The 121,896-nt window shown below is 47.2% G+C and overlaps 2 protein-coding genes across 3 annotated transcripts; both read right to left on the bottom strand.

Annotated features, from left to right (window-relative positions):
- Positions 1-889: 889 nt before the first annotated feature.
- STK10 (serine/threonine kinase 10) lies at positions 890-49,090 on the bottom strand. Its single transcript, XM_082771673.1, has 19 exons — positions 48,673-49,090; positions 37,090-37,254; positions 22,150-22,198; positions 20,214-20,363; positions 18,422-18,494; positions 17,488-17,682; positions 16,276-16,357; positions 14,981-15,115; positions 13,229-13,774; positions 9,261-9,391; positions 7,808-7,931; positions 6,418-6,597; positions 6,089-6,181; positions 5,797-5,926; positions 5,263-5,387; positions 4,714-4,902; positions 4,323-4,448; positions 3,963-4,076; positions 890-3,853 (listed from the first exon to the last, which is right to left on the bottom strand). The coding sequence occupies exons 1-19, from the start codon at positions 48,826-48,828 to the stop codon at positions 3,713-3,715; spliced, it is 2,904 nt and encodes a 967-aa protein (XP_082627799.1). The 5' UTR covers positions 48,829-49,090; the 3' UTR covers positions 890-3,712.
- Positions 49,091-62,689: 13,599 nt separating this feature from the next.
- On the bottom strand, positions 62,690-116,557 carry UBTD2 (ubiquitin domain containing 2). 2 transcript variants are annotated; one of them, XM_082771986.1, is made up of 3 exons: positions 116,440-116,557; positions 86,041-86,277; positions 62,690-63,259 (listed from the first exon to the last, which is right to left on the bottom strand). In XM_082771986.1, exons 1-3 carry the CDS (start codon positions 116,507-116,509, stop codon positions 62,862-62,864), a joined length of 705 nt encoding a protein of 234 aa, XP_082628112.1. In that variant the 5' UTR covers positions 116,510-116,557; the 3' UTR covers positions 62,690-62,861. The 2 variants fall into 2 exon arrangements, with proteins under 2 accessions (XP_082628112.1, XP_082628113.1); XM_082771987.1 differs by lacking the exon at positions 116,440-116,557 and adding an exon at positions 115,745-115,864.
- Positions 116,558-121,896: the final 5,339 nt, after the last annotated feature.

The raw sequence follows: 121,896 nt of genomic DNA, 5'->3' as shown, positions 1-121,896 counted from the left end.
AAATGACCAGTGTGCCCCAGGGGATGGTGCAGTCCTGGCACAGGTAAATGAAAGAGGTGGTTAATTACATGTCCTCAGCTAGTTCATCTCTTACTATTTCACAGAGTAAGGAGGCAGGCACCTTGCTCTTGTCCTTCTCTCAATGCAGTGCTGCCCAATTAACCCCCCCCAGCCAGCTGGTTGGCACCAACAGCTCCCTCTGCCTTTCCCTACCTCCCCTTTGGACTCCCAGCCTGCACTTTTATGTAACCAAGGTGGACCCAGGTAGCAAGGTCACTTCCAGCATGGCAGAAGTTGGTAGGTTCTGGAGCAACTTTTCAAAAACAAGGGGAAACATCACAGCAAATGCACCAGCTCCTTTCAAAGCCGTTGTTGTACAGTGCATCCCTGCTTGGTGCGAGGTATCTACGTGAAAGAAATAGCTAAACCTGCAGGTAAAAATCTCCAAGCAGCAAACAAAGATCACAAAAGCCCTGGGCCTGGTTACAGAAGTGGTGGGAGCTTTTCTGAGCAGCCTGGGGGAGCAAGGAGAGGTGTCCCCCCTGCACTGGCAGGGAAAGGTGAGGTTTGCATCTTGGTCTCATGACACGGCCCCAGATCCAAGCAAAACTTCAACAAGAGCAGCAGGACATAGCGGGGAGGAGACAGTGAGGCAGCCCTAGGACATCCTTGTCCCAAAAAAAGCATGGGAACCGAGGCTATCTTCTGCTAAAGCCAGACAACCTCATTAAAAAAAAAAAAAAAAAAAAAAGGGAAAAAGGAAAAAAGTCATGCATAAACATTTTGCATTCTTCAAACAACTGGATGCAATACTCCCCCTTCGCCAAGCAGAGGCACCCGAGCACTGTTTTAACACAAGGAAGGCACCGAGGGAACTGCTGCTTGACTCGGGTCTGCCACACTTCCAGCTTCGGAGCAAGGATGTCACTGTCAGTGAGCTGCAGCGCACAGCAGAAGTGTTTCTGAAACAACTAGCTGCATTTTAATGAACTGGAATTTCAGCCTTGCAAGGTTCACATGCCAGAACTGGCTCTGGAGCTTTCCATAAGTCAGCAAAACCCAGAATGTAAAAGCAAAACTGTGCTGATCTGAGGCCACAGCCAGCAATCATGCAGGAAAGCAGACACACGCCTGGGTTTCTCAGTCTGTTACTTTATTAGAAGGCTCTATACATCAGTGGTCACCCCACTAGAGACATTTTACAAAATATTAAAAAAAAAAAAAACAACTTTTATTCAAAGCCACATTTTTTAAAATGGCACCCCACCTCCCCTCAGAAATAAGTTGGATTTATTCATGGTTACTTCTGAACAGGAAACATCCAAGACATCCTCTTTTTCAAGGGGGAAAAATAAGCACCCTGTAAACATGACAATCATAAGACGTGCTCCCCTGCCATCTTCTAGGAGAAGGGTTTGGTGTTAGAGCCCCAACACACCTGGAGAAGGAGCTGAGAACAGGCAAAGGGCAGGGGACAAAACCATTCCTACCCTCTGTTAGCAAAAGCAAAACTATGTTGCTAGCTCCAGGCTGCAAGTAAGGTGGACTGGAGGAGGGGACAACCGATTCACCTTGTGAGTACTCACACCAGCCCTTTAAAAGCCTCCAGAAGTAGCCTCCATACATTCACATCGTTGCACAACATCCAGAGAGAACTGATGCTCCTGGGCTGGTGCAAGAAGGCAGTCAGAGAGGCTACACCCCCCTTCAGCGAGACCAGGTACATTCTGCTGCAGGTACAGTATGCTGCAAGACATCCTTCCACTAGTCACGTACAACACATGAAAGGCCAGGCCTGGGGTCCTGATTTCTGCAACAACAACCATTTCAGAGCACAGCTCCAGCTGACCCCAGCAGGACAGCAAACAAAACCTCGGGGGCTGCTATCATGCATTTCTATTGCGACTAAAAGGCTGAAACCAGCACATTGTCCTGGTTCAGGAACACCCCCTGCATTCATTTGTTTTTATGTTAGCTCCAAACCCGATCCTGTCGTTATATCTGAAAGGCACAGTCAGTGTTTTTGGAGACTGGACAGACGGTCTCCTGAGGACAGGCCAGTTACTGAAAAGCCACAAAGCAGTCTGCTGGCAGAGGGGCAGAGCCCTTAGAATTCTGTCTAGGCTACATTTGCTAATAAAGACAATAATGGTGTGGATTCAGAAGAAACTTGGCATGGCCCAAATGGATGTAGTCTTGCTAGTTTGCAGGAAGCTTATTAATATATATTATGAACTCTAAATGGTGATGAATGCGCTCCTCAGATAAAGAGGTGCTAGAGACCTGGAGACTGACTCCTTCAGCTAGGAAGTGTAGCATGTCACACACCGCCTTTTCCTGAAATGCCAGCATGTCTCTGAACCTACATGTGAGATTTTAAAATAACAATTTTTAAATTTTATTTTTTTTAAGGGACATTTTACTTTGCTAGGGAAGCAGGTGTTTAACAATTGTCTGGAGATCAAAGAGAGAAAAAGTGCTACCTTACACCCTTTGGTCACTGCCATTGCATGAGGAGGGTGCTGCCCAGTGAGGTCTCTGACCCCTTACTCAGGTCCATGCTCCAGGACCTGCCCAGGAGCTCAGCCAAGCAGTGCCTGGTGCAGGTGGGGAAAGAAAGGCAGCCCAGCCAGGACACATCGCCAGGGAGCAGAGAGGATGGAGGGCTGGACCTGCTGCTGCTCTGCCTCTCAGCAGCCTGACCCTAAGCTGAAAGCCTGGAGAGTCACCCAGGAAACTGTGACACTTCATGAGAAGATGAAACATCAGTGGACAAAGCAATGCTGAAGGTAACGAGCCACCGTGACCTGTCTGCATCTCCTCTTCCCTTGCTTGAAGAATCCTTTATTCCCTTCCGTAACCCTGACTGCAGAGTGGCTGACCTTCCTGCCCAGATACAAGGCACTTAAAAAAATATCTCAAGCACCTGTGTGACCGCAAGGGCTGTGGTAATGACACCCTTCTGCCCTTCACTGACTAAAGGCAAGTGGCTGTGGCTAACACCTTGTGGTGTCACCGCAGGACAGGACACCATACCAAACCTCCCCGTCCTCACACGCACGTACTTTTCCGTAAGAGACAAAAGCCTGCACAGTCTGTACCAGGAGCAAGAGGAAAAAAGGAACCCAACCCTCCCTGCTCAAAGGAAAAAAAAAATCCAAATTGCTGTCTCCCTTGAGCACAAGAAGGCCACAGTAGATACAAATAAATCTAAGGCGAGTGTGGGGGGCCACGAGGCCAAGGTTAGCGTAAGACACCACCAAAGCTGCTTTGCCCCAGGCCAGCCGTTTATGGAGGACCAGGAGGAGAAGGATCAGCTGTGAGGAGAGGCTGCTGGCCACGGGCTGGGTGCGTGAGGGCCTGCCTGCTCCTCCTGCTCAGGGCTGTTACTGCTCCAGCCCGAGCTGATGGGCCTAGTGAGCACCAGGCTCACGTCCAAGGCGACGCGTTCAGCTAATGGTGCCAGTACAACCACAGAAATGGCCCTCCTGGCCTCCTCACTGAGTGGGCCAGTCCCTGGAAAAGCCAAGCTTTCCTGCCAGCACCCCACATGAAAGACAGGCCATGTTTCTCTCAGACAGAGCGAGGGGACAGGCGGGTGCTGTTGTGAGCAGAGGCTGCCAAGAGGGTCTTCCAAGTCCAAGAGGCCCCCCTGCAGCCCAGGAGGACACGGCAAGTACCAGCTGGGGGCCTGCCAGCTGCCACCTGGGGGTTAGGAGCTCTCTGTAGAGCTGAACGGGATGAACTTGGCGTGTTTGGTTGGGGATGCGGGGGTCTGTTCATCTGCCTCCTCGCTCAGCTTGAAGAACATCTCCTGCTCACGCTTCTTCTGGTTCAGCTCATCCTCCAGGGCCTGAAGCAGAAGGGAACACATGCAACAAGAGATGTGTTTGGCACTGTACTGGATCTACAGACTTTGTCCCCCCCGATCAGCCAAACAGGACACTCTGGGGAGGCCATACCTTCTTCCGTGGCCTCAGCTTGTCCCGCCACTCCTTCATGTGCTGGTTGTGGTTCTCGTCCAGGGACTTAAGCTTCTGGGTTTCGTGTTCAATCAAGAGGTGACACTTTTCATTCTAAATGCAGACCACAAAACAAAACACTCATTAAGGAGCTGGGACTCTAAGTCCTGTGCTCCAGCCGGCCGTGCATCAATCAGCCAGAGGCATTCGGAGCTCTGAGCTCCAGGGCATGTCGAGACACAGCCACAAAAGCCTCTGAGGCAGAGCCGAGGACACCAGTTCTAGTTCATTGCAGCCACTTCTGACAATAGCCAGGACTTTGCTGCACCCCTGAGAGGCCAGACCAGGAGGAATGGGTACCTGCAGCTGCTGGAGCTCGTTCGTGTTGCTCTCACACTGGGCTAGCATGTCCTTCATCTGCGTCTCATGCTTCTGCTGCTGGTGCAGCCGCTCTGCCTTTTGCCTCTTCTCTTCCTGCTGAGCAAACTGGCAGAGAAGAAAGCAGAAGTGTGTGTAAGCATCGCTTCTCTGAAGCCGGTTAAGAGACCAGTCAACTTATATTATTTTATATGAAGGAAAAGAAAAAAACTGATGATGCTCCCCAGTGTTCCCCACAAAAGCAAAGACCTCTGTCTTCCTGCAGAGGGTTAGAAATTTGGGAATGGTCACTTCTTTCCAACTTCCCTTCCTCAGAGAAGTAACTGTACCCCCAAGCTAAGCCTCAGCCCTGGTATCCTTTGCACGGCCTGACCTGTTTTATCTTCTCCCGCTGCTCGGATGCACTCCCGCTGGAGTGGATGTGAAGGCTCTTCTTGTACATGGCCATGCGTGTCTTCCCTTCGCTCCGCTGGATTTTGGGCAGCCGGGCCTTCTCCTGCTGTTGCCGAACCTTCAGTTGCTCTACCATGCGCTGGTTGTATCGCTGCATTTGCTCCCTTTCCTGCAACGGCACAGAACCAGGCATCAGAGCAGAAGACACACATCAGGTGTGCCAACCTTCACTCACTGCTGTGGGAATCCACTGAATGTCATACTGGACAGTGAGAAGTTGCCAGAAGAGCTCCCCAAATTCACAGCTGCTTCTTGGATGTTAAATGCAGGCAGCACAGAATATACATCCCAAGCAAGTATGCTGACCCCAGTGTTATTCTGATTCCTTTGGACTAACTATGACCAAGTCCCTCAACACTTAGCCCATTCTCCACCCTCATTTAAATCCTAAAAGGGATGTTTTCAGGGACACCCTTGCACCCAGACGAGCAGCAACTGGCACTGGCATAGGAAGGAGCTAACACTTCACCTTCTCATGCTTCCGGAGCAACTCGTGCCTCTGGAGGAAATACTGGTCCTTCAGCTGCTGCTTGACAAGCTGGTGCTTCTCCTGTTGCTGATGCTCTTCAAGATCCCAGATACACGCCTCCCGGTCTGAGGAAGGGAGAAGAGTCAGGAGAAAACCCACCCAGGCCTCCCAGCTTGGACACACGCAGCACCCCAAGCACGAGTGGTCCCTACACACGGGAGCAGCACAGCAGATGTGGGGTGTGACTGTTCACCACCTGTCTTCCAAGAGAAATTGGTTGTAAACCATATCAGAGAATCATTCTTGTAATTACGAAGCCTAATTGGTTCATATTTGTAAAGCACTCTGAAGATTAAGATGCTAAGTATTATTATTGTTAAACATTTAGACAGGATCTGGCAGGGCTGTTTTTTCTAAATCCTATCCTGCCAGCTTGCAACTCTGCTGCAGCATCTGTTGCGTGGGAAGAGCCAGCAGTGGATAAGCCCATCATCACAGCATTTGCTTTCTTCCTCTTCAGCCTTTGCCACCCACCTCTCATGAGCTGCTGCTTTTTGTTGAGGCACTCGCGCTCCTTGTCGCAGATCTCTTTTTTGTTCTGGGCAGTTATGTTCTTCATGGCTAGATCCAGGTCTTCCTTCTGCTTGGCCAAAAACTCCTGTTCCTGGAAGGAAACAGCAATAGCACCATGAGCTCTCCTTCTACTGGAACCCGAAAAGCATCTGGTGGTAATTTACAGACAACCAGTCCCTCAAAGGAGAAGGATGTGTCAGTCTGCTCTGCCCTATCCAGTCTCTGAGTTGTGGCAATCTTCTCTCAGCCTTACCATGGTTTGCTTTTTTTGGGCAAAGTCATCCATCTTCACCTTCATGCTCTCTTTGCGCTGTTGCCGTGGCATCTTTTCAACCTCATTCTTGACCTTTGGAGAGGGAGAGGAGATTTATCAGCAGGTAATTTAGGCCAAGAAAAATCCAGCCTAATGTTGCTAAACAGCAGAATCTCAGGAAAAAAAACAAATATACCAAAGAAAAAGCAAGAGCTTCCTGCTAAAACACCAACTGCTTCCCCCTCGAGATCTGCTATGGAGAAAGGTTGATGCTTTCCTGGAAGAAACAGGTGCAGGAGACCACAATTCCTCCATCCTACCCCATTTACCTCCTTCTTCATCTGCTTCAGCTGCTCCATGAATTTTACATGGTCCCGTTCCTGCTCTAAGCGAATGCGCTTGGCCTCCTCCCGCCGGCGCAGCGAGTGATCCTGTTCCATCTTCTCAATCTGCTGCTTCTGCTGCCGCTCGAGGTTCTCCAGTTCAGTGTCATAGAACTTCTTCTTTGCCTGTATGGGAAGGAAAGAGAGGTCAACCTCAGTCTCCTCTGAGTTTCATTTTCTTAAAAAAAAATAATAAAAATACAATTTTGTAAGTGAGGTGGTTGTCCTAGCATGAATCAAACATTTTTACTGAATACAGAGGAAAGAAATTTCCAAAGAATGACCCATGAAATACAAGCCAGCTCTAGTATGAGCATGAAGCATTTCTGATTTTGTTCTAGTGCTGATGCATTTCAACACTTTCTCCTTGCTTAAGGCCTGATCTGTAACATCCCACTGGGACCCACAGCCCTGAGCAAATATTAGCAGGCATTGGAGCTCAAGCATAACACTCCTTTCTCTGCAGACAAGGATTTTCACATTTGAGGGTACTGTGTTCCGACAGCGCCCTTGTGCTAATATCTCTGTGAGCAGCAGGGATAGAGAGTACTGGTATCAGTAGGACTGGATTGCAAACTGCCACAGGTAAATGGTAAAAGAAGCACATGTGGAGCTTTTGCACATCACACTGCATGGTGAATAATGTCGCACAAATGAGAAGTGACTGGCTAAGATGGAAATTTACAGACGTGGCATGTCAAGACTTTAGAAATATAACAGAGCACATGAATGAACGATGCCTCCCAGCCTGCTGCAGGAGGATGGGGTTATCAGACGCACAAGCTAGGTGAATTAATAAAGGAGTATTTAGCACATGGCTCATGAAAGCTTTAAAAGGATTTACCTATAAAATCATTCTACTTCAACGTAAGCTGCCCATGGAGGAACTAAATAAGCCAACCCAGTTTATCTTTATTCAGTTTATACTCAAAGACTTGCCAGTTTTCCTGCTCTCGCACTCTAACCACACCACTTTCTTATTTGAAGGTTTTTTTCTGTTAAACACAACAGTACTACAAACTGCTTCTCACAGTAGGTGGGAAGGGACATACAAGAAAAGATCACTGAAGAGGGAAAGTCCTGAACAACTTTTTCCCTGCTACACCTTTCAATGGCAATCAGTGCTCCCTAAGCACCTAACACCCCAATAAGGCTCCATCCCCTACAAATGCATCCTGTCCCTCAGATCCCAAAGGGGTTTATCATCTGCTTTGCTCCCAGGAAGACGTCCCAGGATGGCCACAACCCAGACAGCTCTGCCCTTTGATGGGGCTTGGAGGGCATCTGCAAAGAAGCCAAACCAGCTGGCAGCCGGCAGCCTCCCCTGCCTACATACCGTCATTTCTTGCTCAAAGCGCCTGAGCATCTGCTCCATCTGCAGCTGGTGCTTGCTGTTGAGCTGGGCCTGGTTTCGGTGCTCCTCCTTCTGAAGGAGACGCAGCTCCCGCAGCTCCTGGCGCCTGCAGAGGGTTAGAAAAGGGAAGGAGAGAGAGAAATACGGTCAGATGAGGTCAGAGCTGCGTGCCTGAGTGGAGATGGCAGAATCAATAACCAGAGCACTCCAGGAGTGAGGGAGAACTGCACGGGCATCCCTTAGCACTCAGCTGCTTGTTTTGAGCAGAGGCAGGAGGTAAATGCCAACTGAGGGATGTGCTCTTGGGCTCTGCACCACCAGCTCACTGCAAGGAATCAGCGTGCTAATTACATTAACTGTAGGCATGCAGTCTGTTTTCACAGCTAAGGCCTGTTAGCATTCGAGCCTTCACCAACAAGCCTTGACAAAGCTCCTAAAGTGATGCTGCAAGGCAATGCCCTCCAGTCAGGATCCAAAATATCCCTTCTATCATACAGATTAGTGCACACTGGTCTTCAAAACACAGCTCAGGCCAAGCTGGCATTGCCCTGGCCTGGCTCCCACACTCTGTATCCGATTGTGCTCACACCCAGAGGGCAGAAAGGGCAGTTTTCCCAAATTCTGATCAATCTATCAAGATATTGTGTCACTCCTCCCAGTGAGTCCCTCAGCTTCATAGCTGGTGAAAGGGAGCCTCTGCTCGGTCAGGAGGTTGTGTTTGAGCCAGTTTGCAGAGTTCGTGCCCCACCAAGTTGGAAGTCAGCGATGTACCACTCAAAAAGGAAAGCAGCAGCAGTTTTCCTGTGCAGGATCCCCGCTGCTGCTGTGCATTAGTGCTACACGCTGCAGTGCAACTCTCTGGGGGCCCTCTTGGGAAAACTACTTTGGAACAATTTCTTCTCTCAAAACAAACTCAACCCCCACTAAATCAGTTGGCTCAATAGGATCGTCTCTTTTCTAATTTCACCTTCAAATGAATGCCTTGGCGTGTTCCAAAAAGTCAGAAACAAGGCTCTTAAGTACAAAACAAGATGCCAGGAAAGTTCACCATGCCCACTAGGTAGCCCCAGTAGAACAGCCACTTCTCCCAAAGGCTGCTCAGGGACCTGATGCTTGCCAGCCCCAGCTTCTCTGTCCCTTCTTCCTCCTTGCAGATGGAGCAAGCACCATCAGAAAGAAGGATTCTTTTATCAGGGATGCCGTCTGCATGGGAATAGAGCTCAGCTGAGACAGTACAGTGAGCCCCCTGCCTGGCACAAATACTGCTAAGAGAAGACTAAAGGAAGTGATGTCCACCCTGGACACTTGTCCTGTCCAAGCTGGACCAAGGCAGGAAACACGAGGACTTTAGGTCACTCCTGGATTTGCTTGTGGAGAAGAAAATGCTGCCCAGTGCATTGCCCTGCCCTCCCTTCCACACTGGTGGCCAACTTGCCTGAGGAATCTCATCTCTTCATCCTTCTTCTCATCCTCGCTGATGATCTTCGAGGTGGTGACGCTCACCTCCACTCCATCCACCACAAACTTGCGGGTGCGTTTCAGCGTCTTGTTGTGCATCCGGGAATCCTGAGTTTGGCAAAAGAGGAAAGAAAGAGGCCATGAAGCAGCTCCCCAGCTTGCTGCTCGGGGCGTACAGCTGGAGGTCTCAGAGCAATTTTGGTGCTGTTGTTGATAAAGAGCAAATACAAGCAAGGAAACTACATCAAAGCAAATATCATCAGCAGATTTGGAGGTGCTGTTCAAATCATGCAGACTTTGTTTGCTGCACGATGGAGTGAGGTGTGATTTCCACCCTGCAAAATTTCCACCCTGCAAAACTGCAGTTCCTAGAAATCCACACAATGTGATGCTTGCAGTGTTTCCTTTTAACCCCCCTGGGCCATCTGACCCACAGGTGCAGGGCAGCCAAGGCCTCCCCAGCAGGCTGCGGCTGCAGACACAGCCATGGGGAAAGGAGCCAGCCCAGCCCAACATCTCTGCACTCGTGTCCCTCTGGCCCTCATTACAATACCTCACTAATCACAAGCAGCTCCGAGCCCCTTACAGCGACCTCCCCAAAGCACAGTCCAGGCTTGTTTCCACTGGAGTAGGGGAAAGTGAGCAAGTCTGTCTCACTCTGCATCCGCAGCCTGGCTGAAGGACTGTGACCAGGGACGTGGCTGCTTTGACAAAAATAATAGGGGCATGAAGGACTTAAATCACACAGTCCTACACGGAATGCGCAGGGGTAGAATGGGCTAAGACTCCCCCAGATCCTCTCATTCTTATGCTGATGGCCATTACAGATAGAGAGCACGGCACAAGAGTTTCCCACGAGCCTGCAGTGGCCAAAGCAAGCCCCCAGAGAGCTCCCAGCAAATGGAGGAGTGCTGTGGCTTAACCCCAGCGAGCAGCACAGCACCACACGGCTGCTTGTTCACACACACCCCCAGCTGGAAGCGGGGAAGAGAATCAGAAGGGCAGAAGTTAGAAAATGAGTGGGTTGAGATAAAGACGGTTAAATAAGAAATGGGGAAAAAAAAAGAAGAACCAAACAAAACCCCCACAACTGAAGGAAAAAACAAGTGATGAATAACGCGATTGCTCACCACCAGCCGACCGACACCCAGCCTGTCCATGAGCAATGTCAGCCCCCCTGCTAGCTCCCCACAGCCTTATCTCTGAGCATGGCATCCTATATGTTATGGGACATCCCTTTGGCCAGTCTGGGTCAGCTGTCCTGGCTCTGTCCCCTCCCAGCTCCTGGTGCACCCCCAGGCTCCTTGCCGGCAGGGTGATACGAGAAGCTGAAAAGTCCTTGGCTCCGTGAGAGCACTGCTCAGCAACAACTGAAAACATGGGGATGTTATCAGTGCTATTTTCATTACAAATCCATAACTTAGCACCCTATGAGCTACCACCAAGAAAATTAACTCTATCCCAACTGAGCCAGGACAAGGAGCCAGGGAAACACCGAGGCCACACAACTTGCCCACTAACGATGTACCAGTACATTAGAGGTTAAACCAATACAGAGGAACTGGTGCAAAAAGGTTTGCATGGGCTCAGTTTAAGTCACTAAGACTCTTACTGCCTGGAAACTGAATTAAAACAGCTGGCTAAAACCCGGCATTTCCAGGGTGAGAAAATGCCAACATTTAGCAGGTCCAAGCAGTGCCTACCCGGGCAAAAATTCAAGCTATGTACTCAAAATGAGGATCTCCTCCCACAAACAGTTTGATCTGAGAAAGTTTGCTTTACCTTTTCAAAGCCCTATCTCTCTCCTTCTATCTGCATCCCATTTTTGACTGCTTTCTTTGCCATCTGCAGCCTCACAGACTCACCTGTAGATTTTTATCCTTAATTTTTCTAAAACAAGATCTGAATACTTTCTGGTGGAATTTTTGTTTTCTTTTTGACTAAATTATAAACAACTGGAAAATGGACCTGGTAATAAGTGTGATATTAACTTTGCAGTTTAGCCTGTGATAAAAGGCATGTAACAGTTAATGTTCACAACCAGATTTGGTTTAACTCTTTGTTGTCCCTTCTCTGGCTGCAACCTGCCTGGTACCCTGTGCACGTAACCCAACATCACCAGAAGCACTAGCAGGGGCAGAGCAGGGGAGTTTACATCCATAAAGCTAAGCCTGGGGATAATCTGTGTGGACAAGCCAGAGGAGGCAGCAGGAGAACCCTCCTTCACCCCAAGTAAATAAATAAGCACAGCTATTTCCTTCAACTGTAAACAGCAGCCCCTGGAAATCACAAAACAGCCCAGCCTGGGGCAGTCCCCAGCAGCTGGGAGGAAGAGGAATTCAGCCACAGACAAGCTCAAGAGGAATGAAGAGCACTGAAACTGCTGCCAGGTGAGGAGGGAGCAGCACAGCCCGTACTCTCCACACTAACAGCTCATTTTCATTACAAATCCAGCAAAGCAGAGCCACCACCAGGGCACCCAGGGCCCTCCAGCGGCATCACCCCTGGAGAACAGCTCTGCTGAAAGCCTCGCTTGGAGATGTGATTTAGTCTGTTCTGAGCATCACCTCTCAGTGGGGCAAATCAAACTGTCATCTAACATGACCATCTCTGAGATTTACTCCCTTTAAAACAAACAAACAAACAATTCCTTTCCCCTTGTAGGGGGCTGACTGGGGAGAGCAATTACATGTGTGGCACCACGTGTACCTGCGGCTGGCCTCGAGGAGACTGGGTGGCACAGGGAAGGCATCGTGGAGAGGTGAACGGCTATGCAAGAGTGTCACACCTCTCTTGTTAGCAGATCCACCTTGAGTGTGGGCTCTGCAGGGGATGCCAGCTCTCGTGCTCACAGCAGGAGGGAGAAGGGGAGGTCAGCTTTGCCAAGAATGGTATCTGGGCACATTTCTGTGCCGGGAAGCCTTCACTCATGCAGGCAATTGCAACACACGCTCTGCCCCCTCAAGTTGCCTACATTTCTTCTCCTGAAGATCAGCAAATATCATTCGAATTATTTTGCCTCTTCCCCTAAGCCATGCTGACCTTGCTGGCTCTGGCTCACAAGCATTCCCAGCCTCCAGAAAGCCTTTGCAAAAGCCAAAAAGCCTGGGAGGTCTTCACGCAAATCGCTGCTGACACAAACCAGGCCAGATGTACAGCAGGTTGCAAAAGCCGAGAAAAGCACCAGCCCAAATAAGCTTTCTCCTTGGGTCAGATGGTCTAGGAAAGAACAGGGAATGATGGGCAACATATAAAGTTCAGGAAGTGGCATTTTGGGTTTCACACTTGGGCTTGCTTATACTGTGTATGACCACAGAAGTCAGGCATGTGGCACGGCTCCTTCAGATTTCTCCAGGACCTACAAGTAGCCACCAAGCACTGGACTTCCATTAGATTTCTGTGGCCTGGGACAGCAAAGGACATGTAGCAGCTCTACCGAGAGCTTCTCCTCCCTTTCAAGACATGCCACCATGCACCCATGGCACAGCTTAACCCAGCACGGCCACAAGCCTTTCACTGACCATCTCCACGAGGCTATCCCACCGAACAGCACTCTGCACCACGGGGCACCTGGGGCACCTTTAGCACCGTGCTCAGGGGTTAAAGGCGAGGTTCCTGGGCCCTCTGCTGTCATCCAGCCTCCGTGCTCTCCTACTGTACCCGCTCCCAATCCAGGCACATGGCAGACTAGGGGCAACTCACTTTCTCCTCCTGCAGTCAAAGAGTCGAAATCTAAATATCTAGAGTAAAAACCTTCCAGAAAAGCATTCTGCTTTCTCAAGGAGGAGTTTACTGGACTATGGTTGATAGTTGTATGGTTGATGCATGTGCTCAGCCTCTCAAGGAAAAGATCTGAATTTCAGGGACCAGCTAAAAAGAACACTCAGCATGTATCATGGGCTTGCTGCCCTTTCTTCTCTACACCCCCCTGCCCACCAGTCTCACCTTCAGGGAGATGGAACCGCTCTCTCTGTTGAGGGACAGGTCGGCGGACAGGGAGATGGTGAGGTCCATGCTTTCTGAGGCCGAAGTGCTGCCAGAATCTGAGTCCCCTTTGGACCGGCTGCCAGGGAACGGAGCTGAGGAATCCAAGCTCCCGTTGGTGAGTTTCTCCTCCGTGAAGCTCTCCGGCCGGTCCGCGATGCTGCTCCGCTCCCTGCTGCCAGACTTGGGCTTCTTGTCCCCCTCCGTTGAATTTCCCAGCTGTCCAGGCTGCGAGATGATGTCTGGTTTGCCCGAGGTGGCTTTCCCATCCTCTGGGCCAGAAGGAGCAGAACTGACAAGGGCTTTTGTGGAGTGGTTGTTCGCCAGTTTGTCATTGTCACTGCTTAGCCCTTCATCTGGGGCTTTGCCACCCTGTCCGTTTGCTGTCTCCTTGCCAGTCCCCACGGGGCCGTTAACTGTCTTGGGTGAGGAAGAGTCTGGAGGCTTCTCCCCATCAAAGCTCAGCTGGCTCACTTCAGAGGGGTCCCTCTTGTGCTTTCCAGGTGGCTGAAAAGACAACGAAGGGAAGATGTTGGGTTTTGCACCACCCCTTTAACACAACTGCAGGAGCTGTAAGTCACTGTGCTTCAGAGCAAAGCCACCCACGGGTAAGGAGATACTGGGAAGAAATCTTCCCTGTTAGGACATTTGCCCTGGGATACTGATGTCTTTCTCCAGTCCAAAGTGCTCTGGACACTGTCTGGAAGGGAAGAGAACAGTGTAGGAGCCCTGGGAAATGCAAGCACTTAAGAGGCAGCCTAGGAGTTTGCATACTGGACCCCTTTTTCACATGACCATGGATTCACCACCGTCCTTTGCCACAGATCAGGGGGTTCGGGACATCTGCAGCAAAACTACCTGGGCAGCCACACACTGTGCCCTTTCCAGGATCCTGGCTCAGAGGCAGGACTGCCCGGCTCCCTCCTGGGGCTGGTGGTGCCTGCACTGCAGTGCCACATGCCACGCGGTCTGCACCAGTCCTGTTCTGCACAGAAACATCTTTTAGTTTTATTTAGATCCAGTCATTGTTTCTTTGACTGGGAAGGGGGTGGCATTTCCTAACTGCTCCTAGGGTTAGGAAGCCTGGGCTCCATCCCCTGAGTTCCCCCATGCCAGCACGTTCAGAGCCCTGCCCATGCACAGCCCTTTTGTTCCCAGCCCACCAGATCAACTTCAGACCCTGTTTTAAGTCAGGATTTCTCGCTTCCCTTTTCAAGGATGACCTCTCTCAAGAAATCAGCAACCTGCCACCCTCCCACCCACACCACAGCAGCGGGACACAAACCGGAGCCAGGGGTGCTCAGCGCACTCACCGGCCACCCCAAGCCCCGTGCAGACAGCACTGCCTGGCAGGAGGGGTGGAGGAGAAAGGCAGCTCGGTGAAAACCCAGGCTCTCCATCCTTCGCACGTAACCCAGCCTTGGCCTCAGCAGCAGCTCTGGGCACACCCCTCCTGCGAGCAGGCAGCCGGGCCGCCCGCCAGCACCATTGTTTCCCTGTGCCCTTGGCAGCCACCGAAGCACGGCCTCTCCCTGGCCAAGAAACTGCTTTCCCGTCCACCAGAGGGGCCCGAAAAAGCAGCAGCCTTCTCCCATGGGTGTCTGGGGGAAGTAGCCACGAAGCAGCCTCTGGGAGCCAGGCTGGGGGCTTTTTCCCCTAGTGCAGCCCCACTCTGTGCAAAGCCTGGCGCAGGGCTGGCAGGGCAGCGCTCACCGAGGCAGACTCTGAGGAGTCGTCGTCCTCTGCTTCATCCCGGCTGTCCTCAATCTCCTCCATCACCTCGGCCTTCGCCTCGGCCACCAGCTCACGCAGGGCTCGGTTGCTGGTCACCTTGCTCACGAAGGGATGCTGAAAAGCCAAGCACAAAACGCCGGTGTGAAGCAGACAACAAACAGAGCGACGGCAAGGATCACTCCTTGCTTTTAAACAACTGCGCAGACCTAAGGACCTGGTTCTCACCGGCATCACGAGGCTTAACCCCCTAAATGGATTTACAGCTTTGTACGAGAGAGGAAATGATGCTGAGGTTAAGTGTCAGCTCTGCAAACATGTTCAAAGCACGATGATCTGCAAAGCTGCTTTAACATCTCCCCCCTAAATGCACCAGCTGCATTTAAACAAGGGGCTCTCGCTGCAGAGGCAATGCCCTCCCCTGCCACGGGCAGGCTGAGCCCCGATGCAGGTCCGAGCCCATGGAGCATCGCTGGGGCAGAGCAGGGCAGCAGTGGGAAGCTTGAATGCAAACACAGGGCGGGGGAAGATTTAATTGAAATTGGGCTCAGATCGCTCAGCAAACAGTGGCGTGTTTGTGCTGAGCTTCGGCAAGAGGCTGGGGAGTCCCTGTGGTTTCCAGAGCGCACCGTGCGCTTCCTCCTGTTGAGCTGGGTAAAGACGTGCCCACCCGTGACCAGCGGAGCTGCTCCTCTCCCACCCACCTCCACAGAGCCCCCTGTGTGCGTGGGGACAGAGCCCCCAACACACACCAAGCTGAGCACCTGCAATTTGGTTGGGATGTGCAGCATGGGAAGGACACAGCAAATGTGCCCATGATGCAGACAGAGCACTTGCAATCAGTGCCAAAAAAAAGCATCTTGTGGGGTTTCGTTGTTGTTTTGGAAGGGGACTGGAGGAAAAGGCTTGGATTAAAATTTGGTATGATCAGATATAAAGCAAGCTGACTGCCACATGGGCATTTTTAGGAAATGGGAGCCACATCTACTCCAGCTGGCATCAATAGGAGCTCTGCAATTTGCTCCAATGGGAAAAACATCACTGCTCCATCTGGAGCATTTTAGTGGCTAAGTACTATGAACTTTCTGAAAATGAGCAAATTTATCTTCAGCCAGTCTAGGGCCATGAACACTTTTTTTTTTTTCTTTTTTTTTTCTTTTTTAGTTAAAAAAAGAAAGGCAGTAGAAGAAGAAAAGAATAAGGATGTACAAACACAGGGACCCACAGAGACACAGGTACCAGTGCAGACCCACCCCGGGGCCAGTGCAGCTCCCTACCTCCAGCAGCTGGGCTGCGCTGGGCCGGGTCTCCGGGTTCTTGTCCAGCGCCGTCTTCAGGAAGTCTCTGAACTCCAGGGACCTTCAAACACAGTCATTGCGAGAAGCTCAGAAGAGGGAAATGCCTCAGATGCCCCAGGGTCTGCTCAATCTCATGGAGGTTTTGTTCCTGTTTGCATCTGACCACGATCCCCATTTCGCTCCCAGCATGAGAAGCGCAGTGCTCAATTATTCTGATTATTTGTAAGAGAATCATCAATCTGGCCAAGCAAGGAATTAGATTTTCCTTTACCCATGATGGCAACAAGACACACCAGGACTGAGCACTGGCCACTGTGCCCACAACTGGGGCAGAGAGATTGGGAGAGGGCAACAACACTTGGTTTCTCAGGTGGAGCTTGGGGACAAGGATGCTCCAGCACCCATTCCCTCAGCCCCAGTGGGGTGGGATGGCCATGAAAGATGAGAAACCCCATAGGAGGGCACCACCAGCTTGCAGAGAGCAGCTCCCAGACACAGGGTGCGTCTGAGATCCAGTTCTGGCTTCTGAGCAGCCCCAGAGGAAGCACTCCTACATGGAGCAGAGGGCTCGATGCTCTAGGACTCCTGCCTGCCACCTGAACCCTGGAACTGTGCTTGTGGCCCCACTGCTCTCCCAGCAACTTGCTGCAGGCTATCATGCAGCAGGTTTAGTCACAATAGGAAATCAAATGATAGGTTGGATTTTTATTATTATTATTATTTTGGATTGTTTTTAAATGCAGAAGAGGGTTTCCAGACTCCAGGAAAGGAATTCTGGAGTTCTTGGCCACCTCCTGGTTTAGAGGAAAATTTGTCTTTCATATAAGAATGGGACATTTTGAAACTAATGAGAAAATCCCTCCTGCTTCATCCAGCAGGGCTACTGGGGCTTCCTCCATGCTGCCCTGGCACTTGCAGCATGGTCACAGCCCCGCAGTGCCTGCTCCATCGCACCCTACACCGAGCAGTTTCCCTCAAACAGCAACGCACGGAGCCCCTAGCACACAGCTGGACCCCAAATCCCACGCTAAGCTCTCAAATTAAACAGCACGGTGATAAAAGATGATTTTTTCTCTCTTGAAATACTGCACAAGCTGGAGGATGTGTGCTCCAGGCTTTGTGCACTGCAGTGTGCATCACAAATCCCAGGGTGCCCCCTCCCAGGAGCTGCCAGGCAGGGCCCCCCCTCACCATTTGGAAGGGCAGCTGAGCGTGGGAGGGTCGGACTTGGCAATCTTCAGCAGGACTCGCATGGGGTTGAGCTCATGATGGGGTGGCTCGATCTGGGCCATTTCGATCAGCGTAATTCCCAGGGACCAGATGTCCGCTTTGTAGTCGTACGGCGTGTCCTTCATCGTCTCACACATCACCACCTCTGGGGCCATCCTGCAAGGAGCACAGCAAAGAGCAGAGATGATGCCACAGCTGCTGCCATGCACACGAGCCTCTCAGCAGAGATTAAAAGTGCTTGAAATCTGCAGCATTGCACAAAAAAAAAAAAAAAGGCCTTTCCTCCTAGCTCTGGGTTTAGGAAGTAGCAGCATCTTTTCTAAAGGTCATGGTCCAACCTCCTCCCTCTTCTGCAGACCAGCCGAGACAGCCAGAGCAGCCTGTGAAAACCTTCAGGCCATTGACATCTGGCACGGATGTTGCTTCAGACAATAAATTAATACTTGCCGACCCCGTTCCTTCAGCGAGTCGGGTGATTTAGAGGTTGCATTTCTGGAGTGAGGCGTCGTGCTCATGTGCTTGGAGCTGCTTCAAAGCACTCTCCACCACCCAGGCAGAGGGGAGCAGCCAGAGCACACACGCGAGCACATGTGCGTCCCTCGCTCCTCTGAGCCTGGAGCACGGCAGCACCTCGGGGCACTGATGCTGTGCAGTGCTCCCATGCCACCGGTGCTCCTCACGGCTCCCTTCAGGCAAAGGAAAACCTTCCACATGCCAACGCTGGCCCAGGTTCCTTGTTAAAAAATCCTCCCGCCCATGCTTGGTAAAGGCAATACGGACAAACACGTCCCAGACATCACCAGCTCCACGTTTCTGAGTGTGCCTGATTTCCAGAAGTGAAGCCATCACACAGCTCCTCATGAACACGGCATTGCTTACCCATCAGGTCACTCACCAGTAAGGGGTCCCGATGAAGGAGTCTCGCTTCTGCAAGGTTTTTATGTTTTTGGCAGACACTCCAAAGTCAGCTGCAAAGAGCAGTAACATTAGATGCTGTAGGAAAACTGAAAGGCCCTTCTGAATTAGCACACTTGGCTGAAATGCAGATTTAAAAGCAAACACACATTTAAAGAAAGAACATGATACAACGTGCTGTTTCCTCTAAGCTGAGCATCAGAAATTCAATTTGCTTTTGGGTACGCAGCCATGAGGGACCTCTCCCTCCCATGCACAATATGACAAGGCCATAACAAGTCACCCCTGCTGTAACCCAAACCCTACGTATTTACGGGGAAGTTGAGACCTTCTCCACAAACAAAAGCAGCTCCGTGACAAATTTCTCTCGGCACTACTATTTCATAGCAAAAAGTCTCATTTTACACCCGAAAAACCAAAGCACAGTTATAGTCTTTGCCTCCCCTTCAACCCTGTACTGTGTGATGCAGTTCCCTGACTCTGTCCTCCTACAGACAGCTGCTGAAGCCAACCCAACCCATTAAGATCTAAGGAGGGTACCAAGCCCAACCCACGTTGGTTTTCTCTCCACAACAGCCCTGGTGACCTTCAGAGGAGCTGCTGTCCATCCACACCCTGGGCCCAGGGCTTCCCTGACTGTGGGTCCCTGTTGATTCAACCCAGCAGAGCATTTCTTATAGCAGAGCACAGACCCCAGGAAGGTCTCCATCATCCCAGGAGGACAGTGCTTGGGTTCCTGCTGTACAGGCCACTCCTGGGTCTCCATCGGCACCCACAGCCACATCCCATGAACACCCACAGCTGCTTTCACCCCCTTGGCAGGTTCTAAAAGGGATTCACACCTTTCTGACCATACCCCAAAGGCAAAGCTGCCTTCTCATCCCCCAGCAGCTAGCTGGACACGAGCTGAGCTCAGACCTGTAGCGAGCTGGCAAGGCCACCCTTTGGCACAACGCGCCCTGTCACCACCAGACCTGCTCTGGAGATAAGACGAATTCTTCCAGCTCCTGGCCCTGCCAACTGGCACCCTTCACAGGATGCTCGGCAGGCCAAAACACATAAAAATCAAGTTCAAAACATGATTAAACAAATTCATGAAAGAAAAAGCCCATCAAGACTGGGGCTGGGGGGTGTTTCCTCTCTCCCGTGGTTTAGCACAGAGCCCTGCGCCACGGCGCTGCACTCAGCTGTGTTTGGGGACATTCACCGCAGCGATTTCCTGATGCCAGCACGTGGGGTACACGTGGGCTGGGACACCCAAAGAGGGAGACACCGATGGCCCCTTTGCCATCTGCTCTCCCACCAGCCCACCTGTGGGGCAGCATGTTTGAAAGCTGACCCCGACTGCCTGCTCAGGACCAGGCAGCAGAGTTTCCACTCTTCCCGACCATTTCCTTCCCAACTGCCTTTAACCCCTGCTGGGTTACAGAAATCAACATCACATTCCTATTTGCAGCAGCTATTAAGAGAGCTCCCCAGCTGAGCACAGCCTGATGGTAGATTCAGCCCCCCACATAACAAAAAGTTTTTCCCCATCCTTTCCTGCCCAAGCTCAGCAGACAAGAGGCAGGGCTGTGAAACCCACGCACAGCCCCAGCCCTGCAGAGAGCATCCCTCAATCCCAGCCACATCTGGCCACAGCCAAACACTGAAATATGGCATGCACAGCAGCCTCCCGTGGCTGTCATCACCTTGGCATGAAATGCCCCAAAAGCAGCACCATCCCCGATGGCATCTTGCCTAGTGAGTGCCCGCGCCGCCCCTACGCTCACCCAGCTTGATGTCCCCGTCCTGGGTGAGGAGCACGTTGCCTGCCTTCAGGTCCCGGTGGATGATCTTCTTGCTGTGGAGGTAGTGGAGGGCTTCCAGCATCTGGCGGCAAATCACTTGGATCTGGGGCTCGGTCAGGCCCCGGTCCAGCTCTGTTGGGAGAGGCAGGGGGGTTAAATGGGACGGGGAGCTGGGCTGGGCTCCACCTGAGCAGCAGCGGGGCATGGGCTAGCCAGCAGACCGTTTAAAAACTGCTGTCCGTGTGTCAAAGCAGCGGGAGACCAATGCAAATCAGCTCATTAGGGTAATTTATTCTCAAAGCCAGCGCTGGCAGCTTGGAGCTGCTGGTGCACGGCTCCCTCCCAGGGATGCGCGGCCAAGCCGCCCGGTCCAGGAGCAGCGGATGGTGGGGACGGGAGGCAAGCGAGCCCATGGGGGGCTGCAGCATGGTGGGGTCCCTGCAAGTTTGGGGACACATCCCCCTGTGTCCCTCTCTGTTTCTGGAGCTCATGGGGACACACAACCACTGGCACAAATGTCCTGCTGAGCTCTGCCTGGCCACCTTCACCACCTGAGGCCAATTTCCAAAGCAACGGCTCCGCCACCCAGCAAACCTCCAGATGGTGAGCATCGGCCGAGCCCTCCTCCCTCCCTCTGCGAGCCCTTGGCAGGGCATGTACACCCTGTCTGGTGGCCAAATGTGCTGCAGAGCGTGCCAAAACCAGAACAAGCCTCAGCTGACTCCAGCCACCTGAGCTGGGGTGGGGGCTGATGGATGGGCCCAGCAGGTGGGTAACCTTGTGGTAACTCAGATAATGCAGCCCCCAGCTCGTGCTGTCCCTCGCCTGGGAGGTGATGGCACTCACCCAGGCCCAGCTCACAGCTCCCCAAGCGCCCTTCTCCCACCCCACCTCCCAGGTCCTCCAGGAACTGACTGCCATGGCTCCAGGAAAGTGCCGAGGGGATTTTGGTGTCCCACGGGACAGGGCACCCTGCTCAGGTTTTCCAGGGAGCATTGTTTCCTCCAGCACTTCAGCACAGGCACTTTTACTTGCAGTGATCTGAACCCATCGCTAAGAAGTTCCCTAAATGAGGCACACGTTGTAGGGGCTGGATCAAAAACAATAAATTTGGGTCCAGCTTCAGTTTTCTTGGAAATAAAGAGAAATTGAAGCCTTAGGAAATATCTGAGGCCTGAAAGGGAATAACCCCTGGAGACACGGCTCTGGCCCAGGGGCTTTGCACAAGTGGGAGCCGGGAGCTGTGCTGCCCTCCAGGAGGGAACGTCACCTCCCCATCACCTCCCCGTCACCTCCCCGTGTCCCCACGGCCCGGGGGTGGCTTTGGGGCGCACCCACCCACTCCCAGTCCCAGCAGTTCTACGTGGAAGGGAGGAGTTAAAAACAGGAAGATTCCTGGAATTACTGCAAACTGCAGTTTGTTTGGATGCTTGGGCTGTTTCCCCAGATGACCGATACCATACGGAGCAGTCAGCAGGGGGATCCTGAGGGAATCACCACCACGGGTGCCCAGATTCAGAGCTTCAGCCACAGTACCCTCCCCAGGGAGCTGTGGGAACAGGATCCCGAGCACCCTCAAGCCAATAAATATTAAAAACCTCCTTCCCCCTTCAGTCAGACTCTCCTTTCTCCCCCATGCTTTATGATCTGCTGATCCCAGCAGCATTTAAATCACAAAAGGACATCAAAAATAGCTCAGGAAACACCCAGGGGTTGCCACACCTTGTGCTCCAGGTAAGAAAATATGCAAACTCATGGGAGAGAAACAGTAGCTGGAGAGGCTGAGCTGTCTGCTGCCTTCAGGTTAAACCTGGAAGCACGCCCAAAGCTCGGTGCTCGTGGGGATCACCCTGAGCACGGAGCAGGACCCGGGCACGGGGCTGGGAGCAGCAGGGACAGCACGGAGCGCAGCACTCACCCAGCATGGTGGCATCCACCGCCCCTCCCGGGCAAAACTCGATCATGATCTGGGAAAACAAAGACAGAGGAATTACAGTCAGGGCTGGGTGTCACCAGCAAAAACCCGCCGGGTAGGGACGAGGAAACGAAAGCATTCATTTTGCCACTTCCCCGCGTGGCAAAGCTGCCCCTTCACACCGCGCAGACCTCAACGCCTTTCTCGTGCCTCCCCGGGGGCACATCCCCAGCACCAGCTATCACCCCAGCCCCGGAGCCTGATCCTGCACAGCACCCAGCTGGGAGAGGCTGCCCGCAGCACCCCGGGGAGCACAGCACCCCGCAGCCCCAGCAGCACCGCCTGGCCTCGCTGCCCTACCTGGAGGCCCATCTGGAGCAGCTGCCCCCAGCTCCGCTCTCCGCGTTTGTTTACATCTTTTTTGATAGCATTTTGGAGCGAGGGCTGCTCCAGAGACGCGTGTTGGCCTTGCCAACAGGATGAGATAGCTGTCATAGCTGGGAGCTGACGTGGCTAGGAGGAATCAGGCAGGATTTTGCTTGGTGAATAAGAGATGGGGAGGACTGCTTGGGTCTGTTTTTTGTTGTTTGTTTTTTTTTGTTGTTGCTTTCCCCTCCCATTACTCAGTAGTTCATTGCTCTCTTGACTTTGAGCAATTTGAGGGAAAAATATGTCAATAAAGAGGTCGAGTACATTGGCCAGATTGTTGCTGTTTGTCTCCCAGGGACACGAGCGGAGCCCTGCCAGTCTCCCATGTTCGCCTGCCTGTCCCCACTTTTTCCCCGGCTACCAGCACCTTCAAGAGACCATGACACAAAGCACTCAAGAGCATCAGCTCTTTGCAGGCACCCTTAGGCACTCAGGATGCAGGTCCCAGGGGGCTGAGTCCCTCGGTGTGAGGCTCGGGACACGGCCCTGTGTGGGATGCATCCCCCCCAGCCCTCACGTCGCCAGTGCACAGGCTTGCCAACAGCACACACCCATGTCCCCTGCCTCTGTGCAATTCGGCCGGATCCTTCCTCGGGGACAGCTCGGTGCTGACCCCAGATGGGGTCGCTCAGATAAGCAAAGGAAACAATTCAAAGAGCCCGGGGTTAAGAGGGACAAGAGACACTTCACAGCCTAATGCCCCGACAAGCTGTTCTGTTCCTCGTGGCAGCGACTCGGGGCGACATACCGGAGAGGTGAAATGCCAGAGGTCGCCGTGAGGACGAGGACTGAACGCAGCGAAGGAGATGTTTACCAGCACGGCTCCCTGAGCCGAAACTGCCCTTCGAGGGGAGGTCACGTAACTCAGCCCTGCTCCATCCGAGCTCTGCACCAGTGGCTGGGGGAGGAGGTCCGAGCTCCCTCTTTCCCATAGCCTCATCCTGCTGCAACAGGCGAGCCACAGCCCAGCCCTTCATCCCACGGTTCCTACACGTGGACACGGGAAATGTATTTTCCTGACATGGACTGTGGTGGAAGACTTTGTTCTGGAGAAGGGGCAGCAGCAGGATCCGGCGCTCCCTGCCGGGATGCAGCACACCTCCAAGGGTGCCACGAGAATCGGCCCCGGTCCAGAAGCGAGAGGGGAGGCGATGCCGAGAGGGGAGCTGCAGGCAGGTTGGGCAGCGTTGCACAAGCACTGGTGGAGGAAGCAGAGAAGAACAACCAGAGGCCAGGAGCGGGGAAGCGTTTGGAGCAGCTGGGGGAACAGGCAGATGGAGAGAAGCAACTGGGAATAGGTTTAAGCTATTTGAAAACCAGGAGAACAAATCTGCACTGACTCAGAGCTGAGCACAAGTCTGGCAGGGAGGAAGCCAGCAGAGCCCTCACAGTAACAGGCGATGTTGTTACCGCACTTTTTCCAGCTTGAGTTTGTACCTTGCATCAGCACGTCACCAGCAAGGGTGAGAACTGCCTCCTGCCACTGCCTGTGTGCTGGGGTCCCCACCCAAACGCAGCACAGACCTGATCCCCTGTAAGTGCAAGCATCACCTCTCTGCACTGCCTGTCTAGCCTAAAACCTGCCCGTGCAAATTATCCTGCCTCATCTCTGAGCCACAGCTGCAGCTTTACTCATCCCGCGGAAGCGATCCCTTCCTGCTCCTCGGGAATCACCTGCCTGAGGGGCAGTCCCTCGGTTCAAGCAGCAGCCTCCCTGAGTTCAACCAGTAGAGGAGACCTGAGGAGAAGCTCTTCCACACTACCAGGCTCAGCTCTTGAATATCAGCAGTCCCAAAATGTAAGGCAACCCAGTGCAAATCAGCTGCTAACGCAGCACCCAGGTGACTCGGGTACTTGCAAATGCTCACAGCTCTTCGTGAGTCCCAGCTAATCCTTGGCACTCCCCAAATCTCTCCTTCTGCAGATCCTCCAGCTTGCACCTTTACTTATTTTGGGGGAAACAGGGTGCAGACAGCTCGGTGACAGCCCAGCAGGGTGGGTGCTGGGGTCTCCTGCCCCAAGGCACAGGTGCCAGCACAGTGGGAGGGGGGCTCTGGCCACGGAGGCTGAGCTTCTCCGTGGGGAAGGGCTGAGCACGCCAGGCCCCGCTCTGGATCCGCGTGGGCTGCATTTCATCTCCGTTGAGCTTCGTTCTGGTTCGCAGTCTGGCGATGAGAATATTAGGGAAATCAGTACCTCTGAAACAGCATGAGTTTGTGCAGGCACAGTGGGCTGCAAGCCAGGCACTGGGAATATGGAAAATATGGGAAATTTAAAAATATGCATTTTCAACAAGGGCAGAGATGCCAAAGAATAATTACGGGTGTGGCTAGATAGTCTGAACATCCAAAAAAACCTAACGGGCTCGTTTCAGCCCAGAAATCCTGATTTAAATAAATCCAGCTCCTAATCCTATAGTTCACACACACAAACCTTCCTTTTAGGAGCAGGGACAGTTCAAAAGCAGCTTTACCTTCGAACCAGGTAGGGGCACAGGTATCAGCCACACGCAGCCTTCTCTGCATGCAGGCTGGGGGCTGCAGGAGGCTGCAGAGGTGCTTGCCCTGCTGGGAAAAGGCAGGGGAGCAGTCAGGGGGGACCTGACACCCCAGGGTGGGCACCTCGCTGCTCGGGCTACAATGAGGAACAAGCACAAGGTAAAAAAGAGCTGTTGGCAAGAGCCTGTGCAATGAAGAGATGGACCCGAGGGCTGGGGCTACGGGTTAATGCTTCACTTAGGGCTGTTTTTGTGTTCCTTGATTCATGGGCAGACTACACCTTTTTTTATGTGCCTCCAAGGCACGGCTGGATCAGGCCTCCCTAGTGGCAGTGCTGATCTTGGTGCTGCCCTTTGCCTCTCAGCCCCGTGCTCAGCTGCCCTCATCCTTCTCCCCACGATGGGTGAGACGCGGGGACAGACAGGGCTTGCTGCAGAGCCCCAGCACCACCACACAGCACACACCTGGCCCCAAATGTGCTCCTGCAGTCCTGTGAGCCACAGATTGGAGGCCCGTGGGGTCTCAGCCCTGGTGCAGACACCCTAAAAGCAGCTCCTTCCAACTAATGGGAGCTGGGTGTGCAGCCCCATGGCCAGGGAGCTGGCCGAGAGGGGCTGAGCGCCAGCTGCGGGGTCTCCAGCTAGCAGCCTGGGGCAAACATCCTGTTTGTAATGACTTCCTCCATGCAAGAAATCCAGGGACTTCCTCAGCCCGCCCGCTGCACCCGCTCCGGAGGGGAAGCAGCAGCTAGCAGCAGCTCTCCCCCCTGCCTCCGCACCAAATTTATAGGTGAAAATAACACCCCAGAAGTGCATTTATAAGCCCAAAGGCGGTTGCAACCACATATCACAGGCATGTGCAGATATTATTCATCGTTAGCACCTGCCACTGAAGAAAAACAACGCCCGGCTGCCTTTCCACACAGCCAGAGCCCAGCAGAGCTCAGCTCTGAGAGCACGGCCAAGAAACCCGCCCGGTGTGCAGCTCAGCGGGGACACACGAGCTGCACGCGCAGGAACAGATTTGGGCACCCAGTGTGCAGACACAGGAAGGAGCCTGCCCTCCCAAACCCCTGTACCACAGTCCGAGCATTGGGTCCAGGGGTCACGGTGTTCCCTAGAAGGATAAGCAGGTGTGTGTTTGTATGAAAACACAATGCCTTAAATTTATTGCTCCTAGAGATGCAGGGGCTCACGGTGCACCTGAGCAAAGGGACACTGAGTGTTTTGAACAAGCAAGATGGGAATTTGGAGGTCAAAACTGCAGATCCCACACTGTGGCAGGATGTTCCCTGCAGCCCTCTCCTGGGGTTAGGTGGCAGGGGGACAGCAGCCCGGAGAATAAACATGCTGGGGATGGATCAGAGCCCTTTGCAGCTTTGGATCAAAGTGCAAAAGGCATCTCCTGGGGAGGCACTGCTGTCCCCGTGGGTAGGACAAGGAGCTGGCACGCTCCTCCCAGGACAGGCTCTGCCCTGGGTGTGTCTGAACTCGTGGAACTTTCTATGACATGACAAAGAGTGAGAAAAGTTTATCTCGAAGGGTATTTCGCCAAACACTGCGTGGTTGCCCGGGGTGGGACAGCTGATGTCCCTGAACTTTTACTGGGGTTTGCAGCTGAGGCCTGATTAAGAGGACACACCCTCAGCCAAACTCCTTACTCATCTAATTGGCATGTCAGAGGGCAAAGGCCCATGAACTGTTCCCTCTGGAACAGTGGACTGGAGAAATGCCTCTTCTAGTCACAAAAAAAAGGGGAAAAAAAAAAATCAGCTGGGAAAGCTGGAGGCAGCTCTTCTCTGGCAGCAGTGGCCTGTGGGCAGCCAGGCTTTTCCCAGCAGCACACCAGGCTGTGCAGGGAGGCCACCAGGTCCTGCTGGGATAGAGAACAGCACATTCACCCCCAATACACCAGGGGCTCTTGTTGTGGCGTGGCTTTTGCAGTTGCACATTGCTTTATTACTCCAGAGCACGGCAGCCACCTCCCTTCACACTGCGCCCCGTGCATCAGCAGGCACAGGAGGTTTTCTGTGTCCCCAGGATCCCTCTGCCCCCAGACCTATGCTGACACTGCTTTAAAACTGAACTACTTCAGCAATTTCCTCTGCAATCTGCAGGAAAGGGCTCCATTTGGTTTGCGTGGCTGGCTGCCTGCTGCTGGGGAGAGGGCAAGGAGCAGCAGCATCCTGTGCCATGCGCTGCCACTCACGTACTGTGGTGGCTCTGCCCTCCTGCACGGCCACCAGCTCTCCTGCCTTGTACCGTTGCAGAAGGATCAGGTCAATTTCTTATAAGAAACATGCACATGGCAGAGTAAACTGCACTCTGTTTATAGACCGAGACACTAAAGCAAAATGCTTTTCAGGTTGCCACATTGCCAGCGATCGCGCCCTTTCCACATTCCCTTTCTCCAGGATGCTGAGCGGGCACAAGGCTCCCACAGGGATGCTGTAGCTCATGGTCTTTTCCATCTCTGCTTTCTCAGGGTTTCCTTGTGTCTGCCCACCCTGCCCTGCCTGCTCGCAGGGATTGGCACGAGGATGGAGCCAACAGGCATGGGTAACGGCACGCAGCAGACCTCGGCGCAGGCAGCGCCTTCCTGGCATCGCCCACCCGCTTCCAGGAAAAGCAGAAGAAAAGGCAAACAGCAGAGGGTGGGGGCAGAGCGAGTCAGAAGAAATCTTTCACATTCAGCAGAAACACAACAAAAGGGAAACAAAGAGAGAAAGAAAGAAAGAGCCTGAGCAAGTCAGAGGCCCCAGCTGCCTCCAGGCTCTCGTGGTGCAGAGGAACTGAGCAGCCTGGCAAAAGGAGGGGCGTGGAGGAGGGTGCAGAGCAGATAAGAGGGGTTGCCACTGAGAGAACCCCAACACCATAGGGCACTGCTCCCCTTCTTTCCTCCCATACACCCAGGCGAGGGACTCAGCTTCCATGCTCACGCAGGAGGTGTGGGGCTGCACAGCCCAGCTCAGCCCCACGGCCATCCCCTGCTCATGCTGGGTCCATCTGTCCTGGGAGGCACAGGTGGGAAGGAAGGAGCAAGACACCCCATGACACAGATTTCCACAAAGCTGCTTTTCAGCCTGCAGCAAGAGAGCAGACCCCTCTCCTCTGTGTGGGGACTGCCCAAAAAGGGAAGTCCGTGACCTCTTCCTGCGGCAGGGTAGGCAGTCCCGAGCAGCACCACCTCGGGTAAAAACCGCAAGGCCTGTGCCACCGCCCAAGCTGAGGCAAAACGCTGCCTCGAGCAACTTGCCTCTGCAGCTGCAGAGCCTTTCCCCCCTTGCTGCCAGTCCCTGCAGCTATCCACGCAGCAGGACACAGGCTGGGGACGTGCACGGGGTCGGTCCCCCCCGCAGAGCCCCCAGCCCTGCTCCGAGGGGCAGCCGGCCAAGGGCTGTGCTGGAACCGCAAAGGCTTCAGCCCCGAAACCCGGCACCGCCCTTCCGCCACCAGCAAGGGTGTCGCAGCCTCTGGCGCCTTCCTCCCCCTTCTCCAACCCTGCTCTGCACAGCAAACACGCGGCCGAGCCCTCATCCCACCCTGCTGCGCTTGGGGAGCCCACCTGGGGAGCACAGTGCCCCTCTGTGAGCCGCCCCAACCCACCAAAAACATTTCCTGGCCTCGGCGCAGGACAGAGCCTCCCTTCAGCACGGGGGTGACCGGCTTTCCCGGAGGCTCCCCGTGGAGCCAGCCCTGGCACCGTTTCACCCTTGACAAAGGATGACTCTCCTGGCGTTGGAGGTGTCGGGGCAGGGGCAGGAGGGACGGAGGAAGCTGTCTAGACCTCCCCGTCTGCGACGAGGATCGGGGAGCAGCGGCACGGCGGTCGCTCCTTGCAGACGTGGGGCGCGGGCGAGACAGGCTCTTCCCCAGCCCCGCGGGAATGGGGGGAAGCAGAGGGCCCAGACGGTCCCCAGGGTTTTTGGTCTCGGCTCAAAGGCAGGGATGGAGCAATCCTGAAAAGCATCCTCCTGCAGCCCTCAGGGCTGTTTCCAGAAGAGCGGAAGGTTTCCTCCTCTGTTCCTTTGACAGTGGGTTCTGAATTTCAGCTTCCTGAGCCATTAGTTGTTTTTTTTTTTTGATAACAAAGTCACCCAGGAGCTTGCTGAAGCTGGCATCCTACACTGCCACTCAGTCCTATAACACATAGCATGGAAAATAAGGGACAGAGATACAACAGCTAGCTGCATTCTCAAACCCTGCTCATTTGAGAGGTCTCTGGCAGGGTCAGGAGCATCTGGATGGGGACCAAGATCTGCACAAAACACGTGGAGAGGACACCCCTGGTCCAGACACGATGGCTGCAGCAAATACAAGGTGGAACAAGGAGAACACTGATGGCTATTTGCCCCAAAGCCACCCAGGCAACTGAGAGATATGAACCTCAGGAAGGCACAGCTGATCCTGTCCCCTGGGCTGACCGGCTGAGCCCGTCCTCATGGCCCCAGAGAAAGCTTAGGGTGACCGCACACCTCCAAGTGCTGAGAACAGATCTCGAGCTGTGACCAAAACAAATCCCACAGGACAGAGCAGCTCTCCATCGATGGAGAGAACAAAGCGATATATTTAGGCACAGAAACCACATTTAGCCACGGTCAAAGGTCGTGTCCTTTGCTCTGTCTGGTTGACATCTGACCCAAGTTCTGGCAGTTAACTCTGAAGCTGTGCTGCTCTGCAGGCTGGGAGAGGGATGAGAGCAGTGACTCCAGTCCAGCCTCCCCAGAATGGCTGTGGATACACAGCAGAGCCCCGTGCACACAGCCTGCCTCTCCCCATCACACAGGGGCAGGTGCTATTTTTGAACATTTTTTGGTCCCATCTACTCTCTCCTCCAAGTCAAGGGTCATGCTGCTTGGTGAAAACTCATTTACAAGCACACTGAGCACCCAACACACTATCACAGACCTCCTCCATCCAAAACCCAGGGCTTGAGCCTCCATCACACAGCAGAGCAAGGAGGCAGCTCACAGCCCCATGCTCGTGACTTCCTTCTGCCCCTCCTGCCCAAGCCTTTTCACCCAGCGTGTACCAAATGGCTGGAGGGAAGAGAGGAATGGAGCACAGCGGGGTTACCTGTGAGCCATCGCTCACCAGCCCCAGGCAAACGAGCACCCACAGAGCCCCAGCACCCGCTGAGCCCCCCTCAGCCCCAGCACCCGCTGGTTCTGACGTTGAACAATACAGAAACCCTCATTGCTACCACAGAGAACAAATGTCAACAGCTTGCCTGACACGGCAAGTATGCTGTAGGTGGAAGTGAAATAATTAGATCTCTGTAAGAGAGCGTTCCGAGCTTGCCAATTTTCCTTATAGACAAGGATACCATTCAGAGACTTTAAATATAATAAACCTTTTTATTTCCCCTCTCTCCTTCTTCTGAACAAAATAACTTAGAGTAAAATATTAAAAATATTTGGAATAAAAAAGGTCTGTCTCCATAACCAGCGAGGGAAAGATGCAGGGCACAAGGAAACCCATGTCCCGGGGAATTTCGGAACAGCAATCTGTTATCGAGAGCAAAGCCAGGGTGCTCTGCATGCTCCTCTTGAAACACAGAGCTTTCTGGTGAACACAGGGAGACTGGGGGTGAATTCTTTTGCATCTAAATCACTCCAAGATGACCAAATATTTCCTTGAACTAATGCCCCCCGGCTGGCAGAAATATTGCTATTCCTACTGTAATTTTGGTGGAGCAAGTGAGAACCCTTTTAGGCTAACCACGTGGTTTTGACACTGCAAAGAGCATCCTTCCCCTTGCTAGAAATGCACAGAGCTTGCTTTTTTTTTTTTTTTTTTTTTTTTTTTACTTTTGATAAGGGTGATAACCAATCCCACTGAATTCACTTATCCTGACTTTCCTAACCAGTGTCCCAGAGGGATGAGGATCCAGGAATAGTGGTGGGCAAGAAACATGGGCAATGAGGTGGCAGCTGGACACCGAGTGCTGCGGGAAGGGTGAAGTGTGCTGCACAAGGGTCTTTACGAGCAATGCCTGCAGGGATGAGGGGCTCATCCAGCAAGCTATGCATGAGGCTGAGCAGCTCCCAGCACCACACCTGGCTGCCCCACGGAGCAGGGAGCAAGGCCAGTGCTCTCCCTTGCTACAGGAACCAGAGGCAATGGCTCTCTGCCCAGGCACAGGGGGTATGGGATCCCCCTTCTCTCACCAGGTTAATCAGTGTTTTGAGGCCACTCAGCTCACCAAGAGCATTTATCTCTGAACCGGCAGCTTTATGCACAAAATTGTTTAAAATATAAATAGCTAAGAAGCAAACGTGCTTCTTCAGTGGGATGATGCAGTGATCTCAATTGCCCCAAGGCCATGCCGTCACCTGAGATAGATGATGCCTTCCAGGAGGGCAGAGCTCACCGTGAGAGGTGGAGTTTGACCCGGGACAAGCCTCAGGAACAGCCAGCAGTGCCAGCGCCAGGCTGCCTGTCCGTGAGGACACCTCTCTCAAGGAGGGGCAAAGGACTTGACTTGTCAGGTTTTCCACTCTTGCCTGACCTCTCCCTACAAGCAATTTTTCATTCAGCTCATCCCCAGAAGGTGCTTCCATCCATCACAGAGGATGAGAATATCGCTACTTAACTGTTCCAGTGAGGGCTTTGAAGGCAACGGAAACCACCCCAGGCCATGAGGTCTGCGGAGTGACATCCCTCCCTCCCAGATGAGAACTTTCAGGCTATATCTGAAGGAATAAAAAAAGAAACCAACCTCTAAAACTGCAGCCTATCACTCGTTCAAGGGCATAGCTGGGCTTCAAGGTACTGCCGGCTATACACAGGTAGCTCATAAATATTCATTTACATGCAAACATAGTTCCTTAGCATTTCCCTTGGTAAGCCAGCCCAGTGGGATTGTGGCTCATCGAGATTAATTTCTAAACAAAGTTTTAAAAAAGCTTTGAACGCAAATTTGCCTATAGGCTTGTTGTCTGCCACTTTCTTTTCATAAATCTATGGCCTCATGGTTATAACCCTGGAGTGGGGTGCAGCACACAGGACTTATTCCCAGGTACCATTTACCTGCTGGGTAAATTTTAGGCAAATTCTTGTCTGTGCCTCAGCTCTCCCTTTTAATAACTGGGATAATGACACTTAGTCTCTTTTATAAAAGCGTTCTGCAGCATATATATGACAAGGGTATGTAATCACAAGGCATTATGAGAGCTTCAATAACCTTTTCTTGCAACGTTATCCTCTATAGAGGATGATACACAAAGGCTCCTTTTCTAGTTTATGTTGTCATGTTGCTACCTGTAGAAGCACTCTTGAACTTGGCTTTGCTATGGTAATTCGCCTGCTGCATAAATCATTTCTGGTGCTTGATCAGAATCGCTCCATGGCAATCCCTGCTTCAAGAGAAGGCCCCAGTTCTACCCAAGATTTCAAAGAATTGCCAGGAGCCCAAAAGCTTTGCTCACATTCACAAGATGAAGCAGAGATTTTGTCCCCACCGCCATGCAAGGCGCTGCCTGGCTTTACAGCAGCAAGGAGGACAGGAGAAAACGTAGAGCTCCACGGCTTTAGAAAATGCAGCAAAAAACCTGGATAAGGGAGAGGCAGAGGTCAGCCTTCCTGCTTTGCAGGAGGGTGGCAGGGAGGGAGGATTTACCCCCAGACACCCACCTGCTGAGTCCCGGCTGCTGAAGACACAGCTCAAGCAACAACATCTGCATGCATCTTCTCCTTGCCTATCCATCCCCTGCAGAAGTTACAGGGACTGTTTTGCAGCCAAAACTGGCATGAATTTAAGTTTCTGTCGCTGGGGAAAAGGAGGAGGAGGAAGGGAAGCCTTGTTCTTGTAAGAGGCTGGCTAGGTACTTAACAAAGCTCCCAGTTCTGGCATTGCTTTGTGTTTCTGCAGTGAGATGCGACCTGATCGGCACAGACACAGCGTCGTGGCAGTCGCGATGAGCACGACAGCAGAGCTGTGCTGCTCTCAAACCGGGGGCTGTGCTGCTCTCAAACACCACACAGGGTTTGGCTCTTGCAAACTGCAAGCGACTGTCCGAGCACTTTCGGGGAGGAAGCTCGGTACAATGCTTCAAGAGCGTGAGGCCAAGCAGGAAGGGCCAGCTTGGACTGCAAAGCTCCTGCCAAGTGAAACTGTTAAGGCACACAAAGAGCTCTCGGAGCACACAGGGACTGACAGCTGAAGCCCAGAGCCCTGTTCTGCTATGGCAATCCCATGCTGGGGTCCTCTGCCTGCACCCAGCCATGGCTCCGGCCGCTCACCCTGCGAGACATTCCCGCAAGTTGTAATCACCTCCTCTTGTTAATAAAAATCTTAAGGAGCCCGACAGAGTTATCAGCTTTTTTTGTTTGTTTGTTTTACAGAAAAAGTATTTCAACTCCAGAGAATTAAAAGCTGTGGATGCTTTACATAGCCCAGCAGTCTAGTGCATGGGATAATGAACATTTCTTTATGATACAGGATTTTCAAGAATGCCCAAGTCTCCCGTCAACATCCATATCAAAGGGGTGGCAATCCAAAAAGTCCCCAGCTAAACAGGTCAGGGCCTGCCCACAGAAAATGCAAAATGCTTTTGTAAGGGAGGTACAAAGACTAGCTACAAAGCTGGTCTATCTGCAAGCTGTACGAGTTGCATACCCACACAGCAGGCCAGCGAGAAGAAACTCTAAGCTGATTAAATTAACCATCCCCAAAACGCTCTGGCAAGGCAGGGTTACCTGCATGGTACAGTGATTTTTGCTTTGATCTCCAGGAAACATCTGTTTATTCAGAAGTCCATTTGCTATAGCAACCATGGTTTATAGAAAAGGAGTGGGGGGAAGAAAGAATTCCCTAGTGCTTCTCTGGCAAAGCTGTACAGCCGCTAGAGGAGTGGCGTTAAACACCTAGGGCCAGACAGCAGTCTGAGTAATTCCTGCAGCACCCTGCAGACTCGGTGCTGGAGCATCTCGACAGGCTGTGCAGCAGGGATGCTGATGTGGGTAGGGACAGGAGGGTGTCCCAGGAGCAGAGATCTCCCGCGGGAGTGCCAGAACTCCTCAGTCCAAACGAGGCTCTCCTTCCCGGTCTCTTATCGCTCCTCTGGCTGCAAGAGGAAGCACTCGGAAGCAGCAGAGATACCCAGAAGCAGATCAAAAGGCCCTCCTTTCCTCTGAGGTCCCAGTCTTTTTGTGTTTTGGAAAGGAAAAAAAAAAAAAAAACACAAAGAAACCCTAAGTCACAAGAGGGACACGGCACGTGAGGTCTGCTGTTTTTCTTTCCCATGCACTAAATGCTATCAGCACAAACTCAGCACCATTGATTCCAGGAGTTCAAAACCCATAACTTAGTCCCATTCCTCAATTGCAAAATAGCTTTAAAAAGTTGCACATATGCTGTGTGAGGGGTATTGCCTTTGTGTTTCAAAGTCCTACATCTCCCTTCACTAAAAAAAAAAAAAGCAAAAAAAAAAGCAAAAATGTGGCCCAGCCACAAGGCCTAAACCAGACTTTTTTTTTTTTTTTAATAGCTCAAGATTCTCAGCTTTCATTTGGTGCCCCTATTTCCAGCAGCTGGGATTTATGCAAAAGAACATCAAATGCCACAGGGCTTATAATAAAAATAAAAGAAAAATCATGAGAGCTCCCAGCACTGCAGTTTTGCAAGCCTCACTGGGCTGTTTTTAACCAGCACAAGGCTGCTTAGCCTCTGCCACAAGCAAAGAGCAGAAGATGGGGAAGGAATGGAACGAGACAGCAACCCCTGGCTGAGGACACTGCATCTCTGCAAAGGATTTATATGCTAAGGAATTTCATGCTGCATGTTGTCATGTCACCAATTTTATTCTTGGGGACTCACTGGGGTCCTCCAAGCGCAGCCTGTGCTTCCCATTGGGCTTCAGCTGTGTTTTGGGTGAGAACTGGGGCTCTCCTCCCTCAGCATGGTGTGGATCAGGTATGAAAGCCAGAGCAATTTGCTGCTTGCATTTTGGTGCTATGTACTTAAAGAAAGCTGCTCCAGGACACACCACTTCCCTTTGCACAGAGGACTTTTGCTCCATTAATATTGCATGTCCCCTTCTGGCTCCCCAGCGGGCACCCCACCTCGCAGCGAGGAGCCCCTGCAGCAGCAGCCACTGAAGGCCAGGTGTCCTCTCACATTTTCCTTGTTACTTCAAGAGCCAGGGAACAGCCAACAGACTGATTTAGCAAGAGCCCCTCTCAGCACTGTCAGCTGAGAGCGCTTGTGGCACAGACCAAGCCATAAATTATTTAGAGCCCAAGTGCTCCTCCTGCCATCCGGGAGGCAGGGCATGTCTGCTCCCCTTTCATGGCTGTGCGATGGCTCCTGCCCCTTCCTCGCTTTGAAAATCACTTTTCCACACCAGGCAGCGAGCACAAGCAAACCAGAGAGCACGGCCCTGCTCGAGAAGCGTGCCCCCAGCCCGAGCCACAGGTCCACGAAGCCACCTTGCAAACAGTCCATTTGCAAATGGAGCAGGAAACAACTGGCCAAAACGACAGCACAGGCAGAAATTGGGATGGGATGGGGGAGGCTAGACAAGGCAAGACAGAATTTATGTCCCCTGCAATGCCAGTGACCGAGAAGCAGAAGCCTTTGAGGGTCGGGACAACCTGGTAGTGACTAGAAGCCTTCCAGCAGGGTAACAGCCTGGCTTATTTACTTCCCTCAGAGCCAGTAAAACACTAGAGCATTAATAAGAACAGCCTGAGCAATGAAATGCAAATGCCACTCAAATAATTAAATAAAGAGGACGATCCTCTCCCCAAAACAATGGACGGGGCTGTAACGCCTGCCCTCACGGGAGAGCCTCATACAGGAGGCTCTTGTTCCATTAGCTTCAAAGAGGCAGTTTAATTTTAGTAGGTCGGCAAGCATATGACATTACAAAGCACTTCTCAGACAAAAGCAGAGCAGAGGAGATCTGCAATCCATTTTCCCTTCAGGAAGGAAGGCAAAACTTCCTATTGCGGGGAGGAGGTGGAAGGGAAAGGGGAGGGGGCTGACATTTCAGCAAGGCCAGCATGCAAAATTCAGGCAGACCAGGAGAAAGCAGGGAGGGAAGAAGCAATAGAGCAGAGAGGAACATAAGGCAGCCCCATCTCTCACCCAAGCTCGGTATATATTTGCCTTTTTAATTTTGCCAGGATTTATTTTGCTGCAGTTGCAATCTGTCCAAATCCCAAGTCTCCTCCTAGGAAAGATGTTTGCCTTCCACTTCCTTAGAACAGCACATATTTACTCTTGTGCTTTAACATGCCCACGTCTCAGCATCACGACTAGCAGCCATCCAAATACCAAATCTCCCGACAACTTGCACTGCAAATGCAATTTAAGGGGATGTGCCCTTAAACTCTCCAACCCCCTGCACCTGTCCCACGGCAGCACGCAGAGAAGCACCTTTCACACCAGCCTTCCCATGGTGCTGAGGAACTAACAGAAAAAGATGGGGTGAAAAAAAGCGTACCCGCTGGGCTTGGGGAAAATAATGCAGGAACCTGCTGTTCCTGCCCAGCACGACTAGCCCTTGCACCAGCCCGCGGGGTTGCATTTTGTGTCCCCAAACCTCCACAGCCAGGGGAATTGAGCTGTGACTTTCCCTTGTGCATTACAGGTGCTGAGCCAGAAATAAGGCATGAATCAAACAGTGGGGCTACCCTCCCACCAAATCCTTCAAAACCGAGTGGCTGAGTGGGGAAGAAAGGCTCCCATCAGTGCTGCCTTTTCTACCCTCACAAGGTCCAAAAAGAGAAAATCGAACAGTTCTGGTTTTCAACTCAGAGTGAAGATCTCTTGAACTTCCCTGGGCTATTTATAACCAGCTCGAGTTAGAACATAGTTTGCCTATCAAAGAAAGCGGGGAAAATCCAGGCCCTGTTCACGCAGCGAGCAGAGCACGGCCTGTGAGTCATTTCTAGCTCACTCCGAGGCTTCGAGCTGCTCCAGAGGTTCTGCTTCACCGTGCATGAGCCATTTCCTCCCTGCCAAGCGAGAAGTGTGCAGCCGTACAGGTCACACACCGTGAGTCTCTTACCCAGAGCTTGCCATCCCAGTAAAACGCTCCCAGCAGCTTGACGATGTGCCGGTGATCGCAGGTCGCCAGTATTTCGATCTCCACCATGTAATCCTCCAGTTCATCTTCGCTCTTTGTTTCGATGACTTTGGCAGCCGCTAAGGCACCGGTTTCCTTATTCTTAGCCTGCAAGACAAAACCCGTATGAGTACAGAGGTGAGGAGAGCCAGAACACGCAGTACTTGCACAGTTCCTGCTCGGCCGATGCGTGCTCAGCACCATCCACAAGGCAAGCGCAGGAACCTTGCAGATGTCTCGCTGCCCCCTCAGCCTGCCCAAAGCTTTGAAAGGCAGATGAATGCTGTGCAGGGGCCAAAGCATCCTCCCTCCAGTCTCTAATGCCCCACTGCTTCCCATGAAAAGAAAGAGGCTTTTAGACAAGGAATTTTTTCCTAGGACAAGGAGCTTTTTCCTATTGTTTGTAGCATGAGGAGAGATGGAAGCAAGAAAATCTCAGAGTCTAGAGGCCCTCATAATAATATCGTAGGCAGCATCTCCAAAATCCAACCAAATTCACAGTACAGATGTGTCAACAGCCGTGAGCATCCCTACACTCCCTTCATCATCAGGACTTTTCTGCAATGTGTGAGGGAAACGTAGGGATGTCCTCCTTGACAGGGGAAGCAACAAGAAGGGTGCATTTCCCAGGCACTGGCCAGCATTCCTGGTGTTGCATTTCAGCAGGCTGCTCAGATCATGGTAAAAAAGATACTCCACATGCTCTCCTGTTTGCCTTCTTCATTTTTATAAAGTCCCTTTAACCTGCTTACTGCAACATGCTTCACCAAATAACTAGAAGTTTGTCCAAACCTCTTTCTTCTACTGCTTGGGAAACCTTTGCTGACTTTCTCTCCCCTTTCCTTACAATAAACCCCTTAGTGACATTGGGTCAGTGACTCTGACCGCACCCTAGGTTGCCTGCAGCTCTGCCTGCAGATGCGGAGCACGGAAGGTGCTATTGCTGGAGGCACCACGCGCTGCTGCTGCTCGAGGACTCTCCACCCAGCGTTGCCCACAACCCTCCCCAAAGCTATCAGGGCAAATTTGCATTTTTCAATTGGAAATTTGCACAACTTCTGAAAGAAAAAAAACAAAAAAAAAAAAACTTGGGAATCCGCAACCAAATGCAAAAAGGTTGTTTGCATTTGGTTGCTCCGCTATCAGCCGTGTCACGGGCTGGGAGTGGGGGCGAGATGGCAGACATTGACTCAGGAGCTCAGCACCATTCCCCGAAGTGCACTGAATCAGCAGGTTGAGAAATCCCCATTAGCTCCCTCACCCCGCTCCTCCACCCACACGGGAGAGCCCCCAGGGCAGGATTTCAGTTCCTTGCCCATTTTCTATTCTTCATGCCCCCTCCGGGCTGCAGAGCCCCAGCTGGGATCAGGACTGCTTCCTGGGGGGAGGAAGCCCTGGCAGGGATGCTCATGCTGTAGGAACAGTTGGGACCTTTCTGACTGCTTTGCAGTTTACGTATCTGTGTTTGGAAAACCTAGGCGGGTGCTTACAGTAGGATTAATTCCTAGTGTAAACACCCCGAGCCCCGCTGAGCAGTTTTACAAGGCTTAGGTGAGAGCGGGGCTGTGTACTGCCAAACAGGCTGGGGAGGGCAGGAGGGAACGAGGGAAAAGCCATATAACGGAGGGAGGGAGGGAAAATAGGGGAGCCCTGCCTCTCTGCTGGGTTTTGAAGGCTTGTTGAATTCACACTGGTTGGCACGCACAGCTGGGTCTTTACTACAAGGGACAAACCCATTTCCACCTGGGCTTGCTGCCCAAATGCAAGACAGCAGCTCAAGCTGGTTTCAGAAGAAAATAGTTGGTTTGTGTGTTGTGTGGTTTTGTTTTTTTTTTCCTTTGCTCAAGCTTGCGTCCTAATAAGTTGCCACCAGCAACCCTGAGGAAGGCAGGCAGGCTGGGGCAAGGTGTAAGGGGAGAAGTGGAGTTCTGGGGAAAGCACAGCACTTCCCAGACACCACAAGAAGTGCCCCACCGTGTTTGCTCTACACTTAGGGCCTTGGGAGAGGGCCAAGGAGGGGAAGTAAATATTGTGAGAGAAGGTGGGGCTTCCCTCTGAGGTCAGCTATCGCGCACGCGGGGTCCGAGCCAGCTCAGCCCTGCCAGGACTCAGGGGCCCTGAAGGCACCCGAAGAACTTTGAGGCTGAGAGCCTGGAGTACCCAGGGTGTTCACCCTCATGGGATCTGCAGTCCCTGTGGTCCATGCATCCACTTAACCCACAGTCCCCATTGGCACAGGGCAGGCAGGATGCCACCCCGCAGGGCCACCGCTGGTGCCACCAGGAGCGGGCGCAGAGCTGCTCTGCATGCATGGCAGGGCTTGATCTACAAAGACAGTGAAGAAACAATCAGTGATGTGAAGGTCTCCTGCCCAAACACGGGTCTCCTCTCCCATGCTGTGCGTTTTGGAGGCTCTGAACAAAGACCTGGAGGACGCAGCTTTGCGTACCCGGCTGCAAGCTGTGGGTGCAGGAGCGATTGTGGCCCACGTGCTTGGTGGTGGCAGTCTGATCTTATCCATGGCTCCCCTGCAACTAACGGCGAGTAGCCCAGCAACCCACAGATATCGCTTCCTTTCTAGATACGAACGCACCAGCACACTGCCTCGCATCCAGGCCAAACACAATGCAGGTGAAATCAAGCTACCAGCGGTCAGATGGCTTGGTCACGCTGGCAGAAGTGAGACCATCATCTCTGAGGAGAAACCAGCTCAGGACATCACACAGTCAACGACACCAGAATATGAGTCTTTGAAATAGCAACAGCAAATTCACGTGGGTTGGGATGCAAGGAGGCAGCATGGGCAGGAGCCCTGTGCCTCCCCTGGCCTTGCAGTAATGTCTTGCAGTGAGTGCTCTCACGTGCCGTGGGAGTGCAGTTCCCAGGAGAAACCGAAATGCCTCACGGCCCCGTATGAGAGCAGCAGCTGAAGCAAGAAGGTGACCTGAGACCATGAGCTGAGCAGATCTTAGAAAACAAATCTCCTCCAGCGTGACCTCTTACAGCACAGACAGGAGACTGGTTCCCACGCAGCTGCCACCGAGGGGACCAAGACTCCACGACGAGGCACCGCTGACCCCTGCCAAGCTGCCCACGATCCCACTGAGCCCAAATGCAGCCTTGCTGTCACAGAAGCCCCCCAGCACACCGAGGGACAGCTGTCCCCCCCCCCCGACAGGCAGACGGCTGTGTCACAGCCCCTCGCAGCAGCCAGCCAGCCCCCGGAGCTGGGCCAGATTCATACAGGCGGCGTCAGGTTTTGGCTAAGCCTGCCGTGCAGTCTCTGGAACTCACATCTGGCAATTTCCTCCAGCTTCTCTGCTGGTATTTTCCTGCATACAACGTATTACAACAGAGATATTCTTCCAGGAAGGTTTGTTTGGATGCTAAATAGGCCAAATGCTTATGGTGCCATCCCTGCAAGCCAGTTTCAGACATCTGAGGCACGGGATGATGCTTTAGGGCTTATAAGCCTTCTCTGATTTCTGCTTGTCCTTGTGCAATAGGGCAGAATCTGTCCTGAGACATCAGCACAAAGCAAAATACAGCCCGCTCCAACCCCAAAAAGCATAGCCAGCAATTTTGCAGGGGTAACCTGCACCTCCGGGTCTGTAAGCTGCTGGCCTGGCCCATTCTCCTCGCAGCGAGGGGACCCAGCGCCAGGCTCAGGAAAGGCAGCACCCACTGCTCACTCTCCAAGAGCTGTGGGACAGAAGAAAAGAGTTGTCTCTCTACAGCTTCACCTCTATCTTAAGCTTCAGCGGGGGTCAAGCCCCCATTTTGAAGCGATGGAAATGAAGATTTCTCTCATGGTGTTTCCGAGGCCATCAGATTTTCTGTTGAAATTTGTGGACAGAAGACAAAGAATCACCCCTGACTGATGAGGTCCCAAGAACAGAAACTGTTTGATGCTCGTGTGTGTGACCTATGGCCAGTCAGTCAAAAAACAAAACAAAACAACTAAACCAAACAAAACAACAAAAAAAGCAAGCATCCAATTGTCATTTAATTCCTCTGCTGGGCATTTTAATTCCATGGACAATTTGTCCCTGGAGTGCTAATTAGTATAAAAATAGAGCCGGCAGCTACCAGCATACTGCCCAAGACGTGCTGCTGAACCACAGCTGGGTTCATTGCAGTCTCAGCATTTAAAACCCAAAATGCTCTCAGGGCCGGTGGCAGCCTCTGTGCAAACCAAGGTGTGCGCAGAGGTAGGCTGACAGGTCTGTGCAGAGACGGGAACGGGGCACGCATTGCACAAGAGAGCACACATCAAACAAAAGTTATCCAATAAACCACTTCCAGAAAGCCACGCCAGGAGCCAAGGTTCGGGATACAAAGCAAGAAGAAGAAAGGATCTTGCTAGAGCCCTCTGGAGAAAGGCAGGTGCTGGGCACGCTGCTGCCAGGCAATTGGGAGCAGGGAACAAGTAGGATCACTCCTCGAAGGCAGAGGTGCTGCTTACTTCATGGGTTTAAGGGGTAAGAGGTGACAGTTCAGGTGACAGGCAAGGCTGTTTGGCCTTTGCCTGTGACTCACCCTCTGTGCTATTGTGAAATCCAGGCTATTTTAAGCCTTTCCAGAACGCGTTGCCGGCAGGCAGGATTGCTGTCCTTCCTCAGGCAGCCCAGCTGCCAAGGCACAGCACGCTGCCCTGGGAGCTGCAAGGAAACCCCACGCAAGCCCTCCTTCACCAGTGACAAAAAAGGGAGCAGCACGAGTGCTCCAGGTGGTCCCATGAGAATTTTGTCTGGGCTCGCTTGCCAATGTGGCTGGTGGCCCCGGGGTCTTCCAAGCCTGGGGTGACCCTTTTGAAGCTGCTCTGCAATAACATGCCACCACATTTCTGTCCCTTCCTTCCATGTGCTGGGAGCGCTGATGTTTCAGACCTCACCAAGCTGCAGAAGCAAAAGGGAAAATCCCCATGGTCTCCATGGCTTTGGGGGTTGAGAGCCCTGGCTTGATTTTCCATGCAGCGTATTCCCGCTGCGTGTCTTTGTATGCAAACAACTGCTCGTTTAGATATTTCTCAGGGATAACATGATGATTAATTGCCTTCCAATGAACTTTGCCTGAGCTGTCTGCATCAATAAAGCGCAGGACAGACAGGCTCAAGTCAGTGTTTCTGTTATTGTCAAATGATCAATGGGAGCTGAAATTAATTCCATGTCTGACGAGCCCCATGGAGCCACTTCAGTTTGTTACAATAACTCTGAATTCTCTGAATTATTATTTTTTTCCTTTGGAAATGTTGAGTTTGCCCCTGGCACCAGCCAGCAGAGACAAGGGGGTGCAGTGGTGTGTTTGGGGCAGCGGGGCACCCGAGGGTGCTGTGCCCTGCAGCCTGGGCACTTGTGGGAGGCAGAGAAGACCCCAAGCTCACATCAGCCCAAGGAAGAAGGGAGGCAGCGTGTCCTGCTGCAGGCAGTGCTGAGTGATCCCACCTGCACCCAGCCAGCCTGGGATTAATCCCAGCCAGACCCAGCCTGGCTCCAGCATGGGCCTCCCAGGAGCTCAGCTCTTTACATTTTGAGCTCACAAGTTATGACTTCAGGTGTGAAACACGTGCTTGGGGAAATTACTCTGAGCCTCATCCCAACATGATGTGGGAGGGTGCCAGCAGGCTCCCTTATCTGCCAAAGGGACAAACGCAGCATGCGTGCAACGAGCCCTTCTGCCCTGCCTGCACATCACACCACCAAGCTCTATTTGCTGAGCACCCCTGGTAAAGCAGCACCCACGCTGAGGTTTGTCTGCAGGCATCGGGCCGGGCTGGGCACCGACCTCGTGGCTGCACCAGCGCTGCCGCCCTGGCAGCTGTGGCAATACTTTTGCAAGAGGTAGGGGGAAGTGGAAGTGGCTTGCAAAACACACAGAAAGGCGTTAGTACAAACGCAGCAACGCCTTCCTCTGGTTTGGCGTGCTAGGGGTAATGGAAAGAAACACTGCCAGCGAGTTTGAGCAAGGGCTTCTTTTCTATAGGGGCGTGTGAAAAAAGTGTGACCAGAGCACAGCATGTACGGCCCCTTTTGCCTTAAAGGCTCCGCAGGAGGCAGGGAGAGCCAGCAAGCCCAAGCAGCAGAGCTCTGTGCAATGCTGTGAACCTTGCACCCGCACACAGCAGCAGAGACCAGAGGAACGATGGGGAGCTTCTTTGCAGATACACCACACCATAACCCACCTACAGAAACCAGCTGGTTTCTCAGGCCCAGCACAAGCGAGAAATGAACAGAAACCCATGCAAGGTTTGAAGAGATGGAAGAGTGGAAAGATCTACATGGATCTAAAAACTTCAGCCCACATAGACCTCAAGTCTGGAAGCACAAAGCATCCCTCAAACCACCTGGAAAGGCACAGCGCCTCAAGTCAAGTACGCCTGCCTTGATCTTTGCTCAGTCAACACCACAACATTGGGGAAAAAAAAGAACAGGAAAAAAAAAAAAAAGTCATGAAACCAATTCTGAGTTTCCTAGCAACTTTCTACAACAAGTTCAGCACACGGAGTGCTAAGGGCCTGGCCGTGGGCTGAGTGGCTGCATGCCTGAGTGGCAGGGAACAGGGACATAAAACCCCCAGCCTGAGGGGTGGTGTGGGGTCAGAGCTCCCCATGGCCAAGCACTGCGGCACTGAGGGTGGGCTTGAGCTAAGATGCATTAGAAAAGCCCCAGACTTAAAGACAGAAGCACCCCAAGTATAAGAAAAAGAACATCTCCCCCTCCCCTCATATGCCCCCAGAGAAACTGGGCACTCAAAGGGAAAGAATTAAAAAAAAAAAAAAAAAAATGAACCAAGAGGCATGTTGGGCAGGGATTTTCCTAAGGGACAACAATTGCCATGTGCTTGGGAGTGAAAGGCTCAAAGGCTTCTCTGAGCTTTCTCTTCCACGCAGCTGCCCACAGCATTGCCAAGCTGCAGGCCATGACACAGAAGTCATTGTCAAAATATTTAGGCCATGCAGAGTGATCCCTCTCCCCCTGCACACACAGCGAGCAGCAGCTCCACAGGGCTCAAGACAAGCCTCTCTTGGACTCGTGCAGGGACAGAGCAGCGCACGTTTCAGTGAGTTTTAAGTGACCATTAAGTTCAATCCAGTTTAAAGTTCGCCCTGGTTTAATATTGTTGCACCACAGCTCCACAAGTAAAGGCGTAGTGTCTTCCCATTCCTCTTTCCCTAAGAGGTTTTATGGGGGAGAGAACCCTTCAGCTAGTCTAAGAGACAAAGTCATGAAATCATCTTCCCCTCCCCCCCCCCCCCCATTATTTCTGGACACAGTTGCAACCAATCAACTTAAAACTTTCTTCTTCTTTTGTCCTTTTTCCTTTTAATTAAAGAAAATAATATATATATATATATATATATATATTTTTTTTTAAAAAAGCAAACCAGCAGATTAGCATCCCTCCACAACATCCTTTCCAGGAACTGCACGTTAAAACCCCCATGAATCAGACTGAGCCCAACTCACTCGAGAACCAACCAAGCGTGGTGCAACCTCAGCTGGTGAGCAGAGGTTTGCAAGCAGAAGAGACGCCCTGCAACTTCTCCTGGGCCCAAGTTGTGGAAGCCAAGCTAATGAAGCAGCTGCACGACACCTCAACAATTAGTCCCTTTATTACCCAAATTTCAAAACAGAGCATTTATAGTCTTTTAGCAGGGAGAGCATTAAGCACTACTGCCGCCATAAGATCAGATAACCCAAACGTGGCTTTCTGAGCTGCATCTGGAGAAGAAAGGAGAGCCGCACAAGAGGCGTGCTTATGAATTGCTGTGGCATGGGGCTGAGCGTTATCTATCTCGGTGCCTGTTTCAAACAGAGAGCTGTTTGAAGGCAAATTCAAATGAAGTTTTCCACTGCACTGGGGGCAGCGTGGCAGCCCGCGCTCCCATCCTGTCCCCACCCCACGAAAAGAAAGCGCTATCAGGGAGCCAGTGTCCCCATCAGCACACACTGGAAAGCCGAGATAGCGTTTCACAAGAGACACGAGCACAGCAAAACAATCCCATGGTTAGAAGCATGGTGAGCCTCCTTCCAGCAGAGCCCATGCTTTTCTAAGACCGAGCCCTCTCCCTGCCAGCCCAGAAGAGCCTGGACGTATCCATCTGTTCCTGCTGACACCAGTGCAACTGCCTGCAGCAGTAAATCTCCCATCCCTGCACCCAGTGGGTTTTGCAGGAGCTGCAGGATTTGTTTGAAGCACTCAGGCTGAAGCTCACGGCTGCAGCTGAAGCATCCTTGTGGTCCCAAGCCCAGCCCTGTGCCAGTGGCCAGCTCACAGCACTGCTGCCGCCGTCCTCCCTCCCCGCACACACCCACAGACGTCGCCTTCGCACCAATACAGGCCCAGCCAAGCATTTTATGAGATGTGTCTTAGGTGTTTCTGCAGCAAAAAATAACTCTGCGTTTTTAAGGCTGTTTGGAAAGGGCCTGGGTTAGGAAATTGTATTTTTATAGGCTCACAAACGTTGGGGTACTGCAGACTTCACAGGCTAGCACACACTGCTTGCAGCTCCCAGTCACCGGCCTAATGAGTGATGTAAGATCATTGATTTAATGAACTTTGGACGGGGCGGGTAACACATTCTCTTCGGTGTGCAGTGTGTTGCTATCTATGGGCTGCTATTGCTTCCTTATCACAGCCACTGGAGGTACCAAAACCAAAAGATTAGTAGAGTGAAAGCAAGGAAGAAAGTCTCTCCCCACCCCCTTCCTACTTTTCAGCTTCGTTACCCTCTGCAACAAGTTTTGCCATTTCCTCATACCATCAGGTCCCTCTTTTGCAGAAGAAAAGAAGTCTTTATGTAGAAATAGGGAAATCCCACTGGCTGCAGGTTGGTTCCTTAAGTTCTGCCGTATGCATTTCAGGCTCTACTGCAGGCTTGATTATTTTTAATTAACAAACATTTAAATCAAGCCTGTCCTACTTCTGTAGACGCTGTGTCAAACCAGTTCAAGTTTGCTCAGGAACAGCTCCTCAAGTGTTTTGCAGGCAGTAACACCAGCGAAACCACTGCACAGCAGAGCCCTTCTTCCTCCTGCTCAAGCTTGGCATCATAAAAACTAGACCTACTAAAACAGACATTTTTTTCTTCTATGAAAAATCAAAATTACTCCCAGGTCAGAGCTTTCTGGTTGGGTTTCAGACCATTCTCTGTACAAATCCCATCTTTCTGCACTGCACAGGGACCATGGGCTCCTACAAGCGAGCACGGCAGGATGCAAGCACAGGAGGATTATATCATATCCCCGTGCTTCCGTGTGTGGAAAGGGGGCGGAAGGCAGGCAGGAACTCCATTCAAACATCCTGAAACTCTCACAGCCATACAAACACCCTGACTTGCTCTGAATGATTGCTTTGGTGTGAAGAGCAAATTGACTTAAGTAACTTCAAGGGAATTATTAAAATAATGGCTGCCTGAGTTTTCCTTTTGCACAAGCGTTGTTTGTCTTGGGCTTTTTGGCAGCTGAGCAGAACAATAAGGCAAGCCCAGTCTTTCAGGTCACCATCCTATATACATCCTATATCATCACCTAGGGTAGATATTTAGAAAGACAAAGGAAGAGAATATGCAAGTTAAATCTTCACATGGCAGGAAACTACTCCCTAACAATGCTACTGCCTATTATCTAAAATGAGGCTTTAGAGTAACATGTCACCTGAATAATTGGGGAACCTGAAACAAACAAACAAACTTTTGCACCATAACTCCAGCCAAGATGAAGGACGGGCAGAGAAGAGCTCAAAGAAAATGGAGAATTAAAAACCTGAACTATTACGAAGCATGAAACAGCCCTTTGCTTTGTCACAAGGTTAGTCCCCTCCCCATGACCAGCCACAGTAAAACATCTCTAAAGCAGACAGTTGTCTAAGTGTATGTTAACAACTTCACCTACACTTGGAGTGAACTTTGGGTTGTAACCACAGTCTGCACTGTATCGTATGCTACAATCCCCATTCTTCTCTGGGTTGAAGTGGGGAGCAAAGAAGATGGAATTAGGGTTGAGAAAGTGTTATCCGGCACACTGACATCCTTAGCCCACCATACATAAAGTTACTGTGGTAATTTAGTGTATTAATATCAGGCTGGAGTTAATAGCATAGGCATTCAGGTACGACAACAGATTTAAAAACCAAACCAGCCACTTTCAAAGTATGTTCACTCTGAAAAGTTCACTATGTAGGATATGTTAAACACATTTAAAATAGCGGATATATAAATCAGGTGTTCGTCTAAGTTTTCATTTGTCTCAGAAGCCTATTAACTTGTTTTACAATGTTTACCTCATTCCTATCATTGCATGAGAAACCTTAGCAAATACAAGTAAATAATTACCCAGAAGAGCGAGCGTTGCTATATACAAACTGGTTTTCAATGCACAACACCAAGGAAACTGGTAACAGATGCACTAATTGCTACCGGTGCTACTTTTAAAATTATAAATATACCAGACATTAAATTATGATTATAAGCAATTGCATTTTATTAGCAGAAAGGATCCTTCACCAAGGATTTCCACCCAGCGCATGGAAAGCGCACTTTAAACCTGCTTTTTAGAGAGTTTCTCTCAAATAACATGATAGAGAAAATAAATAGATAAAAGCCGGAGCGCTGTGGTAAAACACCCCTGTCCTGATCTGAAAACAACCAGCTTCCTTCCTGACCTTCTCTGCAGTTACTACTTATTTCTCAAGGCAGTGCCTTGCTGAATGTTCCAACGAAGCTGTTAGAAAGCAGCTGCCGAGCAGCAAATTCACAGCTCCAACTCCAAATTATCTTTGTTACGCAGCTTGCCCCTGAAGGCTGGATCCCCAACCTGCTTCTCCAGCCAGCCCCAGCCAAAAGCCTCCTGTCTCAACCTCGCAGAGATGACCGGAGCATTTCAGAGCCAGCTACAGGCAAGAATGCTGCTTCTCTGGAGAGCAAAGTACAGCTGAGCATTTGGCCTTTAAAACCCAGCTCCCCAACACGAAGGTTAAACTGGCACAGCACTGGACATGTCCCCACCAGTGAGGAGCTGGGCTCCTCTTCTCCCTCTAAGTTTCTTTTTGCCAGCAAGGACCACAGGAATACAAATAATGTCACCCCCCAGAGGCTCACAAAACTTGGAGGCAGCCCGGAGCCTGCTGACTTCCAAGAAACCTCCATTCATTGCACCGCCAGGTTTGGCAGGGAGCACCTCACACGCTCTGAAAGCGGTCGAGTTGGAGGGAGAGGGGGAAGAAAAATGGAAAAGAGATGGGGTTGGGGGGGAAGAACTCTCCTCTCTCTTTTTGCCCCGAGCACCACTCCGCACTCAGCACCACCAGCCGCCCCGCTGCCTCTGCTCCCAGGCAGGAGAGGCCGAGAATTGGCTTCTTTTCCCCTCCAGCAGCTCAGGGGACGTGGGGAGGCAGCGCAAGGTGCCGGGGGTCCAGCTCCCTGCTGCTCCCACGGCTTTTAGGGCAAGGAAAACGATCGGGGGCTCCCCCAGCCCGACGGGGCGGCCGCTGGCGAGGTCCCCCCGAGCCCTTCGACTGCACACCCACCTTGTAGACCTTGCCGAAGGCTCCGTCCCCCAGCTCGCCCACCACCTCCCACACCTCGCCGGGGTCCAAATCGCGGCGGACGTGCTCGTACTCCTTGGAGCGGCGCTTCTCGAAGGTGGAAAGGCGAAGGATGCGGCGGAAATTTGCGAAAGCCATGCCGCTCCCGCTCCTCTAGCTCCTGTTCCTGAGGCTCCTGCTGCTCCTCCGTGCGGAGCCGGGAGCCCGGCGGCCCCGAGGTCCCGGTAGCAGCCGCCGAGCGCCCCGGGGAGCGGAGCCGTGCCCGGAGCCGCCGCCGCTCCACCTGCTGGCCCGCCCGCAGCCCCCGCTGCCATTGGCCCGGGCCGGGCAGGGGCTGAGCAAAACTCAGCGGAGCTCAGCTCAAGTCAGCTTTAGAGGATGGGGATGGAGGGCACGGGGTTGTTTCAGGCTCGCGAGCCGGTTTGGGGGCGAGAGGGAAGGCGCGCATCCTCCCCCTGGTTGGAAAAATAAATCCCTCGGGAAAGCCGCGTGAAAATCACGTATTGAATGGGGACACCTAGGGGAAATACCCGACGGTGCAGCCGCCTTCGGTAGTTTCTGAGGCCAACCCGTCCCCAGCTGACGGTGTTTTGCTGTGTACCCCGAGGGCGAGGGTCGGGGCTGGATTCTTCCCCCTGCATCCCGCTGTGTGATGCTGGCAGCGCCCTGCTCAGCCTCATTAATCCCCTAATATATCACACCCAGGAGCGCGGGGGCTGATCGCCGGCTCTCGCTGCCTTTGCTGTTAAGCAGAGCTGGATTTATCCTGGTGTGAGCAGCCCCAGCATTTCGGCTGGGAGCTTCCCAATAGTGATGCTCGTAATGTTATTTAAATCTGCAGTTCCTGGAAATCTGTGCCTGTACTAGAATTTCAGCTGCGCTTTTGAAGTGAGCTTTGTGTTCCCCTACTTATTCCCCTCTCCCTTGTGGGCTGTGGGAAAAACAAGCTGAAAATACAACCCAAGTATATCCCAGAAACAGAAATAATGGAGCACTTTTTAAAAATCCAGCTTCCTGAGTCTTGGATACAATGCAACATGCAGATTTGGCAGTGCTGGAGTAAGATTAGAATTAGAGCAGCTGCTTTTCAAAATCACACACCTTTTAATCTTATTTTTCCTCTTTTCAGTTATTTATATCAGTAGTAGTGTACTTACTTTATTGCAGAAGTGGGCCTGGGTGCTGCACACAAGCATAGAAATGGTGCTTGAATGGCACCCCCAGTGCTCACCCAGCCCAAGTTCCCACGTGGGGCAGGGGCATCATGGCATGCAGCGGGACAGGCAGCAGTCTGTCCATCTGAGTGCTGGCAGTCTCCCAGGATGGAACAGACACCACCTCCCCAGGTTACCTGCTCTGGGACACACGCCATCCCAGGGCAAGTTTTTTCCCAGCTGCTACCTGTGGTCATTCCCCTTGCTCTGTCATCTACCTCCCTGATCAGTGTTTGCATCAGTCATCTTTGTAATTGCCACCACAAGAGCTGAGGGCAGGTATTGGGAATCTCCATCCTTATCAGGTTTGGTAAAGATAAATCCTGTGCCAAAGGGCTCGCAGTGTGGGCAGATGCCCTGCAGCCTATCGGAGGGTAGTCCGGTCAGACAGGAGCTCACACAGGTGATTTCTCTGCTAGCAAAAATTTTGCAAACACACATTAACCCTTCAGAAGTTTTTGAGCAACTCAGATACAGCACAGCATTTTGAGGGCTGTGGCATTTTTTATCCAGTGCTTGACACCTTATAACCAGATTTGCTGTCTCTTCACAGCCAAGAGGAACCAGCCATCTGCACTCTTTCCACCCATTTCTTGCAGAAAGCGTGCAAATGTTAAACCAAGTCAGCAAGCAGGCTAATCGTCTGCCTCCAGATTACTTCTCCTTACTGTTTCCCAAATGATAAACAGGAGAAAGAGAATAGAAACTCCAGAAGCAACAACATAAACCCTTGCAGGTCTGCCCCAGGCTCACGGGAACACCCCTGATCGTGTGAGCAGACTGCCACGAGCATCACCACTGCGTTAAACACGACTGCTCGGAGCAGTCAGCACAACACAACCGATGGAGCAGAAGCTGCTAACTCGATGATGAGACTACACACAGCTCTGCATTTAAATGTTGGCTGCAGAGGGTCCTTGGACTGAAGCAAGCCAGTGGAGTTTGGTTTTATTATTAGTGATCCCGGTACGGTTTAGGGGGTAAGGACTGGGTTGGACTCATTCTGTATGGGAAGAGGAATTGTTGATGAACACTTCAGATAAATATGAGTGGTTCAGCTATCCGACAGCTAACCTGAATAAGAAGTTAGCCATTCCAAAGCAGCCATCTCTGAGCTATAGATCACAAGGATGTTTCACAGGCCAGTATGAGGTACTGGAAATTAGAAAAGTTAAAACCACGGCTAGCAGGAAAACCAAAGCACTGCATAGGGTGCTCTGTAGGACTACCTCAGCCTGGACATACAAAATTTGAGGTACCACTTGTCTGAGCTTGAGATTTGCATTACAGTCATTTGCTTTGCTAGAGTAAGTCCTTAAATCTGTGTTATCTTGCACAATTTAATCAGACTTAATGCTCTTAAGCATTGCCAGAATAATTTCTGTCACTTGTATATAATACATAATACATTTTATTTATATGTATATGTACATAATACATTTTATTATGTATTATGCTTTAGCAGTCAATGGTAGGTGAGGCTTTGCCTCCACAACTGATGGGAAATCTTGAAAACATGGAAAAAGCATTGAAGTGTGTGACAGAGGCTGTGTTCTGGTTCTAGGGCAGAGTTTTCTTATTGTGAGGGGTCAGCGCCTTGGTGCTAATTCTGTTTGGGAGATGAAGCTGAGATCTGGGTGTTTTCTGCAGTGTCTGTACTTAGATGAAGTGCTCTGCTTAGTGGCAGTGGCACTGGCACAGCATTTCCAGTGCCTAGATTTTCAGTGCGAGAAAGCCCTAACAGCAAGCGCTTCTCCAAAATGAGATTGGCATTAATGCTATACAATTACAGGCCCTGTGTAATGTTTTGAAAAAAGATATAGGGAACGCTACATTGCTTAGGGTTTAAATCCGGAGATTACAAACACTGCACTTCAGATGTTACAACAAACGCAGCGCTCCGTAATACTAATTACCTAGCCGCTAGCTGATACGAGCGCTTGGCAATACCCCAAAGAGCTTTCTGTTACAGCACACACCAGCACGTCCTCCCTGCTCTATCACACCCTGGGTGCTCTGGAAGTTACCTGGCCTGGCTGCTCCTGGACCTCGTACAGCTTGTGGGACCACCTGGAGCAGCTGAGGGGGATTTTCAGCTCCTACTGAGGGTATCCCTTTCCCCCTTCAATTGCCTCCTTGCCTATCTGTGAAACAGAAAGGGGTCCAAAATCCCAATAAACCTGTTTGATTTTATAGTATCACCACCCCCTGCATCCCAGCAGCTTGTAAAGCCCCCTGTCAGGCTTACTACCACTGCACAAACACGATAACCAGCTCCCAGCCCCAGTGAGTAGATAATCAATGTACAAAAAAACCCGGGGTGGTGATAAAGGGGATCTTTACAGCTGTACAAGCAAGATGCCAGGAACACAGGGCAGGAGTGAGTTTCTGGCTCACCGAAGCTAATTCCTTAGTACTGCAGCAAACCCCATCATGTAATCCTTTCCATAAACCGACCGTGCTCTGCGCTACAAAGCAGGTGGGGTTGCTGCCAACAGTTTTCTCCACATGGGGCTGTTCGCAGATGCTGGTCTGCTGGTTCACAGCTTCCTCACGTCCTGCCTGCAGGTCTGGAGTCTATTCCTGTGCTTTTGCAAGCCACCGTGGTGCTCCAGCTCAGACGACACCTCTTCCCATGGACTGAGCCACTGGCAGCAATTCAGGAGAAAAAGAGTTGTTTTTTTTCCCCAATGTTTCAGGTTTACTGAAAAAAGTTTTTTGTATCTTTTTTTTTTTTTTTTTTTTTCCTTTGGGGTGTTTTTTTTTTTTTTTCTTCCAGAAAAGACAGAAAATCATGGGTGCTTTAACGTTGCTTTCCATGTAGAAATTGCATATGCCCCTTTCATAAATCAGACATCTCATTAATGCCATCTATTAATTCCAAACAGTATCTCTTGTCTGCTGCTGTGTTTTTAATTGCCTGTGCAACTTGTTTAGGAGCAGCGGGCATTTAAAACAAAATAAATCCTGCTAATTACTGCTCACAGCTTTGTGCAGACGAGGCCTGAGAGCTCGCTCTTTTCCAGATCTGCAGTTTTATTGCATGCTCTGTTATGACAGGCCTGAATAAAAACCGGCTCGTGCTGCTATTTGACCTTCTGGACCACAACGTGATGGGGAAGGAAGATTGGCCTTAATGACTTCTGCATCACAGTGTGCATCCTGAACCACGAGGAGCCCCCCAGCACAGCCAACAGCCCCAACCCATCCATGTGCTGCTGCCTGTGCACAGGAAGCACCGGGGGCTTGGTATTTCCTGCAGGCACGGCCAGAAAGGGGTCACCTTTATTCTCTGGACATGAGCACCGTCTGGTATTCCACGTATTCTTTCAAAGCAGGAAATCAGCACTCGTGACCTGTTTCTAAACCTTTCTGCCCCAAAACAGAACCGTCTTGAGAAGGATTTCGTCCACCAGCACTGGGGAACTGCCATTCAGCTGCTGGATGTTGATGGTGATGTGATTGTGTCATGAGTTTCAAGCCACAGAGCTTCTCTTTAACATCCAGAAAGAAGAACTTAAGATATTCAAAGACCAATATTCCTGGAAATGAGGTAAAATTAGAGAAATTACAGTCCAGACAGAGGCTGTGAAAATGCATCTGTATTTAAAATTAGTCCCTGGGAGGTGAAAAGTTTGCTGCCTCTGGGAGAGGAAGTCAGAAACTACGTGGGAGAAAGCAAGAAGAGCAGCCTGTCTTCTTTAAGGATGTAATTCCCAAAGTATTAATTGAAAATGGTTTAACAGCAAAATAGCAAAAGGTAGAAAGTATTTTGGGGGGTAACAGCGTCAGTCCCACTGGGGACAGCTCTCCAGTGCCCTCAGAGCAGCTTCCTGGACCAAGCAGCCTCAGCCCTGGGCTGCAGTGATGCTGTGCTCCCACCTGAAGGCTGCCTGATGGAAAGGATGCTGTTGGTAGGAGCAGCCCAGCCGTGTGATGCAGTAGCAAAGGCTCTCTGCTCTCCCCCTTTATGCCCACGCAGTGACCCAGAGGTTATGAATTACCATGACACCTGCAAGTCATTACAGAACGGTGGAGAAATATCCATGTGCCAGGGAGGTGCCCTGTAACGTGTTTGGGTTGAGCTGGGGGCAATAAGTTGAATCCAATTTCTCCCGAGTGAGCTGGGGAACCAGAGCAAGTTGGAGAAGGGAGTGAGAGCTGGGGTGCTGGGTTTGCCTCTGTCTCTGAAATAACTGATTATATCAGCCAAGGCTTTTTTTGCTAAGCTAGATACTCATCTCCAGATCTAGAAATTGAGCTACGTGGAATTCAAGATGTTCGCAGTCTTCTGCATTGATAACCAAGAGGAGAAGAAAAGAGGAGAAAGAGAAAAGGGAACAGTAGCTGACCTCCCAGAGGGACCAGCATGCTCCCAGCAGACCAAACCAGACTTTCCCCAGCTGGGAACAATGCAGCCTTGCTTCTCCATCCTCCAGTTCACTTTCTAGACACCAAATACGTGGATCAAACTTGTAGAAGGTGAATAAACCAAAGGGATGTGGCCCAGCAACTGCTTGTTCTGTTTTCTCCATTTCATGTTGCTGCTGCCCTACCAAGATGAATACCAGAGACTGACATCCGAGGAGGAGGAGGAAGGATGGGCATAACTCAGACTTCAGCCTCATGCTTCACACCTCTCCCCAGGAGTAGCTGATAGCAGCGTTGCCCCCTGCCCTGTACAAAAGGGGGGTCTCTGCATGCCCCCCAGTGCCTTCACACACTGCCTTAGCAAGGAGCCTCCTCCCCGGCTACTTGGCGATGCTCAGATGCAGATGAGCACAAAGAAAAAACAATTTTATGTTCAGCAGCCTCATCTCTCCAGTGTAGCACCCATTTGGGGTTGTCAGCTTCCCCTTCCTGTGTTTTCTGCCTCAGTGTGCGTGCCTGCGGGTCGGGCAGCTTCCCTGCATCCTCGTCACTGCTCTTATGGGGAACAGCTCAGCTAAAGGAAACGCTGTTTTCTTTGTTAACTAAACCACCTAATTAAAGCCATGTGGAGGGAAAGCAAGAGAGGAGGTTTCTCTTGCTAAATATTGATTGTTTACGCTTTGGACACAGCAGCCCAGTGAATTTATTTCCCTTCTCACCTCACACCGAGGGCATCACACCATTCAGCCTCCTCCACACTCACTGCCATTAAAGACCTCCCCTAATGAAGCTGCAAGGCTGTAGCATAAGGGATTAATTAGAACAGAAAATTCCCATCTCCAGGCTCAGCCACTGACCCCACATGAAGCCAGGCTTGAACACGCCTGCAGCATGGCATCCCGGCTCCCAGACCTTTACAACCGCTCCGACTCCAGAGAAAATAAACCGAGTGCCTGAAAGCCCCACTTTGAGGGATTGTGAGAAGGGAACACAATGAACCACTCCTCACAAAGCTGGAATTTACCTTTATGCCCCGTGTTTTTATGAGCTTCCCAGCCAGATTCCCCCTGTGGCACAGGGGGGCATCTGGAGTTCCTGCACTGAGGCAGCCACCCCAGTATGAGCAGCAGCAAAATGAGGTCCACAGCCAGGACAGTCCCTCCGTGCAGCAGATGTGATGCCTTTGGAGCTGACCACCAGGTACAAGTGCAGCACCAGGCTGCAGGAGCCCAGACGCTTGGGTGTTTGTATGAACAAACACCCAAGCTCACTGCTTGCAGCAGCAACTGGGAAAATTTAATTTCTTGTGCAGACTTTTGACACAAAATCCACTTCCTGCTGGGGTTTTGCTTAGGTTCACAGTCAGGTTGGTGTTCCCCCGCTCGTTTCACACACCAGGCTTCTGGACACCACAGAGAGTTTGGGGTGCGTGGGGCTGTGCATGCAGACACGCAGCGATGTACGGTGAACATCCCTCCTGCTGTTTCACAGGAGACCACACTGCTCAGCTAGAAGGTGGGTGAAGAGGGAAGACCACACATTGCTTATAAATCATGGTGTCTGAGGGCATCAGCTCTGAGAATGGGAATATGTATATGTAAAAGGGATTATATATATATATATACACACACAAAAATATATATAAAAATTCAGGCAAGTTTATAATTCACATGGATTCTACCATGAAAATATCCTAAGACTTAAATAAATTAATAAATATATAAAACAAAAACAAAACAAACATTGAAAGGCTTGGTTGTGATAACATTAGATCAAAGCAGACTACAAAAAAAATTATTCGTACTCCTCTGATACATTAGGTAGTTAATCAAGACTAGGCAGCGGTGACCTGAATTAAGACAACATGTCAGTTAATTTAATTACAGGACAATTACACCGATCCATCATTTTGCACTTTCCCTGTTCACCAAGGAGCCTGAGGCACATTTGCAGGAGCCGTGGACACAGGAGGCTCCCATGAGGTGCCCAAAAGCTGCTCTGCCCTTCCTTAGGGCCCTGCATTGTCCACGGATCGCACATCTGACTTGCAAGGTGCTTTGGCACACACCAAAACCACCACCAAAACGTGGCTCTAGGGTATTAGAAGGCAATGAAAAAGTCGTGGAATTCCAGCTCAGAATTAAAAGTCCTATTTAAAGAAATTCAAAAAGAAAAACAACACTGAGTTTAGTTCTTAAGGCATAGCATTTCCAGTATTACTTTTATTTTTAAAAGCAGGAAAAAAAAATCTTTTTGTTTGTTATTTTTTGTTTTAAATACAGGAAATTTTGTACAGCGTTTCCAACTCATAGAAGATCATGATGGTTTGCTCTCAATGGTAAAAATCTTCCCTAGGTTTAAAAAAAAATAAAAATAAATCACATAATTTAACAGTCTAAAGACAACCTACTTGTGCTTTGCAGTTGATTAAAAATGTGCACACACTACTGCGAGATGTCAGCCAAGAAACAGAGGTACAACGTAAAAATACAGAATGCATTTTAAAAGTTACCTGGTGTTCACAGCATCTTTATATAGGCCTAGAACTCTTCACTGGCTGTATGAGCCAGGAAGGGGGGAAAAAAGTTTAAAACCATGTTTTACACAGTTGTATATTTGATTTTAAAAGATTTTATAAAAGTTACAGGGGGGAAAAAATCACGTCTCTGGGATTCCCTCATCCTTGTTTCGCTGTGTGCTGTGTATTTTCTGTGTCAGTACCAAATCTAGCACCGTATCCTACGTAGTATGAGTGTTTCTTTGTTACGTGGCACACACAAACAAACTGCGTACAAAAGGTTTTTACCATAAAAATGAAGATATTTATTCAAGAAGTACAAATTTGATGGTACCAGCCATCTTTGAAAGCCATTACCATGAGGCAGAGAGGACACAAACCTAAGTCTCTTGCTCAGAACATATGAAAGCAAGTGGCTTACAAATCTCCAGCTAACGCAGTAATGTCAATCATTGCTCAAAAGCCACCTCCACTTTTTAAACATTCCCTGGACTTGAGAGGCACAAACAGGGTTTTTAATACAAGACCAGTTAGTTATTTTAATAAAGACATCAGCTAAAATTTAATTGGATTTAAATTTCCTTAAATCGTCTCCAGCCTTTAACTGGACTCAAATTTCCTAAGGAAAAAGGGACTTTGAAACAAGCAGGTGCAGAATTTTTGGAGCTCAAGATGAACTACGAGTTTTAAGGCAGGAGTCAGGATTTTAAGTTCTCTGTTTGCCCCATGGCTCTGATCAAATGGTCATCGTCTGTAAAATATACAAATACAGAGTTCTACCGGATAAATACCCAACAAGTGGTCCTGCTTGAAGGACAGAAACACACTTCTTCGTGGAGAGTCCAGTGGACACGTTTATTAGGTTTCCAAGTCCACAGAAAGAAGCCCGCTGGTTAACACATCTCTTCTTCCAACTGCTTGAATTTTGGAGGCTCGGTGGCATGTATACGTCTCCCGTGGAAGGAGAGCTTTAGCTCCATCTCCTAGGAACAAGAGCAACACACATGCGGCTACGGAGTATCTAAATGAAATGTGGAAGAGGAGAGCCGTTTGCAGAGCAGAACAATCAAAAACACTTGATGAAAATGAAAGTCTTAAAGCAGGCAGACTTGTATATACAGTCGTTAACCAACAAAAGTGTTTGTAGCTGCAGATATAAGAGTAGGACATTCATCTTCTTCGGAAGAAGACAGAAGCACAGCTGCTGAAAAGTTTAACTCAAAGACTTCCTAGAGCTTGCACCAACATCTAGGGGGTTTGAAGGTGTGTTTTTTTTTTTTCTTTTTTCTCCCAAGACAGTTTGCGGAGCGTACAAAACTCACCCCCACCCACCCAAATCAAGTTTTCAAAAACTCCTTTCTCAAAGTACCTCTACGCCCTACTCCAAGAGGTTGCGAGCTGTCCAGGAGCTGCCAGCCATCATCCAGGAGGGAGCCTGATGTACGGAGGAAGTGGTCAAGGGCAAAGAGAAAAGGCCCCTTTCTAACAGAGACTGCTTTTATTTCAACATAACAAGGTCTGAGCAGCTTAGTGAAAAAGCCAACAAAAATCTTAACTTTTTTTCTTAAAAAAAAACGTAAACATTCTCTGCATAAGGTGCAGGGTCTTGAACGTATTTACAGTGACATAAAAAACAGTTTGTAAAATACAGATCAAGAGTCAGAAATGTAGCTACCACTTTTGTTTCTGAAGAAGATAGAAATGGAGAAATGTACAGCATTCAATTCGTCAACACTTACACAGCTAAAATGCTTTCAAAACTCCATGGCTAAAAGCATCCCACCACTGTAACAAACTAGGATTTTTAATAGCATTTTTGAAGTTTTTATATTATTTACTAACGATAGATATATATGCAGAAGCATGTCATACTACAGCAATATTTTATCAGTTGGCCACCTGGTTTACTAAGCGTTATGCACATGGCACGTGTTGCCTTGTTGCATCACTGGATCCCTTTCCTCTCCTCCCCAACTTGTGAGTTTTCTGTGAAAGGCAAAGAGGTGCTGTGGGTTTGTCTGGTTGCTCCTGGGATAAGTTGTCTTTTTTTTTTTTTTTAGTTTTGTTGTTGCTGCTTTTAGCATTTGTGTGGCTATTTAAAAAAAATAAACTCGTTATACTGATGATTCACATCAGTTAGTTTTCCAAGCTCTAGAGAAGAAAAGGCTTTCAGAAAACTAAAAAGAGGTTTCACAGAGCAGCTATTCTCAACTATGTTTTCTGTAGAAAACACTAATAAGCAGAAGAACACAAAAAGCCAACGTAGTGAATCAAGCTTTTGGGTGCTGGATGCTCTGCAGGAGTGCTGTCACTTGACTCTGGAGGACGACCTGAAGCATCCTTTTGCAATGTACCTACAGCATCTGAGGCTTTCCTGGAGCTCCCCAGCAGACTCTGCAATGCTCGTGCCTCTCAGGCTGCACAGGAGCGTGGGTTTCCCTGGTTTACTACTTCTGGGTCAGGCAGAAACAACAAGAGCATAAAACTCTGAAGCACGTCAAACAGACCTGTCATTGACATGGCAAAAAATGTACTCTACTGGCATCAGTTCGTGGCCAGAATTAATCAGGAATGACACAAAGGGCTGATGGGTCTAACCAAACAAAACAAAGAAAATCCTATTACTCCTCTCGTCAGCGCTTGGCGTTGCTGTTCATGGCTGTGTGCGCTACAAATCCGCTGTGTTACTTCAGCTCTGCCCAGGACACCTCACCAAGCAGCCTGCCAGAACCAGCACAGGCCAGGCTGCCAGCAGCACCGAGCTTACAGCTCAAAGTACGCCTGTGCTACAGAGTAAAGGTGCAGCACCACCAGCAGGCTTCTCTCCGTCCTCCCCACATGAGCAGCCACATGCGGACCTGCACCTGGTGCTGTAAGCTAAATGGCATTTTAGTACTTCGTTAGTCTTGCTTCAGCCATGCCTTCTCTGCTCAGCAAAGCCTTTCTCCTTTCCTCCCTGCTCTGGGAACGGCCACGAGTCCTGCAGGAGCCCCAGCCTGGTCCCCTGCACTTGCACTGAAGACAACCTCACAGGACAAGGACAAGGACAAGGCATTGCTCAGAGCCAGCAACGGCTGCTCTCGATGCATACTGCAACCTCTAGGTATGTACAAGGGGTATGTCAGACAACATGCTGTATGCTTTCATTACTGGTTTTTATAATATATATAGATATACTTTGGAAACTTAGAATTCTTTCCTAATACAAATCTTGTAAAATTTGGTTCCAGTAGGGTACGTGCTTGGCACACCTGCCATTTTATAAAGAAGAAATTAAAATTGTCTTCACTTCCACCTGTAAATGCATTTTACCATTTATTTCAGGTTTAGCTATGTACTAACTGGACAGGAGAGGAGAGAGGTTATCAGAGAACAGTGCATCTTCATAAATCAGTTCTCTGTTCTACTCAAAGCCCACTTATGACATAGCCTTCAGATCATCGCCTTGCTCCCTGCCATAAAACAGTTGATATAAAACACGGTAATCTGTTACAACATAACACGACTGGTGCTTTTCTAGGAGGGGGAGAAAGGAAAGAAGGAGCTCTCCCAGCTCCTACACGCTGTCATCTCAAAACCAGGACATGCTAACAACTGCCTGAACAAAAAGAAGAAAAAAAAAAGTCTCCAAAAGGCAACCTAAAAAAAAAAATATTAGTGTTTTAGTGTTCGCAGTTGCAGAATTGTCATCCAGGTTTCAGCTTTGCTCTTTCTTAATCAGCTATCACAATTCTACCCATCCCACACCCCCCTTTCCAGAAAGGACTGGAAGGTAATGACACTGCAAAGACCATTTACGTGAAGATGTAAATTATGTCTTATGAGACAAGTAGTGTCTTCCTGGCACAAAACTATCCTTTGACCAGTGGAAATCCAAGAGATTTTTGAGTTGTTTATATATCAAATAAATATTTTTCCCTCTGGAATGCAAAAGATCTGGCTGCAAAACCCCAGTATATTAAATCATACCTGTCTTTAAAAAAAAAAAAAAAAAGAAAAGAAAAACAATAGAAAACTTTTGTTCTAGATTGTTAATCAGCTTTGATTTTTTCTTTAGAAAGAAAAAATAAAACCAAGTCACTTGGGTGTTTATGAGAACAGAGAACTAATTTTCCTTTACACACCTCTGCCACTACCCTTCAGTCATCCTGTACAGAACTGGGGTTTAAGGAACTGTCAGGAACTCTTTGCATACAACACAGGGATGAAAATGAAAGCTGTATTTATTCGGGGTAGAGTGGGAAATGCACAGAGAACGTGGATCTGTTTTCCAAGTGGTGGATGTTGGCTGCACCAACATCAATGTAAATTTTGCATCCGCTTCCATCTGTTGGGAAAGACTTGCAACATTGCGTGCGTGACCTTAACTCATTCTGGCTCTACACTGATGCTTGTGGAGCAAGAAACTCCAGTGGATTCTGAGAAATAGAGTTCTACTGCATGAATGAAGCAGTAACAGGTTTAAAATTGTCAATCCTAACCCACCAGTTTCACTAGCAGATGACTAAGAGTTGGGACAACTGTAGGTTTAGACCCTAGACGCAGAGAGGGAAGACAGAACCCAGTAAAAAGGATTAGCCTGATCAGCATATTAGACTTTGGAAGAAATAAAGTAATTTCAGTAATGGCTGGAAAAACAAGCCAACTAGCAATCAAGTTTAAAAGGAACAGGGAATTTGATCTCAACCAAAGGCATTGCCAGACAAGGGTGCAGAGCAGCCAAGGAACAGAGTGCATCTCTAACCAAGGTGACCATCAAGTTCTTTCCCCCACAGATATGCTCATCTGATTCAGATTTTTGAGACTAGAAAAGGACTTCTTGTGTGCCAAAAAGGCTGCTCTTACGCTCTGAAGGGAAAAGCACTGGTTATTGAACACTCTGATCATGCTCTGGGCTGCCAGCGTGTGTTGGTGAGGGTACCTCCAATTGTCCTGACTTCAGGATCACCTGAGCTAGAAGACAGACTGCTGCTGCAAATGACACTCAGAGGAAAAGCTGCAATTTGTGTGCTTGTGTGTCCTCCTATTCCCACACTTCGTGCCCTCTAGGAGCCGAGCAGGGGAAGTTGCAGTCTGTTAGGTGTGGGTGTAACTGCAATTTAACCTGGACCTATTACAGCGAGCAGGCCAGCGCCACTTGACAAAGGTCATGCACCTACCCCTTAATCACAGACCAGCGCATCATGCACCTGAGCTAGCTTGTTCAATGCTTGTTTTAATGATCTGAGTGACATACAGTAATTGGGCAGGCACGTACTCGGGTGCCAGTCAGCCTGTAAGCTTCAGGCTAAGTCAGTCGTGTAGCAGGTTTACAGTACAGTACACAGAAGTACACATTTACGAAGTTATTGCCTAAGGCTCCAGCAGGCTGTTTCCCCAGCGCTGGAGCCAGCAATGGCACAGGACTGCGTTGCCACCTTGGAATGTACAATTGCTTGGTCTGAGCATCGCCAGGAGCTACCCACGTGGGTCAGGGACAGAGCCCCCAGCCCAACTCCTCCACCCAGGGCTTGCGGTGCCTCGGCAGCACCCGTACGAAGCACACAAGTTAGGTCAAACCACACACGATCCCCATGGACACGCAGCGCGGCTCCTACCCAGAGCAGCTGCAAGTCTTGCATGAACTGTAGGTGGTGCTGATATGAAATATTGATTTTCGTATTTATTTTCTTTTAAATCAAAGTGCTCTCTGTTACTCCTGCTCTGTAGATCAGGACACCACTTACAGTTTTAAGAATCATTACGTATTTGTATTGTTTAAGTGAAAGACCACCTCTTCCCCCCCCCTCTTTGCGTGTCCCCCCTTTTCCCTTCCCCTCCCCACTCCTTTCTTTGCCCTTGCCCTGTGCTGCTTGCTGTTGGTTGTGTTAAATACAAGATCAGGCAAACCCCAAAGGCCAGTTTACATTTTTATGTTTTGTTTTTGCAGATCTCCATCACAGATGGAATTTTTGCTGGTCATTTCTTGGAACCAATCCATTAGCAGGACAAACCAAAAGAAGAGAGGGCAGTGAAAACCAATCCCATGACAGAGACGGAGGAAAGAAGAATCAATAAACAAGCAGAAATCAGTTCTCCACCGGGGTTGGGTTCGCTAAGGGCTGGCTCACGATGACTTGCACCACGTAGTCCTTTGGGATTTTCAGCTCCTCCAGTTTCATTTTGTCTGCGAGGGGCCTGCCCGAGAAGAACCAGCGCTGGCTGCCAGGCTCCACTCCCTCCACCGCATGCAGCCGCCTCTTCATGTGGTACACTGTGTCCATGCTGCGGACCATCAGTTTGAGGTCTTTGCCTGTGGACAGGCGCAAACGAAGCTGGCATTCGTGCCCCGAGTTAGGCGGCGGGTCGGGGATATCCAGAGTCTCCAGGTCGCCTTTCTCCTCGATCATGTTGATGGGGGGAGCGAGGCAGTAGACGGGGAGCTGGTACCGGTTGCCCAGTTCATCGTAACACTCCGTAAGAGCACCTTCAGGAGGTAAGAGAGAAGGGGGAAAGTGAGCATCAATGCATTTCACATTGAAAACTGAAGCACTTGTGCTTGGAAGCGTTGACCCTGCTGTTAATGCACCTGATAAGGACTAATTTCAGGCCTTACCGGATCAGTAGGAAACCTTGAAGTATTCATTAAAAATTGCTTACCTTGTTTTCATATGGAAACTTGGGGTTGAGTTAAAGCACTCCCCACAAAAGCCAAACGCACCCAACCCGACAGATAAAGCAGGGTAAACTTCAAAAGCAGCAGGAAGGAAAAGATGAGGGAGGATACTATTTTCTCCACGTGTAATTTAAACAAAGAGCATTTCACTGGCAGCATGGGTGAGATTTAGGGCATGCGAACACCCAGAAAACACTGCTGGGATGAAACGCACGATCCCAAACCCAAAATGGCAAAGACTGGAGGCAAAAGACTACTATGAAAGAATGATTTTGTAACTTCTCAAACATTCAAAAATTGCTGAAGTGGTTTTATATAGGATTTGTGTTTTAGTGATAACTGCCAGAGAAAATAAACATGACCACCCAAGTTCAACAACTTTGTGGCTGTGGTGTCATCGCTGGAGCAGTGACATGCAGCGACACAGAACTGATGCAAGTTTAAAGCAGCTCCCACATTCAAATCCCTGAAGTTTCAGGAATGAATTTTCTCCCCCCAAAATCCCGAGAGGTTCCCCAGGATGATCTGGGTGTTTGTGTTAAAGCAAGACAGGGAAGCGGTGTGTTGCCTTGCATATGGCATATCCTTCCCTACTGAAATTGTGCAACATGCACACAGAACAGCTCGGAATTACAGCTCCTACAGAACTAACAAACAGCTTTTTGCCTTTTTTTTAAAAAAAAAAAAACAAAAAAACAAAACAACAACAAAAACAAAAAAACAATGAAACACCCTCACACCCTTTATAAAAAGGCATTTCAAGAACTACCCCTGACAAACAGCAGCACATTTTTCATTACCTCCTAAGAGTTCAAGTGTCAGAAGCCCAGAAACGAGAGCCCTAACACACAGCACCTATCACCTCTTGCAGCGAGCCAGGAAAACAAGACGCAGAGGAAGTTACATCCCAGTCCCAACAGAAATCCCTTCTCAGAGGGGTTAAAAACCCCAGGTAGTCACACTCCAAATAAATGCTGCACCAGTGTCTTGGGTTTACCTGCTGTAACAGATTTCCACATTTTTGCCCCTAGAGGGGGCACATTCACTTGCAAGATTCTCCATCCTTTTGTAGTTGGAAGTGTTTGAAGAGCAGCCAAGTCCTTGAGCTACAGAATATTTAAAAAACTCTTTGACTCGGCAGTTCTGCACACAATGCTCTACTGCTCCTTGTTATAAACTAAGGCTTTTTCTTGTTTTGTTTTCTTGGTTGGAGGCTTTTCTGTGCTGACAGTGAGTTGTCTTAAACTTCGCTGTTTGATCAGCAAAATTACTGCACTATAAAATTATAACTTGGGGATTTGTTGTTGCTTAGCTCACTCTTGTGCCAGATATATACTGTCTTTCAGGCAGAAATTCCCCATTTTTTTTTATTTTTTATTTTTTTAAGGATAATTTATGTTGATGAACACAGGAAATCTTTGGCTAAAATATCAGTGTTTTAGGTACAGCCACTTTGGGGGGCTATTCTGTTTGTACCACTAGTGCTGAGGCTGTCATGCAGTGATATTTGTTGGGAAAACAAAGCAAAAAAAGGAAATTCTGCAGAAATAGTTATACCATTCAGTAGAGTCTTGTATCATTTATGAATCTCAGAGCAAACCAGCTTTATCAAAATTGTATTGGATCCAGAGCTTCCAGCATACTGTGCGTGTGATTTATGTACTAGGGCCTGAAGCTCTCATATTTTAGTTTTAAAATGATAATTTCATTCTGTACACCTAATCAATTTAGGTAATGGCACAGTACTAACTTCTAAATCAATGCATAGGAAAAAGCAGACAGTTTTTTGTTTTTTTTTGTTTTGGCTGAAAAGAGAAAAACCCAAACCCCAGTAATTCTTAAATTTAGGTAGAAAAGATAAAATTGTACCATTGCTAGGTATCTTAAAAAGGATGTCCCTATTTTAGAGAAGTACACTAAAGAGTTAATTTCAATTACAATGGTAAGCTAGCTATGGTATTTATTCATCATTTATATCCTTGCCCAGTTGAACTAACATCAAGGTCAAAGCGTATGCTATAAACATGGGATTGCTTAATCATAATCAGATAAACAAAATTAAAATCCTCTGAAAGAGCAGCTAACTTGGAGGTGTGGGCGAGTTTTTTTTTTGTTTGTTTTTATTTAAGACAGCACAGAAAACCTCTTGCCAATAAAACCTGCACAGTTTCATCCGAGGCTGACGATCAGTTAGTGACAAATTGATGATGCAAGCACAAGTTACCATAAACCTAACCAACAAACGCCCATCCCTTCACTCTTGCTGGTAAAAATATTCCTAAGACCCTCGAGCCGTCTCACGTACCACTCGATATCGTCAAGACTGGACATATTGATTAAAGCAGAAGTCTGCTGCAAGCCGAGGAGACTTTACGACTGCACCTACTTAGCCAGACCACGTCTGCAAGAGCTCAGAGGGGGGTCAGGAGGCGTCAGCCCTCGGTCCCGACAGACGTACGGATGGATGGCTGCGCACAGGCACGCAGCACTGCCCCGTCCTCTTCAGACAACTCATTCACGCAGGGCTCCTCCAGGCTCTAAGGGATTTTTGAAGAGGATGGGGCTCTGCTGACAACCTTCAAAATGCTGTCAATGGTAACAACTCGAAGGCAGGGCGTGAAGAAGCATCGTGTTGGTTGCAGCTCAGAAGTTAAGGGACGGCTGAGTGCTTTTACCTGAAGGGACGGTGAGTCTGGAGCTATTTTAAGCAATGCAGGCAAAGCAAGTTATTGGAGAGGAAAAGAGAAAGTGAGCACATTACCCACAGCCATCACGACCGGGCCTATCTCCCCAGCCAGATGGCAGCTCTTCACCGAGGCGTTCGCTGCAGCGTCCCTTGCACAGAGCAGAGCACACGGCGAATTACACGTCGGGACTGCAGCCCCCTCCTAATTTCCCTGCTATAATTGAAAACCATGTTTCTGAGCCTTCCTGCGAGATACATCAGCTCTGGCCACAGAAGTCATTCAGCACAAAGGGGCATGAAAAGAATGTCAAGCTCTCATGAAAAAACACAGAGAAATAAAAAAAAATAAATTATTTTTTGTAAGGTTTCCCTGTTCCCTAGGCAACAAGGGTCCTCAGCAGCCGGTTACGGCACAGGAAGGATGCAGCCTCCCTTAAAACGGAGGAAAAGCAAGTGCCACACACGGAGGTACACACGTGAAAGCCCAAGATGTTATAAAAAGACTTTAAAACAATAGCAAGGAGAGAATAAATTAAGCACATTGATACTTTATATGCTTGAGTATTCATCATGCACTTAAATAGTTCTCTAGATGTTCTCATGACTTCAGTGATGACACACTAATCCTTTCCAAAGCTAGAACCACAGGCAGGTGGTGTTTTTGTTGTTGTTTTTTAGTATTATTTTTTAATAGTTCTAAAGTAATACAGCCCTGGAGACCGGGGAATTCTGGAAAGAACCGCAAGACCAAGCTTCTTGCTGGTTGTTATCCAGGTAGGAGACAGCTTGAGAGTTTCGGGTGGAAAAATAAGCAGATGTGATCATCCAGCATACGGAATTGAAACATTTCGAAATGAATTGCTTTGCAGGCCATAAAGTTGTTTTCCTAAGATTATTAGGATGTGGATGTTTCTCTGGATTTGTAAGGGAAAACACTGAAAAAGGACTGGCTGAGATACTGTTTCCATCCCCAATGAGTTCCAAATTTGGATGTACTGGCCTTTTGCACATGAGAGCACTACCAGTGAGAGACCTAACCAGCACGAAGGTAAACTTCTCTAAGAGTTACTGAAATTAGGTGTATATGAGCACCTCCATCCAGAAACATAAAAAAGCTTTAATGCATTTTAATGGCATTTCTAGAAAGCTACATAACATTCTTTCTTACGAAAAAGCAACAAATTTCTCGTTTTCTGTTCCTAAAGTGCCTTTTAAGATTTTGAGCAGTTTTGCAGAGGGTTGCTCAGAAAAACCGAGCAGATTTCTTTTCTTACTCCCCTCCCCCAGACAGACTTGCTGCAGGAAGAGAAATTAAAACAACACAACCTAAAATCTAGCATTGCAAAGAGACTAGCTAATTTAAGGAGCTTAAGTGTCTGTGTATAACACATTTGCCCTAGGAACAGCTGCTTTGTTTGTTTTTCTTACTGAAAAACTCCACTCCAAAACCAAGCTCAGCATGGATTGCCGAATAAATTGGCAATAGCAGAGCTCTCACCTGTAGACTACTGGTTTTTTATCCAAAACAGGTCATGAATACCTGAAACTCATTACAAGCATCAGGAAACAAGTGGGTCTTATTCTGGATCCTACACCACAACAATTCCTAGAGAGCACTGATTAAGTCAGGCAGAAAAGCCGAACTATCTCTTCATCTGTATTAGCAGCTGATTCCAGGTCATGGCTGGGAAACGCAGAACCTTGTAAGAAAAAAGCACACTGACGTCAACAGCACGCACGAGTGGTGAAGGGTGACTTTGCTGGCTAAGAGAACAGGATTGAGCCAAACAAGTGAAAACACGCAGAGCTTTGTTCTAGCTCACCTACAACCACTGCAAACCGGGAGGAGTTAAAAGACAGAAGTTATTTCACATTAAAGTCCGTATAATGTAATGACAACTGTAAGGGATTAATGCTGCAGTTAGCAGCTGTACTCGCCCATTTTCTGGAGAGCACTGTGTGGGAGTTACTTGTGGAAGCCTGTGCCTCAAAACATGTATGGAGAACACTAAACTAGAATCATTAGTGGTGTGGATGAACCATTTCATAATAAACTAAATACATGGGCCCCCTCTCATGCTTCTTCCACACTAAATTTCCATGGGCCATGCACATTTAAGCTACAATAAGCTATGTACAGTCTTGTTTCTCAACTCTTTATGAAGATATGCACTTGCCTTCTAAGCCACTGCACAACCACTGACCCAACGCTGCTCTGCTCTCATCTTCAGCCTCTTTTTATTCCAAAGAACTTACACCAGCACCTTAAAAAATGTGTTTTGTAAGTCATAAGTGTTAAGCATTTAATAATTCCCATTTCAAGTTCCCTGAGAAAGCTCTTCCATTAGGAGAGCATCATCGGTCTGGCTCCGTTCCATAGCAGAGCCGCTCCCAGAGGCGGCAGGGGATGCCAGAGCTTCGGGAGCTGCTCAACGAGCGGGGCCTGGCTCATTCCTGCTTGTGGCAACTGGCACAAGACGGACTGGAATTGCACTTAGCGTACTGCGAGGGAGAGGAGCAGGAAATTTTGGCACTCTGCTACTGCCTTTGTAATCGTCCCGCCCCGTTCCTGGCAGGAGATGTAGCAAGTGGGTGCTGCACTGAGTCAGCTACCGCACTGTTCATGCTCAGATCCCCGTCTGGGTGCTCTTCAGCGAGCCGAGCTCACCTGGGCTCCAAGATTGCTGATAAAATAATGTATGTTCAGCTGTCTGAAGGAGCTTGCAAAGCAGTAATGCAAGACATGCTTGCAGCAGAGCACTGGACTGGACAGCCTCGTGTGTCCCTTCCAACCTGAAGGATCCCAGCTAGCTGTAATTAACAGCAGAGCTCAGCCCGAGTATCTAGTCAGAGATCGCGTGCATGTTCAAGTCCTCTGCTTCCAGTGCAGCAGACCTCACCCGAGCGAGGGGCAGGGTTTGTGAAGCAGATCTCATGAGTAATCCATTCTTTAAACCAGTTTTGCAACTCACGCCTGCAGGCTGGAACACAGGAGGGTAACCCAAGCTGCTCTCACCACATCAGCAGCACGGGGCGCCTGCAGAAACAAGCCAGGAAAACTGAGACGCAACGAGACAAGTTTGGTTCAGCAGCAATTTGCTGGGTAAGAGGGATACACCATCACTACCCAAGTGAGAGACACACTTCATGCACGTGTTGTAAATTAAAGCCGATCTGTCTGCACGCCATCACTACCTACTTTTGTCTTTGCATTTGTATTGGGTTGGATTTGAGGGGTGGGAGGGAGCAGGGAAGGAGCAGAGGTGTTTCGTTTGGAAAAGGCTGGTGCAGATATGGAAAGTGCATTACTGGATATGCTGAGCCCGTCTCTCTGTCGTAACAGCACCAGCATCAGTTAATTCATTAGCACTGATTAACTGGGCTGAAGGTAAAAGTTAATTAAGATTAACATCATCTTCTGAAAGACAAATTTCAGCACTAGAATAGCAATCCACTTTTCCTCAGATTTCAGCCACAGTTAGTCCAACCCCGTGCATCTCCTGCCAGATAACCCCTCTAAATAAGTGGGGGGCCAAAATCCAGGCTGGAAGCAAAGCCCCCCTATGTGACCCTTAGAGCAACACCAAGCCACTCAACTGGGTTTCACCACAAATGGGTGATGATGGGGCACGCAGATACACACACTGCCTACTACACACTCCACATAACAGGGACCAAGTTGACCCTATGGCAGTCTTCTCTGTCAACTCTGACAGAATGCATCATTTCATCCCAAAACATAAGGGGCAGAGGAGGCAGCAACCATTTGCATGTTTCTTCTATTCATGTTTTAGCCACAAGAAATTGCTTTTTCTTTCCTCAGATAAGAGAACAATTGTGTTTCAAGCATGAAATCTGCAATGTGCAATTCCCCCCTCAATTTTCAGGGGACCATGGCAGTGGTAGGCCCATAAGAACTGGGGTCTGCAGTCTCAACTTGCTTTCCTGGTCAATGGCATGGCAGTCCTGCTGGACAAGGAGAGGAAGCTAGAGAAGAGGTGATCTACATCTGAAAGCTCAAAGTTTAACAGCGATGTAACTTACAGAACAGTTACTTTTTGCTTTATACGTTTAAGTAGAGCACAAATACCTACAGCGAGGTTCATTCTGTTTTCACCTTCTCTAGTTGATGCACTCAACTAAGCCACAAGCTGAGCTAACGTGTACCTGTAACTCACAACAGAGCAGAGGGCAGCCAATAACTAGACCAGGACCACCGCTAATAACTGTGAGCTAAACATCACAAGAAGACCGTGAACTTTAACCACAACTGTGGGTTCAGAGGCTGGTTAACCAGTCACACGGTCATAGCATCATTTACAGTAAATTTCCACTTCTGTTTCCTTGCGGGCTTTTGCTGTGCTACAAACTCTAGAAGGGGTTTGCTGGTGAGCATTCCTTTAACCAAATGAGGTTTGATAGAGAAAGTCAATTATGCATTAATGCTCCGTAGTTGTCACATTAACAATACCATATGTACTGCCACTTCTCCACCGCGCTGTAAAACTTCAATCTAATATTGCAAGAAGGTAACAGCTTTCAAGAAACATTACATCAGGGTTCAAAGATGACAAGTCGTTTTACTAATGAAGTATTCATGCACTATTCTGCTTTGCATTTCATTAAAATGGATGTCTGTCTAGACAGGCTTCTTAGATAACCAGATTTTCATTTTTTGGTAAAAGAGCTCCTCTGTATATCCTTTTCATTTGCATTTGCTGTTCTCCATTATCCATTTTCTTTAAGGGGGTGAAGTGGTGTTAGGGGAAAAAAAAAAGGATGGTATTCTGATCATCTGAGCCTGCATCACATCCCTCCACACACAGCTAACTCCACAATGTGACCAGGTTATCCGGTCAGTGGGAGGATGCACAGAAGCAGAAAGGCCACCACAAAACAAAGCATATCAGCTCTTGAGCTACAAACATCTCATTTTTTTTCAGAAATAGAGGAGAAGGTGTCATTTGGACAGGAGAAGTTGTGTTAAATCTAAACTAGACCCCTGTATTTACATTTACAACAGGGCTCCATCACCCTATGAGCAACAACATGCTTTGGGAGCACTGTTTTCTGAGGGAAAAAAGCCTTTGCCCATTACAACAGGATGTTTTGCATAATAACCACATACAGAACGTCCAGCTATTCAGCCTCACTTTCCTAACATGACAAACTGCTTTGCTATTTCCAGTTACTCCTGGAAGACAAGGTAACTGCTCTCTATTTGCATTTCCCTTTAAGAGGATTTTCCTCTCGCTGAGATCAGCAGGGCACTATTGATCAACACCATAAACTACTTCATCATCCAACAAATATGCCAGAGCCTGCTGCACTCCTTTCCAAATAAAGGACAAAAGGCAAAGACAGCAGCTTTACCTTTGCTTGGGACTAATCTCATTAGGTGCAATCCACTTGTCCTTGCTGCTTGTTCTACCGTGCACTGACTCATGTACCGACCCCAAGACACAGCACATCCTTTCTCTTGGCAGGCAGAGAAGGCATGGTGTGACCAGTGGAAGCAGTGCCCTGCACGGGGAGGTCCCAACAGCAACTCAAACAGTTGCTGAAACTCGAGCTGCTCCATCCCCACTGCAGGACCAGCGTCAGGGCGCTTAACCTTGAGCAACCCCCTGCCAGCCACAATGCCCTCTCTGGGCAGCAGAATGATATTTGAGATTGAGTCTAATATGAGCTAGAAGTGGATATGGATGGAAATTTGGCTCAGGACGGTACTTATTATAGCTTGAGCTAACACAGCAGCAGAGACAACCCCGCAGACTGAACACAAAAGCAAACGTAGGCTTTTATGGAATGCACTGAAGTCCCACATCGGTTTGCAGTGAGAGATGGACATGTGAAAAACGTCTGCTTTCTAAGACTAAACAGCAATCCATTCCCCTCCACAACCTACCTACATGCAACAGGGGGATGGGAAGAAAGAATAACCTAGATAAGTTTGCCCTGTAACATTTTGTTACTGCTCCCAAACTTGCTGATACCCCTGTGTTGACATTCAAAGCCAAGTTAATGAGCACCGAGTCATTCATTTGCATGCTCAGTCTCCAAGGATAACCAGGAAAAATGTTAAAGGCTCCAGGGAGGTCAAGCAGACTGACATAATCCCACATTAGTACCTATGTCCTAAAATAAAACTAAAACACAGGACTATTTAAAAAGAAGGAAAGAGGAAGGGAGGGAGGGAGGGAGGATTAAATAAGGTTACAGAAAAGATTTAAAGCAAATCTGCAGAATTGCGTTTTACTCCATGTAACGTCCTCTTTACCCTCCAAGATGCTGTTCCTTCAGTTACCTTACTTATAATAAATAAATAAAAAAGTACTGAGTAAGCATAAATGTAGAAGGCAATGTTAGTTAAATCTGTATCGCCCTCTAAGTGTGTAAATTTGGGGGGAGTCTGCACAAATTATGAGAACCCAGGCAGGTTAAAAATATAACACCTAGCTGTAATCTATAAAAAATTACTTGATTGCTACAAAACAATTAAAGACGGGCCTATAATTTAATTATTTTTTTTCTGAACAATGAAATTACTTAGAAATTAGTACTTTTTCTTTTTACTGGTAAATCCATATTTCACCAGATGAAGCCAGTGTCTCCCACATGGTTTTGTGAGGCTTCAACACTCCTTTGCCTACCAGCCTGGTAAACCTGCAAAGCGCTGGGCAGTGCAAGATATCCAGGAACCGGGGAGTTTTCTCCTCCATTTCCAGTGGTAAATCTATTCTGTAATACTCACTGAAACCCTGCAATGACTTAAAGTTACCACCTCAAAGTGTTTATTGAAAGACAATGTGGAAGATTTAGAGTGCTAACACATCTCCTTTTGGGTCGCTTGCAGACTTGTGAGTACTGTGTGGCTCCATAATGCACACCATGTAGGACTTCTCCTTAGTCATCACCTGACCCCAAAAGAAGCCAATTCCTGCAACTCAGACACTTCTGAACATAACTATTTTGCCTTGGCCTTGTAGAAAAGATACAATCATCGTCTTATTCAGATATTTTAAGCTGGAACAGAGAAAGATGACAGATATGCTGACCACCACCCACTCCAGATCATGGAGGAAGAGTGGGGTGCAAGAGTGGGCAGGGAACAAGCGAGGCACCTAAGGCCTTGCTGACCCCTCATTTATCTACTCAATCCTCCTAACACGCAGTGCTTCAGGTGCACCAGTTTGGGGGAAGAACATCTATATCAATTACAGAAACAATACCACCTCTGAAGACCACCTGTGCAGGGCGAAGGCAGCTCCTAGGTGGCTCTCGTGGCTTACACTGATATTTTCTATGAGGAATACATTTTAAATGCTTCATATTTCTTTTTCTCATTTTACTAGCAGACAGCAAGGCAGATTAAGCAGATACCCTGTTTCATTGTTGTAAGCAGTCAAGGAGGGGGTAGAAGTCCACTGTGGAGTATCTAATAAACTACACATCACGTCCTGGCCACTACCAGATACCAAAGGAATTATTCACCTAAAGCAGACATTTTCCTATCCAGAAGATCTGCAACACACCATCGACAAGCAGTCTGCAGCTCATTCGTTGCTTAATGGTTAGACTTGATGATCTTAGAGGTATTTTTCAACCTAAATGATTCTTCTGAAATGAATTTGAGACATTTTTTCATCACAAGGCCAATTTTATTTTGAGTGTTTAATGGCCGTCATATACAGTCAGTCAGTCTTTTTTTTTTTCTTCTTCCCCTTAAAGCAGTTAGCTGCACTTTCCTGGCCACACGTTAATGGTACAAAAAATTGCAGTTTTGAGAACAGTGCTGTACAGTCGTCCTTACCACAGCAGAAAAGGCAAACTGAAACCAAAGACAGAAAACAGACGGGCATATGCTACCAGGGGAAGAGACTTGAGAAGAGTCCAAGCAATTATGTTGACGAAGCTCCTCAAAATACCTTTCAAAAACAAGAGCAGAAGTTAAAAATATTTAAGGAAAACAACTGTAGGATGTAGCCATAAGTGCATTTTTACTTGAAGGGTTGATGCTTTCTAACCTGCACTTAGATATGTAACTATTTCAGTCAGCCACAACTGCTTTACATCCTGATGACTTGATTCAATATTCCATTTGAGGAAAACATGGAAATCCAGCATCCCTCAGAAAGGATACTGTGCATCTATTTTAAAAACATTAATCACAGCAGTAATGTCAGACAGCATTATCTTAGCTGCTGATCATCAGGACTCAAGAGGTTTTTGAGAAAATACACTGCGTTTCAAGGTTAGGAGTCCTGCCAAGTACCCATTCCAGCCTGCGCAGCAGTAACGTGTCCTTTGCTGGCTTCAAGACACTTCACCAGGAGCAGCAATGAGACTTGTGCAATTCCTACTGAAAACACACGATTCATGAGAAAGCTGCCACAGACACACCACAGTGCCATGAGCACTCATGAAGGCTATAAGGAACCACAGAATGGTTTGGAAGGGACCTTAAAGATCACCCAGTTCCAACCCCAGCTGTGTGCAGGGATGCCCTCCACTAGATCAGGTTGCCCAAAGCCCCATCCAACCTGGCCTTGGCCAGTTCCAGGGATGGGGCATCCACAACATCTAGAAATCTGATGAAAACATAATAAAAATAAAAATGGGTGCACCACTGAAATAAAAGTACCTGCAGTAGCAATGTACCAATCCCATTCAAACAGTTCTCATTATTTGACTCATTGATAAGCCATTGGCATTTCCCTTCATTCTCCTCTCACAAAACTCCATGTTGAGCTTTCCACTACATGCTATGCAAAGTGGTTGCAATACATAAAACAAACAATAAACCGGCCAAACATTAGTCTGGCTGTTATTTCCTTCCTCAAGAAGCAAAGAAACATGCACACTTCGGAGCACTGTGCAGTAGGCGCTCTAGATGCAACCTTCTCAAACGGAATTTGCCAATTATAGAAGAATTTATTGGCATTTCTCTAGTTTTCAGCCAGGGGATCTCTTGAAGGGCTCACTTTTACGAGCGTTTCTCTAATGAATGCTGCTATATAAACATACGGTTCTGATCTGGCCACAGGCTGCACAGTGACAGCCTACCAATGGATGATAATCAAAGCACCTCTCATGTATCTCTGCCTCTCACCTCTAATCACACCGCAGTAGAGCGCCGTCCTCCCAGGACACAGGGGACACATCCCAGAGCTCTTCAGAAACCTGGCATCACACCCAGCTTACAACTCTCCAGCAGAGGGGATGGGAATGATTAACCCATTTAACGATGCTGTTAAGAGTCACTTTGTTACGTGGCAGACTGAGGTTCCTCTGCAGTGCGTTGCATTTTCAATCGGTGCTGGTTTACATACTTGTCCGAAACACACACAAGCTGACAGTTGTAAAAATAGAGACCTTTCATAAATGATCCCTTCCCCATCCACTTCTGAGGCTGTGGACAGATGGATGGATACTTTTCCAAGCAGCAAAACCATCCCAGCAGTTGCCTGACTCCCAGCTCCTGCACTGCCCATTGAGCTGCTCTGCTGTAGGTGCTTGCAGCTACGTCAAGAACTGGACTTGGGAACTGATCAGTGCCAAAAGCAACCTGAGGTTGGGGCAAAGGACATTTAAAGCTAGAGATGTTCAGCAACATTGTTCACCATCCTGCAGCCCCATGAACAGAGGTACTGGGGGAAACTAGGAGGTTACATAAAGGAAAGCAAGCAACCTGCTTAGTCTTGCTCCGCTGCTTAAAGCTTTCAGGGTCCACAGCCACGATCTGTGCTGGGAAGCCAACTCCTTGCTCTCTTGAACTGAGAAAATGCATGTTCTGCTTTCTTCCATGCTACCTCTCATACCTGTAGTAAACTACAAACACAGACACCTCTCCCCCCCCCCCCCCCCCAAAAAAAAATTAGTTCTTGGTGCTTGCCCTGCTAAAATACACACTTCCCCCCTCCCAAGTGTCAACAGCTCTAAAGATGGGAACATGGCAAAGCAGCAGCCCCATCGTGCTGTGCAGTACTGCTTCCATGCATCCATCTTCTGATTCCAGTAAAAGCAATCTAAAGAATTGTATGAAATAGATAAGAAAAAGCATCGCCTAACTTTACTATTTAGGAAAGCAATCTTTTATACCACTTCACATAAAATCAAGGCTCTCTCTACCTCAGTTTATTTTATACCTTACAGCCACCTTCCCAGTAACACTCCACTTTGAATGGGTCCTTCTGGAGTAAAAACTGAAGCAAACACAGAACAAAACACATCTGAAGAGTAGAAACAATCGGCTGTGAGATTCCAGGTCAATGCAGGATTGCGTTATTCACATTATCTCCCTGCCCCTCTCAGTCAGAAGGCTTTCAAAAGGGAAATGGGTAGAGTACTCAAGAGATTAAGCGTTCAGAGCTCCACTTAAACACAAAAATCAAATCAAAGGTTTCTCCAAAGCTTTCTACTACCAGCTCTGAAGTGGTTACTACGAAAGATGTTTCTACTGCACCATAGTCTATAAATTAATGCTACAAATTTGCCCCTTTTCAGTGTGAAGGTAAACAAATGCATTTCTTTAAGCACCCAAGAACTGAAGTAATGTGCTGTATTTCCAGCCAGGAAGAGCTGTGTTCTCATGCATTTCTGTATGCTATCTCCTCCCCAGAGTTCTAGTTTAAAAAAAAAATAAATAAAAAAACAGATGAAGTTGCCAACAGTGCAATATAGTCACGTAGTGAGGCGTATGGGCTTACTGTTTTTAAATGACCACAAAGTGGTAGAAAAGAATGCAAAACACAGCCTTGAAAATAATTTAAACATTTAGTAGTTTGCATCTACATTTAATTCCTTTTCCAAAGGACAGAAGAAGGTCAAATCATTGGTGTAGTGATTCACTTTTGTCCTTTGTCTTTTTAAATGTCACATGGATCCAGGGCAAAAATTAAACAATTCTCTGCCTTTCATCAGACAACTTGTTAGACCTCCTAAATATTTGGCTGGTCTTAAATGATGACAACTGCAGAGCTGAGGGATCCTCCCTGACCCAAGTCTTACATTTTTAAGGACTTTGCTCATGCAAAGGGCTGCAGCACAGGCACAGCACATCCACTCTTTCCCAGCACTGCTTGCACATACACTTTCCTAGGAAAAGACATTTCACAAATGGAAAAAAAAACACCTTGCCAGGTGTATGGGCTGTGTGACAGAGGAGATGCCAGGGAGCCAGGAGGCGGCAGAGGAGGAGCTGCCACCAAGCAGTCCCAGGGCGTGGGTTGCAGCAGGCTGAAATCGGTGTCTGAGCAGGGCGTGCACAGCCGGGGGGCACTGGTTGAAGATCCCTGATTTAGAAGAAGTCTCCTAAGAAAAAAAAACAATTACTGTGCCTGAGCAGAACTGAAACGGCCAGAGCATTTGCGATGCTTCATACCAGCAGGAGGTGCTCACTTTGTGAGGACGGAGAGGGCAGCAGGAGTGGGCTCAGAGGCGCTCCCTGAAGAGGATGCTGAACATGCGAGGAGCTGGTGCTTGCCTGGCTGCAGATCGAGCAGCTTGGTGGTGGGAGCCCTGCTCACACTTGTCACACCCCTGCGTCGTGTCAGCGGCCCAAAGGAAAGCGACACCTAGACCACAACACCCAGTGGTCAAAGCCTGTGGGAGGCACCACCAAAGCCGAGCTGCGGCTTTCCCCTGAGCGTGCCAGCCTCCTTCAAACATCTAGCGGCACTGCTCGCAGGCACGATGCTATTAATGCAGTTTGGGTGCAGCTTTACTAAAAACTGGACTCGATGTATTTATTCACTAACCGTTTTAGCAAAGATAAGCCTAAGGAAGGAACTTGATGTCAACAGCTTTTAAAAATAGACACCAATGGGTAGAAGAAACAGACACACGATGAGCACTCTCCTCATACATGCTTATGTCCTCGGCGCTAACAGCAGCCAGACTGCTTCCTTGCAATACACCAGCTCTTCTTGGTTTTAATTCCTCACTCTTGTTTTGTGGTGGTGTGTTTTTTTAAACTGAAGAAAGAAAGAAAAAAAGAGAAAAACCTCCTCCTGAACTAAGAACTGTTTTCTGCTCAGCAGATCTTCATACAAAAATAATTAAGTAGCCTCTGTTGTAAGTTTTATGATATCTATGACAGAAAGATTTTCAAGTTTCCTTAACTTTTATAGCCTGCATGCTCATCTCAGTACTACTGCTGATCATATTGACAGATATGCTTTCACAGTCAGACCTCCCAAAGCTTTCATAACTCGACTGAAGTCTAAAATTAGACAGCTAGAGTCACTATAAATATCATTCACTATCGTTTTAAACAGACATTAGAAAAACCTGACCGAGGATTCTGTATACAGACAGAAAAGCACGTGGTTCACCACGGTTTTTATGTTTGAATGTAGACAATATAATACATAAAAAAAATTCTTAACAACAATTAAAAATCTCTTCAGACAAGCAAGCTATTGAGAAAGTGATTTCTATCTCCTGAACCCACCAGCAATGGATACAGCAGCTTGCAGGCAAGGGTGGAAAAAACCCACAAGGATTTTACAGCTGAACAGGCAGCAGCAGATGAAATTCAAAACACTAAAGGTGCCCCTGTGAAACATACAGTATAAATTTCTGCAACCATAGATTCATCAACATAACAGTTAATAAATCGAATATAGCTATCACATACAAAGCACTGCAAAAATTAAAGAGTTCTACTTTTGTAGCTACTTATTTTAAGTGAGACATATCTTAAATGCTCAGTGTTAAAGATCTACTCTACAATTTTTCAGTGCATATTTCTGAATTATTGTACAAATTTAAAGACCAGCTCCTGAGCTTATTGACTACCTTATACTGCTTCCTCTCCTGTCTTTGTCTAGCAACTCACTTTTAGCAATTACAGTTTTGGGAGCCCAGAAAGTCAGGCTAAGAGATGGATACGCAGGGTCTTTTGCAGGAAGCTCTTACAGCAGCACCCCACCACTGGCATCTTTATGCAGCACCTCTTGGATGTTAGGAAAGGTCAGGCGTGTGGCACAGGAGTCTTCAAAAAGGAGTAAGGAGTTTAGCAGACGTTCCCCATTAACAGGTAAGACACCAGAGCAGATGTATTTTCTAGGACTTGATGTGCAAGATCTGTGGCAGAATAAAATTCATGCCTAATCATTTGAACTACAGATGATGCTTCAGCCCCATTTAGGGAAAAGAAGTCCAATTTCTCTCCTGTATACCAGAAACCTTCTGATAAAGGATCTGGCTTTAATGCAAATGAGTTCGTATGTCTGTGATACGTAATATCTTTAATTAAATTAATGCCAAGTGGCTCAGGCATCAAGGGCTGACAAAGCCCTAAGAGGATGCTTGCTCTTGGGTGCTAACTTACCATCTCCAGGACAGAAAGCTGCCTGGTTCCTTTTCAATAAAAGCACTGAATGTTACTTTCATCCTTAATTACTGTTGCTACAAAAATAAACTACTGTGACTCCCTCCCCTCCCTCGCTCCAAGCCATGCACAACCTTGGTCCATTTTGCTGTGCAAGGGAGGGTCTTTACAGACTCCTCTCTCCTTATGAGCAAGGACGAGGCTGGTTGGGATGTCTAATTAGTACTGATGGTATACACAGATCCGCATTCCCATCGCTACTGGGCTTCTTGGCCCTGCAAGGAAGAAGGAAATGGTATTTTGCTTGTGGTTTGCTTTCACTGCCAGTACAGACTGTTGTCCACCCAAACATGCTGGGGATGACTGCTTTACGCAAAGTGACTTTTTGTGTACCAAAAAGATCTTGGTATGAAGATTTCTCATAAAACTAATCACTTCTCTACAGAGCAAGGAGAAGTCCGTCTGCCCCAAACTTCCCCAAACACCAGAATCATCTCAGTAAGGATGGAAACAAGGTAATATTGTCATCTGAACAAAGGTAAAATAACACCATTTTAATAAAGCTAACACAGAAGTAGTGTGTCAGCCCTAAACAGCTAAGAAGCACACAGATACCCAACATCAATACCCTGTGTGCCTGTGCAATGCTTCTGAGCACAGACACAGCTTTCATTTCCAAAAAAGCTTCAATTCTTCTGATTTACACCAAGATCAGCAAGGGAAGGTGAAATAACTGCAGCAGGGAGTAGAAGTTTTCCAACACTCCCAGTGATTTACTTTAACATAACAACCTCCTCAGGACTTTCTGCACAACGAATGCAATCAATGCTAAAAGCAACACTGACATCCTGCCAAACACACCCGGGCTGTGGGCTCCTCTCCCACTTACCCAGTGTCATGCGCTGTTTGAGTGCCTTTAACTATCACCCTCTCTCCTCTTCACCTTGCACTCTCACGGTCTTGGGTAACAGTGTGAAAACCTTCATTTGCAAACAGAAACAGAGTTTAACACCATGGAGGGTAACTTCCTTTTAAAAATAAAATAAATACGTGTTCTCCTTGTACTAGTTTTATACTTTAAGCAAACAAAGTAGTAGTGAGGAGCAGATGCATCCTGATGGTCTGCTGAACTCTGGTCCCCATCTCCTGATGTACTGCACCGAGATGCAGTGAGTACTAAAGGACAGCACACACATTAAGGCATTAACATGTCCTTTCAGATGATGGAAGCCTCGGAAATCCAAATGCACCCAAATGAGAGACAGTGCTCAGAGGGATGCAGGACTTGAGGCACAAACGTTAAGAGCTGAGCTTTAGCGCAGGGAGCCCTCAGCCCAGAGGCAGCAAGCACCACAGCATGATGTATAATTACAGCTCAACAGGGGGAAAAATAGTTTTGCCAGAGTCAGGTTTTTGTGTTTGGATCGGGGTGGGGGTAAACAGAAGAGGCACGCTTCCTTTACATCACCATTGTTGGTTTGAGGTGTTGTTGGTTTTGTTTTTTTATGGTTTTCTGTTGAATATTTCACCCAAAGGGGTAGAAAATTCTCTACCCACTGCTAGAACATTTGAGTAACTTCATTTACTTTTCCCCAGCATTTAAGGTAAATATTCACATCCCCACTTTTCATGATCTCGAGTGTTACACACAGTAAATGTGACAGCTCTGCTTACACACAAAAAGCCAACGCTGCAAGACTGCTCACTGAAAAAGCTCGCTGCGAGCTACAGTAGCTGTATTTTAAGGCACAGAGAAGTTGGCTGCTCCTGAGCACAAAGCCACCAGGCTTAACAGAGAGGCCCTTTTATCGTTCAAATAGTATTAAACGAGATAAATTCAATATACTGGTAGCTATGCTACAGTGGATTAAGTGTCCATCCTGAAATTTTAAAACTCCACTTAACCCCAAAGAGATTCCAATTAAAATTAACTACTTCCAGGACAAGTTCAGCCCCAGCATTTGGTGCAGACCCTAATAAAATACTACACACTCCAACATTTTGTTCTTAGTAGCTAAGAAGTATGCAAAGTGTTCATTAAATTTAAATGGACTCATTAATAAAATATTGAGGATGTGCTACTTTAAGACATCAGAAAAACATAAATTGGTGAGAACGTTATTTCTATTTTTAAGTACATCCCACAGAGGCACCCAAGATAGATGAGAAGTGCTAAGCCCATCCCACAAGCTTATTTATTTATTTAATACTTACGTGCTATTTTTAACTGCAGAAGACAGCAAAAGGCATCCATTAGAAAAATTACATTGGTTAGATTTTTTTCTCACTCAGGTTAGACAAGGAAGATGTCTGGCTGAAGGCAACGGTAAAGAGAGATGCATTTTTCCTCACTTCCCTACAGATTTTCAGAATGAAATAGCAATTTTATATTTGCAGGAGCAGCCAGGCAAGTATCTTTACCTGCAAACCTCTGCCACTCCTTAATCCCCAGACCCCTCTTCCCACAGGTTTAATTTTGTAAGTAATACAGTTTGCATGCAAGCCCATCACACAGGGACAGTTAAAATGTAGGTGTTTGGCTATGTTATTGGTTTTTTTTTGTTGCTTGTTTGGTTTTTTGTTTGTTTGCTTTTTGTTTTTTAAGCCTCAGTTGTGTTCACACAAAAGAAATAAGAGGAAATGCCACAGTCTCATGTCAACGTACTGCATCATTCTATATTTCCACTAAAGAAATTTATCCTAGTTGATGCTTGTAACAGTTTCCCTTAGGAACTGGGGCTCTTTGGTGAGCTATGAAATCAAAGGAGGGTGTCCCATCCTTGTCTGTCAAAAAAATAAAATCAAATTCCACCACAAATAGCAGCTTTCATGGCCAGAATTACCAGAACTACGCTGTCAAGCTATTTAGAAAAAAAATCTTGACATGATTTCTACACTTCATCTTACTAAATGCTTTCTTGCTTTGAGCAAGCAGTGTTTTCATGCACAGCCTAATCAGTAAATCCCCCTTTTTCCTCCTACCTGAAGGAGCAAAGCCTAAGCTCCAAGGACGCACATTAGCACTCCAGAGCAGTTTCTACCATGGCTTGTGGACCAGACGACAAAACCATGCGTGGGCATTTGTGTGTGTTATTTTAGGAGGCTCTGCAAGCCGTCGATTCCCATGCTAACTGTGAAGGACAGACAGCCTGAACTGGATGTGTATTTGCTGCACGGACAAGTAAACTGCTGTAGAAAATAATAAAAAAAAAAGAGTACAAAAGCTGGATGTGAGGGGTGACACAGGTGGTACCTGCCATGTTCCAGTGTCAGTGCGAGGAGCAGTCCGCCCCTGGGGGGCAGAGCTGCAGCCGCTGCAAAGAGCTCTGCACTGCTGGCAAGCACACCTGTAAATCTAGGTGGTGGCACTAGTCGGGTACATGCAGGATTTGGTATTTAATGCATATGCAAGCAGTCAGATTCCTTAACAGCTAGCTTCCCCTCTTTTTGAATTTCACCCAATTTGAGGTTTTTATAAACAAAAACGTGGAGATTTTTAGTGTCCCTTGGAACAAGGACAGTTTGTTTGTTCTACCTGCCTGGGGATAAACTCAGCTTGCTGATAACAGGCACTACCGAGCCCACAGATGAAAGGGTTTTATTCATAATCCATTCACGCATGACACTAACAATGCTTGATGACTAAGAAACACTTGAGTTTCTAAATGAAATGGCTTTCTCTGTAGTGGAAAGGTCACACAACATTGAGAACCATGCAAGCAGCTGATGCACAAGACGAGTGCCACCAGCAGAAAGATGGTGAAAGAGTGAGTAACTCAATTTTGTGGGTACAAAAATCACTGCACTCCACTCAAGATTCTGGATAAATACTGAAAATATTCTCTCTGTTTGGAATCTGACCAAAGGCCAGGCCTGCCTAGGCAACAGCAGCTCTGATACAAGCTTGATTCCTGGCTTATTTCTGAAATATTCTGAATATTCTGTATGTGGGCCTCAGAGCAGGCCGCAGTCTGCCAGTAGTAGGCAGTACCCCGAGCAAATTCTCTGCTGAAGAGCCAAAGCTTCACAGCACACATACTTCTTCCCCCTCAAGTATTACACTCAGCGTCATTGAAAGGGCTAATTTCTAGGGCAGGGCGTTCATCCTAAATTCCTCAGACTGCCCAGGGAGGAGAAATGAGAGCTATCTGCCCAGTTTCACATTTTTGCTTGCAACGAGAAACTTCAAGTCTGGGACTTCGAGTCTGAAACTCTGAACGGGATTAGTAAAACGCTATTTGAGAAGCTAAGAAACACTATTTTCAAAGTGTGGTAGTGTTAGAGGTATACATAGCACATCCTCCCTCCTGCTAAGGAAAGTGCACGGACACAGAAGTGATTCCATCTCAGAACCCAAAGACCTGAACTACTTAAACTTCCCACTTTGAATAAAATCCTCCTCCTCAACAAGTTGTTGTGCCATTTTAACCAAAGGAAGCAGGGACCTAACATGTCGAGCAGCTTCTTAGCATTACTTGATGCTATAAATTTAACATTTCCCTGCAAGTGTTCTTCATATGTATACTTGTGCAACACTTAAAATGAATACATAATCCAGTGCTGTCAAAATAGTTCATTATCAGAGTCTTGTCAAATTCCACGACTGCATTATACAAATAATACCCCTCTCTCTGCCAGAGCATGCTCTGTGACTCAGATTGGCATTTACTAAATGAATTATGCTTCCATCAGTCTTTTGTGTACGGCTATAAGCAGAATGAGACCCTCACTGCAGAGGGTGAGCACTCACACATTAAGAGGTTATTTTTCAGGTTAAGCTCAAATCCCATCTGGAGATAGCTCACATCCGCTGTAAGAAACCATGGTGGGAGGTAATCTGCATTTTGTTCATCTTAACTCACTTGTAAGATCGAGTTTTCCTGACCTCTACTATTTTTATTTCACCACCTAAGCAAGACAATACAGTGGCTATTTTAGGTCTGCAAATACTCAGTTTCTGAAAAATTATTTCCATTTGAGGGGTAACTGAAAATTATCAGTATTTTCACCAATCCATTTTGCCAGACCCCTCCCACCTAGGCAGTTCCCACTAGGTCACAACTTGCCTAAATACCCAGCTTCTTCATATTTTCAGCAGAGTAGATGTTTGGGAAGGACAATTCAGTAACATTATCAATTTAGAAGGAGAATATTCTTTTTTTTTTTTTTTTTTTTTTTGGAGACAGTAAATATAACGTGCTATTTAAAATTCATACATAAAATGTGTATTGATGCATAAAATCAAGAAACCTAGTAGGTAATTTAGGATTTCCATGTTCTGGCCAATTTTATGAACCACTGCAAGGGAAGAAAACACATTATGACAAATAGAGGCACAAAAACATTACCCGTTCCACATTAGACAACCTGACTCCTGTCTCTATCTTTTGAAAAATCACACTAGCTTATAAGCAGTGGAATTACTTTTCTCTCTCCGATTGATTAGGACTAGAATATCGACAGAACTGTTGCAGGTTTGTAGAAGAGGAACACCGAGATTTCCTTGGCATTGGCAGGTTCTGGAAATAATTGACAAAACCATTTCCATATGCATAACTGCCCTTGACAAAAACTCCCTCGTTATCAGTCAAACCAGCAAAACAGAAACCTCCTTGAAAGCAAACAATGATCTGAGAGGACTACAATAGGCCGCCCATGAATTATGGAAGAGACAGGTCATGTTGCAGCACTGAAACTTTCCACCTCTCGGCTACGTTAGTGACATCCTACTGACAGCTCAACAGGAGTGGGAAAAAGAATATCCTGAGCCACAATGACTAGCAATGTTCCACACTTCAGTATGGAAAAAAAGACACCAAATCCACCCTTTCCAAAGGAAATAGGTGATCAATCGACTGCTTACGGAAATAGTGATCCTAAACACAACAATGAGAGAAAAAAAGGGCAACACAAGTAGTCAACCTCACAAAGAGCAGTTACTGCAGAAAGGAAGGTGTGAGATCTTCCAAATCATCCTTTTTCTCTTCCCAGGAGACCTGAGTCAGCATATACACAGTGTCTTCTATACTGCACTCAGTTCAGCGTCTCTGGAAGTAGTTCATTACTTGGCATAAACCTCTTCACCTCCCTTCTGGTAGAAGAGACACCAAGAACAGCCTCTTTTATCCACCCCACCCTCCCTTTCTGTTTTCTCTTGAGATTAGCAAACCTATAAATCCATTAAAACTTTTCTTTTTTAATTTTCTGTATTTCTGTTTGGCATAAAGGGAAGTGATTCATTTCTGAGGAGCAGAGTAAGAACAGAGCCTGCAAAAATCAGAATTCAGAATGACAAAGTGAAAGGGAAAACAACCGAGATAGTAAATGCTTACACTGCATCCTGTACAAAGTCTTAAAGCAGAGTGTCAGCACCAAGTTTTTGGGAAAGTTTTTCATATTCTCTACGTACTAACAATTTTGCTTTGAAACACCAAAGAGAAGACATTGTGCATACTGGAATAACAGTGTTTGAAACTACTGCTTGCTGCAATTGATTTTCGTGTTAAAACCTCATTTGCTTAACCTCCTGTTACACTTCTCACCGGCCACATCCATCTCAGATGAACCTACCATGTGGTAGTGTTATGTTTGCGCCATCAATGATTGCTTGCGCCAGTTCATGATCATTGCTCTCAAAAGCGTGTGCAGCAGCCTTGAGGGCATCCCAAATCTCCTTGCGGCCTTCGAAAGCTGGTGCTGTGTCCCAAAACTCGTCCCTCTTACTGCGCAGCTGTCCGTCTGTCATGGGGTAATCACTTTTCCATTTCGGTTTCTCTTTCTTCAAGGGTTGGTTCCGACCAAGAGCAACTGTGGAGTAGAAAGAGGAAGAGAAATTGAAAAAATGGTAACAGCACAAAGTTACTCAAGCATATCTTGATTATTCTGTCTAGGTTTTATGAAAAGAAAGTTCACTTTCAGGCAATCCCGATCCTTTTTTCACCCATCTTCTCCAGGAGAGCACGTTCCTCCCTCTGGCCTCCAATTTGTTTTTACCTCTCAGAAAAAATTAAGGGCAACCCAACACTTGCTGGTTCCACCTGCACCTCCGAGCACCCCACAACTTCTCTCCAGGCTCCTGGGAAGCACAACCCTCCTCCTGCACCACGTGCCCCTGGCTGGCCGATGCAAACCCCACAGAAATTCTCGAAGGCAGCAGCAGCGCTGCAGGCAGAAGCCCATTATCTGCACACCAGGGTGCAGGGAGACAGCGCTGCATCAGGATCCTCCTCTCTGTGCCGCCAGCAATGCTCTCTGCTCAGCAAATGGGATACTCCATTACATGCAGAGTTTTTAAGAGACTAAGGATTATTTTTTTGCATTATCTGCTTTTAAATGGTTTCAGTTCAGAGCAAGTGTGGAAAGGCAAATAAGATGCACAAAGGCTGGAATCGTCAAAGACGAATCCCTGAAGAATAATCCAGGAATCTGTCAAGCTTTAATAAGTAGTTACTTCATTCACAATAAACATAAGAGTGTTTGTTTTATTTTAACTACTGCTATGTTTATGCAATAGCCAGTTAAGATAATCACTTCGGTCTAATGTTGGCGGATTAAAACTACCTGCTCACTCTAAATTACAGCACTGCTAAGAGCATGCTAAAAGCCTCCTCTCGGTTTGGCTGCCTCATTTCTGTGAGCACGGGGTTAGTTCTGCTCCTGTCTGAGCACGGTGCCCAGAGGTGCCTGGGAGCAGGGTGTCTGAATGCCTCTTTCCTACGTGCAGGAGAGGCTCTGTTGCTAGTGTCTGCCCGAAACATATCCTGAGGACTGGAGAAGTCCATCGTTTGGGCTCTCCTGTTGTGGTTCATGTGAGAAAGCTGGAAGAGATCGGCTCCAAAGGCAAACTGCAATCAGCATTTTAACATTTGGATGGAGACCAAATACACGGAACTGGCTTCTACTGTCCTACAGAAAGGAAAACTAAAATTGTACTTTCCAAACATTCTTTCACATTACTTAACAGAGACTAAAAATTGTCCAACTGCAGAATGCTGAGATAGTACAGAAAAGCTTTTATTACTACCTAAAGTACAAAGAAAACAAAGGGAACAAACTTCAGTGCACACGGGGAATAGTTTCTCCCTGCAAGAGTTAAAACCCCACTTAAATCCATTCCTGGCAGCAGGGACCTTGCTGAAACGGGACACTGCGACAACAGCATGGGGAAGAGAGCAATGACAAACCACGAAAACAGTTCTCACCACGGCTCGATACCGCAAAAACCTTGAATACGTAGTTTAAACGTCTCCAGAGGAAACAAGATGTCCTTCAACAGTTAAACCCCCCTTTCAGGGTGTCTGCAGCTGAAAATAAGCAGCTGCATCAACATGGAAGGGTTGTAAAAACGAGGTGATGAATATTGAATGCTCCTGGGGGACAGGTAAGCTACCAGACCTGAAGTCCATTAAGGATCCCACCACGGAGATGTCCCCTCCTACGCTCTCTGTAAGGAGCCTTTGCAATCCCAAGGGAGCAGAGGGACTGCAGCTGCTGCCAGGCCAGGGAAGCACGAGCAGACCTGGTCCGTCATCCGATGTCTGCAGCACCGAGGCCAAAACAAGCTCACACGAGCAAGACACCACAGCTGCCATGGCATCAAGGCCCGTGGCACAAAGCTGCCCCTTATCAGGTGCTCATCTGCAAGGAGCAGAGAGCCCCTGGACAAACATGAGGAATTACCTCCGGCATCCTGCATCCCACCTCTGTCCTTATAGATAGGAAGGAACACTGCTTTTCTCCAGGCCCTCTCATTTTTCCAGCACAGCTAACAAAAAAAACCTCATCTCTCTCCTCAATCTTACTCCAGCAGTCAGATTTCCACAGTAGAACAATCTCATGTCCAAATATTCTTCAGTTCTTAACCTAGACCCACACTGTATCTCCACAGCTAGCTACACACCGTATCTACAGCAATTCACTGCAGCTCTTTAATACAAGTGTGTACACGGTGGTGTGAGGGACATGCTGAGAGCATAAAGCTTCAATACACTAGAAATAGTGATTTCAGATAAATTGTAATGCCTTACAAAACTATTTAAGTTGAATATTCCCTCTTCTTCCTTAACTTTTTCTACCACGGACACATTCAGCTCTGCTTTCAGAGCAGCAGCCAATAGCAAACGTTGTGCCTGGGGGCTGACCATCAGCATCTGGTGTTGCAGAAGGCATTTCAACTTCTCAGTCTTTAAAACACATCCTCACGGTTACGGCTTGCCCCCTTCCACAGCCCTACTTGCTACGACCACAGAAGCTTCAACTCGTAGCTCAGAATGACATTCATGCTTAATAAGCTGTGTCTTAATTGAAAATAGGGTATTTAAAAGAAGTTCTGATGGTAAGGTGACATTTCCAACTGCGTGAATCCATAAGGATTCTTCAGGTTATAAAAAGAAGTCATTGCAGTTTCCATACAAATGCATCATCTAAACCAGATCACAAACAAAATTAGCAAACGACAATTGCATGGCACCCCAGCTGTTATTCTGCATCCCATGCAGAAACTCCCAATAACCAGCTTCTGAGACAGAACCCTTGCAAGTGACCACAAACATTTATTGCCTTTTGTTTCCGCGGGATTGCTTCCAGGAGATTGCTTCCATTTGCTTTTCAGAGGAGCGCTGACCATTCAGCAGATTTGGGAGCAGCAAACCCAAGTGTTTACAAAACACCAAGGCTCCTGGCAGAGCCCCGCCGCTGACGGTCCAAGCCCTGGCTGAGCTCGGGCAAGTTGGGAGCTGGGGATGGCTCGGCCCAGAACAATGGTGAAGGAGGCAGCCCAGGCAAGGACTGCATGCGTTAGGCAGCGTATTATGAAATGGTAGAAACACATGTGGTGAAACACTCCAACGAGGAATTGTTTCCTTATTGAGGCTTCGCAGGCAGAGCATAAACGTTTCAGACAGAGGAAACGTGACAACGCAACAAATTTGGGTCAGTGGGCATCTTTTCTTCCATTTTACTTAGGCTAACATCTGTTAGCATGTATGCTCAATGGCTGCTAATTTATCCCACAGGGCCCTCTCCTCCTCCCCAAGCATTAATTATGAAAGCGGGTTAAAGGCGCCTCTTGCAGTCCCCGAGCACGGCGGCGGCTGCTGCAGGAGCCCCGTCTGCCGGGTACCCAGCAACACAGCACGAGCTGCTCCAGGCCCTTTCCCTCCCATCTTTACCCAAAACAGCATCCGAATACACAGCTCTTCACCAAACAGGGCTGGCAGGGGGGGACACAGAGATCCTAACAGTCCCAAAAAGCTTCCCCCTGGATATCCACCCCTGCCCACACAGGCAGCGCTGACGATGAACCCAGCGATAGTTTCTCAAGCTGGAAAGCAGGATGGTGGAAGGAAGTGACTCTATAAACACCACTAAAGCCATTTTTACTCTAAGGAGCCGTTCATCCCAGGACTGAGCCTTTAAACACAACTTGGCTTCACCAGCTGATATTTAAAAAGGTTTTTAGTGTGTTTACTATTTATTACAAGTGTTTCAAGAATCCCCTAAAAGCTTTAGGCCCTCCTGAAAAAATGTTAATCTGTTTGAGCTGTGTTGATAGATGGAGCAGAAAGGATACAAAAAGCCACAAGTCACGTAAAAACGTGTAAAGTGGCCCATTTTTCATTTCAGGGTTTAGTCACTAGGCAGAAACATCACTACACAAACTATGGTCGAAGTTTGGACTACATCAAAGGACTTTTTTTTGTAATAAGGTTGATAAAGACAGAAAATGCACTGAAACGTTAGCAGTCTGAAAACACTTTGTCAGGTATTTATAATGCCACTTTTATATTCCTCACTTCTGAAGTTAACGAGAGCTCAAAAGAAAACATTGACTTCATTTAAGGCCACGTACATCAGAGGCACAACAGCTTGCAAGATCTGCAAGAGAAAGTAACATCCCCATTAATTTTTCATCTTACATCACTTCAACATAAGTAACAAATTATTAATATCGTGCTTGAAAACATGAAATACTGTCTTATAAATGCCAAAGAGGCATGTTCTTGCTGAAGCAATATTGAAAGTCACACTTCTCATTAGATGGTGATGGTTGATCTTGTTTGGCAAGAGATTTATTTAGACGGAAAAACGAAGACCGTTAACAGTCTGCTTTCCAAAAAAAGCGAAGATCAGCACATCAGCGACACCTCCAAATAATTCAGGGTGTTCCTGCTCCAGCAGCTCACGGACACCCAGGTGGTGCTGCGTATCTGAAGCGGGGCTAAGAAGTTGCTGACAAGCTGCAGGACCTTGCTTAAGAGCAGCCTTTCTACAGGAGGAACAACCACAGCCCATTCCTGTGGCCTCGCAGATGTTTTCCTTCGGCTGGTCAGAGGGGTTGCTTGAGAAGAGACTACAGATGCTCTTTATCCTCCCGGATGCCCGACCTGAAGGATGCCTCCTGCACTGCTTCTGCTCCCCTCCGGTTCAGTCAGACCCACCTACACGCACGGCACACTGAGCACAAACTGGAAACACCGTTTTTAGGACTTGCTGTCATTAACCTAAAGGGACCTTGGCAGAAGCAACAGCTAAGATAAGAAGCCCTGATAATTACCAGCTGCAAAATGAACTTCCCAGGGCTCAGCATGCAAAGGAGGAAGATGTGCCTGTGCAGTTAGACAGTCCAGGGTATGGCAGGGGTCTGGGCAGAAGGGCTGGCAGTGCCATGCAGCAGGCTGCAGAAGCAGAGGCAGCCTCACCTGAGCTCCGTATTCATGTGTCCACATTTCTGCCATTCCCACACATGCAAAATCCAAGCACTGTTCAAGTCTCCTTCAAGTCAAGCATCCCTTCTAAGCCTGTTTCATCCCTCGAAGTCTTCAAGGGACCTAAAAATACTTCCAGACAAGCACGTAGGCTGTCTCTGCCCCATCAGCAGCTGCACATAGCGTGCTTTCACTTCCCAGGTAAAGAACAGCCCTGGATCCTGGAGGCAGCCACTCCTGCCTGTCCTGCTAACCTCAGCTCTTGAAAAACTGCCAAGTCGTCTTTTTTTCAGAAAAGACACATTTCTCCAGTCCTCAGACTATTTTTTACCATGAATCGTGAAGGTTTGTTTCCTCTCCCCACAGCTTCTCGTCAAAGCAGGGGAATCAGCGTTATCTGTGCTTCTTTTGAGTGAGCTTATGCAGATAAATCCAGATATTTAAATCAGTTTCTTCACAGAACGTCAAAAAAAATGTCTAAGTAGAACTCTTTAAACAGCTGTTGTGTTTGCTATGTCACTATCGCTGTGGATCAGAGCACTGCTGCCTGCTCTCGAGGCGGGCCAGATGAGCAGAAGCAGCTGGTAATGGAAGAGTCTCATAATAAATACCAACATCCAGCTAAAGCATTCATAATTCCTAGTTTATATACCCATGAACTGTAGCACTCAATAATCAAATTGGATAATATTTCTGCCCCAACGGGCTGACTGTCAAATCAAATAATACAAATGCAACAGCCGAATGAGACATCAGGCAACTGACACCCTCCACAGAAGGCTAGGTAGATCTCTGTGTTAGTTGTGAATTTGATTTTCCTGCTTCCCTGCTAATAATCACACTGGTAAGCCCCTAAGACAGTCCACAGGATTTGGTCCATTTTAAGAGCCTCCTGAAGCTGAGCTACAACATAACCATCTGGGGAGACGTCCCCTTTGCTTTCAGTCATCTTCCCGTTAGCTTCTTTCCTCCTTCCCCATTTTTTCAAGCATCTTTCACCTATTCCTTAGGACGAAGCGAGGAGTAACATTTGGCTTACGTTAAAATCCATGCAAATGCTCCGCAGTGAATTTCTTCCTTTTCTTTTGAAACAGAAGCATATGTTGCTTGCAGCGTAAGAATTTTGCTGCTCTTCTAAGAAAACACATCCAAATTTGGCCAAAGCATGCACTGGAAACATCTCCACGGGTACCTAATCCACCAGGGTGGGGAGGGCTTGGCAGCACAGATCTCAGAAGACGACTTATGGACTGGCCACATGCTGTTTGGGGGCTAAAGACCCAACGCTGCTGATCATGCATTTGCAAGCAGTTATGTACAGGAGCTGCAAGAATAGGGCCCTGCTGTGCTTTCAGCTCTGTAGACTCATAGCAAGAACATTGCACATCAAGAAATGAGCACGGGGAAGACTGGCATGGAGGTCTCCTCAGCCTGGAGCAGGAGTTAAGAGCAGATATGGGCAAACGTTAGCAGAGAACATCAAAATGTTGAAGTGCCAACAGTATGGGGAGAAGGTGGGAAGATATGATAATTTTCCTTTTTTTCTTTTAATATGTAAGAGATGGAAACAACTGTTTAAGTGTTGAGAGATGAACGGTTTGGAGTAACTGTGTGGAACAGTGCAGGAACACGCAAAAGAAGTGCAAACGAAAGGGCAGAAAATTAACAAAACTGTCTATTTGGATAAGAAAGACGAGACATTTTTCAAAAACTGCTCTCAGTGGAAATGGGAGGATTGATGACTGCCAGGCTCCATGGGTGGAGGACAGAAACGATACTCCATCGAACAAGATGGACCAAGCTCTGCAGAAGCAGAGGCCAGCAAGGAAAGCGTGGCACACAGCTCTCGTGCAGCTTGCTTAAGCTGTAGGCATGCACAGCCTCAACAGAGGAAATGATATCCTCTCAGGGAGAAGCAATTTGAGAAACAGCAAAGAGTAATTATTTGAAGACAGTCATGAGAAGCTAGCTGAATATTACACAAATTGAACTAATCATCAAAAATATTCTTTGCAAAATTGCTTTGCGGTTGAGGATTGATTACTAACAAATTACTTTTCAAAGACAAATGAAATGCAAAGTAACAGTTTGCTACCTATAAAGTTCCTTTTAGTAACAGTCCCAAGGGCTTCCCTCCCCAAAATCAGTGAATAGTACTCTACTCTATCATCAAATGAGTCTCATTTTAAATCTACATTGCTCCAATTTCTTCATAAGCTATCTTGTAATTTGGTATCAATATCTAGATAGAATTTATCCCAATCATTTTTTTTCACTCCATCTGTGGCATAATCCTTCCAGGAGCAGAATTACAATGGGGTTTGGAGGAAGGTACAAAGGTTAGGTGCAGAAAAACAAGAATTGAGGAGGGGGAAGGGGGAAATGCATTGCACCTAAGCAGCAGACAATTTGAATTACATTGTCACCCAGGCTCACACAATGTAAATTACTTTAAGTAGCACAGGCTTACACAACAACGGGAAAACAGCAGAACCTTATCTGTTTATTGCTAGTTTTCTGTATTTTTTTCTGTAGAAGGTTACATTTTTGCAAGGCAAGAACAGTATTTTGGAAAGAAAGCGTCCCTGGGCAGTAGTAAAAGATTTTCAGCCTTACAAATGAAATATTTCACTGAATAATCAAATTTTCATAACGAGAAGGAACATCAGGATTTCATAAGAAAACATCTATTAGGACAGTCTTGAGAATATTCAGAGTAGTGTAATGCATCTGAGGATGCTGTGGGGCTGAGGGACTGGGAAAGCATGAACTTACCAGATGTTGTGCATGTACATGCATCTGTGTAGGTCCATCTATCTGTTGATGCTCGAAACTAAGATTTAGGCTTTCTAATGAAGGGAGATTGGGGAATGAATGCCACAAGAAAAACTCCATTTCCCAACAGGAATGAACACAAAAATTACATTTCTTGGTAGAAATTCAAGTTACATATTTGAATAGACGTGTCATAAAACATAAGGTTACAGACAAATCCGAGTTATAAAGGCGTAGGCAAAACAGTCAAAATTAAGCCACGCAAGTAGTAAACTTGTGGTGTGAAGATTTTTAGAGCAGCAAACCTAATAAGGACAAACTTGTGCGGAAGAATTAAACCCACCAAGCAACCCCAGGGCTATTTCCCCGTTCTCCTCCCTGAGAGGAGGTGAAGGAAGAAAGAAAAAGATGGAAAAGGGGAAGAAGCAGTGGAGGACATGGGACTGATCACTCGAAGCTGGGTCTGCACTCTTCTGTGAGCAGCCTGCCAGACACTTCGTGGGCTGGTGTTAAGTGATGTGGTCCCCCTGGGGATGGGGAGACACCCACTGTGGGCATCATCCTGACACAGAGCTGGCAGGGCAAACAGCACCATGTCCCATGATGGCTACTCACCGGTGCCAGGACCATAGGTGTCGCAGAGCACTGCTCAAAGTGGGAGCAGGGAACACGCCTGCCCTGTTTCTCCAGCTCTCTCCTCAACTCTTACCAAGCACCTTCCTCCAAAACCAGCTAATTGCACAGAAACAAGCGTAGTGAGTAAAGCGCAAGTCACACTGGTAATTACAGTCAGCTCTGGACAAGTCATGCACAAGGCACTAAATCTTTGCAGAGTCAATCCAGAGGCTTCACAGCATGAGATACAAAACCCATGAAAGGACGAGGGCGTACGAATGTGCTGGACAAAGAAGAAAATTGACTCTAATTACCAGCTATTACACTGTATTTTCCACCGCTCCCATCATTTTCAACAGGAACTGCAAAAGAAATCGAGAGAGAGCCTGGTATTTCCAAGCAGCTCATCACCTCTCACATTTCAAAGGAGCAAACAGCATTGCAGCAAGAAATAAAAAGCTTCAAAGTTGTGAGATCTGCTCCCTCCCTGACTGTACACCACATCCAAACGTCCCGTCCCACCCCAAAATGCACACACGGGCTCCATCCAGATCGCCAGGAGCCTTGCCACTCGCTTCACGCTGGGATGTGCTGTGATAAGGTAGGTGGCCTTTCACACAACCCTGAAACCCATCAGTGTATTTTGTCTAGCAGCGGAGAGCCAGCTGGCAAGAGTAAACTTCAGCCTCTGGTCTGTTCATTCAGATTTTATGAGGATGATTTCTCTGCTTCCAAGGCTGTGAGAACAGGCTGGCAAAACCTGACATTTACAAATGCTCAGAATAAGCACTGTAGGAGAGAGCAATAATGCAAGAAAAGCCAGTGTGAGGTTCTCTATTGTTATTTGCCTCGACTTCTCATACTGTTTTTCAAAGGAAATTTTTCACATTGGTCTGCCACCAAAAAAGCTCAGCATTATTGCCTAGCATTAGTTCTGTGGCTTCATTATTAGTCTGCAAAAGCTGCAAAGCATATTATGGTTACTGCTGGGCCCTGCCTGCTCAGCTGGCTTCCTGCTGGAAGCACAAGCAGAAAATTTTCTGATTATCTCAATTAAGGTTTTGATATAACGTCTCTTCTGACAGATGAAGATGTCTAGGGGAGCAAACACCCCTGCAGAGTCACCACCTCAAATCAGCTCCTCCATCAAGGGGAGGCTGCAAATAAGCCGGAATGCTGCCAGGCAGGGTGATGGGATGGCCAGGTGATGCCCACCTGTCCTGACTGCACCCCATCGGAGCCATCTCAGAGCCATGAACTCTGCTTCCACAGAAAGTAAGGAGCACAGCAGTGGTGGTACTGACTGCACACTGCCAGCTTCAGCATCCCAGTGATGCTCAGAGAGCTATGGTGAATGAGCATCAAGGGACTGCCCAATTACCTTTCAGTGCTGTTTACACTAGAATTTAAACTACTCTTATCTACCACATATAGGAGTAGGTCTCATGTTTTCAGCAGGACGCAGAACAGGATTAGATTGACCCACCATTAAGGAAGCTGTCAGCAACACGAAAATATTCTGTTTGACATGGGCTGCATTACACGGTTTAAGACTTGATCACAGTTGAGAGCTTCACATCAATACAGCTCCTCATTGCAAACAAAAATCACAGTACACCGCACGGTGGAGTTGGAAAACGTGGTGATGCAGCGGGCAGCTTGTGTGGAGCCTAACAAAAAAACCCAAGGCCCTCTGTCTCCCATTAGGAGGAAGAATGGGATTCAGCAACTTCACTTTTAACATGTTCAAACAGGGGAACTTGAGACACAGCAGCTCAAACTGCACTGTGATGGTTCCTCTGGTGGGTCAGCTGCGTGCCTGCTGGTGGCGATGACGGGAGCACCAACTTGCTGCTCCTGCCAGCAGGGATTTGATGTACCAACTGATCTAGTGCTCCCAGCTGCAAGTGGATGCTGGCCTGGCTCAGAAACCCCCTTCTGTCCTCAATCATATACTCTCTGTGACCACTGTGCAACAGTCACGTATATGAACTGCTAAGGAAAGCTTTAAACGTTTACTGGAGGCTGACATCTCCCATCAAAAAAAAAAAAAAAAAAGGATTACAATTGAAGTGCTGCAAGCTTTTCTCTGCAAGCTAACAGCCAAAACCTGTGTGCTTCAAGCAAGACAGAAGTCAGCATCTGGCTCAGCACAGTTTAAACTGAAGCTTTGCTTTTATGGAGGCCTTGGCCATGGGAGCCGTGCAACTAGTGCAAGCCTCTGTCACACAGCCACAGGCCGACCACACAAGGTCATCAGAAATTCTCTGAATTTGCTAAGTGACAGACAGGGACATCTGCTGTACATCTGGTCTCTATTTAATGTGCCACAAGTACTTCCAATACTAGCACAATTTTAATTTAAGAAAAAAAGATTAAAAAAAAATAAATCAAAGGCAGCCTTATCAGACGTCCTGTCAGAGTTACAGAAAAGATTAGGCTAATAATTTTCTTTAAACAATGCAGCCAGCTCCACCCTGATTAGGTGCAAGGGTGCTGAATGCCAGCAGAAAAACCCTCAGCAGCAGCACCACGTACGGGGTGTGTGCACTGACTCTGCAACTTCTGAGGACTCTCTGGGAAACACCGTCGGTGAAATTGCTTCCTTACAAAAAGAAACCCAGATTTCTTTAAACTTTAAAACCAAGTGAGATCCCAGAATCTCAGGAGGCCCCCCTAAAGTAAGATCTGGGAGGAGCTGCAGAAACTAGCACCAATGGTACTGAAGAGTTCAGTGGGCAGGGATCTTCAAGGATCATCTTGTGCAACTGCCTGACTTCTTCGGGGCTAACCAAAAGATAAAGCACACTAATGACATTCATGTTAAGAACATAATATTCACATTAACATGTAAAATCATGTTAATAACATTTTCATATCCCATCTCACCAGTGTTAGTTTGCATCAGGCTACGTTGCTCTGAGCCTTCCACACCAAAACCTGAAATTTCACACAGCTCGTTGTGCTGTGTAAGGTATAGTGCCCATGGCAGACAATATTATGGTCCTAGGAGAGTTTGCAAGAACATGGCACTGCTGGCCACGCCACTTCTGTGCACAGAAGTCACACACTCCAAAAGGGAATGAATAAGAAAGCCTCCAAGGTAACTGCTTTTACAACGACCAGTGATTCAATTAGCTTAGTTACAGGACCTAACACCATGGCTTGAATTTATTCCCGTGTCATAGTCATTGGCAGGGATAGAGTTTCACATTAGCCAATTAACTAAATGCACTATTACTGTATCTCAGCTACTTAAGCTCATCAGTTAATTAAGAGATCAGTATAAGCTGAAAATAGGAATCTTACCTGACACACATACCAAACATGCATTACCTTCATGATTTAATTTTACAGTTCTGTGGTATGTTCCACGAGTGCCATTTGGAAAACCAATTGCTCAGTGTAAGGAACAGGCAAGATGCACAAAAGCAAACATTTAAAGATTCAATCAGCAGGCTGTGTTTTTTGTACTTGCTGCTTTACTAAGCTCCATTTTCCGTGGCAGTTTTTCCATGAGAAAGTTACTGTTTCAAATTAATTTACAACTTATTTCTTTATCAATGTTTAGATGCTTTCCACTTGCTTCCCATTAACAAGATGTTTTATCTTGGTGTCTAGCTAAAACCTACCACTCATTTTCCTAGGACTCCACCCCAGCAATTTGGGAGAGGTGCTTCTGCCAGCACCCGCTGGACCAGGCAGGGGCAGATGGCAGCATGCCGATGTGCAATGGGGAGGTAGGATGCTCCCGATGCTCCTCAAACGTCAGGCTTCTTTCTGTGAAGTCATCTCTCATCCATCTCTTAACAATAGGTGGTAAAATCTTCTTTAAATAGCTGTCAAATCAGTCCTGCCATATGCAGGACTATCACGAGTGATTTAGGAGCAGAAGTTCTTCAAGTTCCCTGCTCGCTGTTTACCCTTTAAGGGTGCACAGCACAAGTCATCACACCTTAACATCACTCAAGACTCCTCCAGAACACACACCTGCTTTTCTGCCTATCACAAAACCTATCTTTTGGGGTTGTTTGTCCTTCCTGGCATGCTTAAGGCCAAAAAAACCAGACTTGCAAGGGTGAGACTTCATTTCTGAGATGGGTTGATTAAAACAAGACAAACCACCCCCCAAAGCCAAACAACAAACCCTGTATACTTCAACTGCCCAGAAGCACAAAAGGCTCTTCATCCACAGAGGTTTCTACGTGCTTCACTAGCAAGAGTCACCCTCCTCTCCTGCTGTCTTGCTTCCCCTTAGCAAAAAGGGACTCATCACAAGATTAACAGATCAGTATGAGCACAGATGCTAAATGACCACATCACTGAGCCTCCAGGTGCTCCCGAACAGCAAGATACCACAAGAACCAGATCCATTTTAGTTTTCATCCATTTGACTGTGCACACTGAACCCCTGCAGGGCAGGAGTCTCACAGAACAGCGGCTTAATGCCCCAGAGAAAAACAAAAACACTTGTTCACTTCTAGTCAGTACTTTCTGGATCCACAAGCCAGTTAATAAGCTTGAAAATTTATTCATAGACAAACCAATGCTCACAGCCTAAGCTAACTCCAGACTTCTATTCGACAGCGTGTCATGTTAAACAAGGAGGGGGTGTCAGGAAAAACCATGTGAGATGCAAGTTGGATCTTTTGGTCAGTCATTCTCCAGGCACTCCAGAACCTAAGACTGGAGAAAGCTCAGTAACTGGAAGTCTGGAAGTCTAGGAATCGGTGTAAAGGCCAAGCAGCAACAAGAGCTTACAGAGCAACATCCAGACTTCTAAGACAGCTACTAATACAAAGCTATCAGTAGCTGCCTTGGGATGCCAAAGTCTGCTTGTCCCAGTGCCCCCAATCAGAGGTTATAATGTACTGTGAAGAATGACTGAAGACAAATTTGGGATCTGCTTGAAAATTAACTGCTGTCAAAAACTCCGGTGGGGCCAATCCCACCTTTGATTTTTATCCCAGGGGAAGGATAGGAATTTGCATTAAAACAACGTGTAAGAGCCAGCGAAACTGAAGTGGATGCTGGAATCTGATTAAGTGTCTGGATCAAGTGATGAAACGAAAGACATTACTTACAGGAGCTTGAGAAGACCCCAAAAATGAGGGCCTGGCTATAGCAATTGACTGACAGCTCTGTTCTCTGGCTGAGGATGCTGGAGATTATGAAATATGGGAAGAAAAAAAGCAAAACCCTGAAAGGAAAGCAGTTCAATATGGGAAGCTCCAGAGTAGGATCTCCTGACAGCATGGGGACAGGACAAGAGACGACTTTCTCTCAAGTTTAAGTGAAGCTGGATAATTTCCTACTACTACCTGCACCCTGAGGCAGCACGGTGCCACCAGGTCTCCTGTACACTGCTACTCCACTCTTTGATGGTGACATCCGTCCTCTTGCCTCTCATTTCCATGGATATGCAAATACACAGGTCATGGAAGAAACGTTAAAGCATGCCAGGAGTTGAGTTTCTGCTGCTGAAACCAAATTTTAACCATAATATCCAAAGTAGAAGATTTTAGGGAAAAACAAACGAACAAAAAAGTGTCACACAGCATCAGAGGGTTCAACCCACAGGCTTAAAGCTCCATTTGTTTTTCGGTACTTTGAGGAACGGAAAAAAAATCACACCTATGAATTAAAAATAAATAAATAAATCTTTCAGCTAACTGTTCTTCTGCAGTCAGACTAAGGGCTTACTTTCCATACCATTTTACTATGTAATTAGTAAGTTTAATGATAATAATTGCATCATTAATTAGCACAATTACCTTGGAGTAATCCCTATTTTGGTGACAAATGCAGAGAATTTTGTTCACTGCTTGTGTATAACGCTAGATGACAATAACCAACAGCATACAAGGTTAACGTGAACAAACTGCACTCAAAGGTTTGGCGAGGTGATTTTTTTTTAAGCAAAGGACAAGATGGGCATATTCTACAAGTTTAGCTCACTTCTCAGTGTTGTTCAGATTAATACTGATAGAACTTATGGGACTGGGTAGATGTCAGAAAGTTTTTCAAGAACTTCCTTAGCAAATGATGCTTTGGAACAGCTCAGTATGGGGAGGTTTTGTTAACTGGCATCTGCAAGCAGGACTGCTCTAAAATGGCACAATTACACTAGTTACTAAAAATGCTCAAGATTTTCAACTTCGAGACCTAGCTGCCTTTTGAAAAATGATGTCTATATTACACATGAAAGACCCTTAGACAAAGAATTCCTACTTCTGAAGTATATTTTTTGTTCAGAAAGCCATATTTAACCTAGAGTCAGAGACAATTTATAATACATTAGGATACTTAGTGCACTGCTTTGTTATTTAGGAATCTATCATCCATCTTCCTAACCTAAAATGAAAAACGTACACAAACATTTACAGGTTGCAACAAAGGCTTGTCTCTCTCATATATTCAGGCAAAAAAAGCCCTACTCTTAAGCCAGAGCACTTGCACAAAGTAGCCTTAAAATTACATCCATTCAAGGCTACGTTAGCTCCCTCTGGATCTACTTAGAAAAAAAAGGCAGGCATATTATAGCCTATGGTGGGGGATTATTGATGCAATCCAACCTTAAGCATTTAACTGCGGGTGTTGAAATTAGGAGCATAACCTTCTGCCTTCGCACAGTCAGCAAACACCGGCGCACAGCTCAGCTCCTGCTGCGAGCCTCCTGTGGGAGCCTGCTGCTCTCCCTGAGACACAGGGACCGAGGAGCAGGCCAAGGAAACTGCCCTCTCCGTTTAAATTGCTCGAATTAAGATAGATTAGAGTAGCCAGAGCCCTTCCACCTTTAGCAAATTAATTTGATCTCCTCCAAAAGTCCCCGAGCGCACAGGTCTTTAGCTCTATTAATGGCCTGAGCGATGCTAGCTCTGTAACGAAGGGCAGCCTTTCCGACAGACGCAACAGCACTTCACTTAAGTAACTTCTCTTCCTTTTAAAGGAAGGGATGACTGCGTAATGTGATTTGATTTAAAATGCATTTAATTCTCAACAACTCAGAGCAAGCTAAAAACTCGCAGTACAATGATTGTGTTGGCAAAGGTAGCAGCCGCTGTGTTCCCAGGCACAGCTGAACACGGGCTTGCACATGGGCTACCCTCATCTCTTTTTTTTAAAATCTGTTCACCATAACACTCAAGGGAACTTACTTTTCTCATTTTACCATCTATTCATAAGCAGAAATGGTATTGTTTGTCAGGAAACATGCACCTTCCTTTCCGTGTCCTATAATTTAAGTAACGAGTGTCATAACAGCAGGTTAAACCAAGTGCACGTTGATTCTGAACTTCAGAGTCAAGCTCCTGTAGGAAAAGTCTGATCCTAAAATTAAGGCAGAGCTCATCATTGTTAGGCAGACCCTTTTCTCATCCCTTCTCCCCCTTACCTGATGAGAAAATACTTAGCTTCGAGTGTAAGAATGAGAAATTTCGGCACGTAATGAGGACGAGAGCATTAGCAAGATTTTTATTTCAGCCACTTAAAAACAATAGCCCAGAGCTCTCATGGGTTTCATACATTTGTTGCAGATGTGCAACGATTTTATTTAGGTGTAGTGACTGCTGAAAGCACTGAACAAAACGCTGGTTGCTGGTTCCAGCAGAAAAAGGAAGAATTCCCCAAAACAACCGGCTGCAAGTGCATTTGTGATCCGCCCAGCCTGCCGTACTAATTGCTGTGCTCTAATGAGCAAACTATGCACACCAAGTGCTGCTTCTGCAGCTCTGAGCAAGGGCGCCTTGGCTCCAGGAGTGCTTTTTGGACAGGACCCGTCAGAGCCGGGGCTCCAGTGCTGCCTCCCTTACAGTAGCAATCACATTATGAACACGAAAAAAAGCCATTCAGGTCCCCCCAGTGAATACCGCGGATACACAAAGGAAGTATTTAAGCTTTCTTGCTTTCAGAAGCCTGTATCAAACTAAGAATCAAAAACGTACGTCCAGGATTGGAACCCATCAATCCAGCCCCGTTATCACAGGCAACCTGCAGGCAGCGATTTTCCCAACAGCAATTTCTCTCTCTCTACTTTTTAAGCTCTATTTTTGGTTCACAGAACTACGGCCAGCGTTCAGTACCCTCCCTATGCCAGCAATATTTAGGCACTACTAGCAACAGAGGCTATTAAAAATAACCAAAAACGCAGCAAGAAACAAGAGATTCCTTTGCTGTGAGAAGAGCAATCTTTGCTGGGGTATGTCCAAGATGAGCGAATGCAAAATATTTAGGGACGGGTGGAAAAAGTCACCGAGAAAGAATAATCCGCATTTCATGTTCTTTTCATGCTACACCTGAAAGATTGATTTCCCCTATTCCGAACCAACTTCTATTTTTATGACCGAGCTGTAATTCCCCTCCCCAGATCTCAGCATTTTCCTCTCGGCTATCACAGAATAGCTTGTGCCTTCTGATTCATTCGGTATGAACTCGGTAAAAAAAAAAAAAAAAAAGGAAAATGGCACACTATTAGCTAGAAATCTTTTTCAAAACATCTATTCCTAGATAGTGAATATTTGCCAAGATTAGATTTTCTAAGCACCTATACTGAACATGCCTTGATGTCACACACCTCCTCTTCCCTTCTAACCCCCTACACGTTAGATAGTTGTAAAAATAATGAAAAACATCAAATTTATACTGAGTCAGGTGTAACTATTTTTAATCTAATTTTCAAGGCAAGGATCTCTTAAATCTTCCTGTAGTCCTTAGAATCAATACAAAATATTCACGGCCCAAAAACATTCACTGAAGTACCATAAGATACATTTTGTAGAGTCAAAACAGCATTGGCAGGAGTTGGGTTTTTAGTGAGGTTCTTTACAGGTTTTTTTTTTTTTTTTTTTTTTTTTTTAAAGAAAAGAATTAGGTGCAGATGGGGACAGGTACAGAGAATGGCCCCCACTTAAAGAGAACTGTAGAAGAAAATCTGTCATACTGCCAAAACTTATGCTTTCATCTCCTACTGCAAGAAATGGATTTCAGACCTAAACTGAAAAGAAAAAAAAAATCCCTGTTCAGAAGAAAGTGAAGACAGAATCCCTTCATATCCAGCAGGAAGATACACGGCTTTGGGGTTCAGAATCAGCACAGAAGGTTGGACCACTCTGCTCCCTTCCCTGCTTCCCTAAATCATTATCTAAAAATGCAAGAGAAATGCAGATTACTATTTTTTAAACAAACATAAAAATCACCAAAAAATATTTTTCTTTTTTCTCCTCAAGATGAAAGCCCCTCTAAGACTCGACAATATTATTAGAAGCCAGATGGATTTACCATAATCTAAACGTGTATATAAACAAAAGCTGAAAAACAGCAACAAAGCAATTTTTGGCATTTACATTACCAGTAACTGGAACAGCAGGATCGGATCCAAACTGTCCCAAGCTTTCAATCCAAGCTGCCACCCAAGGAAACAACTACAGCAGGCGTGTTTTCAGCGGTCACACTGCTTGGAAAAACTAATCCCAGAGCATTTAAAGACGGGTCAATGAAGTACCTGGCACTCAGTTAATCAATGCCAAGTGCATTTCCAAAGAGCAGATAATAATGTAGTATCAGCCACAAAGGGAAGAAAGAAAAAAAAAAAAAAAAAAAAAAGAATGTGCATAATCTGAAGGTTTTGACCTGTGCAAAAGCTAAAGATGAGCATGAGAAAAATGCACCAGGAAATGCTCATGTCTAGGATAGCATTCACCAGAGCTATCCTAGCTGAGCACAGCCCATTCATATGGGCTCATTTTTTAGCATCCACGCTGACTTTCATACATAATAATCTGCACTAAAATATCTTGTTAGAAAATACTTGCTTTCTGAGAAACTGTTTCATTTCTTAGCTTTAAATATGAACAAGTGAATCTGCACTGGAACGTGTCCAAATAAGAACAAGAAAAGTGGTGCAGATACCCAAATCTGACTTGCAAGGCAAGAGTTCCTCCAGTTGGAAAAAAATCCTCATTAATTTATGATAATGAAAGAAGACGTGAAGGAGGGAAGGGTGACTGCACTAAGCAGTTAGAAGCAGACTTTATCAATGGAAGATGAATTCAGCTTGGAAATTTGGCAGGGAGAGCAATCAGATAGTGACAGCATACTTGAGTAGGCAAACCTGGAAATAGTCTAAGAGAAGATTAGGTCGGCTGGTACTGGGAATATTCTGCTTGACACTGCACTGAACTAGAAAATACAGATGCCTCTGCCAGCACTGCTATCTTGGACTTTGTGCAACCTCGTATAAATATGAAACGTCATTGCTAAAAAAAAAAAAAAAAAAGCCAACAAAAATCTCTCATTAACAGGTTTGGTTATCAAATAGCAGCTTTCACAGTGTCTCTCCGTGTAGTTTGCCAAGAGACATTAACAAGGTGGGACACTTGCAGGAACCGAAACACTTCCTCCCCCACCCTCCAGTATCTATAATATTTTCCTAACTAATGTGGAGCTTAATGCAAATTATTAACTCTTGGTAATAAGTTTCCACCACAAAAAGATAAAATGCTAATGTTGGTTCTTCCCCAGTTGTGCAGCATGCCGTTTCTTCCCCTGAATATAATCAACAGAAAGAGAATGTAACTGGAGTGAAAAAGTTGCCTTCCTAAAATACAGTGAAACACCTCACTTCTTTGGGATGGATAAAGCCGTAAGAGTGACATTGCAGAAGTGAACAATTAAACTTGTTTGTTTTCAGATCCAGTATGTTGAGGAAGTTGTGGTAAGTGCTGTTTTAACTATGTTTACATACAAATTATGGGCAAAAAGTTGTTCCTTGAGAACTGATCACGAGTGATCACATCCTGGGGCTGATGAAGGAAACGGGGAGAGTGAGAGAGGCCACCCACCGTGCCCATGCCATCACCACTCCTACACATTAGCTAGCTCCCAGCAATGGGGTGGGCACAAGGGTGGTGTTCCTTTCGAGTTTTACAAATTAACATAACTAATGGTAAATAAGCCAGGGAAGAACACCATAGCACGATGAAAAGATCAGGAATTAAAATGTTCACTTTTGATTGGGCCTATTTGACCAAAAAACTAATGCATGGACAGCTCAGAAAATGCAGAAGTTGCTTCCAAGAAACCTGCAATGTTGCAGTCAGACTAAAATCTTTGGGACCTGTACTGTTCCTTATGTTCCATTTATTCCATACCCATTGGCTTGCCCAACAAAAACTTGGTCTATGGCTACTAAAATAGTGTAATTCCATCTGTAAGCACAGCTTCCCCAAAGAAACCCATTTTAAACAAGAGCAGTAGGACAGAAGCCAATAGAGCACTGCAAGGTTGCAGCAAGTCACGAAACGCTGGAGTTTTCCTTTCGGCAAGGCTTCTGTCCATAAGAAACTAAATGTATGAAAGCTTTTGGAAATCTGCGTTTGGACAAACAGCATCATTTCCATAACAATCTCTTCAGGGTGGTAATGGCCTAGGCAGCTCTGTCGCTGTTTAGGAGCACCAGATGTTTCCACAGGGTTCATACCATTTAAACGCATGAAAATAGCCCCAGTATAGTTGAAATCGTTTTAGAGGTTTATAGGAAAATCAACTGTTTACTGGATTGTTTTTCCTCATATTGGGGAAAAAAAAAAAACACACTTTGAGTCTCTACTGTGTGTTAGAGTTTGAGGACTGGAGGGTTACTTACAGGACCCTCATGCTGGTACCGCCTCGCAGCGCCGATCCGCAACAGCCACGCGCTCTTGTTCTGACAGTGCTGCTGCTCCTTTCTTCTCCCAGAGGAGAGACTAAAACTCTGTATTCCCTCTTGTTCCATTCCGAAGGCGTTTCAGCTAAAGCCAAAAACTGAGCCTGTAGTATTTTTGGAGCTATTTTTGTGCTGTAATATCAGTGCAGCAGCTGAAGCGCCTTGGATACGTACAATGACCGCGTTTGTTTCAGCCGCGTTAAGACAGTGATGGAACGCTGCATTAAGTGCCATCAGCGTGAGGCTATACAATACGTGACTGATTTAAAGCATGTGACTTCAATCAAGCAATGTGATTTCAATACACATGCGGTTTTCCATTGGAATTCAAGCTGTTTTGGCACCAGAACTAGTTTTCGATTTGGAGAAAGATACAATGGAAATATACAGATGTGAAGAGCTGACATACAAATGAGTAAGAAAACTTATCTGAAATGAGCATTTAAACTTGTCTTAGAATAATATCAGATATTGATGAGCACTTCACACAACATACTGCTATTCAACAATTGCTTGTATTTATAGCAAACCATATTCTTTTAATGCAGTTCTCTAGGCACACAGCAAAAAAAATCTTTTTAAAAAAATCAGTCATGCATTTTACCGAGCCAAGTCATCAACATGCATCTCAAGTCGGTTCCAATTTTGTTTAAAAAAAGTTTAAATAGATATTTGACAGCTTTCCCCTTCTTCACCCCTTGAAGTGCTAACCCTCGGCTGGGACTCGCGATACCACCAGCCACTCAGTGGGTACGCTCCCTGCATGTATTTTGTGTGTGCTACAGACACACGATGCAAAGGAGGAGATCTGCTTGCTCTCGGGACATTCTGATCACGTCCCCAAGAGGCAACCACACCAAATCCGGCAGCAGCGAAGGATGATGCTAGTTAGAGGTGTGAAGGACTGGAGCGCAAAGCTTCAGCTGAACGTATGCTTAACTACCGCTGCCACCAAATATAGCTTCCTGAAGAATGCATCCAGCAAGCCTGAGCGAAATTGTTCGTCCAGCCTTCAGATAACATTTGTTGTCTCCAAACTATTTTCCTCAGACACTAAACCTTGCTTCCCATTAACATTTCTTTTCTCTCGCCTCCTCAGCCTTGCTTCAGCCCTTGTGCCATGGATCAGCTGTCACCAGAGAGCTGAACAGGGATGCAAGCATCCCTCCCCAGGACCCTGCACAGCTCAGCTCCCTGGGAAGAGAGGGGGAGAGTGCAGTGCCACTCACAAGAGGGGCTCCAAAATGTTCGTTGGGCAGGAGCCCAACCAGAGCCCAGCACACTGCACTGAACACATTAATTTGACACATGCAGCTTTTGCTTATACCCCAGATTAAGCAAACACGTCTGAATATGCACTGAAAGCATTAAGTTCAGTACATACGGCATACGCAGCGTTTCTCTGTGCCTCTGCCAAGAAGTATTTGTTGGGGTACACACAAACCATGTGAATTAGCGATTTTTACTTCAACTATTTACCTTTTCACCAGACAGACATTATCCTGCAATTGCCAGTGTTGTACAGTAGGCTCAGTCGCTCAAACAGCAGCACATTGCCAAATAAAAATTGGCAGGAGAAAATGGCATTCACCAGCTGCAGGTACTATCCGATGTTTTGCAGGTAGTCTTTTAGAAAAGACTGTATTTATCCCTACAGACAAGAAATCACAGGAGATGATAGCTCTGCAGCAGAAAAATAAAACGACAAAGTAAATGCCAGGAGAGATCCTTCTCACGGATCCGGAGCGCCCTTGATCACAGCATGAGAGCAAAAATTGAGTTCCAGAATTGAATTTTAAAAATACAAAGGTAACAAGCTTCCAACCCCAAACTATTGTGCTCTGCTCCTGATGCAATTTCAGGCCCTGGGAGTATTCTCAAAGAACATGCATCTCTAATGAGAAAAAGGTGAAAAATGACAGCAGACAATGTAGGAAGGCAGCACTCCAAGAATTATTTACAGTTGGTACAATTATTAGAAATTCTTGTTCATTAAAAGTTATGAATTATAAGATGCTTGCAATGAATGGTATTTTAGGTATTTATAGAAAAGTGTCAATAACAGGAGATTAATCATAGTAAGGGCAAACATTCCCTGTGAAACATGAAATATTAACATGCAATCTCAAACATTATAGATTACAGGCTATTTCATGGAAATGTTTTTCCCCAGGCAGAACCTGTTCTCACTGAAAACTACTGAAGTAGTCCTCACTAGCATTTGTGCAGGGCCTCCTCTTTCATGTTTGGGATTGTAGGAAAACCACATGATAGATCACGCAGAAACTCCCCAACCCTCCTCTCCTCTACCTCATCTTAAGCACAAGGATGCCTTTATATACACACGCACATAAAAAAAAAAAAATCCTTCATCACATCTGAGTTTCGACAGAAGGGAAGAATCATTTCTTCAAAACCGTGCCTATCTCCTCCCACAAACGGCTTTCAAGCAGTGCTTTGAATTTTTCCTTTTAAATCATCTTCACTGAGGAGGTGGGGAGAAGGGAATAGAAAAGGACACTGGGAAAAAGAAGAACAGAGGAGCTGTAAAAGTGGTCTAATGCATAAGCACAGCAGCAAGGAGCCCCCCCTCTGTATTTGTACTTTATGAAGTGCAATTCTCAGTTGCTTTACATTAGCTCCTAGCAGGTCAAATGGATGTACAACAACTGCAAATTCATTAACTGCGTGTTATTAGTGGCTTCTGCACTTATCACCTGCAGAATCTGCAGTTGCTCTGCATCTCTCACTACTGTGAAGTCTCCACATGACAGGCTGCTTATGTCATTTTAAATATTTAAGGTAGCCTAAGAGACTCCAGCCCCATTCAGCATTTAAAACGCAGTCCCATTTATTTCAGAGGCAGGAAACAGGGGAAAAACCATTTACACAGTTTGCACCGCCCCAGCTTTCGGCCATCGCTCATTTAAACAAACCTGCTCCAAGCCTGCCAGGAGCAAGAGCGACTACCTGGTAACAGCTGGGAGATCAGCCCAAGGTCAGCAAGGGGCAGAAGGTGTAAAACTCAGGTTCCAGCTGAACCTTAAACCACAGCGGACGTGGTGCATATTTTACTGCACGCAGGTCAGGACAGTGAACTCTCACGTTACGCTGAGCTGTAGGTGCTTGCCGTGGACTGGACACGCAGCGTAACGTGAACACCCGGGCGGCTTTTGGATGTGCTGCTCCGACAGCTGCTGCTGATCCTGGATAAATCAGCACGAGGCACTGAACTCCATTCCGCACTTTTCACACTGGAAATGCAATTACAATGTGAGGGAAAAGCTTTTTCTTAAAAATAAACAAGCAATCCTCTATTTCTTCTGCTTCTCAAGCAGTGGAACATTCCTGTGCCTCCAAATCTTAGATTTCAGCTGTTTTTTTTTTTTTTTTTTAATTCTTCCTTCTACTCCACCTGCTTCACGAAACGGGTCACCTCGCTGATTTTGGGTAACTGAGTCCTGCCCCTCTCCCACCCCAGTCTCCTACAGCCATGGCACAGCCGATCCTCCAGGGAACGGATCCGACGTGCTGTGTCCTTTCTCCCGACACGCAGATCCACCTGTGCCGTGCCAAGTCCCCGGCTACAAAGTCGCAATGCAAACTCCAAGGGCTTAGCATCTCTGTGAGTAAACAGAGCCCGGAGGTTTGCAGTTCGCAGAGCAAACAGATGACTGAAAGCCCCAAGTATATGCACGTAACGCTCTCCTCACCCTGGCATCCACCCAAGGTCAGCCACCTTTCAGCACGCTTACGTTCAGCAACCCAAATGGGCAAGGCATCCCTGAGTACTGCCTCATCAGCCTGCTGACTGTGTTTTTACTATGATTAAAACGAATACAGCCGTCCAAATGAACTAGCTTTTAAAACTAGATATAGCAACATTCAGAGAGGCTTTATTTCATAATCTGACTTTTACAAAAGAAAGAGGAGACCTACAGAGCTTCCAGCTGGAAGAATTATAAACCAAACCTCCACAAGCTACACCCTAAGCACCTGCATGTAGGAAAGATGAAAGCGAATCAATGGCTCCTGCCTTTAAGCTGACACTTCAGCAACATGCATCCAACAGATGCCATGCACAGTCTTCTTTCTCCCTGCTTCACCCTGGCTGCTGGGAGGCAGGAATCCCTGGAACAGGGATGCCACCAGCTCTGGGAAAGGGAAGCTTGGTTCTGCACACTCAGCTGGACCTCTTCTCATAGACTATCCCACCAGGAATGGAAACCAAGACTCTGCTGCATTTTATTTCAGAGTACTTTTTTGGAAAGCCACAAGAGCACGGCAGCAGGTACTAGTACCTGGTCTCTGCAGGACAGGATGTCTGCACCACACCAGCCAAGCTCAAAAAGTCATCTGAATCTGATGAGAAAGAACAGGGAGGATCACAAAGCACCTACTGGCCCTCAAACCATGGTTTCCTGTGGCCGGCACAAGCAATTTGCAGAATTACGTGTTTGTGTGAGTATATATATATATATATGAACGAACATATGTATATACATATATATAAATACAAGCACACATACACCATTTAAGAGGAAAAAGTAAATGAAGTATAAGAATTTGCATCAGAGCAGTCTGAATTTTAAGGAAGTGACAGAGACAAAGCAAACGAGTAACAACTGCCTAAAAATGTAACTGACAAATACAGTGCTAGCCTACAAGACGGGGTGAAAGTGCTTTTTACATAAAGCCCTTTAAGCAAAAAATGGATCGTGATGCTTAAAAACAAAGGAATAGTTGTATTCATTGCTAGAACAAGGTCATGCGGTCAGAAGTTCTTCAGATTTAGTTATATATTTATTTTTAAGAGCTGGGTAAGTAGACCAGCTGTGGCTACCTTGATCCCTCCTTGTACCTGCAAGACTTGCAGCAATTGTCAGGACTCTCACAAAAGATCTGCTATAAGGCAGATCTTTATTTCTGGCTTCAGTTGCATTATAACTTGTGACTCATAAATTGTATTATTCAACATTCATATGAAAAATAATAGCTATCATATTACCCGCTGTAATAAGAGCGGATTGCTGACTTTGAGTTTATTCAAACAGAAAACAAACAATATTTTCCATTTATCAAAAATCTCCAATGCACAAAGAATGTTCAATTCATTATATTTAATATTCAGGGAGGGGAGGATTTCATTGCTTTCAACACTGAAATCCCAAACAGAGAAATTAAAACAAATCACTTCATCTAGAAACCAAACAAACAATTACATGGAGGAACAATGCCAAAAAGGAAACAGAACAGCTGCATTAGTCAGCCCTTATTAACAGCACAAATAACACCTTATTTCATTTGCCACCAGTTACTTGTTATCACCTGAAAAACAAACGAGGTCTCTTGGGTTACAAATGAGAAGTGCCATACCAGCAGAGTGATATTCGGGTGCTCTCTGCGCTAGATCTGCCGATCCTACCCATCCCAAGCAGGCTGCGGGTGCCCAGCCCTTAGGAAACCAAATCATTCATTAACAGCTACTTTTATTACACAGCCCTGATAAAACACACACATACTGCTGTGGAAATCACGAGAGATTTACAGCAAGTTGTGAAAATCATAGATATATATAAAAAAAAAGGAAAGCTTAGTATATTTATTTATTTTTTTTTAAGGAAAGCCACAGTAAAACAACACCTAATGCGAGCTCTGAATTTAACATTACAAAAACACATCCAGCACCTTATTTCAGGGTTGCATTACAAGGCAGCAGGAACTACCTGAAGCCTAGAACACCCTCCTTTAGGTAGCAGCAAACTCCCAGGAAGGTGCTACGTGCTGGCACGCGCTACCCACAGCTTGCGATCAACAGCCCAAACACTGCAAAACGCAATCTGGGAGATTCTTTGTATGCTGATACGCGGGGTCCGCACCAAATGCTCTTAACTGCTCAGTCATAAGAGCCTTGTTTAAAAACCCTGCGCAAGCTGTGCATGGGCCCACTGTATCAGCCCAATTGTGAGCCACAAATCTGACTACTTAATATGCAAATTCCCTTGGTCAGCCTGCCGTAGAGGCACCATGAAAGCAGTTATTGTAGCTTCAAATTAGACATGTGATGCGCAGCATTACACAGCACTCGACTGAAAATATTTAAGAAACTGTTGTCCAGTTCCCAAAAGCAGAGGTCAAGCTTGGCATTTGGCTTTCCAGAGCTTAATGAAGCGCCAGTACTATATCAAGTACTGCAGGAAGAATTTACGCTTCTAATATATTCTGGTGTGTCACTCAGATGGGCAGACCTATTTCCGCTTGTTCCTATTATCACTGCTGGGTGATAGGGGCAGCAGTAAAGAAGACAAATTTCAAACAGAATCATCGTCTTTTATAACAAAGAATAGCGATAAGAGCTCCAACAGGCAGGCTAACATCACATCAAGAGCACAGCAGCAATCAGACAGCTGCAGCCAAAAGACTTAATCTATAATGACTTGTCATGCCCGCGCTTCGAGACATTGGATTTCCTGCCCTTTCGTTACTCCACACAAATAACTGTCTCGCTGAACTTTACGAAGTCAGACAAAGTAATATGCAGCTTATAATAGGGGAAAGAGTTTACTGGGAGAAAATGAACTGGTTCATTTTTCTCCTTTCCCTTCACAAACTTCCCCCTCCTCCCCTCCAAAAAGATGAAAAGAAATTTAAGAAGAGACCTCCAAAAAGGCCCTGCATGTGGGAATGCAAATTCCCTGGTTTATGCTAAACCAAATATAACCTGATAAGCTGTTAAACCATACTTACAAGCACAATACATGTTTCTCCAGCTGCTAACTCCTAACCCAATACTTCAATGCTTTTCTTGAACACACAGCTGAAGAAGTCCCACAAGCTGTAAGTGGCCAGAGAACAGCTATTTCTCCCTCTACTCTCCATCCTGCAGAAATTCAGTCACCTTTAACACGGCACAGCAAGCAGAGATTGGTTGCTTGGCTCCTGAAAGCCTGGAATATCTGATGGGAGACAGCTGAGCTAAAGGGATGGGGAGAAACACCTGTGTCTATAAAGCATATAACCATCATCTTTTATTGTTCTTTTATCTCCTCTAAAGAGTCACCAATAAATTCATCTCATCATCTAGGACATACGCACACCACAATACAGCTCTGCTGGACTATAATGCACCAAGCTTTGAGACAGGAACTTTCTCTCTAAATACAGCAATATTCTATTAAAATGAAAACTCACGAAAAAGAGCAGTGATAATGAAACAGCTGGTATCAATCTGAAAAGACCATTTCATTTCCAGCAGGATGGGCAAAGCAGCATCTGCTTAATTCTTGTTAAGTAACAGACTCCTCCTGCTTTGGTCAATGTGAGCAGAGACGTGCAATGAGCGGGTACGCATGTAGCAGAGCTTGGTGTGTTTGATTAACTCATTCTTACACTCAGAAACACACCAAGTGCATTAAATAGTTTTCCGGGTAAATGCAAGCATCTCTCTGACCTTGAAAAACACCATAGGAAAAGACAAAGGAACAGCACACGGTCAGGGCACTGTCAGCTTTGCTGAGCAGCAGGGAAGTAACTGGAAGTGCCAGTGATTGACAAAAAGACCAGGGACAGTATGGGGATGTGACAAATTCTCATCTCAATTCCAGTGATACAATCTAGCAAGATTTCACCAGCTCCTCACAGCACTGTAATAGGTTGAGACTGGTAGGAATTAGACTTGAGATCTGGCTCCCAATTTTATGCAACATCAAGCATGCTATTACTATCTAATCAATGTCACAATTGCTTGGAATTCTTTAAAAAACTCTTCTGTTCTGGAGGGGAAAAAAAAAAAAAAAAAAAAGTTCCCCCAAAGCCAGTCTATCACTGGCAACATTCTGGCTATAAGTGAGATGTTTCTGTTCTAAAGCACCTTCCTGAGATTTATAAAATGATGCAGCCCTGCTGACTGACAGCAATTTGAAAGTGATTACGCCTCACTAGGTCACAAAACAGGAGTTGGAGGAAATAACCCTTGTATTGGAAACAGGAATAGGCTGCCCTTCTGTCCAGCACTGGGCTCAAAATCATGTCCACTTGTGCTTCAGCTGTTTCCTTTCCTGATGTCTCAAGACATAAGCTCCCTCCAGAGCTCAAGTACTTAGCACAGGCACACACACAAAGAATTTGGAAATCTAAGGATTAGTGAAGGCTGGACTTCAGTGTCTCAGGAGTTAGATTTATAGAAGATGTGCTGAGGTTCCTGCACCTTAACACCCTTCCTCGCCCCCCCTTTTTTTTGTTTCCTTTCAGAGAAGCAAGAACAGCTATGCAACATTACAAAACAGGCTATTGCACACTGTAACTCATTGTTTAAGACAGTCCTAAGAAGCACATAATTCAACCGAAATTTCATCACTTCTCACTTCAGCGAGACAACCTTAAGGAGCATTATCCTTAGAGCATGAATCAACATGAGCCAGCTGACATGCGTTTTGCATCTCTTACATCTTGAAAAACCCAGCTGCTGCTCTAATGCACCAAATACAATAGGTTATTTAACCCAGAAGCCACAGCGTGCCAGGCCTGTAAACACTAGGCAGTAACATGCTCTGAGTAAGTCTACCCAGGACAACAATTTTTAGACAACTTGGACAAAAACTGTCTACCTCACGTACTGCTACTGAGCGCTTAAGACAGCAGCATTACTATTTTACAGCATCAGCAAAGTTCTGATTGTTTTCCCCATCTCATTCATTGGACAGCACAGAGAAGAGTGAGGAAATTAAACCACAGCTATTTCTGTGACATAATCTCACCTTGCAACACCTAGCTACTGAAGCAGGTCCCTGAAAAATTGTCAGCACAGCTTTTAATGCTATTTTTTGGTCAAGATTTTATAAGTACGTTACTACTCCTTCCATTCTTTTTCCTTGACATCTAATATGCTCTGGTCCCTTACCAACCAGTAAGAGACGCAAGAGCAAGTAAGTTTGCTTAGTACTTATGTAGTTTTTAGGTAACTTGCTTTTTTTAAAAATAAAAAGTAGGGGGGAGAGTAAGAAAGACTCACATTAGGCAAAGCTATAAAATTCCTTTTAATGTCAATGATGTGATTAAATCCTACACATCTGGACTTCCTGGTATTTCTGTGAACTATGTATCTGGCATTAATCAGCAGGTGGCTGCCTCAGATGTAAAAGCTGCGTTTTTTGGGCATTATGGAATAGCGATAAAGTCACTGCTGTGACTGAACAGCCATCGGCTGGGCTGTCTGAGGTAAAAACAGACCAATAAATAATACTCCGTAAGGCACAGGAGAAGATGTAGATCTAGGTCAGCAGTTTTCAACCTGAAATCTGTAGACCCTGCATGTGTGAGGACTCCTTATCCAAGCGTCCTGTGGGTAGGCTGACTTTAAACGACCACACAGCAGAAAGAGCTCTGCTGGAGAACATCAGGGGTCTGCAAACTGAAGACTGAAAAAGCAATCGCTCAGACGTTTAGGTAGAGAAAAAGCATAAAGGCTGAGGCCACTTACACTGCAGAAGGGTTTCCACACAGGCTAGGCTCGCTAAGGAGGTGTGTGCTTGCACATGAGCGAGCACACGCTGCTCCAGCAGCTGAAGTCCCTGGGAACTGACTATTTAACACGGGAGATCCAGGCTAGAGGAAAAGCATCCATCTTCCTCGGAGAGAATGAGGGAAAAAAAAAAAAAAAAAAAAAAAAAAGCCCAACCCAGAGCAGTGCCAGGACCTAAGTTATCTGAAGAATTATTTCCCACACACCACAAGGAGCCGAGCCCAAGGAAAACAAAGTTTGGGAGCCCCGGGCAGGCCGTCCCCCCAGCCCCTGGTTATTTCCCCAGCACCGGGGCTGGGGGAGGGCAGGGGGGGAGGCTTCGTCCGCGTTCCCCGGGGCACCGGGGGGGGGGAGCGCAGCTCCCTGCTCCCGGCTCCATCCCGGGACGGCTCCCGGCGAGCGGGGACCCCCGGGAAGGGCTCGGAGCACCCCCGCAGTGCCCTCCCCGGGAAAGTTGCGGCCCGGCCGGGCGTGTGGTGGGGAGGGGAACCGGGCACAGAGCCCCGAGCACGGGCAGAGGGGGGGCACAGCGCTGCCCTCCCCCCAACCCCGAGGCTCCAGCCCCGGCCCCACCGCAGGCCCCGGGTCCCCTCGCGGCTCGGTGGGCAGCCAGCCCTTCCCCTCCCGTCCCCCTCCGTGGGCCCGGCTCTCACCTCCGGTGCCGTCCGAGTTCTCGTTGAGGCTGCCCGAGGAGTCGTGGTGGGAGCCCACACACCCGCCCATGGGGCCCGCAGACCCGCCGCTCCCCTTCTCCGCTCCCCTTCTCCTTGCTCCCCCCACCCCCCTCCCCCTAGGAGCCGAGCTCCGCCGCCGCCGGCCGGCCGGGCAGGCGCGATGGCTCCGGAGCCGCCCCCGAGCTCCGCAACACCGCCTCCGGGGCGCGGCCTCCCTCGCACCGAGCCGCTCAGCCCCCAACGCCGGGCCCCGGCCGAGCCCCGGCCAGCTCTGCTCGGGGCCCGACCCGGCCCGGTGTAGGCCGCGGCGGAGCCTGAGGCAGGGCCGGGCCCGTCCCCGCCGCCCCGGGCGAGGCGGGTTTGGGGTGGGCACCCGGGGCCGGCTCCTCGCTGCACCTCAGGGTTCAGGCCCTGGGGTCGTGAGGGGCCTGCCCTGAGCTTGCTGTGCAGGCTGGGGCTTTCCTTCCCTCCCCTTCATCCCTGCACCCTTCACGGTTTTACATAGAAAGTGCACACACACTGGGATAATCACAGAATCACAGAATTTGTAGGTTGGAAGAGACCTCAAGATCATTGAGTCCAACCTCTGACCTAACGCTAACAGTCCCCACTAAACCATATCCCTAAGCTCTACATCTAAACGTCTTTTGAAGACTTCCGGGGATGGTGACTCCACCACTTCCCTGGGCAGCCTGTTCCAATGTCTAACAACCCTTTCGGTAAAGAAGTTCTTCCTAAGATCCAACCTAAAAATATAACCTATAAATCTATATCCTGCTAACAGCACCTCCGTGTTAATAGCGTGCCGGTTTAAATTAAAAACAACAAGCAAAAATAACGCCTCGTGGCCAAGCAGGACTTGCCTTCAGTCCCTTGAGAGGAAAAGTTTCCTTTTTTTTTGTGCACTTCATGCCCAAAGTGGCTATATTATTTTAGGTGCAATCTCACTGTGGAATTAGGGTTCGGACGCTATCAGATGTACTGTCGCTCTTCGAAACAGCTAGCAATAAGTCAGAGCGTTGAACGTTAAAAAAAAAAACACAAGTCAGAACATTGAAAAATGGAAGCAGATGCTGCAAAAAATAAAACATGGTAACAGACCGAGCTCTGGGTTCCCCTACGTTCTGCTGTACGCAGCAGCTTAATGTTCTGCTACACAGAAAAAGCAGAAAACGGAACCAAAGCTGAGCATATTTTACCTACTTACAGATAGCATTGCAAATGTATTATTTTTTTTTTATTAAAATGCTGTATCTGTTCATAGAGCTCATAGTCAGCACAATGAGAGGAACACACAGGCAAGTCCATTTCTACCATTAATTTTCATATGTATTCTTCATGCTGGAAGGTACCTGTGTCAATAATTAAAATCCCAGATGTATGAGATAAGCTGAGTGCAACAGACTGAACACATTACCATCTGAGAACAAAATCACATAGAGCCGGTCTGCTTTATGGGTCCAAATAGGAATATCATGAATGCTAAAAAAAATGTGGGGGAAAGATCATTAGAATCTGCCCACATTCACACTAATCACAAGAAAGGCAAAATTTTCTTTTCTGTGAAGAACTTTAAACCAGAGAAAGGAAACACATAGCACTCAAGTTGCTTGAGCTTTCTGTTCAGCTTGTATCTGCAGGCCACACAGGTTGTCTGCCTGAGCGTACACAGGTATATTTAAAAGTATGCTGGGTACGTGTTTGTTTGTCTGTTTTTTAATTGAATGTAATTTGTTCAAATTGTAGAAATAGAGAATAAAATAAAGGATGTTTGCAATTTTTCGTGAGAGTAAGGGTGTAACTGTACAGAGAAAGCAGGCACAGTGCTTAGGTGCAGGAAAGGCTTCTGCTGCTGGCTATCGTCCTGCCCAGTGAGATCCCAAAGATCTGCCAGTGAAGCTGGTGGGGGTTAACCAGAGTGTGACTCTGTTCCATAACGGAGTGGCTGCAGGACAGCAAGCTGGCGTGGGAAAGTATGTCCACCCGACACAGCAGTCTGCATTGCAACGACACATTGACGCATGATGCTCTGAGTATTTGGTACTAAACCCTTTCATTAACTACCTTGTTCTCACACACACTGTATTTAGTATTTGGTAGATATATACATGTATTAGTGTGTATGTAAATATTCAAATTATTCAAAAATGTCAATATTTACTGCTTGATCCCATGTATTTGGATGCAGTTGCAATGTACTAATAAAGTACAGAAGACAAACAAAGGCTTTTCCTAAACAAATGATCTATTTTGAAGATTATACTCCTCAAAGTACTTTTCACAAGAAGCAAAGACTAAGCTTTGCAGCAAAGTTTTTGCACTCTAATCTTGGCTGTGCCCTAGATATCCACTGTGGCCTTGGACAAGTCATATAACCTCAATTGCTCTATTTCTGTCAGTAGATTAATGTTTGTCTACCTACCTCTTGGGGTATGGTTAGGATTAATTAATTCTTACTCTTCATTACTTGTTAACTGCCTGCAATCTGTGGGATGTAAAATACTTTGAAGATTGGAAGTGTCATTTCACAAATTAGATGGTGTAATGAATCGACTATTCCATACAGGTGCAATGGCACTATATGGTTGGAAATTATTCTTTGTAGGCCATAAACCCTACAGCGCTAACTGCTAAAGAATCTTCTTGTGGCAGAGGATGCTAGTGGACTGTGTGTTGTACCAGGAGGGTCAGAATAATGGGGTTCCTGACCCAAGGAATGCAGCATCTGGACAAGTCCAAAGTGAATCTGCATTTGTATTGTCAGGGTTATTTCCTGTATGTCCCTATACATTAAAACATTTCATGTACTTCACCTGACTTTGTTTCCAACTGGAATCTCACGGTTTGCTTGCAGTCAATGGCAGTGGTTTATGCCATCACGCGATGATACAGTATGATAAATCCCTGCTCTCTGATGATTCATCTTTGTGTGGGAACAAGAATGAGATACTGACAAATTGCACCAGGGCTGAAACTTCTGTCTCAGGCATCAACATTTTGATTTTTATCCATGCTACCCAGGACTGTAGTATCAAAGTCTTATCACTGTAAGTGAAAGTCTGCCCAGATCTCTTTCATCCTCCTTTGACAGATGGGAAAGGGAGACACAAGAGATGAGGTTATTTGCCAGAAGTCCCACAGGAAGCAGAAGCAGGAAAGAACCGTTGAGCCCAACCACCGTGTGATGCTGAGCCCGTCTTCCTCCTCAGAGAGCCTGAAGAAATTTAGCAAGTTGCTATTTTCAGATTTACTTCCACATGGCTCTCTTCCTGAAAGCTAATGAGGCTGTAGCCTCATTTTCAAAGGCAGCATGATCGAGATTCCCCTGCCCCCATATGATGCATAGTGCTTTCATTTAGATGCGGTTTTGAGGAACGCCAGCTCCCATTCCAAAATTCCCACCAGCAGTTTTTAGGCTGACTCCAAGCTAGTGTAATCTGTCCTTTAGAAAACCATACCAAAGCATCTGGTACCAATCCCTACCACCTAGAGACCGCAAAGCTGTGTCAAAAATGATGTTAAACTGGGCAGAGTTTGTTTTCATGGGATCACAAGCTGAAAGAAATCTACTGCACAGTGGGGTCCCTGTGGCTGAGAAACCCCACCAGACATCAGGACATCGACAGCTGGCTGAGTGTGTACAGACAGAGGGAATGTCTGCCCAGTCCTGTGCCTTCTGGTAGAGCATGCCTTTATGTGGATCTCCTGCAGCACAAGCACACCACTCTGAATGCCTTGGCACACGTCTCTGCTGCTTGAAGTGCTGGGATGGGCAGGTTGAGCTTCCGGGGGATCTTCCATCGGTCAGACAGCATATTGCTGTCAAAAGCAGGCTGTGTTTCTCTCCTGACCTCTGCCAAGCTCCTACACCTGTGGTCGACTTTTGCTGGCTTTTGTTCTCATCTTCTCTGCTAATAGCAGAAGGAATGGTAGTGTTTCAGCCTTCTTTGATACATTTCTGCAAGCTCTGTGGTTTCTGTCCTCGGTAGCTGTAGAGAAAGGGTCACTGGAAAGGCTAAAAATTGCTATTTCATGTGCAGCATCAGAGATGACTGTAGGAATCTCCAGCAGGAGCAGGGGCTTACTGCAGGAAACCACAAAATTCTCTCAAATATTCCTTGCTGGCAGTTTCATTCTGCAGAAGACCCAGATGTCCAGAGTGCACATGGTCCAGTGGTGTCAATACCGTCTGCTGACAGTCTTCAGAGCAAATGATAATTTTCCATTGAACATTTCAGTACCAGTACTATTTTACAGGGACTGTAGATTAATTATTATTATTTTTAAACTTGATAACCTTGAAAATAGGTAAGTTTCTCAGCACCGAGTTTAATCAGAGACTTCTCTCTCCATCAATGCCATTAAAATCAGAAAAATGTGATTTTATGTTTGTCAAATAATTTATGTCGGAAAAGAGTTGCTGTATCTTCAGGCTATAAGTGTATAAGCAATTCCACTGTAAGTTTCATTTCTTGTCTGCACTGGAAATTCAGAACTGACAAACTCATTTTTTAAATGGAGAGCAGGACCATATATCCTGAAGTATTAGCTTTTGGCCAGCAGGTACTGTCATGACAGGCACGCATTAAGGCAGCTGGCAAGTGAGCTGTCCACTTTCATTTTATGTTTTGTGACAGCTTTATTGCTTCTTCTCCTTTTAAACACGCTTCTCATTTTTAATAAATTCTGAATTCTGCAAGCTGTTCTGAAAGCAGATTTTTTTAACCTGCAGTCCCAAACAGCTCCTGTCAACTTAAGTTCTCGGAATAAGAGACTTACTGGGTGATATTTATTGCTTTGTCACATCAGGGAGGTTATTCTAATAGTCAAAATATACATTTTTTTAAAAAGAATTAGCCTCCAATACTAAAGAAACGAAAGTGAAACATTGCTTCCCTCTTGTGGTGTGCTTCCTGACTGCACGCTGAAATGCTGTATTAGTACAGAAAAAAAATTGCAAATATTAAGTGATTATTTTTCGTGTTATTCTGACGACATTTGCAGACTATCACTTTCTTGCTGATCTGCAGCCAAGTAGTCATTCACATCCTGCTGTTATTGTTACAGTGCGGGATGGAGGTTTTCTTTGCGAAGTTTAGCTGTGCTGTTTAAGCACACAAAGTGTCAACTTTTAATAGGCTGTGATAGAAGATGTGCGAACTCACGTCTCATTAGGACCTGCTGTTTATGGACAAGTTCTCCTCTTTCAGCTGCATTTTAATTGATTCTGTGTTTGGGGGGGGGAAGGAGGGGGGGCATGAGTATTGCGTTTCAGTGTGCTAAATAATGAAGTAGATTAGTGGCAGCGGGACAAAGGGAGCAAGCATGGATGAAGGCTGTAATCCTGCTTGCAGAGCACGCTGATGCAGCATGAGCTGTTTTACAGGCTGCTGGGCCAGCACAGAGTGACACCAGGACAATGGGCTGTATTCTTAC

The sequence above is a fragment of the Aythya marila genome (genome assembly GCF_965140915.1).
Source record: "Aythya marila genome assembly, chromosome: 14".
In the NCBI taxonomy this organism is placed as follows: domain Eukaryota; kingdom Metazoa; phylum Chordata; class Aves; order Anseriformes; family Anatidae; genus Aythya; species Aythya marila.
The sequence above is the reverse complement of the archived record's forward strand: the minus strand, read 5'-3'. Positions and strand labels throughout refer to the sequence as shown.

What these genes read in the sequence shown, in the direction of transcription:
- STK10 (XM_082771673.1), bottom strand. Translation starts at nt 48,828, where the DNA reads ATGGCTTTCGCAAATTTCCGCCGCATCCTTCGCCTTTCCACCTTCGAG. An exon ending in GCTTTGAGCAAGAAATGACG is followed by an intron (nt 6,598 to 7,807) that starts GTATGTAGGCAG and finishes CTTCCCATACAG; the next exon opens with GCAAAGAAGAAGTTCTATGA. An exon ending in CCCAAAAAAAGCAAACCATG is followed by an intron (nt 5,927 to 6,088) that starts GTAAGGCTGAGA and finishes GTTTCCTTCCAG; the next exon opens with GAACAGGAGTTTTTGGCCAA.
- UBTD2 (XM_082771986.1), bottom strand. Translation starts at nt 116,509, where the DNA reads ATGGGCGGGTGTGTGGGCTCCCACCACGACTCCTCGGGCAGCCTCAAC. An exon ending in GAACTCGGACGGCACCGGAG is followed by an intron (nt 86,278 to 116,439) that starts GTGAGAGCCGGG and finishes TCTACTCCACAG; the next exon opens with TTGCTCTTGGTCGGAACCAA. An exon ending in AAACATAACACTACCACATG is followed by an intron (nt 63,260 to 86,040) that starts GTAGGTTCATCT and finishes TACCTCCTGAAG; the next exon opens with GTGCTCTTACGGAGTGTTAC.